This window comes from Equus przewalskii, chromosome 30, assembly GCF_037783145.1.
Source record: "Equus przewalskii isolate Varuska chromosome 30, EquPr2, whole genome shotgun sequence".
Lineage (NCBI taxonomy): Eukaryota > Metazoa > Chordata > Mammalia > Perissodactyla > Equidae > Equus > Equus przewalskii.
In genome coordinates this window covers 955,733-1,099,911 of record NC_091860.1, presented here as the reverse complement: position 1 = coordinate 1,099,911, position 144,179 = coordinate 955,733, and the positions used below count along the sequence as shown (strand labels likewise).

General features: G+C 38.5%; 1 long non-coding RNA gene and 1 pseudogene across 1 annotated transcript in view; one reads left to right on the top strand and one right to left on the bottom strand.

The window, feature by feature from the left end:
* Positions 1 to 50,669: 50,669 nt before the first annotated feature.
* On the bottom strand, positions 50,670 to 125,174 carry LOC103557109 (EEF1A lysine methyltransferase 1 pseudogene; annotated as a pseudogene).
* Positions 125,175 to 141,631: 16,457 nt separating this feature from the next.
* The window catches only part of LOC139080537 (uncharacterized), a 13,537-nt gene continuing 10,989 nt past the window's right edge, over positions 141,632 to 144,179 (top strand). The window contains exon 1 of the long non-coding RNA XR_011535109.1: positions 141,632 to 141,726. This is a non-coding gene — a long non-coding RNA (uncharacterized lncRNA). The remainder of the gene's footprint in view (positions 141,727 to 144,179) is intronic.

The window sequence follows — 144,179 nt, the reverse complement described above, 5'->3', positions numbered from 1 at the left end:
TCAAATTTAAATCATGTCAAAAGATCTTAAGGATTAGTAACATTGATATTCTAGGCAAAATATTGTTATTTTAGGTTATAATATTTAAAATTTTAAGAATAGTTTTCCTTGCAAACTTTATTGGTGTTTAGATTATCTAAGGAATCCATCCATCCATCTAATTTCCCAAGTCACAAACCTGGGAGTCAGGTCCACTCTGTCATTTAACTTGCTCTTTTTTGCTAATTGGACACCAAGTGCTGTTGATGTCACAACTTAATTATTTTTAAATGTCTCCTCTCTGCTCTTTACCTCTGCCATCTGCTTTAGACCCAGCACTCATTACTTACACTTAGAATTCTGCAGTAGCCTTCTGACCACCTCAGTGTGTTCTTCATGGTGATATCAGAGTAGTCTTTCCAGAATACAAATCTAATCTCATCACTCTCTCAGAGTGAGGTTCAAACTCACTAACTCATTGTAGAGATGCTTCATGATGTAGCTTCAGACTGCTTCTTGAGTTTCATGTCCCAGTCTTCTCACAGGCTCTCTTGTGCCGCCAGATCTAAAAACCTGACAGTTCTCTTAATGCAATTAAGGGATTGGTTCACACCTCTCCACAGGTGCAAATCCTGGCTCTGCTGCTTACTTGCCTGTGCCCGTGGGCTCATTCCTTACCTACTCTACCTCTCAGTAGGCTTGTCTATAAGACAACGGCAATCATGGGATATGATCAATAGAGCTGTTTTGATGATTAATGATATAATACATTACACTATTTGGATGTGTGTCTGATGCACAGTAAATGCTTAATAAATGCCTATTATCAGCATAAGGTGTTCCCTTAGCCTCCTTTCTTTGTATGGCTAACTTCTACTTTCTTTCAAGACTTAAGATATCAGCACCTTGGGAAGCCTTCATTCAATGCTAGGTTGGTCTTGTTTCTATAGACCCATTGCCATGATATTGACCTAACTTTTGTTTTTATTATTTCTTTATTGTCAAGCTCAAGCTCTCTCAATGTAGTTCTTATTATATTCACTCCCTAGCATCTGCCCATAGTATATTTAAGGAAAATGTTTATTAAATAAACGAATGCACTCCGGATGACCAAATGAAACGAAGCTGTCTATACTTGTACCTTAATTTAATTGTACTTTTGTGTTCTTAAAGTAGATAAAAATCAGTAAAGACTTACTGGAAGTACACAAAACTTGGTTTGAAAACATGGCTAACATAGGTTATAAGTTCTCGTAGTAACTATTATTAATCTACCCTGTGTGGGGTATTTGGTTTAACAATCCATCAAACAAACAAACTGGATACCAGGAATCCAAACTTGAAGGAAATAAACTAATAGTCAAACAAGTATAAAGTTTTTCCTGTTATATATACACCTTAATATTAGACAATGTGATATGGTAATTTATCTATAATATAAACGACATTATCAATATTTTATAATGTGTATCATAACTATTAGATAAAAACTAAAAGTTTGATTTTATATAGAATGGTTTCATTTGTTATACTTTCTGAAATAAAGTATTTAAAATTGACAAAATTAAATAATCTTGTATCAACAGTCTATTACGTTTAAGTCTCTGTTATGTATGTTTATACGTAATTCAAAACTACTTACTCCATAAATGCTTGTACCTGTACTATCCAAATATATTGAAGTGGCTGTGGTGGTGTGCCATCTTGACCCCCTTCAGAACTAAAACACTCATTCCCTTCACTGGAAGACCCCTCTAGGAATTGCTGTTGGCAGAAGAAAGCTACCTTTCCCAAGGTCATGCCCCGACCCAGGGGTTGACCTGCATTCAGTGATTGTTTCAGTCAGGGGTCTAACATCTCAGCTCTCTCCAATTCAAGTCAATTCTGAAGGACCATGGCAGCTTCAGAGCAACCAGCAGGGTCTATTGAGGCCCTTGTTGTTCCTGCACTGCAGTCCCACCCAATCTCATGTGGCATTCTTCCTTTCCCCTACAGGTGTTAATCCCCAAAACTCTTCCTAATAAACTTCCTCCATGCTGCTCCCTGTCTGGGTGTCGTCTTCCTGGGCAGTCTTTCCTACAGCATGTATTAAATCCTCAAATCGTTATTACGATTGCGTTTCTATAACAACAACATATTTGACTTTTTATAACACACATGCACTTATTTGAGCACACATTCCATCACTCATGAAGTCACTCACTCACTAATTCATCTAATGCATAAATTCCCTAATTCATCTCTTCTTTTGTGATACTACCTTCTGTGACGTTTCTAAAAGTATGTACAAAACCATGTAATACTACTTGGCTAAAATAAGAATTGCTCTATTTTGTTCATTCCAAAATGAACTCTTCTTTTTTTCCACATTGTATTTTCTCTGCAGTGAGGGTGCTTCTCATAGTTGATGACATTTCACCATCCTTCTTGGCCAGACAAATTCGTGTGGTGATTGTCATTGCCTGTAAAAGTACACACTTGATTGCTATTCTTGGTAATAAACTGGACAATTGAACTCCCCACCCCCAGTAATTTAGTTGATGTATCATTTAGAGACTATGGGAAGCAACATGAATTCTAACTGTAGACTACATACCTTTTTTGTCATTTTTTGATAAGATCAAGAAACCATCAGTATCAAAACTTACAGTATGATTTCTAACTTCTAGTGTAATATATGATTTAGGCAGAGGATATTGATGAATACTAAAACTGTTATACAGGAGATTGTTGGGGAAATGTAATATTGAAAAATCTTAGAGTATGTCTCAATAGATAGTTATCAATTTTTAAGGGGAGTATTACCTTTATAATGGGGATTAACCAAGTAATTAAGCTTAACAATACCAATAGTGGAACAAACGGACAGTATTTGCCTCCTGAGGTGATGCACTCAGACATGTATGGCATCACCTATGTGGCATTTTACCAAAAATATTTAACCTGAATACAGTCATGAGGAAACTTTCAGGCAAATCCATAATGTGAGACATTCTGCAAGAAGATAGGCCTGGACTTTCCAACACTGTCAATGTCACACATACACCCCCCTCCCCCCAGAATATGTGGAACTATCCCAGATTAGAAGGGACTCGCAGATATAATAATCCACTTGACTGGACCTTGGATCAGTGGAATAGAAAGCCACAGAAGCCTGTTTGGGGACAATCAAGGAAGGTTAAACATAGATTGTATTGAATGCAACGTAAATTTTCTTAAATAAGATAATGGTATTGTGGTTATGTTGGATAATGTTCTTATCATAGGAGATGCACAGTAAAATATTTAGGAGTGACATGTCATGATGTCTATAATTTATTTTCAAGTGGTCCCTCAAAGTTCAAATGGAGCGGGAAAGATAAAGAAACTGAGCTATGTATGCAGTATATCAGGGTTTATAGGTGTTCATTGTACAATTCTTTTAATTTTTCTATAGGCTTGATAATTTTCAACATAAAAAGCTGGAGAAAAATACTACTGTCTTTGTAGAAGATACACACAGATACATACATGCAAACTTGCAGAATGGGTGTCAGCAGCTTGCAAAAATATCCTGGAGACAATAGCGGAGCACTCCCAAGAAATATTGCATCATCAATGCTCTTCCTGGTATGGAGGCTGATATTGTGTGTAAAATCATAGACATCAATAACTCAATCAGACCAAGAGGTAAAGAATTTTCAAGAACATTTTAACAAATCTATTTTGTTTATATTTTCATTTTTGTGTATGCTTGAGTGTTACATGATAAACATGATGTCTAAGTAATCCTTAAAGAGCTTTTAATAAAATAAAATATAAGGAAGCTAAAAGGAAAATAAAATATAAAGGGATGAGAGAGCATTTTGAATAGTTTAATTGGCAGAGTTCTCTCTTAGTGATACATAAACTAAGAGTGTGCCTTACAGTTAGTTGATAGCATCTTAGATTGGATAAACTCTGATCAAAGAACTCCAATGTACAATTCTTCTCAAATGATATTGGTCTATGAAATACTGGCCTCATGGATGCCATAATGACAGAATATTTTACAGAATGAATTGGTGATGTTAATCTACATAACTACATAGACAGCATCAGTTGCCAAGCTGTGAGTAAATTATGTGGCAGGGGTTATCCATACGCAACGGAAATTGTGATTTTTTATTTTGAATGAGGAAAAAGAATTAGCAAAAGGAAAACATAACAAAACCAAAAAGAGAGAAAATCATCATAATAATAGAACCCATCATTTCTTATATTTAACATTTTAGTGTGAACATTTTAAGACATGCACATTTGTAGACAGAACAGAACAATTAAATCCCACGTACATCATCCAGCTCTGACAATTACTAATATTTATCCAAAGTCCACCGCCTCTTTTGAAATGACTCAAGAAAGTGGCCTACTTATAAACAGGGGTAGGGTCCAAAGACTTCTCAAAGTTCCTTCTGGATCAATGATTTTTAAATTTGTTGCCTTAGTGGATATTGAATGACTATGTATTTGCAAGATATGCATAAATATATATGTCTACATACATATATGCTTATATGGCTATAGAGATGAAGACATATAAATATAACCACATACATACCTATGCATATATGTATGGTTGTATTTATAGTCTGTGGGTCCTATTTTGTTGTGAGAAGCTGAAGAATGGAGATAAATTGGTCTAGGGAATTAAGATATCTAAGCTGGATTTAGAATTATGACCATTCTAAGCTTTCTTCCTTGAATTTCCTGAAATCAAAGGCAATGAAGATAATTCAGAGAAAATCTTACAGTAACTAAGAAAATGGATAAAATAAAGATATATGAAAACGGAAGCTTCTGTCGAGAGAGTTAGAAAATCTGAAATAAGCAGTCATTACCCCTTGCTTGAACATTCAAAACTCTTCTGAGTGAAGGCCTCGTACAGTCGAGGACATTTTGCTCTGAACGGATTGACCTGGTTCCACCTGTCGCCCCCTCCCTCCTAATACTTAATGTACTCTCCTCTGACTCCAATTACAAAGAGTCTATAAATTCATTTCTGGTTATCTGGATTTTTATTCTTGGCCCGTTTATATATATATATATTTACCTTTGCCTTTGTACTATGCTCTATTTCGTTAATATGCATTCTTCCATCTCAAAGGAATTATTGATTTGGATGTAGTTAGACCTTTCCAATATGAGTCAGTTTGAAAATGCTATTTTTATACAGATTAAAGAATTTGGAATTCAACAAGTCAATAGCATATGGAGGATGTCAGGCTGATTTGCTCCCTGAGTAGTCTTTTCAGATACCCTGGGGTGTGGGATAAACTGCGTATAGATTATTCAGGTCTGACTGCACAGCATCTATTTTAATTCCACTTTACATTAATAGCTGTGCAGAACGGCTAAGAGCAGCAAATCAACTGAACTACAAGGGATATATTGAATCATTGATTTTGAACGCAGCAGTGCTAGTGCTTTGCAAGACATAAAATATTGATTAAAACAAACTTAAGCGATTTTCTCTACTTTCTTCATTTAAAGTTCTTTAACATTTTGATTTCACTAGTTGGATGAAGATGTGCAAAAATTGTGAGATATGCTTGAGACTATTTTGAGACTCTTTCAGTGCTCATCAGTAAGAACCTATGAGACTTTTATTAATGTTTCAAGAATGACTTTTTCTAAATGTTCAGTTTTTTATTGATGAGTTGTGCAGAAATAATGTCCCTATTGATACTTATTTGACGCTCAGTCTTGGCAGAGAGTGGGGTCTATTAAGGTTACATCAAAAAATAATTCTTAAAAAACTGTCACATAGAATCATAAATCACAATTTCCTTGACAGTTTCACAATGTAGTGAAAGAGATTGATTGTTAATCTTTACATATTAATGGAGATGTGCATCTATAGAATGCACAGTTTTAAAATTAAATTGAAATCTTCAAAATAAGCACACTACCAAAGTAATTCCAAGTGTTTTAGAGACATTGAACAGAGGTTAAGGCCCCCAAATCATTTCAGAAACGATAGTTTCCTCTTGGTCCGATTAGGCACCCTGAACGTGGTTGTGTTGTTGTGGTTCTCAGGACCCTAACTGCGCATAAACTCTCACTCCAAATCATAACACATGTGCTATTTCTAAGTCTTTCCATGCTAAACAAAAGACGAATTATTAAAATGTGGTGAGATTTCATGCAGAATTGGCAGTCAGCTTAGAGGGCAATAATTTAACACTTGCTCCGTGAAATTAAAACTTACCTCCACTCAGTGTAATTCCACTGACCAGCAGCAGGCAGTTGTATTTTTACTTTATTTTACTTTTATGAGAGCAGAGAGATTTAATGACTCCAGTTTAAACAGAATGGGCTGCCACTGCCTATTGACAGGGCCTCTGGTGCTGGGCAAATTACGGCAGATAATGTTACCGTTCCAATGAGCTTCCTGAGGGGCACCCTGGTCTCTGCTCTGAGCTGAGCTGAATTGAGGGCCCCGGGGGCAGCGGCTTGGGGCTCCTGCAGAATACTCACCTTTGTGCTAAAAAGAAAGGTGCTTTGAGGATCAGATTTGCTGCTCAAATCTCCTGCCTCTGTAATCTATTGCTCTTCCCTTTTGTAAATTCTTGCTTTTGATTGAAGACAAAGTTTTGTCCCTTTTCTTTGTTTGTACAGAGTAATAATAAGAGTAAAGTGTAATTTCCTCTTAAATGAGAAATATGGACAGCTAAATACACATTTTTTGTTAGAGGAAATCAATCATAGCTTGGCTTTATTTAGGATAAGAATGGTCAAACTCCCTCCCCCAAAACAAACACTCAAGCAGATTTATGGCAGTGTATTTTAAAGATTCCTTTTTCCCCAGTGGCTGTTCCTGGAGTGGTGAACACTGTCTTGATTCCCAGCTAAACATGAAGTCCAGATTTTATTACTGTTGAATTGATGTACAATTCAGATTACTGTGTCTGAGCAGAATAATATGGAAAGAATTACGCTCACTGTAAGCATTTGCTTTACAACCACATATTAAAAATAAACTTTAAAATGTATAAATGAAGACCATTATGTATTTACTTTTTAAATGAGTGATACTTTTATAGAAAAATACAGATGAGGGACCTTGTTTCCCTCTATCTGAGCGAGTGACATTTTATTGCTTCTTAGCTATTCAGCTGTTCGAAAGGTTCCCCCAAGGCAGCGTCATGGGTGTGCGACCTGTGCAGTCACACAGGGCCCTGTGCTTTAGAAGGCCTTCACACTGGGTTTAATACTTTGCTGTCCCTCTCTTGAAATTCTTAACAATTTTTGAACAAGGAGCCCTTCATTTTCATTTTGCACTGGGGTCTGCAAATTCTGTAGCGGGTCCCCCGTGTCCCTCACCATGTATGAGCTCACGCTGTAGTTCACAGGCTTAATTTTTCCCTTCTCCTTACTCCAAGTGTGTTGTATGGTTCTTGTCTGGGTTATGGGGTTTAGCCTATTTTTACCTTTCTGCACTGCTTCTTATGTTCCATTTTCACAGTGTTTAGATTACAGCAGACACGAACTTCCTGTGTCTCAGTGCCGGCCATGAATCAGGCTGGGAGCTGGGACCACAGGGCTGTCAGGGAGCTGCCTGGTTCCAGCTTTAAAATAACAAGTACTTGACAGCTTAGTTTACATAACTGCAAAAATTGTGGCTCTATTCTACAATGCAGTTACATGTGACATAATAACTAGGGACTTAATTTATTTAGACTTTTTCCTTGCAATATAATTTCCAGTAAATAAATCTCCCAGGGGTAGGAAGACATGGCATTTCACAATGCTCACATTTTCCTCCCTGAGTTTCGACCTGCTTTCCTTTCTCGGTAGTTAACAACATGAATCCTACACCTCGTAATTCCACTGTTACTCCACTTGCAGCAGCTCATGTGCGGGGCTTATGAGACTGTATGGAGTGTTCGTGACTCTGTTAGAACAAGTGTCATTTCATTTTTCATGTTTTCTTTCTGTTTTATTCCAATAATTTTTTTCTGAGTATCCGAAGCAGCGTTGATGATGATCTGTCAAAGTGTAAGAGAAATTAAAAATTTCTTTAAAGCTTTATAGCAATGTGCAGAAAATTAGGTTTAATTTGTACATGTGTGTTTTTTGGTTATTTTTAAATTAAAGTTTTTGGTTGAAATGTGTAAATGAAACGAGAGGAAGGTGAAAGTAAATAGTGGAAAACATCCCCTTCCCTCTAGAGGAAAGAACAGTCATTGTCTTGATATTACTTAATATTTATATGAGGCAGAGACATCTAAGGCCAAGCACAATGGATGAAGTTGTGCCAAAGATGAACACAATCCTGCCTTGAGGTGCTTTCTGCTTAGGGCTGGGTCAAGAGTGCATTCAGAGGAAGGAAATGAGCTGAAGAATCTAGAATTCCACTATGTGGTGACTGCCAAGCCACCTGTGGGCTTTGAACAATGGCTTTGGCTGGGAAATGTTGGAGAAATTCTTATGCAATATAGAAAAGTATATGGTAAGACTTGAAGGTTAGCAATTATAATGAGTGTGTGTGCCTGTGAACAAGTGGACGAGGATGAAGTTGTTGTTAGTGTTTGACAAGTGCTGATTATTTGGGCAAGAAGTTCTTAAGATACTGAGAGAAGGATCCTGTGGATAACCATTAAGATCTCGAGCAGAAACCTAACCAGGGCTACTTTAGTCAACCAGACTGCAGTCTCTAAGCTGAGTGAGTCATCAGTCAGTGAGGTCATCAGTGAATATTCTAAGGGTCTGAATTTCTCTACAAAAGGGAGATCTGTGGGATTCAGTTTTCTTCTCGAATTGTAACCTTGAGGCTTCTATGTGGAATGAATCGCGTTAGACTGAATAAAACTTTTCCTTTCTTGTCTCCATATTTATAAGTGCTTAAGTTATAGAGTGGATGACAATTTTGGTGGTGGGAAGAGAAACAAAGGCACATAAGGATAGTTTAAGTTTCTGTGCAGCTCTTCCATGTGTACTTTGTTGTCATTGGAGATACTCATAATCAATCAGTACAAGATGCCTTAAGATGCAGAACAATATAGTAAGTAAATGGTAGAAAAGAGCAAGAGAGAACAATTTCTGGATGCATAAGTAATTGTCCGTTAAAGAAAATTAAGATGTAGTATAGGAAGAATGATAAATTCAGCTCTTCAATGCAAGGGTTGGATACTTTGGGAACTCTCAATAGATTCTTAAAAAGTCATTCATCCTAAGAGAGTCCTTTGTCTACTGTTTCCAGTCCATACAGTACCCACTAATCCTATTGATTCTATTCTGGGTATTCTACTTGGCAAGAAGTAACAGACACCTTCTTCTCATTACTTTGCTAAGTCTGCATCTTTTAAAGGTTCTAATTCTTTACTTTATTTTTTTTCTAACACAGTGCATAGTACCAGCATATGTAGTTTCTGAGTACATGGAAAATAGTAAAAAAGGATACGGGTAGAATAGAGAACAGATATAAACTGTTGCATATCTGGTCAAAGGGTTTTCAATGAGGATGCCAAGACTGATCATTCAATGGGGAAAATATAGTCTTTTCAACAAATGGTATGGGGAAAACTGGATATCTACATACAAAAGAATGAGGTTGTACCCTTATCTTACATTATATACAAAAATTAACTCAAAGTGGATCAAAGATCTAAATATAAGAACCAAAAACTATAAAACTCTTAGAAGGAATCATAGGGGAAATCTTGATGACAATAGATTTGGCAATGATTTCTTGGCTATGACACCAAAAGCATGGGCAACAAGAGAAAAAAAGAGAAAAGTTGGACTTCATCAAAACTAAAAATGTTGTGCATCAAAGGGCACTATCAAAGGGCACTATGTCACAAAGACGTCCCACAGAACGGGAGAAAATATTTGCAAATCATATATCTGATATGGTATTAATATCAAGAATATATAAAGAATTCCTACAACTCAACAACTGCAAACAAACAACCCAATTAAAAAATGGGCAAAAGACTTGAATAGACATTTCTCCAAAGAAGGTATGCAAATGGTCAGTAAGTACAGGAAAAGATAATCAACATCACTAGCCATAAGGCAAATGCAAATCAAAACCACAATGAGATACCATTTTTCATTCCTAAGAATGGCTATTATAAAAAAAAGAGTGAGAAATAAAAAGTGTTGGCAAGGATGTGGAGGGATTGGAACACTTGTGCATTGCTGGTAGGAATGTAAAATATAGCCACTGTAGAAAACAGTATGGCACTTCCTCAGAAAGTTAAGCTTAGAATTACTATAAGATTCATTGATCCCACTCCTAGGTCCACACCCAAAATAACTGAAAGCAAAACAGACATTTGTACATCTGTGTTCATAGCAGCATTATTCACAAGAGCAAAAACATGGCAACAGCCCGAACGTCCATCCATAGGTGAATAGATAAACAAAACGTGATATACATATACAATAGAATAATATTCAAATTCATGGAGACAGAAAGGAGACTGGTGGTTGCCAGGGGCTGGAGGGAGGGAGGAATGGAAAGGAAAGTTTTTGTTAAACGAGTTCAGAGTTCCAGCTTGGGATGATAAAAAATTTCTGGAGACAGTTAGTGGAGATGATCACACAACATTGTGAATGTACTTAATGTCAACAGTCTGTATACCTAAAAATGGTTCAAATGTTCTAAAAACTAAAAAGGGGTCATGGGAAATTTTCTTGGAGACACATTTCTGTTTTTCTTGCTTTGGAGGTAATGCTGATCTGTCCACTTTTTATTGTTGTGAGTAGGAAACCGGAGCTGCATATTTGACCATGAGACCATGCTACCTGCTGTAACCATATTGATTTTATTGACTAGCTTACCAATCAATAACCTACATTAAAAATAAAGCGAGTTCAGTTAAATAATTAATTTGTACAGTTAGACATAGCCTGCAGATCTTGACTGCAGTTTTAGGACCAATTAAGTCTAAATATCTCCTAAAACATAACAGTATGTTACTATTGACTGCTTATCAACGTTGGATTGAAACGATAAGATCCCAGGCAGTATGTGAGGTAGACGTGAAGAGAGTGAAGAGAGATGTGTCGAAGAGGTGATTTGACATTTTGTGTGTGCAGGTCCTAGCTCCCCAACTCGACTGTGACTTTGCTGAAGGGGTGTATGGCAACATTTGGGATCCCCCACAGAGTTTAGCACAGAGCTTTGAGTTATTAAATATTCCTCACTCATTCATCTCCCCACCACTTACCAAAGAATTTTCTGCTCAAGGTGTTGGATGAAGGATAGGGAAACAAAAATGAAAAGACAGAAAACAAAACCTACAAACCCCCAAAGCTCCTGCTTTACTGGCAAAGACACACAATGACAGTCCTATTGCTATGGAGAAGAGGTGGGCAGAGGTGCTACAGAAGAGCTCTGCTCAACCCAGAACGTTTTGGATCATAGTTTTCCTCAGGGATGTGGGACCCAAGCAAGTTCCAAAGGACCAGCAAGTCTAGCCAAACAAGTGGAGGTAACGAAATGAGCCACAGACAAGTTATGGTTACCCAGGCCCATGAGAGAAGCCTGCCTCAAATTTCTGCTTCCCGCTAGAGTGACGATTCATCAGAAGTCTGCTTTGAATAACAGTGATGAAACGTAACCACTGAACACAGACTACGTATAAAAGGGTTCTAAAACTTATCTTCAAAAGTCATTAATTGAAATTGTCAACAGGGTATGCCCTTTGCCCTCCCTTCCCTTTTTAATGCCTGCTTTAAATGTGGTTTCTGTGTCCCACAGTGCCACCTGGTTAAACGTGACAATCAGCGTGGAGGAAGAAAGGAAGCAAAGGCAGACAGTTAGGGGTGAACTGACAAGTCAGAAGATTGGCGGGTTGTATGAGATGTGTAATTATACTGTTTTTTCACAGGGCTTTAATGAGCTAGGCTGTATTTCTTCTTTACTAATTCTTTTATCATTAAGTGTTTACCAAATTACCAAGTTGTCTTCTCCAGAGAGGAAATGGCCAGGTCTAACCATAAACAAATCAATGCTTGCCTGGACACGAGTGAACAGCTTCATTTAACAACACACAAATACATTCACATATTGCTCCATAAAGACCTTCAATTATGAATATTGGGTATTGTGGCATAAATCTCTTGGATAAATAACCTAGAGTAATTTAAAGTATGGGTGGGCTCTGATAAAATTTTAGATAGGCCATGATGTACTTATAAATGCAGGATTCCAAGAACACATGTGGAATTCAATGTTATTTTGAAGAAGCTACTTGGTTTGAAAATAAATGAATGGATTAAGGCGATATGCCACATAACTAGAATAAGGATACCAAATATGGACTTTGAGCCCCTGGCATAAAACACAATGAGTCTTTTCTTTTTATCCATTTATTCAATGAATATTAACAGGTACAGTGCTATTGCTGGGGTAGCAAATGTGAATGAGATGCATTCTGGATTCTGGGAGAGACAGTAATGCAAATATGTATATTACAGTATGGTATGAGTAGAATAAACAAAGCACGTAAGAGAGGACAAAGCTAATTTGGTAGGCAACCCAAAGGAGACTTCTCCAAGGATATGGCATTTGGGCTGGACTGTGACATATTTCTAAGAAAGAAGAGAAGGGAAAAATCATTGCAGTCAGGAAGGAGGTGGATCTTAGAGTTGCCCTGAAGAAACTGTAGCAGTTTATGCCTCAATAATGGTGTTGATGCTGCTACTGCTGCTGCTGAACTATGAGAGTTAGTGTTACTGATAATTTCCTATATGGGAGACACACTTCGAAGTATCTTATATGTGTCACCTTTTTTTAATCCTCACAATAGCTCTGTGAATTAGATGCTCATCTCAGTTTTCTATTGTGTTCTACCCCAAAACTTAGTGGCTTAAAACAACCACCATTTGTGTCTCTCTTGATTCTTTGCGGGTTGGCAATTCAAACTAGAAATGATTGGGTGATTCTTCTGGTCTCTCTGGGCTCCCTCTTGAGTCTCTGGTCAGCTGCTGGGTCATTTGGGGGCTGGCTGGTCTAGAATGTCCTCAGCTGTGTTGTTTTCTCGGCTCCGTGTGGTAACTCATTGTCAGCATTCCAGCTTAAGCTTCTTCACGTAGCAGCTGGGCAGATTTCTATGAGAAAGAGTGGACAAATCCAAGATTATTGAACCCTATGTACAAAACAGGCAAGTGGTCATATCTCCTGCTTTTCTACTGCCTAAAGCAAGTCACAAGGCCAGCCTCAATTCAAAGGAAGGGGAATAGACTGCACCTATTTGGGAAGGGTTGATGGGAAGGATTGTAAGCTCACATTACAATGAGGCAGAGATCCAGGAGGAGTATTGTGACCAAGTTTACAAATAACCTTCCATAGCACTATTATTGTTTCCACTTTACAGACGAGGAAATGGAGGCCCAGCCAGAGAGACTATAAAGTAGCTGAGCCGTGAATTAGGCTTTGAGCTACCTAATGCCAGAACCTGGGCTCTGCTATGAAATGAATTGAAATAATACTATGGGCTGGTGGATGGAAAGAGGGATGGGTAAATGGACAGATATGTGATAAACCAAATAGTGTATAATGTTAACTGGAGCATTGAGGTGGTCAGTATCCCAAGTAAAATTGTTTCAACCTTTTCATATCTTAGAAAATTTTCATAGTGAAATCTTGGAGAACAAAAACTTAGACTCTGGGTTTTGATACTAGGATTTGAAACTACACTCTGGATTTGAATCCTGGCTCTGCTACTCCCTAGCTGTGTGATCTTGAGAAACTTCCAGAATGTTCTCAAGCCTCAGTTCCCCCATCTGTAAACTGGAAAGATGTTGACATCTAATCCATAAAATTGTGGATTAAATCGACATAAACATTCAAATAACATGAAGATGTAAAGAGCTTTGCACATTGTGTGGCAGACATCCGGCTAAGAAGCTCGCATGCAAGCGTTTCAATGCATAATGTCTTCAGTGAGTAATAACTATCATGTGAGAACATGAAACATGCCTGGAATGCTTTCAGTTGTAAAAGTTTCTCCCAGAATATCCATAATAAATCTTACCCTATTGATTCCTTCAGAAGAACCAATCCTATTGAACAAATAGTCATTTTTATTTTTACTGAACATGTAGTTCTGTTGATTGATTTCAGAAGGAGAGGATGTCTTACTTGACTTACGCATTATATTTTTAAAGCAACAGTTAGCAAGATACAGAAAAATTTAGAATGTGAAGAATTTAAAAGCAACATATTTTTGAAGAACCACTGTATACTGAGATGTAAGATACTTAATAGAATTTCATTTTAAGCCATTTAATAAGGAGACAAAAGCGAATTCAAATCTAGATACTGAAAAAGGCTTTCACTCAGCCACTAAAAGAAATGAAGTACTGATACGTACTACAACACGGATGAGCCTGGAAAACATTGTGCTAAGAGAAAGAAGATAGGCATAAAAGATCACGTTACCTGATTCTATTTATATAACGTGTCCACAAAGGCAAATCGGTGGACACAGAATATAGGTTAGTGGTTGCCCAGGACGGGCGGTGGGAAGAAGGGATGGGAGGTGGGGGGCATAGCTAAAGGTATGGAGTTTCGTGTTAAGGTATTGAAAATGATCCAAATTTGGCTGTGATGAGGGTTGCACGTATCTGTGCATATGCACATGTATAATAAAAACTATTGAATGGCACAGTGTAAATGGTCATGTGATACGTGACATATCTCAACAAAGTTGTTACCAAAAAAGTCTTGGACCAGAATACATAGCAGTGAACATTATAACACGTAAATGCTCACTCTTTTTTTGGTTCACATGTTTTTCCTCAAAAATTTATTCTTATTAATATAGTATTTCTCTGTGGCACTCACATTTAGTGGTAGTATTTTAAGGGAGATAATCTTTTCCCTATTTCACTAATATATTGTTTGTAGTTCAATCTACTATTCTAATATCAATTTGAATTAACCTATACAATTAATATAAAATTCTAAAGGTTTCTTGTGAAATGTGACACTAATTTGTGCTAATTAAAATGGAAATACAGGAGAAAAAAAACCCATCCAGTTAAAATGGTGATTCAAAATGACTTCCATTTTAAATTAAAATAGGCAAACCCCTCAAACATAATAATTTTAAATATAAAAAATAACTCATAGTATTTTTATGTATAAACCTTTCGATTATGTTGGCTGACAATACGTTTTCATAGTTTAAAATAAACAAACTTAAATTTAGATTCTTTGCTCTTCCATACCATAATAGAAAAGTATTTATTTTAACAAAAATAAACAAGGAAACTCTGAGAAGGGAAAAAACCTAGAGAAAAGATAAAACAAAATATGGTTAACTTATTAAATTATTTCTCAATAAAGAGACTAGAAGTGTAGGAGGAAAGGAGGGAATGGAGATTTCTGCAAAATTCATCAGCATTAAGCAAGTCTACAAATACCGTAGGCTCAGTACCCCAGACGGTCAGCTTGGCCTCCAATCTTTCCCCTGGTAAAGCTTTTCCAAGGTTTGCTGAGTGATGTCAATGCAAAGTTTTCCCAAACTTCCTGGAAATTTTACAAGCAATTCACTGGAGATACAAAAAATATCTGGGGCCTTAGCCAAGAGCATTCCTCTCTGAATACTGGCTCTTGGTTTGCTTCTTATTTTTCTTAATTGGGGTTATGCAATCTTAAAGATTTACAGTTAAGGAGACAAGCAAAATATAAGATTTAAAGAAGAAGTAACAAATATGAAAATGATAATCCTTTTTAACTCTCCTGTGGACATGGTTTTTATATTCTTACGTAGAAACAGCCTGGATTTTTCTACACAAGCGCCCTTTTAATTAGCTCTAGTGTATAATAAATTCCCAGATTAAATCTTATTGAAGCTTATTAAAGGAATGTTTTAATCTAATGGGTTAGTGAGCAAAATGTAATTAATGTCATTTAAGAAAAAGGGCACATTTCCTGAACTGGGAGGAAAAAAGGTAAAAGAAAAAATCATGTCATATTTTTCTCCAAAATTCAGGGTTTTTAAATCATCAGCATTTTGTTCACTGGTTTTCCTTCTCGTGTCCTCTAATTCCATTGTCTGGACATGTCTCACTGTGAGTACTAAGTATGAGACCAACTAGGCGTTTGCTGCCCCTCAGACAAAATCTTATTCTGGGTTATTAGACAGTGTCTGATGATGCCGACTTCTTCTCACGGGCTTAGCAAGCACGGTCTCTGGGAAAGGCTTTTTTTTTGGGGAAAGATAGCTCAGGAAAAATGCGTGTCCTTCTTGACGAGTCGTTCCAGGTTGGGCGCCCCTGAAAGTATATGGAGGTGGCGTCCCTTTAAGCACAGGAAAGGGCAGGTCCCGCTGTTATCCTTGACCCTCTGACAAAATAGTCAGGCGCTGTTTGTAAAAGAGCCAAGTAATTAAAAGTATCCCAGGGTTATGGTGAAATAGGGCAAGTAAAATACGCTCCTGGATACCAGCTCTCTTTCAGGACCAGCTCTTTTGTATTTTCTCTCTATTTTGTTTTCTTCTTTATTTCAATTTTTCATGGCACAGTTTCTCCTCTCCTACATTGTTCTTTTCTGCTGTCACTGGTAAAATGATAAGTACCATTATTACTGCTTATCTAGCTTGAGGTCTATCTGGAACTATTTGCTTCCAACCCCCAAGTCACCCCCAAACTCCTCAGCTGTATTTTTCTTCTTAATTTCAGAACAAATTATTAATATGAAATGTAATGTGGAAGGGTACAGAAATAGAGTGATTCAGTTACTCAGGGAAAGGATGAGACGATTCTCATAATTTCCTATGTATTTTCCTTTATGATGATGTTTCTAACAGAGAGGAAGACCCAGGGCACGCTCCTTGGCTATCTCTAGGTTGACCATAGACCCCAGGTACCCTAGAAGAGTCTGGGTATACACCTGGGTATATACAGGCACATGTCTGTTGTGATGGCTTCATTATTAACAGTATATCTTTTCATTCTCCAAAGCGTTCTGAACTAGATGATAGACTGTGCAGTCATCCTAGCTATCTCTCTTGTTGAACTTCTGAGTAACTGCTCAATAGTAGAGAAATTAGTTCTAATTTTGTTTAGAGAGTTCATAAAGCCATTCTCTGGGTAGTCACCCCGGCTTATATTGTCAACTACTATTTGTAGTGTTAGAATTTGAAATGGAAACAATTTGTTACTGTTCAGATATTCCCCATATTTCTAAATGGTATTAGGAAGGAGAAGAAAACGTGGGCTTTGTCTCAGGTAGGATGGGTCGGAATCTGTTATGCCACTCAATGGCTGTATGACCTTGGGCAAATCATTTAACTTCTCTGAGCCTGTTTCCTTTTCTGTAATATGCACAAAATAATTTCGTCTCTGGCTTATCATGAGGATTAAATAATAGCTGGTTATAGTTATACAATTACACTGATACACATCCACCCCTCCATCCGTACAGATATTTTATGCTTCTATACATTATTTAAGCGCAATGCCTGGCACTACAACACAAAGTGGTTTAAAATAATAAGAACATATTATGTTGCTTAAACAAAGGTCTAAATTTAAATAATGCAAGGTTAATCAATTCATTTTCTAAGTCGAGTTCATCCTGAGGCAGTTCTAGGCATCACATCCACACGCAATGACATCCAGGTGCAGGAAGAAGTGCTGCCTCATGCCTCTATCTTAAGTCTTTGTGGGGAAACCTCACCCAGAAGCCCTTCAGTGTACCTCCTCTCCCTCCTTCTTGGCCTGAATTACACGGCATGCCAATGTACTTACCTATTGCTGGGAAACGGGTGGGATCCTCAAGGTAAGCTGGCCGAGATGGCCCTCCTTGGCTGAATACAAATGGGCGTCTGACTGAATCGGGGATCTGCATGCTGGCAGGAGGGTGTGCATGTGCCCAGGGTGGATAGAGTATGCACATCTCAAGAGCTGAATTGCAGCCAAGGATGCACATTAGACCGTTTCACAAACCTGAGAATGTTACTTTACCATTCAGGCTTCCATTTATCTGTGTGTAAGATGTGGCATTGTCTTCCTAATTAGTGCAAGGTCTCTTCAACTATTAATATTCTGTTTGGTCTATTCAAAAGCCGTAGTCCTAAATTCACGTGGACAGCCTTCCTATTTCATAATCTATTTCAGATTCACCACTGAAATTTTAGTGTCTGATGAAGTGCTAAGGACATTAGAGTAAGAGTTAGAAGACCGGGTTTCAAGCCCTGGATTTACTGCTTAACAATACTGTGACTGCCGTTCACTAAAGAGAACGCTGTTTGTAAGCTATGAAGAGCTATACAAATCCAGAGGGTGACTACAGCGCATTTGACAAACTACTATGACTAAACATCTCCTTTCTTTTTTTAAAATTCAGGGCCCCTTTTGGAGTTTAGCTTGTATAACTAGCTTGGGGATGGTAGCCCACTCAGGACTGTACCTTGAACTTGTTTCCACATCTGCTTTCTGTTCCTTGCAGAGAGAGGATTCTATATAAAAGGAAAAGTGGAACTTTTGCCTAATCCACTATTCTCAACAATTTCACTGTTTACAAATTAATTTCATACACCAAGTTCAATCCTAGAACATGAAAATGTTTTCATGACTCATCTAAAGTTATAAAATTAACAAGTGGTTATGACATAACCTGTTGCCAGGTACCATGCTCTTTCTACCACTCTTGTGTCATTGTCCTTTAGTGCCCAAGTTTAGACATGGCCTTCATGAGGTGACAAAACAGACATCACGTTTCCTTGGAAGACTTCCCATGGTGGTGTTTCTTTTTTCCAGCAAAATCAGAGTGAAGAGGGAGCAAGGAGTGTGATGCTGTGCAGGAGCATGTCTTCCCTGGTGGAGCTCTGTGGAGTGACAAAGTTGCATCTCAAGAACTCCTTTAATTACCATCTTCAGGAGACTCACATGGGGGCATGAGCACTGAGGGATGAGTGCACTGAGGCGAGGTGCTTTAAAAAGTCTCTGAACCTTGGCTTCCACATGAACGAAGTGTGTGTGTGTGTGTGTGTGTGTGTGTGTGTGTGTTGGGTGTAGACAGGGGTGGAGGTGGGATATGAGAAACCAGTAGATCTCTAGCTTTATTCTAAAATGTTAGGTTCTTTGAAGGAGCCGCCCTGAGGAGGTGTTGCAGAGGTGGGGACAACTGTATTTGTGCAGAATCCAGAATGTGGGTGATCAAATGACAGCTGGAGTGAAGGACAGGCGCTTGAGAGCTGGTAAACACGACCAGTGGGCGCCACCACGCAGGGCAAGTGGGCAGCTGCTGAGAGCTGCACACCTGCGGGGAGGCTGCCCGGGGACCACACACCCGCTGGAGGTGCTGCTGGGGGGTCAGTGACAGGAGCCACCTCTGAGACTGTAACTGGGATGTCACAGAGGGCAGCAGATTGAGCTCATGCCAGGGAATGCTGACGACTTAGATGTTTTCAATCGTTTACAATTTGTTGTCTTTCTAGAAAGTGCCAAGATTCTTCTTTATGCTTCATCTTTCTTTCTTCTGATTTTGAATGCCTGAAACAATTTTTAATAAGTGATCATATTTTACCTATCTTTTTCCTATCCTGGTGGGGGAGGGTCTTGAAAAATAAACCTTATTAAAAAATTAAACCACTTCTATTTATTCAAGAAGCTCCCTGAGAAGGTTAACAAGTGGCAGTCAGTTCTCAGCTGTCACATTCTTTGTTATTATCCTAGTGCTTTGGCTATTTTATCCTGTTTTCCGTCTTCTGGTCAGTTTTCTGCTCATTAGCTACTTGAGCTTACGGTGGACAAGAAATGAGATGGAATTTTAAACCCGTCAAATTGAAGTCTGGTTAACAGCCGTGTGGAGGTACAACGGGCAGAGAGAAGGAAATAAATTCTATGATTTGGTAGGAATAGAAATTGCAGTAGAAAAATTAGTCTTAACTTACTTTTCCTTCCCTCATATTAGTGACTGACTGTGACATGGTCTCCACTGTCTCTATGGGTGACCTTTATTTTTGAAAACACAAGTTCAAAGAATTATAGATAACAGAGTTCCAAGATGGCATGCCTATCAACCAAACTTCTTGATTTATAGATAAGGAAGCTATGACCTAAAGACATAAAGACACTTAGTTTTAGCTATTGGAACAGTTGCCATTTATTGAAACCTGGTGAGGATTGAGGTCAGGGTTCAAAACCCTAATTTCCACCATGCTACCTTGATTTGCTGAGGGTCAAAGTGCTTGTGACAAACCAGGACCCAATTGAAGCACATATGTTAAAGGCTGTTTAAAGCAAAATTCTGCTTTTCGTAAGTTTTGTAGGCTTTTTGTAAGTTGTAATTCCTGTTGGGGTAAAAAGGGTGTCGCTAATCTCTGTGTTTCCAGGGCCAACCATAGTTCCTGGTATGAAGTAGATTCTCATTAAATATTTGGTTACTTAAATGAATATTTCGTGTCTTCTTCAGTTAAAGATTTTTAAACTATGTACATATCAAGATTTCATAATTAAGTACACTAGAATTAGAAATATTCATATTTTTAGTATTAAGAAAGTCAAGCTGTTGCATGGATTGTCCTTTTTGATGATGCAGTTCTGTCATTGTGTATGAGGCTGTGTCCTTGGTCCTCCCTGGCGTGTTACCGTCGCGCCAAGACTGCTCTATGTAGCACTGTCCCCCCGCAGAGCAGATTCACAGCATCATTCATGTCATTTTGTTTTACTTTTATACCCAATACTGAAAATACTGAAATAAAAATACTGAAAGGGCGCCCAGCACCCTACCAACAAGCTTTTCTTTGGATAATGTCACCATCATGATTTTAGTATTTAACTGGCATTACAACTCAGTGAAACAGTCATAATTTTTTGACATCATTTCACATGCTACTCTAAGAGCATCATGGTGTGCTAGAAATTGCACAGACTTCGAACTGAAAACATACTGGCTTCAGAGTTTTGCTATACCACGTACAGGCTGTGTGCCCTGGAGGAGCCTCAGTTCCCTCCTCCGTAGAAGTGGAGGCTAGACCCATCCTCACTCCAAGACCAGAACACAGTGTTATTTCGAGGATTAAATAAAATAATCACAGTAAGTCTTAGAAACATACCATGAGGCATGCTGTCTAGCACATAGCAAACACCTAATAAATGTCTGATGAATAAATAACTGGTGCTCAATAAATGCTACTTCTCTTGTCTTCCTCACTTTTCCAAAGTTCTTAAATTGGGTAGCAATTTGGCTGCAGCAGAACCTACCAGATAAAGTACCATTTTTTTTTTCTCTGCCTCTAATCCAGGCAGGTGAGCGATCCCTCCCCTGTCAGCGATGTTAGGAGGGAATACAAACGTGAAACACATTCTCCATTTAGCCTTCACCCCAGCTGGACTGGGTGGAAATGCAGCCTGGCTTCTGGGATTTTGCTCTTTTCTCAGACCCTGGAGGAAAGAGATGAGTTTGACATCTGTTCTGGATGCGGTAACATTCGGCTGAGGAGGCGCATCTCCGTTGGAAGACACTTGGGTCTTCTGGCTCTCGGTCAGAACGGCTTTTCCTCTGGATGCTCAGTTTCACCCTGGAGACTCCTGCTTGAGATGCTGCTTATCACAGATGTGAGAGTGAAAGCAGCTGATGGAAGAAGCAGACTACAGACACTCAGGACCTCATATCCCCAAACAGACTCTAATTGCCTGATGAAGAAGGATGGCTGAGCGTGCTAGACAGAACATCTAACTCCTCAGCACCTGGCAGGGGCTCCCTCACCAGCTGGGCAGCACCAGGCACAGCAGGGCCCGGAAAATGGTTTATGCTTCAAGAAAAAACTAGCAATGGCAGCAACCTCCTGGTAGCTCCCCCAAAAGCCTGTGTGGTTTTTATGGGGCTCTCTTGGGGTTTTAGTCGAACGTAGTCAGAGTGGTTGGACGTCGAGTCCACCTTTCAGAAAGAGTATCCTGTGAATAATGGAGGGAAGAAAAGTGGAAATAAAGCCACCTGAAGCCAAAGAAAAAGCAGGGGTTTTCACTGCATTCCAAATTTGAGACACGAGGCAGAGGACAGAGCTGAGCACTCACTGCCTGGGGCAGGAGAGGGGTAATTGGAAGAGGCAGGCTGGGCTGTTGCTGACATTCCCCTCTGTTGTGTAAATCTCAGCCCTGCGGAAGGGGTCCTGCGAAAGAGAGAGGCAAGGGTGAGAAGTGCTCATGAGAAGCCTGGGCACTGGGCTGTTCGGCCTTCTGTGGAATGGCTCCACTGGTGCTGGCGGCTCCACGGCTGTGGGGGGACGAGGTGTCCTCAGCCAAGACTGCTCCTCACAGCTGCAGTGAGCGCCCCTCCCGGCCTCCCCACCTCTGTTCCATTTCTTGCTGGAGACCATCTGAAAGGGGAGTTTAAATTACTAAATGTCTTTTGGGTAAAGAACTTTTACTTTTCCAGACGGAACTGCCAAAGACCTTAAGGAAATTAAAGAAAGAAAGAAAAAGTGAGCTGCTATGTCTGGTAAATGGCATTTCTCTAATTCTGTGGCTGGACGGTTATTAAGCTGGAGTTGTTGGATATTCTGAAGTGTTACTTATTTACCTTGGCACACAGAGTTAGAACGCTGAGCTGCAGTGTGAATATGGTGACAGGATATGGGTAATGAGAGGAAGCAAATCCATTGTAAGATAGCTGGGTTCTGAAAATCTTAGAGAATTTGTTTCCTCAGAGGAGGGAAACAGGAATATTACTTCACTGCAAAACAGTCATTAAAACATAATTGAGTGCTCCACAGATGACAAAAGCTCACAGTTAACAATGTTTAACTTCATTTTTGGTGAAAGTTAAAATTAAAATCGATACCCTGATGCAAAGCAATACCACCAATTAGAGAACAATACCAGAAAGCTTTTCTGGGAGGATTTAGAATACACTTTGGTTAAAAGGATGAGAAAGGGGGCCGGCCCCATGGTCGAGTGGTTAAGTTCTCGCGCTCTGCTTCAGCGGCCCAGCCCCAGGGTTTCACCGGTTCGGATCCTGGGTGCAGACATGGCACCACTTGTCAGGGCGTGTTGAGGCAGCCTCCCGTATAGCATAATCAGTGGCACTCACAACTAGAATATGCAACTATGTACTGGGGGCATTGGGGAGAAGAAGAAGAGAAAAAAATGTTGGCAACAGATGTTAGCACAGGTGCCAATCTTAAACAGAAAAAGGAAAAAAAAGAAAGGAAGGAAAAAGGAATCCTTACCGTTATTCTTCATGGAGCATCGTCTTGAGCTGATGTATCTGGAAGGGGGCTTGTTAAATAGAAGGTCTTCCTGAGATAGACGCAGGGCATCTGCAATATTTGTGAGCTGCAAACTTCTGGCCTCTTTCCCTCCTTCCTGCAGACTCCGCATCCCCACCAAACTGTATGAAACTAGAGGAACCTGGAAGCAGCAGTATGCGGTCTTATCCACACATACACACCATCATTGCACACCTTTTCAAATGTGTATCAAAGAAAAAAGGTTAAAAATAGTTTTTAAGTAAATATTTATAAAGCACATATTACTTTCAGAGTTAACATCCCTGGATATAGTTGTGGGACTTGAATGGATTGGCAAAGTCAGTATTCTACGACCAGCCATAGAGGATTAGCTAATTTGAGGCTGTCCTTTCCTTGGTCTTCTGTGATCCTACCCCATATTTTCTGACTGCATTGGTCATCCCTCAGTCATTCATTTACTCCCTTAGTGAATGTTGTCAAATGCCTGCAGCGTGCCAGGTTCAGTGCTGGAGGAAAGACAGTCTCCGCCTTCCCGGGGTCTGTAGGAGACTGGGGAGGGAAACATCACACTGCTCAACGTGTAAGAACAGAAGCCGGGGCTAGACCCTATGGAAGAACGTAAGAGGGCCCCTAGCTGGGCAGCAGGAAGGCTCCCCATGGGAAGCAGCCCTTGTGCTGCACCCAGAGGCAGAGCAGAGCAGAGCACAGCTTCAGCAGAGGGAGCAGAGCTTACAGACAGGACACAGCACAGATCTAAATGCTTTACTGCAGGTGCTGGACAGACACTGCATGATCAGACTTAACCATTACAAAGAGTATTACATCTGTTTGGAAATGTGCTTGCTGAACTTTAAATTACCTGGAGGTCTGGTTAAAATGCAGATTTCGATTCAGTAGGTCTGGGGTGGGTCCTAAGACTCTGCATTTCTGATAAACATCCAAATGATGTTGCTAATCTGAGGACCTTTTGAGTACAGAGGGACCAGATAACCCAAGCACCTCCTGCTAAAATACTTAGAAACTCTGCATAAAATATATTTTAAAAAATACTTTTAAATGTGTAGCTGAGCCCCCAAGAAAATAAACAAAATCCTCATGGATCATGAGATAGAGGACAGAGAAAATATGAGCTAGAGAATGAAAAATCAAAGCAGAAGCAAGCACTCTGGCAGGGTTTGCTAGTCTCTGGGACCTAGGAGACCTGCAGGCAGGAGCCAGGCCCTTGGACCTGCCTGGACTGAGTTAGTATCCTCACGTACAACCAGGACCTCTGAGGGGTTCAAACATCTGTCAAAGTGTACATGGGAAAAATTTCCCAGGGATACAAGATATAAAGAAAACAAAGAAAGTAGCTCAGCTTATTCTGTGTAGTGTGTGGGTGGGGGGAGGAGCGGGGAAGCTTTTTCTGAGCATTTATAGCTGTTGCCTTTGCCTCCCATGGTTTTGGGTTCCAATCTGTACACCCCTCACTGTCTTGAAAGCCCAAAGCTAAGAAATAACATAAACATGGTCCCAGGCCAGTGATACCCCTGAAGCTGAAAGCAAGCCTCACTTCCTCAAGTTAGGCCAATGAGAATCCAACAGATAAAATGTAAATGTCACTGAAGATGAACTTACAATGGGAAAGTTATAGAAACTTTGAGTAGGTGATATAACAGGAGCAAGAGCCAGCAAACAGTAAACAGCAGGATTTGAAGCTGTAAAATAAACATGTTTAAAAGGATTAAAGACATCCAAGAAAGAATAGAAATATGAGAAAAGAACTATATACTATGTTGTTAATATAGATATGTTTGAAAAATAACCAAATATAGTATATAGAAGTAAAACATATAATTGTTGAAACTGAAAAAGATAATTGTAGCTACATTAAAAAAATAACTGATTAAACATAACTGAAGAGAGAATTATTGCGATGGAAGACAAAGCTAAGGAGGCTGAGAAATTGGCAACAGGAAGGGCAGACTGAATGTTTATATTTTTTGTGTCTGGGAGAAATATTAGTTGAGAGAGACTGAAGATGCAGAAAACGAGAAAATACCTGATGGAGCAGAGACCCAAAGGAGGCTGGCAGGTCGGGCTCCAGATACAGGTGGAAGGATTAAACTGGGTCAGAAGAGCAGTGGCTTCCAATTATACAAGAATAAAGGAAGCAAAATTAAGTGTGATTTAGATCATTCATAGGCAGAAATTGAGGAAATTCTTAAACAATGGCTTCACTTTTCTCAGTGAAGTAACAATAACTTATTAAGCATGAACAATGTGTCAGGCACTTTTCAAAGTGTTCATTACATATTTTCCCATTTACTCTTCATTCCTAACAGCAGAGACAGATATTGCTATCCTTTCCCTTTTACAAGTGAGGAAACTGAAACCTGGCCAGGTTAACTAAGGTGCTTGAGGTCCCACAACAAGTAAATGGAAAAGAAGATTGACATCTAGTGAGTCAATGGTGTGGAGAGAAGATGCCAGGCCACGTGCTGAGAGGAGAGCTGGGGCAAGGGAGGAAAGAGAGGGTGGTTTTGTCTGCCCAGCTGTGTGTTCTTTCTACAGTACCCACTGATCTGTAGTGGAGTCTCAAATCATGTGGTGGAAATGTGACTCACAATCTCGCAGTCTTCCACCACACTCCCCACTTGCAACCTTTCCTGGAACCACACCATTTCAGCCAAATGGTTGCTTTCATGCTGTACCCAAATTCATTTCAATCTGTACACCTCTCTCCATTTCCTGCTTTGACATTGTCCAAAACATCATCCTGTCTTATCTGGACCCAAACAATAGCCTCCATACTGGGCTCTCTGTTTCCACACATTCCCACTTAAATCCACAAAGAAGTTCGCCTGAGCTTTTAAGAATATAAACTAGATCAAGACATACTCCTGCTTGAAACCCTCCCATAACTTCACATCACATGTAAATTAAAATACACACTCCTTTCTCTGGTCAATCAGCCCGTGCTCCATTTGGTTCCTGCCCAGTCTTCAGCAACAGTTTATCATTTTCCAGGCATACAGGCTTTCCTTCTGTTCCTCGGAACTGCAAGCTTGTTCTTACCTACAGCCTGGATGAGGTGAGCCAACCAGGCTCCAAGGGCGTGCCATTTAAGGAGGCACTCACTCCAGGGGCTGCCCCTGTCCCTGCACAGCCCTGCGAGTCAGTGCTGCTGAAGATGGAGATGCTGAGGCTGCAGAATGAAAGCAAGTGCTGACTCTCAGCCTGTGCAAGTGCAAGCTCAGCCCCTGAGAGTGAGTGCCTCTTCGGGTTGTATATCCTCGGTGCCTCGCCTCCCTCCCCTGGTCCTGGCCCTGCTCCTACCTCAGGGCCTTTGCGTCTGTGTATTCTCTTCTGGGATACAACTCCTTCCTCACTGCCACTTTCCTGCCTGCTTTCTCATGAAAGCTTCCCTAACTGTCACATCTTAGTTCAAATGTTAAATGTCATACCCACCGACAGGCCTTATCTGATGTACTCACATGCTGTATACCATCATCCATGTGTGTTTTTTTTTTCCTTCAAATGCCTATCACCATCTGGAATTGTTTTTTTATTTATTTAGGTGCTTGTTCCTGGCCTTCTGACTAAAAATAGAGAATGGGCTGAACATTGAAGGTTCAGTTTCAGGGAACCAAATTGGAATATTGATTTCATGGAAGTGAGGGTTTCAAACCCTGCACTGGGGGAGGATGTGATATTCCAGAAGATGGTCCGGTTGTGGGAGGAGCACGAAAGCTGGCAGGTGGAAGTCTGTCCCTGGTCTCTGCGTCTGGCTGGGCGGGGCTACTGAAAGGGAGAGATGTGCCTGCTCTGAACACGGGAGGGTGACAGCGGAGTTGGGAACCTTCATTTTATCCTAGAGAATTTCGGGGGGTCGTGGTTTGGAAGTTAGAACTAAATTAAGAGAAAAGATGGCTTCAGCGATAGAAAATGAGGAAAATAAGAGTGTCTGAATATCTTAGGCGTCTCAGAGCAAGGAGGTGAACAGCGCCACCTGCGTCTGAGAGGGGCACCAGGGCCTTAGCGGGCGGGAGTCCAGGCCCCTGCGCCATATGCACTGGACTGGGAATTCTCAGAGCTCTGGGATTGGGCGTGTGTGCGCGTGCATTTGTGTGTGCGTGTGCGTGTGTGTGTGAGTGTGCGTGTGCACGTGTGCTTTTTCTCCTGAAAACTACCTAGAGAAACTGGAACTCTATTAGCACCTTCAGAAAGCCCTAAATATTAAAAGAATTGTGGTGTCCCCAACATACGTACCTCAAAATGATACTAAACTGTAAGAAGTAATCCCCAAATTTTCTCACGATGATTTTTTAAAATTAAACTTTATCTTTCAATAAAGTTGTAAACCCACAGTTGTAAGAAATTACAACTTGTAATACATTTACAACATACAGTTGTAAGAAGTTGGAGAGACCCTGTGTGTTTTTATCCGATTTCCTCCCATGATAATACCTTGAGAAGCTAGAATACTGTATCACAACCAGGAGATCGACATTATACGGCCCATCGATCTGGTTCCGATTTCTCCAGGTCTACTTGAACTCTTGCGTGTGTTTGCTCAGTGCTATGCAACGTCATCACATGTGTAGCTCTGTGTGTCCACCATCATCGTTAAGATACACAGCAGTTCTATCAGCACAAGGATTCCTCGTGGCGCTTAATGCTTCTATTCGACTCTGGGAAGTTTCCTTGCTCTGGAGTTTGTTCTGTTTGAAATTAATATAGCTACTCCCACTGTCTTCTGATTAGTTTTAGTGTGGTTTATCTTTCTGCATCATCTGACTTTTACTCTACATGTGTCTTTATATTCCAAATGGGTTTCTTGTCAACAACTTATAACTGGGTCTTATTTCTTGATCTATTCTGACAATCTCTTTCTTTTAGTTGGTGTATTTAGAACATTGATGTTTGAAGTGATTATTGACATAATTAGATTGATATCTATCATATTTGTTATTGTTTGCTATTTTTTGCCCTTGTTCTTTCTTCATATTTTTCTGTCATTTGTAGTTTTAAATGAGAATTTTGTATTATTTCATTATCTCTCCTTTTTTTTTTTTTCTTGAGGAATATTAAGCCCTGAGCTAACATCTGCTGCCAATCCTCCTCTACTTTGTATGTGGGACGCCTAGCATGGCTTGCCAAGCAGTGCCATGTCCACACCGGGGATCTGAACCAGTGAACCCCAGGCTGCTGAAGCAGAATGTGAGAACTTAACTGCTGCACCACCAGGCCGGCCCCCTCTTTTCTTTTTATTTAATTTTTTATTGCAGTAACATTGAATTGTAACAATATATAACTTTCAGGTGTACATCATAATATATTTCAAATTCTGTGTAGACTGCATCGTGTTCACCGCCCAAAGACTAATAACAATCTATCACCACACATATGCGCCTGATCACCCCTTTTGCCCTCCTCCCTCCCTCTTTCCCCTCTGGTAACCACCAATCCAATCTCTCTTGCTATGTGTTTGTTTGTTGTTGCTTTTATATTTTATGAGTGAGATGATATGGTGTTTGACTTTCTCCCTCTGACTTATTTCACTCAGCATAATACCCTCAAGGTCCATCCACTGTCACAAATGGTCGGATTTCATCATTTCTTATGGCTGAGTAGTATTCCATTGTGTATATACCACATCTTCTTTATCCATTCGTCCCTTGATGGGCACCTAGGTTTCTTTCAAGTCTTGACTATTATGCATAATGCTGCAATGAACATAGGGGTGCATGTATCTTTATGCATTTGTGTTTTCTAGTTCTTTGGATAAATACCCAGCAGTGGAATAGCTGGATCATATGGTAGATCTATTCTTAATTTTCTGAGGACACTCCATACTGCTTTCCATAGTGGCTGCACCAGTTTGCACTGTCACCAGTAGTGTATGAGGGTTCCCTTCTCTCAACATCCTCTCCAATACTTATTATTTCCAGTCCTGTTAGTTATAACCATTTTGAATGTAGTGAGCTGATATCTCATTGTAGTTTTGATTTGCATTTCCCTGTTAGTTAATGATGTTGAATATCTTTTCATGTGCCTGTTGGTCAACTGTGTTGTTTTTTGAAGAAATCTCTTCAGATCTTTTGCCCATTTTTTAATTGGGTTCTTGGGGCTTTTTTGTTGTTGTTGTTGAGACATATGAATTCTTTGTATATTTTGGATATTAATCCCTTATCTGATATAAGGTTTGCAAATATCTTCTCCCAATTGTTAGGTTGCCTTCTCATTTTGTTGATGGTTCCTTTCCAGTGCAGAAGCTTTTTAGTTTGATATAGTCCCACTTGTTTATCTTTTCTATTGTTTCCCTTACCTGGTCAGACATGGTATTTGAAAAAATGCTGCTAAGACGGATATCAGACTGTACTGCCTATGTTTTCTTCTAGAAGTTTCATCGTTTCAGGTCTTACATTCAAGTGTTTAATCTATTTTGAGTTTATTTTTGTGCATGGTGTAAGATAGTGGTCTACTTTCATTCTTTTGCATCTGGCTGTCCAGTTTTCCCAACACCATTTACTGATGAGACTCTCCTTTCTCCATTGTGTGCTCTTGGCTCCCTTGTCAAAAATTAGCTCTCCATTAAATCTGTGGGTTTATTTCTGGGCCCTAAATTCTGTTCCATTGATCTGTGTGTCTGTTTTTGTGCCAGTATCATGGTGTTTTGGTTACTATAGCTTTGTAGTATATTTTCAAATCAGGGAGTGTGGCACCTCCAGCTTTGTTCTTTTTCCTCAGGATTCCTTTGGCCATTCAGGGTCTTTTGTTCTTCCACGTAAATTTTAAGATGCTTTGTTCCATTTCTGTGAAAAATGTTGGAACTTTGATAGGGATTACACTGAATCTATAGGTTGCTTTAGGAAGTATCAACATTTTGACGATGTTGATTCTTCCAATCCAAGAAAATGGAATATCTTTCCATTTCTTTGAGTCTTTTTCAATTTCTGTCAACAATGTTTTGTAGTTTTTGGTGTACAGATGTTTTACCTCTTTGGTTAAGTTTATTACTCGGTATTTTATTTTTTATTTACAATTGTAAATGGGATTGTATTCTTAATTTCTCTTTCTGCTACTTCATTGTTTGTGTATAGAAACACAACTGATTATTGTATGTTGATTTTGTATCCTGTGACTTGACTGTACTCATTTATTATTTCTAAAACTTTTTTAGTGGATTCTTTAGAGTTTTCTGTATATAAAATCATGTCATCTGCAAATAGTGACAGTTTCACTTCTTTCTTTCCAATATGGATCCCTTTTATTTCTTTTTCTTGCCTGATTGCTCTGGCTAGGACTTCCAATACTATGTTAAATAAGAGTGGAGAAAGTGGGCATCCTTGTCTGTTTCCTCTTCTTAGAGGGCTAGCTTTCAGTTTTTCTCCATTGAGAAAATAGTCCAGGAATGACCCCTGTATAGGCTACATGTGTCCTTCTGCTGCAGCAGGATTGCCATTACTGCAGGTACCCAGGGAGCCTAGGCCTTCCCCGCTTGCTGGCTGTTTGTACATCAGGTTTGGGGAGCCCCAGCACCATTTCCTGCAAGGTCTAATAGCACATTCTTGTTGCAGTTTTTCTGTTACATTAGTAGGCACCCAGTGTAGGTGGTTACTAGGTTCAGGGGTTTACAATTGTTGTAGACCTCAGGCCTGCAAGGCTGTTGTCATCTCACTTAGGAGCACTCAATTGTTTCAGGCTTTGGAAGGGGGTGCCAATCCCCTTTGAGGCTGTTTGTGAAGCACAGGTCTTCTGCCACTGATAAGCCCCACCCTCCACAGGTCCATACACACCATCAGCACAGTCCTGGCCTGTGTACACTTCCCGTCCCCCTGGAGTGTACCCATCGTCCCACTGCAGAGGTTTCCACCTCTCCACCAATGCTCCACACAGTTCACCTGGTCCTCACACAAGCCCTGCCTGACAGAGGTGGACACACTCGCCTGCCTGTAGAGTATCAAGGCACCTAGTCCATGCAGGCTGACAAGTAGGCTGAGGGTTTGCTGTTTGTTAGGGCCAGTCCCTAGGGCTGCTGCTTGCCCTTTTTTGAGCTGGGTTAAATCTGTGCTCTAGTGGGTGTGGCCAACCCCTGGCCTAAGAGGCCAGGGGAAGAATTCCAATGGTGGCTGTCAACCTGTGTCAGCACGTCCATACTAGATCACAAAAATGGCTGACACCAACGTCTCAGTCTCTGGAGAGGTCTCATCTCTCACTAAGATGCACCCAGAGCCTACCAGGCAAGTCTTTTTTCACCAAAGGACTGTGCACCTTTCTTTCTGGTGATTTTAGGTTTCTCTCTGAGTCTGGGGAATTTGTGTGGGGGACCTTTAAGAGCTGGCTTTATTCTGCTCATGTCGATAGCTTTTCTGGGGGTATCCCTGGCTGCAGTTAATAGCCAGTAAAGCCAGATAGTAGGACACTCATCTCAGTTGTGGTGAGTCTGAGGAAGCTTATAGCAGTAATGTGCCCCCGCTAAGGTCCCCACTTCTCCAGGGAGGGCTGCGTACCATAGGGTGGCTCCCGCCTGGCCAGCTGTGAAGCTCTGCTGCTGGCAAAGGTAGCTTTTTTCTCTCCAGAAGGAATTTCTGCCTCTTCCACCTCAGTCAGGACTGACCCTTGTTGTGGGGGTTCCTTTTGTCCAGTTTTCAGTTCTCTCTTTGGCATAATTTTTCCAAGAATTGTTGTAACCTGGTTGTGTTCATGGAGGACGTGAGTTCAGAGTCTGCCTATGCCACCATCTTGATGAGGTCCTCATTTTCTCTCCTTTATAAATATATCAGTTATACTTATTTAGTTTTGACGTTTTTTGGTGGTTGCTCTGAAGCTTGGAATATACATTTGGAACTAACCCAAATCCAATTTCAAATAACACTATCACCTCACAGGTAGTGCAAGTGCCTTATAATAACCAGAGATTCCTAGCTCCTCCCTTCTCACTCTTCTATCATTGCTGTCATTCATTTTATTTATACATAAGCATACATAAACATGTATATGTATGCATATATATGTGTGTGTATATATATATATATACACACACACACATGCGAAACACACACACTCATTGGAATGCACGGTTGCTACTATTATTTTGAACAAACTGTTATCTGTTAGGTCAACTAAGTATAAGAAAAATAGAATTTTTTTAAATTACCTTTACTTGTTCGTTCCCTGGTGCTCTTCCTTTCTTTATGTAGTTCTGAGTTTCTGACCTATATAATTTTCCTTTTCTGTAAAGAACTTCTTTTAACATTTCTTGCAAGGCAGGTCTATTGGCAATAAATTCTTTCAATTTTTGTTTGTCTGAGAAAATTTTTATTTCCTCTTCACTTTTGAAGGATAATTTCACAGAGTACAGAATTTGAGGGCTTTTATTTTTTTTGTCTCAATACTTTAAATGTTTCACTTTACTCTTTTGTTCCTTGCATGGTTTTTGAGGGGAAATCAGATATAATGCTTTCCTTTGCCCTTCTATAGGAACAGTGTTTTCCTCCTCTGGCTTCCTTCAAGATTTTTTCTTTCTCTTTGATTTTCTGCAGTTTGAACATGATGTGCCTATGTGTAGGGTTTTTAAAGTGTCTTTTTCTTTTTTAGCATTTATCCTGCTTTGTGTGTCTTGATTCTTGCATATGCGGTTTGTGTCTGACACTAAATTTGGGGAAATTCTCAGTCATTATTCCTGGAAATATTTCTTTTGTTCCATTTTCGTTTTCTTCTTCTTCAGATGTTCCTATTACAGGTATGTTATACATTTCATGGTTGCCCAACAGTTCCTACATATTTTGTGAGTTTTTTACTCTTTTTTTCTTTTCTTTTCAGTTTTGGAGATTTCTATTGACATATATTCAAGCTCAGAAATTCTTTCCTCGATCATGATTAGTCCCATAGTGAGCCAAAGGCATTCTTCTTTTCTTTTACAGTGATTTTAATCTCTAATTTTTCTTTTGGATTCTTTGTTGTTGTTTTTGAGGAAGATTAGCCCTGAGCTAACATCCACTGCCAATCTTTCTCTTTTTGCTGAGGAAGATTGGCCCTGAGCTAACATCTGTGCCCATCTTCGTCTACTTTGTATGTGGGATGACTGCCACAGCATGGCTTGACAAGCAGTGCGTAGGTCTGCACCCAGGATCCGAACTGGCAAACTCCAGGCCACCCAAGTGGAGCATGCAAACTTAACCACTACACCATTGGGCGAGCCCCTCTTTTGGATTCTTTACTAGAATTTCCACCTCTCTGCTTACATTACCCCTCTGTTCTTTCATATTATCTGCTTTTCCCTTAGAAAAAGAGGCCTTAGAATATTAATCATAGTTCTTTTAAATTCACAATCTGATAATTCCAGCATCCCTTCCATATCTGGGTCTCGTTCTGATACTTGTTCTGTGTCTTCAAGCTGTGTTTTTTCCCTTTTAATATGCCTTGTAATTTTTTGTTGAAAGATGAACAGACACACTGGATAAAAGGAACTTGGGTCAAGGGACCTTTCGTCATATATGTGTATGGTGTGGGAGGAGTAGAAGCATTCTATAGCTGTAAGATTTGGCCTCTGTCCTTTACTGAGCCTGTGGTGCTGGGCTGTGAACTTCAAAATTGCTTCTCAGTTTGTTTTTTTTCTCTCCCCCAAGGTGAAACAGCATAACTGGAGGAGACTGGAGTTGGGTATTTCTCTTCCCCAAGGATAATTAAGCTCTGATAAAATTTCAATAGTTTAGGTTTTGGTAAAATAGTTTTTCATGAGGGCAAACCTTGTTAATAGAACAGTACATTCTGAAGTATTTAAAAATGGTTAGTTTTCCCTTCCCCTAGCCAGAAGTCTGAGAGGATTTTTCTCTAATTTTCACTGTGAGAACCTGGTAGAGCTCCTGGAGATAAAACTCACCAAAGTGTGGGGGCACTTTCATAACTTGGGTACCCCTGGAGTTTTCAGCTCTGCAGCTTGTCCACACAGATCCTCTTGCAATTTCTCACCACAGTTCTGGTTTTGCTCCCCAGTACTGGTTTGCACACAGGTTTCTGCCCGTAGCTTTCTGCTCTGGCAGGTTGTGACTCTGTGTGTGCCTGTCTGTCTCTCCAATTTTTCAGGCAGCAGTTTGCCATGTGACCTCACCTCTCTGACAGATCTACAAAGAGTTATTGATTTTTCAGTTTGTTCAACTTCTTACTTTTTGACGGAGTGGGAACTTCTAAGCTCCTCACACACTGGAACAGAAATCAGAAGTCCCTTCATTGTTTTAATTTTCGTTTCCCTAGTGAGTAATGAAGTTAAACATCTTTTCGTGTTGCTATTTTCAATCCGTATATCCTCTTTGGTGAAATGCTCTTTATGTTTTTTACCTATTTTCTGAGTGAATTTTTAAAAAACTTTTGAGTTTGAGAGTTCTCTGTATATTCTTGATAGTTCTCCTTTGTTGGAGTTTGATTTGCAAACATTTTCTCCCAGTCTGTAGTTTTTCTTCAGCATCCTAATGGAGTCTTTCACACAGCAAGTTTTTAATATTTATGAGATTCAATTTATTAATGTTTCCTTTCTGTATCAAGCTTTTTGTGTCAAGTCTAATAACTCTTTGCCTAGCCCTAGATTCCATAGATTTTTCTCCTGTCCTTTTCCTAAAAGTTTTATAGTTTTCTTATTTACATTTAATTCGCTGATCCTTTTTGAGTTCATTTTATATAAGGTGTGAGGTTCAGGCCAATGTTTATTTTTTTTGCCTGTGGACGCCCGATTCTTCAAATTTCATTTGTTTAAAAGGCTACCCTTCCTCCAGTGAAATATTTTGCATTTCTATCAAAAATGAGTTGGACATATTTGTGTGCATCTATTTCTGAGTTCTCTATTCTGTTCCATTGATCTATGGTCTCTTCTTCTAGTAGTGCTGTACGCTTTTGATTACTGGGGCTATTTAATGTCTTGAAATTGACTAGACTGACTTCTCCTTTATTTCTCTTTTTCTAGATAGGTTTAGCTATTCTAGGGCTTGTGCCTTCGAACATAAGTTTTAGAATAACTTTTTATTTACCGACAAAATTACTGGAATTTTAATAGAAATTTCATTAAATTTAATATGTCAATTTGGAAGAATGGACATCTTTAATATATTGAGTCTTCAAATCCATAAATGTGGTGTCTATCTCCATTAATTTGGGGTTTCGTTGACTTATTTTATCAGTATTTTTAATTTTCAGCATATGAATCGTCTATATTTTTGATAAGTGTTTCATGTTCTTTGGAATTATTATAAATAATATTGTGTTTTTCTTTTTGGTTTCCACATGTTCATTGTTCATATGTAGAAGTGCAATTGACTTTTTTTTTTTTTTTTCTTTTTTTTAATTTTTTTTATTTTTTATTTTTTTTAAAGATTTTATTTTTTCCTTTTTTCTCCCCAAAGCCCCCCGGTACATAGTTGTATATTCTTCGATGTGGGTCCTTCTAGTTGTGGCATGTGGGACGCTGCCTCAGCGTGGTTTGATGAGCAGTGTCATGTCCGCGCCCAGGATTCGAACCAACGAAACACTGGGCCGCCTGCAGCGGAGCGCGCGAACTTAACCACTCGGCCACGGGGCCAGCCCCAGTGCAATTGACTTTTGTTTGTTGATTTTGTACCTGCAGACTTGGTGAACTCACATTAGTTCTAGACTCTTTATTTTTGGTAGATGTTTTGGGATTTTCTACATAGACACTCACATCGGCTGCAAATAGGATAAGTTTTATTTCTTCCCCTCAAATCTGTATTCCTCTCATTTCTTTTTCTTGCCTTATTTCAGTGACTTAAATTTACATGGTATTATGTTGAGTAAGAGTGGTCAGAGCAGACACCCTTGCCTTGTTCCTGATCTAGAGGGCAAGAATTTTGTCTTTCACCATTAAGTATGATGTTAACTTCAGGCTTTTGAAGATGCTTTTTATCAAGTTGAGATAGTTCTCTTTACTCCTAACTTGCTTAGAGTTTTGTTATGAATGGGTGGTGCTGGATTTTGTCAAATACATTTTCTGCATCAATTGATATGATCATATGATTTTTCTTTTTTAGTCTAGTTTGATATTATAGATTGCATCAATTGTTTTTTGAATATTAAACCAACCTTTCATACCTGGAATAAATCCCATTTGGTCATGTTGCATAATTTTAAAAAATACATTGTTGCATTGGTTGGCTATAATTTCCTTGAGGATTTTTGTGTCTAAGTTTGTGAGAGATATTGGTCTTTATTTTTATGGTTTTGTACTGCTTTTGTCATGTTTTGGTAATACTGATTTCATAAAGTGACTTGGCACTTGTTTCCTCCTCTTCTGCTTGAGACTGTAAAACTGGTGTTGATTCCTCTGTAAATGCTTGGCAGACTTTCTCAGTGATGCCATCTGGGCCTGAGGATTTCTTTTCCAGGAACTTTCCAATTACAAATTCAATTTCTTTAATGGCTATAGGGCTATTCAGGTCATCAATTTCATTTGATTGAGTTTTGGTAGATTGTAATTTATGAGGAATTAATCAGTCTTTTCTAAGTTACCTAATTTATGAGTGTAAAATGTTTGTAGGATTTTTATATTATTCTTTCATTGACTGGAGGATCTGTAGTGATATCTCCTGTTTTATGCCTGATATTGGTGATTTGTATCTTCTTTCTTTTTATCTTAGTTAGTCTTGCTGGCTATTCATCAATTTTATTGAAATATTTAAAGAAAAAGCTTTGGGTTTCTTTGATTTTCCCTACTATTTGACAATGTACATATGGAAGCCAAAATGAAAAACATTTACAATTGAATTTTAACCTTATTGATTTCTGCTCTTACCATTATTATTTTCTACCTTCTATTTGAGTTTATTTTGCTCTTCTTTATCTTGTTTCTTAAGATAAGAGCTTAGGTTATTGTTGTGTTATCTTTCCTCATTTCTAAGGTAAATATTTAGTGCTATAAATCATTTCTAAGGTAAATATTTAGTGCTATAAATCTCCCTCTCAGTACTGCTTTAGTAGCTTCCCACAAATTTTGATATATTGTGCTTTCATTTTCATTTAGTTCTGTGTATTTTTATATTCCCTTTGAGACTTCTTTTTTTAACCCTCATGTCTTTAAAAAATGTTTAATTTCCAGGTGTTTGAAGAGATTTCTGTTTTCTGTCTTTTATTGATTTCAAGTTTGATTTCATTATGATTGGAGAACACACTCGATATAATTTCAGTTCTTTTGCATTTATTGAGTTTGTTTTATGACCAAGGATGATCCCTTTTGGTGAATATTCCATGAGGACTTGAAAAGAATATGTATTCTGATATTGTTGGGTGGACACTGGTCTATAAATGCCAATTATCTTTTGTTACTTGATGACATTATTCAGTTCTTCCATATCCTTGCTAATTTTCTGTCTGACAGTTCTATCAACTGCTGAGAATGCAGTGTTGAAGTCCCCAATCATGATGATTTTTTTTTAAAAAATATATTTCATATAAATTCCAAATTTTTTCTGTTTGCCATTCTGTTGCCAGTACCTTATGCACATGCTTGGTTGGGCTATTGGATAACCAAGCACTGATCCTGATTATAAAACCACACTTCACACTTCCCATTTAGATAATTGACTAGTGCCTATAGTGGACTTCTGGTTTTTAACACAATTTTAAAACAATGCACTTTGGTTACATAGCAAGATATTTTATTTCTTGATTATTTCTCATTATTTGTAGGCTTTTAACTTTTTTTTTGTGTGTGAGGAAGATTGGCCCTGAGCTAACATCTATTGCCAATCTTCCTCTTTTTGCTTGAGGAAGATTGTTCCTGAGCTAACACCTGTGCCAATCTTCCTTATTTTTTATATAGGGGACACCACCAGAGCATGGCTTGATGAGTGGTGTGTGGATCCGCACCCAGGATCCAAACCTGAAAACCCCGGGCCACTGAAGTGGAGTGCGTGAATATGGTGGCATAACCATATGCCACCAGGCTAGCCTAGGGTCTTTTAATTTTTTGAAGTTTTTAAACTAAGCATATTTGGTTATGTCAGACAACGCCTTGTGGAGTAAGATCAAACTTGAAGGTTTTTAATGGACTCTCCCCGATTTGATCATTTAGAAATGATCAAGCATCTTGTATAATGATTTAAGATTGTATATAAAACCACCTATATAGATAGATAGATAGAGTGGTAGATAGATATTTTCATATACATCTGTCTATCTCTATATATACCTATATCTATAAATCTACATCAGTGTTCACATCCACAGTCAAATCTTGTCTAATTGATATTCACAATACTTTGCCATTTGGTAAAATGTCTAACTTTTCATTCAGACATCACATGACTAAATTTGACAGTTTTCTTTTTAAAAGGAGTAAAATGGTTGTGCTACTTTTCATATTAATATTATAAACTTTTACCTAATTAAGGAAAAATGTTATCAATATTAACTTTAAAGTGAAAGTGGAGTTTGATAGACACACTGCTTTAGGATGATATTCTTCAACATAGTGATTTTGATTTAAGGCTGACATACTCTTGATTAATGGTTTTTCAATTGATTCTAATACATATTGATCACTGGACAATATATCTGCAACATCTGTTATTGTGTTTAATAAATAACTTTTAGTCAATCTTAGTCAATTGCAGAAGCATTCAACATGTAATATTATATTTCTCATCACTAACTATTTTAACTTGTAATTTTTAACTATTTTACTTTTGGCGTGTTGGTTATTTTTCAAGTTATAAAATCCTTTTTTATCGTTTGTGCCTCCTTACGATTACTGACATGATATTCATAAGTTCTCTGACTAGAATAGAGGTTAAGTTTTTGGCCAAGGAAAATCCCAATGCCTACTTGTGACTATGTGTTTATACTCTGTATGTCACCTTTACTTTCTAGACTTAAGTTGAACAGCAGAATTGGTCCTTGTGGGGATCATTACCGTTGCTATTAGTAGAATGTGCTCTTAACCAGCAAGACTGGAGTCATGGACAGTCAGCACCAAGCTCTCAGGACTGCTTTGAAAATTTACTAACTAACCCAGGTCTATTGAATCCATTGATTTTAGTATAGTCTTATGTATCCTTTTATCACGTTGTAGTTTTTATAAGTTAACTTGGAGAGAACTATTTATTGACAATGTATCATGCTTGTTTCTTAGTTATTTTGGTAGCAGAGAGATGTGGCCTCCCTTTATGCAGTGCTTAGTCTGGCTGGGAGAACATACATGAAATATTGAAAACCAACTGATTTACGAATCACATATATGCAAAGATGCTATAAAGAGAAGTAAATGGTAAAACACAAATGAACAACCTGATCAGGGAAGTCCTCCCTGGCCAAATGACAATTAAGCTGATACCTGAAAAGTAAATGGAATTAACCGGGCAAAGTGAAGAGGACAGAGTCTACCATGTGCATTTACCATGGCAAGAGGAAGAAGAGAACATGGCATGTTCAAGGAATTGAATTCAATATGGCTAGAGAGGCAAAAGCAAAGCAAAGATGTGTTTGGAGACAGAAACAAGGCACAGCTTATGGGGCACCTGTGTAACATATTAAAGATTTTGATTTTAATCCCCAGCCAATGCAAAGTGTTTGGAGATTTTAATTTGGGAGTGTCATAATCAGATTTGCATCATCAACAATAAAATCACTATGGCTCCAGGTGAGGATTGTGAAGGAAGAATGCAAGCACAGAAATATATTAGAGATTATAAAGGCGTCTGTGTCAGAGGCAATGGTGCCCTGTAGTGTACCAGAGTGGAGGCAGTGAGGATGATGAGAAGAAAGAATATTCAAGAAGGTTGTCATTAGTGCCATCGAGTTGATTCCTGCTCCTAGTAGACTCCTAGTGACCCTGTGTCCAGCAGACCAGACCCCTCCTGCCATCCTCTCACCTTCTGTCCTGTATCACAAAATGCTCCACTGCTATTCACAGGGTTTTCACAGCCAGTGTTTTTGGAAGTGGGTGACCAGGTCCTTCTCCCTAGTCTGTCTCAGTCTGGAAGCTCTGCTGACACCTGTCCACCATGGGTGACCCTGCTGGTATTTGAAATACTGGTGTCAGAGCTTTCAGCATCACAGCAACATGCAGCCACCACACTATGACAACCAACTGACTGGTGGTGTGGTTTCCTGACCAGGAAACAAACCTGCACCTTGGTGCTGAATCTTAACCATTAGACCACCAGGGCAGCTATTCAAAAAGGTACCATAACCAATATTAAGTATTAGGCAGAAGGAGGAGATAAAGATGGGTCTTGGGTTTCTAGTGTGAATAATTGAGTAGATCGTGGTGCCATTTACTAAGACTGAAAACACTCAAGAAGGAACAGTGTGGGGTGATTTGAGAGGGTAGGAGTTCAGCTGTGAAAAGTCATGACACAAATTAGAACAATTTGAAAATTTGAAAAATAATGATCACATATAAAAAGGAAAAATGTAAAAGTGCTTTGTGTTTATTTCATCAAATATATGCCAAAAAAAGTTTACTAAATTTCAAAAACAAATAAAATTTGGGTTCCCAGGGTATTGAAAGAATGTGTGAACTTTGACAACAGGAACTGACCTAATTAATAGTCATCTATCCTCAGGAGTTTCAAAATCAAAGCAGTTACATTCAAAACTGTTGTTCTTATCCTGTAGTACTCATTATTTTCTTATATTCTTTCCCCGCTGACTGTCTCTAGACTCCTCCCATTTCCCTTATTTTTGCTAATCTCTTCTTTTTCCTCTCCTTTTCTGTAGTCTTCATCCCCAACTTCATTTTATTTTAGAAAGCATATATCTTTTCAGCGCAAATGATTCTTAAAATCATAAATTATTTTTTGTATCTGATCACTTGACAATGAATGACCCAAATCTACATGTGCAAGTGGCTGACCCCCTCCCTCCTTAATCTACTGATTCTTTGACCGGATTAATTTGTTGATTTTATGCTACACTTTTTTAACCTCTGTTTCTTTCATTTGCTTTTGTAAATTAACATTATGACAAAGAAAAAATGTATCCAGAGGAAAGTACCTCCTGTTCATAAAAACATTTATGTCAATGATTACCCAGATATCGTAAAATGGCCAGGCAATGGGGCAGTCTTCGTACCTGTGTGGGATGAGTGGCCCGGGGCAGAAGTCAGTGGGCTGATCAGGAAACTTTTTCCCAGGGTCCATCTCTTCTGTGTGGTGCAAACCTGATGGCCTTCCCCTCCTCCACTACCAACAGAAAAAGTTGGGATTGGGGCCGGCCCTGTGGCTTGGTGATTAATTCTGGCATGCTCTGCTTCAGTGGCCTGGTTCATGGGTTTGGATCCTGGGCGGAGACATACACCACTTGTGAAGGCATATTGTGCCAGTGACCCACAGTGACCCACAGATGTTAGCTCAGGGGCAATCTTCCTCAAGCAAAAAAAAAAAAAAGAGGAAGATTAGTGTTAGCTCAGAGTGAATCTTCATCACAAAAAATATGTCAGAATAATGTGTTGCTTTTCAGGGCTGGTACAAAGTGAAGAGTTGCATGTATAAGGTATGATCTGAAGGAGCTGAGTCTCCCTCTGCTTCTAATAGTTCTGGAGATGCCCGAAATCTCCTCATTAAAGAATCCTTTGATGACACTTATCTTTCCAGAAGCTCTTTTTTTTGTGCTGGCCAGTATGCGTGCCACAAGGACAGTGGTGGCAGTCAGACTGCCTCAGTTCAACTCCTGGCCTCACCTGCTACCAGCTGAACAAAGTCGGGCAAGGACAGAGCCTCCCTAAGTATCAGCATTAGTGTTGTCATCTATAAGTGGGGATAAAAGTTATATCCAAATTAGTAGAATTATTGTGAGAGTTAAATGAATTAAATTAAAAACAATTAAAAGAACTCAGCATCGACTACATAGCAATTATTCAATAATCTTCAGCTATCATTTATGGAAACTTTTTATATTGTCTAACTATATCATATTTAAAATCTCTAATCCTGACAACGTTCTCTTAAGATAGGGTTGTTCTTTTCCCAGATGAGAAACTGAGTCAAAGTGGTATTCAGTAACTTATCCATGGTCAAACAGATGGTACAAAGCCAGTTTAAGGGTTGAATCCAGTTAAGCTTCATTCCGTAGTTAACACTTTCCTTTACCCTCTCAAATGTCTCTGGAGACATGGAACATTAAGCTGTAACCCTTCATTGTGAATAATCACATTAGATGATGTTAAAAATAGATATACATGGGGGCCAGCCCAGTGGCGTGGCGGTTAAGGTTGCACATTCCCCTTCGGTGGCCCAGGGTTCACTGGTTCAGATCCTGGGTGCGGACATGGCACCGCTTGTCAAGTCATGCTGTGGCAGGCATCCCACATATAAAGTAGAGGAAGATGGGCACGGTTGTTAGCTCAGGGCCAGTCTCCCTCAGTAAATAGAGGAGGATTGGTGGCGGATGTTAGCTCAGGGCTAATCTCCTCAAAAAAAAAAAAAAAAAAAACAGGTGCACATGATAAATTTTGTCTTCATCAAATGTCCTATTACTTTGTAATAATTACCAATAATTAAATCTACTTAGAAACCTATGGCAAGTTGCTCCTTCCCATTTTCACCTAGTTTTTTCTATTTTTAAATCAAGCTTTTTGAATGCCTCACATGTGTCTTCTTTTTGTTTTCCTTTGTTGTAGACAACAGACTCATGACAGGTTCAATGTTGCATTCAATATTGTTGAAATTTATTTACGTGCCCAGTGAAAGTCTGCTCAATTTACTTTCTTTGATATAATAATATACCAGCAGGATTTTATCCAGTGAATCTACTCATCTACCTGATTTAAACTCTAGTCTGTTTCTACCCATAACCACATAAGTAAACATTCAAGGACAAATGCAATGAGAAGCCTCAGTATTTCCTCTAGCTGAAACTGAAAATCATGTTAAATATTTAAGTACCTCTGAGAAATTGTATATCTATCAATTGCTTTCATTTCTTTTCAGCAATTCAGGGGACCTAGAGGAACTTGGCTAAAGATTAATTAAATTGATGTACACTTTACAACTGCTGGTGCTTTCTCAAAATGTACATTGGAGAGGAAGATTTGTATGGATGCTGTGAAGAGAATTAAAGCTCATCAAGGTGTCTTCCTAAGGTCACTGCAGAGTGATATGACAAGAGTGACCAAGAGTGTGTCTCTGCAAGTCAAGAGAGTGAACACCAGAAACTTCTCTAGGGCTTGCTCACTATCAGTATCCACAAGACAGATGGGAGCACTGCACCCCAGACCCCAGCTCCCAGGGTTCTCCAGCTATCCAGTCCCGTATTGATGGTATAACCTTTGGCAAATCACTCAGTCTCCAAGTGTGCTCCCTTTTCCATCTATACAGTTTGTGTGGGCGGTGTGTGTGTGTGGACAGGGGCTGCATCTGTGGTTCATGGAAATAAACATCAAGGACAGTTTTAAGCTGTAGCTTATGTAACTCTATGGCATATGTCACAAATCAATTATTTCCATGAAATTGCTTCTATAAATGATTTTAAACTCTAGAAACCCTTATTTGGGAGAGTCTTATCTGCCGTTCTTGTAAAGCAAGGTCCAAAAAAACAAAGATGGCGATTACCTTTGGAAAGCCTTGAGCACCTCTTGGTGCAGAGGTGTGCCTACAATAATTTGTTCTGCCAAAATTTAACAGCTGAGTTCTGGTTGCAGAGAAGAGCAGAGTGAAAACCAACTGCTATTTTCCCCCATCAGAGTGAGTTTCACTTGAGTTTTACAGAAGAAAGTATAAGACAGGCAATTATTTTTACTTTTAAAAAGCAAAGTATATTAGAAACATTTTGCTTATTGATGTTTCTTAGGGAATCAAAATATCTTGGTAAGATTACAGCTTCTGGTAGAAAGCCATTTATCATCTTCATATAAAAAACCCCCGAAAGTGTTGGATCTTTGAAAGCTAGCAAATCAAAATTCACCAGTTCTGATTCGAACATTCATATTTAACCTCTAAATGCCATCTTCAATATTTTCCAGTCCTTTAGTCTTTGTTGTCTTTTTTGTTTCTAATGTGCTGGAATTTTATGTATATGTACATGAGGGGGTTGAAGGCTATTGGCTAACTGGCCTACAGGTCAAACCCAGCCCACCTTACAGTTTCTAAGCCGTATAAGCTAAGAATGTTTTTTACATTTTTTAATGGTCAAAAAACATCAAAAGCATGATATTTCATGAAAGAGGAAAATTATTTGAAATTCAGATTTCAGCATCCACAAATAAAATTTTATTGGAATACAGCTCAATCATTTCCAGCAGACTTGAATAGCTGCAACAGAGACTCAAAGCTTGAAATACTGACTAGTTGGCTCTTTACAGAAAAAGTTTGCTGGCCCCTGATTGTTTTTTTCCTTTCATGCTGTTTTCTCTCCTACAAATGGTTAAAAAACAAAGAAGTTAACATTAATTTGCAAAATAATTTGCTTTCTTTACTGTGCACAAAAACTAGCATGCAGAGTATGGTGTGCTGGTGTGTGGGCAGCAGAGCTGGGGTAGGGAAGACAGTAACGCTGGCTAATGATTGACATACTAAGGAGAGATGGTCTCTGAGCCTACGGAAAACCTCATGTGATGCTATTGTGAAAAACATTCTAGCCTTCTCCCTTAAACATATACAGCTGGTGCTATTTTGTTACCTGATTTAAAATACAGCGTGTAATTGAAAGAACTAATACGATATATTTTTGAAAATATTCCATAATTCATATTTCCTATTCATTCAAACTGAGCATTCCTCCTAACAATTAGTGTGAATTAATTAGTCTTTGTTATATGGGTTTTACATAGTTTTCTGTCTTCTCTAAATATAGGCTGGTCATTTTTATTCATTAGTGTTCTGAAGAAAGAAAGAAAGCAGCTGTATCAAAAATTACCATGAGGTTACAGTTTATGTAATCCTTAACTAACTATATGGATTATTCAGAATGTGCTAGAGAAAAAACATTGAGAATGTAGACGATAAGCTCTCAGTACTTGAGAATTAAAACCTCTGTTAAGGACAGAGAAAAATTTTATTAAAGACACAGAAGTGAAACAATCAAACAAAAACATAATAAGGATGCCAGGTGTCTGAGTTGACTAGAGCAGCAAAAATTCTAAGTCTTTAGACTTTTTTTCTCATTTATTGTCATATGGTCACAGTAGAAAATATTTTACAACTTGGCTGACTCAGATAAAGATTTAAGTTAGTGTTGGCTTTAGAAATATGATTCGATATCCCACAGAAAGGTAATTTAATCATGGTGGGGTGGAGGTAGGAATATGATGGTTCACATCCAATCATTTGCTGATCAAAAGATGCAGACGCGCTTACTCTCCCCATTAATGTCAAGGTGACACTTGTTTCCGTGGATGAGATTCCGCGTTTCAACAAACAGATTTGGTTGTAATCTGTTAGGAGTATCAGTGGTTTTGAATAGTTCTCAACTGAAAAGCAGCCTTCTCAGTTCTTACGCTTCTCAGGGAACTACTATAATAAATACTCCCTCTGAGGCTTTCACGATGCAGAGTAGCAATGAGGCTCTTTCAGATAGACAACTTTAAGCATTAGGACAACACAATCTGTTTTCTGATATTTTAAAAGTTACTCATGCTTTCAGTTCATTTAAGCTAGAAAACCTAGAGATATAAATATTTTATCTCTAATCCGCCAACATAAGCAACGCCACTAAAATAATAACTTTGGACTTGGATTTCCTGAGGCTTTTAATGACTTGCGCTCACGGTTTCCTCTGTCGAGCTCACTCCTTGGGAACTATTTTACTTTGCGGAGTATGATCATCGCCCTGTTTGTTCGGCAGCAGAGATCTGACTTTCTGTGGACTGTGTCTGCTGCTTATTTGTAACACAGAAGTATATTGTCAGCCCTTGGGCCCAAGTGATTAGGCTAGTGCCAGAGCTTGTGTGTCTGCGTGTGCTGGGAATAAGATATGAAAAATCAGGACTATGCGTGCTTTGGGTCAGGTTTTCTGTTTTGTCCACTAATGAATCAGATTTGTATTTTCTAATGTTTTAAATGGAGAAATCTTGTTTTTCCAGAGTTTAGAGTGGTAGTCTTTTCACCCAATCTGAAATAAATGCCCTTTCACTCTTGAGGGAACATCTCTTGGGTTAGGCTGAGTCCACAAGTCTGATTGGGCAAAAGATGCTGTTGATTGCAAATGATCAGCCATGTGGGGTAATTTTCATCTTCTGGTTATTTGCTGTATAGTGGAATGGAGAACTCACTTGACAAAATATTGTAATAAATTCTGTTGAGTAAGTAGCCGTCTAGATTGAAGGCATGTATTCAACATAACACAATGTTATAGTCTTGAAGGAGTTCCCCCTCAGCAAAACTTGTAAGGTTACTTGGCATTCGTGTCTGAATTATCATTTCATACTCTTGATGCTTTTTCCTTTCTTTTCCACTTTTTTGTAAGCTAATCTTAGATTCCCCCTTATTGTGCTAATAAGATATTAGTTACTTTGGTCTCTTAAAAAAGGTCCTTTCGCCACTGGTTACTTGGTGTTATGACCGATGGATACTCAAACTCATCTTTAAATTCTGCCAGTTTTACCTTCAAAGTGTCTTTGCGTCTGTCCACTCCACTACTTCTCTCCATTTACCTTGACCAGACTGCTGTCGCTGTGGTGCTTGTCTGGACTCAGGTAGAGCCTCTGGAGACTGAAGATCTCTGCACTGAGGTCCCTTTCCAGTTTGTTCTCCACACTGCTCCAAAGTAATATTGAAAGAAGCAAATCTGATCATATTACCTACCCTCCCAGAACTCCTTAATACCTTCCATTTGCCATTAGAATTAAAGAAAAAAACACTCATTAGAGGATTGTGTCAAGATGGTGGTGTAGGCAGACTCTGAACTCACCTCCCCATGGACACAACAAATTTACAACTACTCTGGGAAGGACTACCCCTGAGAGAAAACAAAAGCTGGATTAAAAGAACCCCCATAAAAAGGGGCAGTGCTGACTGAGGGGGAAGAAGCAGAAATTCATTTCTGGAGAGAAAAAAGCCACCTTCAAGCTGTGGCACCTCAAGGCCAACTGGGAGCAACCCTAACAGAAGAGGCCTTCCCTGGAGGAGTGAGGGATTTGAGGGGGAGCATTACCACAATAAGCAGCTTTTGGAATCAGCACAACCAAGACGAGTGTCATAATATCTGGCTTTGCTGGCTATTAACAACAATGAGGAATATCCTCAGAAAAGCTATCAGACATAAGAGAAAAAAAAATCTGCTCTTAAAGGGCCCACACACAAATTCACCCATTTTGGAAAACCACCTAAAATCACCAGAAAGAAAGGTGCACAGCCCTTTGGTGAAAAGAGACTCTCTTGATAGGCTCTGGGTGAATCTCAGTGCGAGGTGAGACCCGCACCACCGTCTAGGACCACCTCCCCAGGGACTGAGACACTGGCGGCAGCCATTATTGTGACCTAGCACAGCTGTGCTGACACAGATGCTGGCAGATACTATTGGCATTCTTCCCCTGGCCCGTTAACCCAGGAGTCGGCCCCACAGATTAGAGCACTGACTTAATCCAGCTCAGCCAGCACAGACAGCTCACCCTAGCGACTGTCCCCACCCAACAGCAAGCCCTCAGGCAACTTGTAGGCTAGCATAAGCCAGGTGCCTGGAACCACTGCAACCAGGCCAATTGGTCCACGTCTGCGGGGCAGGGCGTGCACAAGGAGAGCACCTGCAATGGTAGAGTGTGTGGATAGAGTTCATTGGGATGACAGAGTCCACTTCAGTGGGTTGGGGTGTGCACATGGGGTAGGACTGTGTTGACAGGGTGTGTGGCCCTGTGGGTGGTGGGGCAGGTCAGCTGCAGCAGACTTGTGCTTCTTAAGCAGCCACATAGGGGGGTGGCCCCACCTTCCAAAGCCTGAAACAATTGGGTGCTCCCATGCCAGGAGCCAGCCCCACTCAGTTGTAATCCTGAGAGAGCTGACAACAGTCTTGCAGGCCACAGGCCCATGGCAATTGTAAGCCCCTGAGCCTAGCAACCAGTCATGTGAGTGACCTACTCACTTAACAGAAAAACTGCAATAAGAATATGCTATTAGACCTGGCAGCCAACCATGCTGAGGCTCCTCATGCCCAATCAAGTGACTGAAGGGTTCATAGCAGCTGCATGCAGCTGAGCGTTACATTCAGTTGGCCAGGGGAGCAGCCTAATCTCCCCAGGCACCTGCAGCAAGAGGAACGCTGCCACAACAGAAGGATATATGTAGCCCACATAGGGGACACTCCTGGAACATTTGGAGCTGTTGATGAGAGGCAAATACACTGCTGGGCCTCTTAAGGCATCTCCTACATAAGGCCACCTCTCCAAGATTGGGAGACACAGCTGACCTGCCTAATACATAGATATAAGCACAGAGAAAGAGGCAAAGTGAGGAGACAAAGGAATATGTTCCAAAACCAAAATCAGTAGAAGGAAGGAAATAATAAAAATCAGAGCAGAAATAAATGAAATAGAGACTAAAAAAAAAAAATAGAAAAAGTAAATGAAACTAAGGGCTGATTCTTTGATTAGATAAACAAAATTGACAAACCTTTAGCTAGACTTACAAAGAAAAAAGAGAGGAGGCTCAAATAAATAAAATCATAAATGAAGAGGAAAAATTACAATGGACACCTCAGAAATACAAAAGATTATAAGAGAATGCTACAAAAAGCTATATACCAGCAAACTGGACAGTCTAGAAGAAATAGATAAATTCTTAGAATCATACAACCTTCCAAAACAATATCAAGAAGAAATAAAGAATTTGAATAGACCAATCACCAGTAAGGGGATTGAAACAGTAATAAAAAGAACCTCCCCAAAAATAAATGTCCTGGATCAGACAGCTTCCTTGATGAATTTTACCAAACATTCAAAGAAGATTTAATACCTATCCTTCTCAAACTCTTCCAAAAAATTGAAGAGGTGGAGAAGCTTTCTAACTCATTCTATGAAGCCAACATTACCCTGATACCAAAACCAGCCAAAAACAACACACACACAAAAATTACAGGCCAATATCACTGATGAACATCAATGCAAAAGTCAATAAAATACTAGTAAAGTGAATACAATACATTAAAAAGATCATACACCATGATCAAGTGGGATTCATTCCAGGGAGGCAGGGATGGTTCAATAACTGCAAATCAATCAACATGATACACAACATTAATAAAATGAAGAATAAAAATTACATGTTCATCTCAATAGATGCAGAGAAAGCACTTGATAAGACACAGCATCCATTAATGATAAAAACTCTAAATAAAATGGGTATAGAAGGAAAATACCTCAACATAATAAAGGCTATATATGACAAACTCACAGCTAATATCATTCTCAATGGAGAAACTTTCTCTAAGAAGAGAAAGCAGACAAGGACGCCCACTTTCACCACTCTTATTTAACATAGTATTGGAAGTCTGAGCCAGAGAAATCAGGCAAGAAATAAAAGGGATCCATATTGGAAAAGAAGAAGTGAAACTGTCACTATTGTTTTCTTTTGAGGAAGATTAGCCCTGAGCTGACATCTGCTGCCAGTCCTCCTCTTTTTGTTATATGTTGCTGAATATGATTTGCTAATGTTTTGTGGAAGATTTTTGTGTCTGTGTTCATGTGGAATACTTGTGTGAAGTTTTCTTTTGATGTCTCTGGTGGATTTTGGTATTAGGATAATGCTGGAATTGTAAAATAAATTGGAAATTTTCATTTTCTTGTCTAATTTCTGAAAATGATTGTGTAAAGTTGATATTATTTGTTCAAGTATTTTGTATAATTCATCAAGGACACCACCTAGCCCTGAGGGTTTCTTTTAATATTTTGGGGTTTTTTTGTTAGCATTGTTTTTGGTTTTTAACTATAATTCCAATTTATATACTAGAACTATTCAGATCATCTGTTTCTTCTTAAGTGAATTTTAGTGGTTTATATCTTTGAAGGAACTCATCCATTTCACGTAGGTTATCTAAATGTCTAATTTCTGAACATGGAGTTGTTTTAGCATCCTCTTATTGTCTCTCTCCAGCATCTTTAGTGACATTACCTCTTTCATTTTTGATATTCGTAATTTATACCTTCTTTCTTTTTTTCTTGAATAGTATGGCTTGAAGTTTATCATTTTTATTGATATTTTCAAACAATCAGATTTGAGTTTCAGTTTACTTATTTTTCTTTTTTTCTATTTCATTAATTTATGCTAATTTATATATTTTTTGTTTTTACTTTTACTGGTTTTTAACTTCTTCTTCTTTTTCTAGTTTCTCAAAAGGAAGCTTGTATTATTGATTTGGAACTTTTCTTCTTTTCTAACATAATAATTTATTGCTACAATTCTTCCTCTATGCTCTTCTTTAGCTGCAGCCCACAAACCCTTTTTTATTTTTAGATATTGTATTCTTTATTTTGAAATTTAGGCCAGGGAGAACCCCAGTTTTGGAAGAGAGGGTTATAACTTCTCAATCTACTAAGAAAATAAAAAAAGAGAAACATCACACAGGTCTTTTATTGTCTTATACTACTATCTGTATTTAGAGTTCACAGTCTAGCCCAGGACAATAATTCACATAGCAGACAAACTCACTTGCCAAATTTTTGGTGTGTCTTGGAATAAACTTGCATATCTTCACTTCAAGACATTTTGCTGCATACTCTCCATGAAAGCGCTATGGGATGGCACAAGCAGAACCTTGCCCCATTTAGAAACTTGATGGTCTCTGACATTTTTCTGAGACATTCCTCAGAAAGATGAGGAGGATCTGCCATTGCAATGTCAAAACTATTTGCAATTTTTTGAGGGTAAATTCAAAAGATTATTGTAATTGTAGAAAATAAGCTCATTCCACATATGACAAATCTTTTGACAAATTCAAAGCTGGGTCCAGAAAAGTCTTCTTTCTGCACCTCGGTTTCTGGTAAACACTGGGGGCGTTTACACACACTAGTCTGCCTCCTTCTCTAGTAGCTTCAATTGTTTCATTTGCAAACTATAAAGTGGTTTCCTGACTATACCAAAGCTGGCTCAATTGAGTTCCGGAGGCTAGAAGTCTGAAATCAAGGAGGTGACAGGATTGGCTTCTTCTGGAGGCAGTGAGGGAGAAACCAGCCCATGTGTTTCTCTTAGCTTCTGCTGGCTCCTGGCAATCCTTGGTCTTCCTTGGCTTGTAGGCACATCGCTCCAATCTCCGCCTCCATCTTCATATAACCTTCTTCTCCCTTGTGTCTCCTCTGTGTTTATGCCACAAATTTTGATATGTTGCACATTCATTTGGTTGATAATATTTTCTAATTTTCATATATTGAGGATATTTATCTGATACCTTTTTGTAATTAGTTTCTAGTTTATTTCTGTTATGGAAGTTGAGGTATTTTCAAGTTTATAATTTCAATACTCATCCTAATTTTTTATTTTGCATTTTTTTACTTGTCTCTTTTATCTGTGCTTATTTTTTTCCCTTGAGTTTCTTTGGATTTATCATTTTTTTAATTCTATTTTTCAACTATTGTTTGGAAGATATAATTTCTTTTAAATTCTTTTGATCATTGCCATTGAAACAGTAATATGCACACTTCATTGTGTCTAAAATTAATTGGAATATTTACTCTATCCTTAAGCAATACAAGGGCCTGGAGACACTTTAATTCTGGTCACCATTCCCTTTCTAGTTTTATACATTAATGTTATCCAAACAAATTCTTTAAAGATTTTTTTAAACCCAAGAAATTAAATATTATTTTAATTGACTTATATAGGCAATATTTGTTTAGTCTTACCCACATTTTTTTTCAGGACGTGTTCTTCCTTCTATTTGTCTTGCCTTTAATATTTTGGACATTTTAATGGAGAATACACTGCTTTCTTAAATTCTGCATAAGTTTCAGCCATTATCCATTTAAATATTGCTTATTCTTCATTCATCATGACAAAGTTATATTTTCCTTTACTGTTCCTTCATGCTTTCTATCCGTTTTTGTTTTTTGTGTTACATTTGATAGAATTTTTCCAGCTTTAAAAACTTCTTGTTTATAAACCTCTCTTCAGTTGTGTCTAATCAGCTAATTAAGTCTTTTCTTGTGTTTTGAATTTCACTATGTGTGTATATATATGTAATGCATGCATATGTGATGTATGTATCTATATATACACATATATATTATATATTTATAATTTCTGGACATTCTATTGTTTTGATGTTTCTAGTAATTCTGATACTTTGATAGTCTTTTGTTTGTGAATCTTCAGTTTGAGCAGGACTCAGTAAGAATACCTCATCTCCATTCCACCTGACATTGGCTGGGTCAACTAAAACAGAGCTATGGTATCTAGTCTTTTTTCCTTCTGTAGATTTTTCTCCATGTAGATGTCTCCACAGGGCAGCTTGGCTTTCTCAGAGAATTGTCTGAGTTCCAATAAAGAGTGTGTCAAGATATAAAAAGTTAAGTTCTCAGTTTCTTAAGGCCTGGGCCCAGAAACTGGCACAGCATCACCTCCACTGGTATTGCATTGGTCAAGCAATCAGAGCCCAATCTCTAGGAGAAGACTTTGCCCTCACCTCTCAATGAGAGGAGAGTCAAAGAAGTTTAGGGATATGTTTCAAATCTTCACACATGCACGGATGTGATACTATTCATTCTAGACTTTGAAAATCAGAGAAATATGGAGCAAAGGATGTTTTTCTAGAAGCTTAAAATGGATAATTAGAATTGTTAAAAACAGCACTAGCTGTTTGACATCATAGCTCTGGATGTTCTCTTTGGGCTAGGTACACGAAGAAGATTGATGTACATAATTCTATGTAGCTTCGTCTTTGCCAGAGTGTCCCTCCCCTCCATTTGTCTGTTCTTAAAACATAAGGAGTGTTTATACACTTGTATTAAAAATATTTTGCTTTCATTTTATCAAGCACATTTCAGTATCCCTAAGAGCTCAGTGAGTGTTTGCTGATTAGCTGGAGAAACATCAGCACATACAATACAATACGACCTTTAATGAAGGAGATCCATTGCTGAATGAGTGGAAAATGGCAATAAATACAATTTGATAGTAAAGCTCATTTTTTGTCATGAAATACTTATAAAACTTTCTGTATACTTGCCACTAGACCTATTGATATATAAGGTAGTATTAAAAGTTTTGGAGGTACAATTTCTCCCAGGCAGCCATTTTAATGTCTTTGAAATGAATGGTTTTATGTCCAGATGAAATTTTCTGATTTCATCCTAGTCTGCCTTCTTTTACCATAGAACCTCTCAAGTTGAGTGTGCAAGTGCTAAATTTCATCTTGGGCTTCATGTTTCCACTAGATTTAAACATGGCTTTGGAGTTGTCCTGCTGACAGGGCTTCAGAGACACAATTATACAAAGGTCGTCAGCTGGTTACATGATCAGGGAAAGCAAAACAGGCCTTGGGTGCAATTTAAAGCTGAGCATCCTGGAAAGTGACTCATAAATAGTTTCCAACAGGGCTCCAGTCAAATGATGACAAAAATCTTTTAAGTCACAAATATGTGCAAATGAATCCAAATGTGGCTTTGAATTATGCTTTTCCTTATTTGATTTATTTTGAAAGTCAGCATAGTGTCATCATTGTTTCTCTCAGAAGTAGCAAATACATCTAAACTCAGACATATGGAATTAGTGTGCTTCTGGTGGATGAATTAATCCCCCCAAAGCTTGAAAACCTAAAAGCCAAACTTTTGGCACATTTTCAACTAGACTCCGAGGCATCAGACTAAGTGGATCTTAATTTAAATTCATGGATATAAATCTAATAGAGAAGGCTATTTATGCATATTATAAATTATTAGTGAACAGTGCCTGAAATTCAGTCTGAATTGTCCATTGAAAACCCACATTCAGGTATTCAGAATGAAGTACTCTGACTTGTTATGCATTCACTGCATAAGTGTTCTTTTTCCATGGGGAAAGAAACACACATTTTCCATATGCTAATCTAACCAGGTAGAAAATTATTTTGCAGCCACACTGACAGATGAAGACTGTTTCTCCATGCACAATGACAGCACTCTTCAAGTATTGTTCTGTTTTTTATTTAGCCTCTTTCCCTCTAGTCCTCTCACATAATTTTTTGCTAATCTAATATCTTAAACTGATCATGTTCAAGACAAAACTAGTCTCTCCCATCTCTCAACTGCTTACTTAAGTTAGAGCACTCAGAGACCGGCTTGGACTCCTCTGCCTTCCTCTCCTCTCACCTATGCAGCTCATATCCTTTTGACTTTGCCTTCTAAGGGTTTTAAAGTCACTTATTCAGTATCAATTTCTTCTGCCACTGACCTAGTTCAGCCTGTTCTCACCTTCTGCTTGGAACCAATGCTTTAGGCTCCTTGCAAGTCTCCCGGCTCCATATTCTCCTTAATTTTTCAATAAATCCTTGCCAGTGTGGTTAGGTTTTTATCCTTTAAAAATACAAGTCTAATCATGTCACACATTCGTTTATAAAGGCATTGGAATTTCCTGTTGCATACTACAGAATAAAATCCAAGCTGCAAAGGCTAGCTCCAATATTTCCAGTCCTACTTACTGCCACCTTCATCTATACACCATCTCAAGCAGATTATTTGCAGTTTGCTGTGCATTTGTGATTTGGCTCCTGTTCTTTCTTCTGCTTGGCATTAGATCTCAATTTTTCCCTGTTTGACACTGTCCTATTCATCTTTCAAGTTCAAACTCCAGTATCACCTCTTCTCAAAGTCGTTTTTGAGGCAAAACAAAGCCATTCCACTTTTATCTTTTTTTCTTACTTTCTTTTCTTTTTTTGAGGAAGATGAGTCCTGAGCTAACTGCTGCCAATCCTCTTCATTCTTTTTTCTTTGCTGAGGAAGACTGGCCCTGAGCTAATAACCGTGCCCATCTTCCTCTACTTTATATGTGGGACGCCTACCACAGCGTGGCTTGCCAAGGGGTGCCATGCCCGCACCCGGGATCTGAACCGGCGAACCCCTGGCCACTGAAGTGGAATGTGTGCACTTAACCGCTGTGCCACCGGGGGACCCCCTATCTTTCTTTTCTTTTAACACTCTGGTATTATATTTTCACATACGATGAATAGTATTGTCTAGCACTGTTGAGCACTTCCTATTTAATACCGTGGTGTCTCAGTCAGCTTGGGCTGCAGTAACAAAATGCCAGAGACCTCGTGACTTGAAACTAAAATAATCCATTCTCACAGTTCTGGAGACTGAGAAGTTCAAGATGAATTGCCAGCAAGGTAGGTTTCATTCTGAGACCCCTTCTCTTGGCTTGTAGGTGGCCATGCCTGGCTGTGTGCTCACATGACCTCTTCTTTCTCTCCTTGGAGAGAAAGCAAGTTCTCCTGTCTCTTCTTATGAGGGCACTAATCCCATCATGAGGACTGTACCCTCATGGTCTAATTACCCTAATTATCGCCCAAATGCTCCACCTCCAAATACTGTCACCCTGGGGATTAGGGCATCAACATATGAATTTAGGGGTGGACAAACATCCATTCCATAGCACACAGCAACTTTATTCTACAGCTAAGGAGACTGAGGCTCAAGGAGTTCATGTATGGTCACACAGGTGGTAACTGGCAAGTCTGCTCCAGAACCTGCAGTCTAACCATTTGGATAAATTGGCTCTGTAACTTCTTCGGTATGCCTTGCCTTCTTCTACTCATCTTTATATCCTAATGCCTAGCACACGCAAGATAATTGCCCTAAGCTAGATTCCTGGGTGAAAGAATCTAAGATAGAGACTTGCATGCAGGACATTTATTGGGGAGTGCTTTTGTGACCCCTTTTGTGTAAGGGAAGAAGGAGGCAGAATTGGACAAAGCAAGGAATTGAGCTGTGATGCATTTGTAGCCAAAGCCTCAGCTTATCCTAAAGAGAGCTCTGGAGCTAAGATGGCTTTTAGGATTCATCTCACCTTGAGGCAAGTGAGTTGGACTTTTCCATCCTTCCTTTGACCAGTTACTGGATGTGGGCTGTCACGAGAGACAGAGTGTAAACTTGTGGAAAGTATCTTCCTTCAAGAGTGGGCTATAAATAGCCACCACTTTCAGAACCTGAGGGAATGAATACCTCAGTCCTGAAAGGGGCTCCTGGGGCTCACAGCAGCACCCATAATAGTTACTCTTGCCATTGGTGTCTTCTCTTTTTACACTCTCAGAAGGATTGATCAGGCTTCTCTTCTCTACTTTATTTCCCACTATTCGTTGGGAAATTATACATTCAATATTTTTAGTGGATACTCTTACATTTTTAATATACATACTTGACCTATTTGTGTTTGAAGTTAATCATTATCTCTTCCAACTCCCAATTGGCACAAGGACCTGAGAATACTTTGATTACCTCCTATCATTTTATGTAATATTGTTCAGCACTTTACTTCCACTGTGTTTCTCTACACTATAATTGATCATTATGATTACTATTGTATTGGGCAGATTTTCTAACATGTCTTCCATTCATCAGTTCTTGTATCTCCTTTTTCTGGGTTCAATGTTCATTTTCTTGATATCTCTTTTAGTTCTTCTTTCAGCAAGGATCCACTAAATGTAAATTCTCTGCACTTGTCTGAACTTCTTTGGTTTGCCCTATCCTTGAAGCATCATTCAGCAGATTGTAGAATTCTAGAATGGTAGTTATTTACTTTCAGCACTTGAGCATGTCATTCCCTTTCTCCTGGCATCCACTATTGCCTTTGAGAAGTCTTCAGTTGAGATCAGTTCCTCAAGAGGATCTCAGCGAGAGCCATCAGCCCCAACGTTCCAAGTAGCTGGGGGCAGTGAAAGTCTCAATTCTGGAAGAGGATCATGGCGGCACACCATACCATCCCCTAGGGTATGTAATCTATTCTAGCGAAGAAAGTAGGGCAGGAAGAAGAGATGGAGGAAAACTCCAGCTAATTTTTTCATGTCACAGTTAGAACTTGGGTGATTCTGCAAAGGCTCTTCTGCCAGGAGTCTTTAGATCAGTGGCCAAATATACTAATTTTTAATCTTCTTTCATTTTCTGGGAAGTGCAATATCATTTTCTCCCTCATCTCTAGTATCTCAACTAGCCCTCGAAGCAGCATAGGGATTAGTTATTTACACTCTGATTTAGCACAGGGTAAATTTTAATTTCCTATAAACTCAAAAGGGAAGGCTTGTGATAAGACTTGTAACCCCACTAAACTGAAAGAGGTTTAGACTTTAAGGAGAAGAACAGACAAGTTCCTCATTAGTGAAGCCTGGATAACCTCAGCAAACTCAGTGCACTTAATTATTCCCTTCACTCCAGGAAATTTCCTTAGAAGAGACTCTAATACTGGTATCTCATTATTTCTGTGAAGCAGAATGGGAGGAAATACTTTCTCAAATAGACAATGTAGTGGATGGCCACAATAGAGTAACATGACCAAGATTTGTCATATTCTCTCTTATTCTGGTTTGGTGCTATCTATATATTCTATGATCACTAACCATGAATATTTATTGAATATTACAGTACATAGAGTCTATCTTGTAACTTATACCTTTCGCTTCCATAAAGGATTTGAGACCATTTATATAAACACAGGAAGATTTTTTTTTATTTCAATGAAAGAAGATGAGAGTCAATTAATGTGATAGTTAATACTCACAAATGCTTACCCCACAGCTTGACACAGTTAATAAAGGCGAATCCCCTCACTACTCTAGGGTTCTGACAACTCATGATAAGAGAAAATCTAACAGGTACAAAATTACTCTTTAGATAATGATGTGTAGCTGTTTTCCTAGTATAGAGGGTTGTAAGAAAATCTTCCATGGATCTCCTTTTCCCAAATAATATTAAATGGTTTGATATCGTACATTATTTAAGGTGTTATGCTAGAGATAGAAATTATATAGTATTTTTGCCCATAAAATAGGAACTTAAACTCTGGTTTGGCAGATAGGTAAAAGAATAAGAAAAGGAAATACAGTGACTTTCACACCAAAATGGCAAATGGATAACAACAAATACTTTCCTTTTTCTTGACTTTCCCTTACAAACCTCATGAAAGTGTTAAAATGCAAAATTACAAAAGCACTGCAAGCTTTGAGTAAATATTGTAGGGTATCTGTGGCTAGACTGAGAAAATTACGACAGCTAAGCAATTCTTCCAGTTCTATAACTTGACCTAGAACTGAAAGTGAAAATGCAAAGTGTCTTTTCTATCCATTATCACCATACATATTCCACTTTATCCATGCAGTGCCTACATCAAGAATATCTGATGGCTACTCATGTTTTCTCTTTCACCTTTCTCAAAACTCTCCATCCCTCTCTGCCTACACTCACCTGTCTTTCGATTATGTATTGCTCTAACTTCACTTTGTTGGTCTTTGCAAAGATGCCCTTGTTACTTGTTTTACCAGATCTTTCCCATAGCTCAGAATGACTATTGCAAACGTCTCAGGTCAGCCTTCAGATCAAGTTGAAACTCAACCTGGCAACCAAAACTCTGTACATTCTATCCTTGCTTTTCTAATCTCATCACCTAGGATTGTTCTTTTGCAACTTGTGCTTTGACATAAATTTTTATGAAAACTTTCATGTCTCTCGGTCATTGCACATGCTGTTTCCTCTACCTGGATGTCCTTCTCTGTTGTTCACACAGCTATCTCCTACTTGTTCTTCAAAGTGCATTGGAGCATCCCTCCCAAGAGGCCTTCATGATGGCCCCATCTCAATTAGGCCTTTCTGCACTGAATTGCAGTAGTTCTCCACACATCCCTCCAACAGCTGCTACTTTCACAGTTCCCAGGTGTGTCCACTAGACCATCCCTTTCCTGTGTTTTGATACTGTTCTCTACTCTATAAGAGTTTACCAATCCATGAAGGGAAGAAAGAGAGTGAATTCAGATTAGTATTTTGGCTCTAATGAATGGTTGGTGGGAAAGAGAATCAAATTGGCCAAAACAACATTTAGGTTGGTTCTAGAATTGATTATTCCAAGTATTCCATGATTACCTTTATTATGAGTACTTGAAGGTAAAAGTATTCTCTAGTGGATAACCTTTTATGCAACTCCTGCATGTTCTCTTCTTAGATATGATATTAACTTGTTGTATCAACTTAGGCAAGTCAGAAAAATTCCCTGCTTATTCATCATTAAGTGAAAGGGTCATGTCAGAGATTTCTTCTGCAGATCTTCTTCCTCAGGTTCTGATAAGTATGCAAGTAAATTTCTGTGACATTACTATAACGTAATTCTGTAATGTATTGTGTAACATTAAAATTCTGTAACATTTCAATTAACATTCTGTACATTATCAGGCTGTGCCCTTTTCTGAAAGGATTTCAACATACTGCTTTTTAAATTTTCCTCTCACCCTGAGCATGCCTTAAACATAGGTTTAGTTTGATAAAGCCTCATGTATTTACTAGACCGTTCCATCTACCTTCCAGGAAAGAGTTACACAGGCTCCTGAGGAATCCATGCTCTACCACAATGCCTTCCTTGTTGCCATGAGGTGTGACTGGCGGCAGACACACAGCAGCATGGATGGTCTACAGTGTCTGAGTCTCTTCTTAGCACTTTGGAATAACTCAAGGCTAAGTAATATTTGGTTTTCAATGGTTGCCATAGAAATACACTGAGATAAGGTAATTTATATCATGATTTCTGACAGGTGACCCAAACCAGACTAAATAATTAAAAATCCATTTTTATCAGTGAAAATATAGAGTAGAAAGGTAATAACTCCAGTACAGCAAGAGTTAGTGCAGATGGGCTGGATCATACTTTCTCCAGCACGCTTCTGACTTCTCTTCTGGCCTATGTCATGCTGGCCTCCCAAGAAGAGACGAGTTCTCTTTCCTTCTTTTGCTTTGTTTTGTGTTTTTTTCATCCTTTTCTTCTTTTTCTTTTCTTTACTTCTGTTCTCTTTCATGTGGGCTTGGTGAAGACGTTCTTATTTTGGATTAGCCAGACTGTTAGAATGTGAGATGAAATGTTATTTTCCCATTAGTCAGGCTGAGTCAGCATCATATAACTTTGTGTTTTTACCTAAAAATATAACTTCAGTAAGGCTATTTCAAAAATTTCCTGTGTCTAAATATATAGTCCAGTTTATACTAGAAGGTTCTTTAAAAGAAAAATCTTTCAAATACAGACTTATTTTATTTTGTCATCTCAAAGCAATCTAGAAAATGAAATAATAAATGGTGTGTGGGTAGTGAAAAATCTAGATTTGTAAATTACATAGGTTAGCACTACAGATTGGATGGTGATTCATCACAGTTCAAGCATTTTCTAATTTGGCATAAATATTTTCTAAAAACACTCTGGAGCAGTGACTAGCCACGTGGATGAGGTGAAGGCAGTGGGCATTTGTGAAGCATCTGCTGTAAGTTCCAATCTAAGGCTCACGATACCCGTACAGCGCATGACAGAGGCAAGAAAGGAAAACGAGGACTGTCTTTCTCTGACCTTCTAATATTTTTCACTAAGTGTTATCATAGTTAGCAATTTTGTGTGTATTCTTAGGGAAAATAATATTTTTTGTATAAAACTTTATAAGTAATGCCCATTTCATATTTTCAAATGAAATCACACTATTTGCCCCACACTGCGCCTTGATTTTTCAACTATTAAATAACAAATCTTAGAGATTTTCAATGTCAGCATACACAGCCCTATCTCATTCTTTTTAATACAATATAGTGTTTTATTTTATGGAACTAATGTATTTAATTCAATAATTTCCATACTGATGTACATGTAGGTTGTTCCATATTTTTCCTACTCTAAATTATCCTGCAATAAACATTCTTGTTCATATATCTTGAAATACTTTTCTAAGTATATACATAGAACCAAATGCTAAAAGTGCAACGATGGGTCAAAGGATATATGCACTCAAAATTGTGATGGACACCATCCATTTGCTTGTCAGAATCAATGTGGCAATCCTATACTTCCTGACCCCATTCCTCATGTACTAACTCTATATCCTTACTCTCATTCTATACCCAATTTATAGATGCAACTCCAGAACCTTTTTGAAGGTCAGGGATCTAATGGTAACCTGGTTAATGGTAAGAACCCAGCTCAGCATGACTGAAAACACGTCAAAAAGACACCGCAAAGTCATTTAAATTCTTAGGATTTGAAAAAAATGAAAAGGGAATAATTAGGCAATAGTATCAAAGTGCTGAATGGACAAACTAACAAAATAATGTTAGTTTGTAAATTCAATGTTAGGTTAAAAAAATTTCTTGAGTAGATTAAAAACTCTAAAGCAAGATAAATACGGAGAAAATTTCTTTCTGGGAGAATGAAGAAGACATTGAATCGAGAAATCATGAAGAAGAATAGGCCAAAAAATGTATTCTTTTACTTGTATTTGATTTTAACCAAGTACTTATTGGGTTGCTCTTACTGTGAATGAGGCATTGTGCTAAGGGACGCAGAAATTACAAGAAACTAGAAGAGGATTGTGATTTTTTATGGGTTTACAGTTAAACATTCAGGAGTCGAAAAGCAGTTTAAGAAAACACTGGAAAAGACCCCACTAATCAGTATGATTGTCAAATAAACAGCACCATAAAGGAATGCCTAGGAATTCAGATGTGAGAGATGACCTACAGAGAAGGCTTTACCAAAAAGATAAGATTTGAATGGGGCTTGGGGAGTCTCTTGACTCTGCAGAAGCCGGGCAGGCAGGGAGGGCACTCCTGGGATAGAGCGGATCCAGCCACTCACCCTGAGGTTTCACAGCGGCCTTGTTCAACAGGTTAGATCCTGCGGAACTGAGTTGCTTAGAGACACTCATATTTCTGTTTTTACATTTTTTTATTCTGCCTGGGGCCAAATGCAGAGGGGAGTTTGTTTAGTTTCTTTTCTTTTCTTTTTTTTCATACAAACATAATTTTGTGGAATAGCTTGGTAGATGAAAACTGGCAGAATTTAATAAAAATTCGAACTGTTGTTATCACAATATATTACATTGTTATGCTATGTTATATTGTGTATTTTATGTTCCATGACTTCTTTTTTGTCAGAGTGCTTGTGACTTTTATCAGCAGTGTTAAGAAAACAATGCCACATGTACTTGGCTGACCAGTGTATAAGGTCAGCCTGAAATAAAGATGGAAATCAAAGAGTATTAAAGTTACCCTTCGTCGGACTCCCATCTTTTCTCATTAGCGTCTCTCTTTGGGGTGGGAGCATAGTCTGCTAACTACAGCCCACAGTCCAAGTCCGATCTTTAAATGGTTGGAAGAAAATTAAAAGAATAATATTTTGTGACATACAAAACTTTATGAAATCCAAATTTGTGTCCATACATAAAGATTTTGAAACTTACTTGCTACACAACAGCAGAGCTGTGTAGTTGCAACAGAAACTGTGTGACCCACAAAATATAAAATATTTACTATCTGGCCCCTTACAGAAAACATTTGTTGCCCCCCAGCTTAGAGGATGGATTTTGGAAGCTCACAGTTGTACAAGACAGGGGAACGAGGACCACATTAGCATCCATGCTAAAATTTCCTGAGTCTGTGCAGAAGAAGAGATGCCCGTGTTTACATCACTGGCTTTCTCCCCACCTCCCTTCAGCCTGCTGCTTTCACCACAGCTCCTCTTGTAGGCTGAAAGTCAAAGGTATTGGAACCAATTTCCAGTCAGCTCAAAATTTCCACTCTCTCATTCTGTTTCAGGACTGGCCCTGATAAAATCCTCACATGATTAAAATCTTCCAACTTTCCAGATTTCTTCTGGGACCTTCCTTAACTGTTGGTCCTTCCTCTTCTCCAAGTTTCTTAGCCCTGAATATGCTGAGAAAGGTTAAAGCATGAAAACCCTAGACCGGAGGTTCCCAAAGCCTGGTCTGTGGACCTCTGGGAGTCTCTGGGAACCTTTCAAGGGATTCAAAATTTTGCATGGCAATGCTAAGATGCTATCTGTTTTCCACTGTGCACCTTTGCTGTGACGATACAGGAGCAACAGTGCCTGAATCAGCACAGTGGCCCTAATTGTACTAGCAGTCTATTCTTCACCACCATGCACTCTCAGTAGGAAAAAAAACATCTGCTTTCTCCTAAGAATTTCCTGGGAGTAGCAGTAAAACTATTAATTTTGTTAAGTCTTAACTCTGGAATCCATGTGTTTTGAATGTTCTGTGTGATGAAATGGGCTGTGCATATAAGCACTTCTAATATCAAAGGACAGCAGTGTCTCCAGGAGAGCACTGTGTCATTAGTGGAGTTGTAGAATTGTGGCCCCTTTGTCCACAGAACACCTTTCTACTCACAAGAACACCGGAGAGATAAAATATGTTTATTCAGACGTGGATATTTGGTAGCCATTTTCTCAAAAACGAGCAAAATGAGGCTGTCACTTCAAGGAAAACAACTGATAATGTTTGTTGCCTGTGATAAAATTTGAGCTTTTCAAGCGAAAATTAGAATTTTGAAAAACTTGCATCTGCTCCCATGATCTTGACAGCCTTCCAATACTTCAAGACTTTTCTAACAAGATTCATGACGATATTAATGAATGTGATCTTTTAATATTATTCAGTGAAATATGTTAATATTCAGAAGAGATACATAACTCAGTGAGCTGATATATCCCATATGGCCAACACTACAAACCATGCATGAGTAAACTTACTCATTCAAAGTGCAAAACCAATGGATTTTGATGCAGCAGATATGCAAAATTCATTCACGTGCTTTCACATGGCATGTTGCATCTAACCTTTAACACACTATTACTTTTTAAGATTTGCTGTATTACCACAATTATCTGAAAACCGTTAAAATATCTCTTCTCATTTTCTAGGTACATATCTGTGTAAGACCAGGTTTTAATACACTTCAGCCAAACTACATGTCACAGCAGCTTGAACGCAGAAGCGGTTATGAGAATTCAGCTGTTTCTTATTAAGCCAGACATTCAACAGAGTTGCTAAAATGTAAAACAATGGCAAGTTTCACTTATTTTTTTTATAGAAAATGTGGCTATTTTTAGAATGTTATTTATGCTAATACATTTATTATTGGGAGTTTATTCCTGATATTTCTAAATAAATTAATGCATAAATAAAAACATTTTCAATTTTAATTTCCCATATGATAAATACCAATCACTCCAACCCACATCTGAAGAAGCTCTTTGGAGTCCTCAGTCATATTTAGGATTGTAAAGACGTCCTGAGACCACAGAGCTGTGAGCCACTGTCCTTGGGGTCAACGAGGAGAACTGGAGCAAGAGGAAATTATAATCGCCTTACAGCTGAGGTAGACACAACTGGACTTCAGTGGAGAGTGTGGGCTGGGACAGGGTTTAATTCAAGAGATACAGAGCCCATGGGGCCAGCTCCAGGAGAAGCTGGGATGCAAAGAGAAGGGGAAGGGAGGCAGGGGAGGACTTGGGAAATGTCTGGATGGGAACTGCCAGAATCGGGGCAGAGTAGGCTCCAGGTTCTTGTACTGATACGTAGAAAAGGCTGGTGAGTTTTAACTCACACGTTTTTCTGTAGTAGTACCTCTGTGCAGGAGGTCTTGGAAAACAGTATTTTGAGTCTCTCTCCATCTCTCTGGTTTAGGGGAACCAAGGTTGTAGAAAAAGATGAGAACCTTTTTTCTCGCCATCCCCCAGCCACTGTGATGTGGAAAGTATATTTGTCATCAGGGTGACTCTAAAGCAATGTTAACTTCGGGAAGATCTTACTTGCCCTTAAATTTAACCCTACAACCTTGCTCATGTCTAAAATACAAATAGCATTATTTTGTAATTAGAGTAAAAAATTTTAAATCACAGGTATGATCAGGACCCTTTGACGTCCATGCTGTCTTCTTCTTTCTCCCCTTCCCCTTCCCCTCATCTGCTCTAGATACATCGCTTTGCATGTTGTCTCAATCCCTGTGGCGGAATGAGGTAGTCTACAAATAATAATAAAGTCAGCAAGGCAGGAAGTAACACTGCTGTGCAGGCGTTTAATCTAAACTGTAATCAATGATATTCAACTCTTTTCTTTTCCCGTCATGTATTTTGCATTTTCTTCCCTTGATGTTGGAAACGTTATGATTTGATAGTTTTGTTACAACATTAAAAACTAATATGGTGGTAAAATATTTAGGAGTAAAGAAAGAGAGGACCTTTTATATGAAAGTAATGGAGTTTGGTAATCAGAACAACAATGTATTAGTTAAGTGTTTACAAACCAGCCTTTACACTGCAAATTTCTCCTGATAAAACCATTTGAGGATGTATTTAAATTGTCCTGCATGTGGAGGTTGGCAAGGGAAAGACAGTAAAGGTACAAGTCTGTCAGGCCACTCAGAGGAGTAAGGGTGGGAGGCAATAGCCACAAAAAAAGTGGGTGTCTGCTTTCCTCATTTTCTTCAGAGGTTTCTCTCTTCCTCATTGAGAGGATGACCAAGAAGATGATGATGCGACAAGTCCTGTGTGTGAAAGTTATGAGGAAGTAGAAAAGGGCAGGAGCCACTGAGAGTGATTGCATATTCCTTTGAGGAAGAGGATCAGGTCATAAGAAGACCTTTAACAAGATCTTCTGATAAGATGTCATTACATATGTATATGTAACTGCTAATTGTTTAGCCTAACTTCAAGATTTTGTGTGAAAAAAGTATTCTTTTCAGCAAATTTCTTATAAAACAAGGTCCATTTGTAATTATTCTTTCCTATTTGAAGTTGAAGCATTATGAAATGCATCAGAGCTTATGTGCTGAGTAGTACTTTGTTGTATTTGCAGAAACTAGTAATTCACTGTAAGTCCACCATTCAGAAAACTTGCCCATCGTGAAACTAGATGACTTCCTTTTCCTTTATATTAAAAAAAAGTTTGTAGCCCTTGGTAAGTTATATACCTGCCACATACATGTGGTCTGTGTCTATGGGATGCTAACACAAGCATTAGGGGAGTGAAAAATTGCATCCAACCAGTGATTTATTAGTTGTTTTATTGAATTCTATTTCTTTCCTTCACATTTGCATTTACTTTCACTCTTCCTTACTCCGTGAAACAAGTTCAAACACCCAGCTTGTGTTTTTGCGATAGGACTCTTTAGAAAACTGGTGACATATTTTCCACCTTAAAATTTTTAAGTGAGTAATTGGGCTGACTTCAAAGATCAATTGATTTACCTTCTTGAGGGTTTCTAAACTGACAGGATTTCTTCCTAAAATTCAAATAAAATTTATGTGATTTCTGCTGTGCAGCAAAAACTAGGTCTGTCCCATTTGCATTTCCGTGGCTCTCCTGTGCTTATGAACGGGGTCTTGTCCTGTGGGGGTGGGAGGGGAGAAGTTTACACGCCATCACTAGTGAACACCTGGCAAGGGCTTGTGAGCCAGCATCTATCTGGGCAGATCGAAAAGCTGCTTTTAAAAACATACAGTTTACAATCCAATATCCAGGGGCCTGCCCCATGGCTGAGTGGTTAAGTTCCTGTACTCCGCTTCAGCTGCCTGGGGTTCACAGGTTCTGATCCTGGGCACAGACCTAGCACCACTCCTCAAGCCATGCTGTGGTGGCATCTCACATAAAATAGAGGAAGATTGGCACAGATGTTAGCTCAGGGGCAATCTTCCTCATTAAAAAAAATCCAATATCCATTTTTGAATTTTTTATAGATGTAAACATTAGAAAAATGGACAGAATTGAATCTGAAATCTCCTCCATCTATCTTAATTGAACTGTGTTTTATTTCTCATATTCCAATGGCATTGTGCTATTCTAAATGCTTGGTTGCCTTTTATGCTACTAAAGTATTTGAAACCAACTTTTATGAAAAAATACAAATGTCTGGGTTTTATCATTAAAATCCCCTTAAATCATGCCCACTACTGATGTTGAATAATTGACAATTAAGGAATTTTAAAATGTTATAATTGATTTACTATCTTAAAGGAATTTTTAATATTTCCAATCTGAAAAAATTCCTAAATGCTGATGTCTTTTTGAATACAAAATAATTTGACTAATTATAGTTTAAATAAGGCTCATAGTTTGTGTAAGTAACAGTTTGCTGGAATTGTTGACTTCTAAATCGGTTGTTCTGATGTTATCTTGAGGCAAACTAAGATACTTTCAACCTCAGAATCTTTAAATATCTAGAAGATTCTACTATATCCAAATATGAAAATAGTAGAAAATTTAATTGGTTTGGGTTAATGTGACATAGAGTTGCTCATACATTTTGATTTTTTTAAGCGTTTTTTTTCTTTTGACTCAAATACGCCTTCTGGGACAAATGAATGGCTTTCATGAGTAGATTTTTACATAAACTAAGAAGGTCTAATTGAGTGACCCTGACACTGAATTGTAAGTCCTGGAGCTCAGGACTAAGTAGATGCCAGTGGATGTTGGGAGGAGCACTGAAGCCAGAATCGATTTAAAGGCTGATCTAGTTACCACACTGGTCAAGTGTTCCCAGGCACCAAAGATCAAGAAAAATGCAAACCCGAGGACAAGAATAAAGTAACCAAAATAAAGATGTCAAAGAAGTGTAACCCCTGTGACTTATCTGAATGTTCTGTAGTTGGTAAAATCACCTTGATTGATATCTTTCAAGTCTTTGAATTAGTAAGGCTATCTTTTTTTCTTTCTTTCTTTTTATTTTTTTGCTTGAGGAAGATTAGCCCCGAGTAACATCTGTGCCAATCTTCCTCTATTTTGTATGTGAGTTGTTGCCACAGCGTGGCTTGACAAGTGGTGTAGGTCAGCCTGGGTTCCTAACTCACACACCCAGGTCGCTGAATGGTAGCAGGTTGGACTTAACTGCTACGCCGTAGGGCCGGCCCCAAGCCTGTCTTTTTATATTGAAGACATTTAGGTTGTCCTCAAACTTCAATCCTGAAATATTTCCCTCCTGAATATTCAATCCTGAATATTTCAATATAATCAAATATTCAACCAAAATTTACGTTTTTAAAAAAGGGAAATCCGGTTTGCATTGGTAAGTACCAGTTAAAAATGATAGAAAATTCTTAATAAGTTTATAACTATTACGAGAAACTGAGTTCCTAGTTGGATACAGGTATTGACCCTTAATTAACTAATAAATATAGACTTTACTAAAATTAAAGAATTATGTGGAGGCGACTCAATGTCATGTCATATATCTAAGACACCGTTTTTGTGGTTGAATTAATTCTTTCACATTAAAAAATGATTAAGATACCTAGATCCTAACTACATATTGTATTCTTTAAAAAACTTTAAAATTATAATTGATGATGCCTTGAGTAGAGAATAGAAATAAGAGAGCCTATAGCTGTTGGCTCATTTAGACAACTAGTCAAGACTTGTCTTAAAGATTTTTTTCTTTTTTTGAGCTCCTATAGTTTTTTAAATATGCTTTCCATTTCCTGCCTTGTTTGGCTAATATCCCAAACTTTTAAAAAAATGACTTTTTACAGAATAAAATCAATTTGTATTACCTCAAACAGAACCATCCTATCTTTGTAATAATTTATCCATAGCATTTTTAATTAAGAAGCTGTTAGAATACTCAGACTTTAGGAACACAACTAGGAGAATTTATACTTTATTAATTTATTTAAGCTTATTAAAAAGAAAAATTAAGTTTTGCTCAGTATTAAGATCACATTAACATAAAAATGTAATATATATTTTGATCCGCAAATATTATTATAGCCTGAACCTGACTATGCATTTTTCAATTCTTGTTTTTAATTTTTTTATCTAAATCCTTGTTCCATAGGTCAAAATGGAAAGGTTTTGCAAGAATTATAAAACAGCAGCTACAAATCTGTTGTTAAACTCACAATAATGAGAAACAAATGGTAGATCTCCTTAAGTTCTGGAGTTCTGCAATTCAGGGTAAAAAGGTGAAGATGGACATTTGGGTGCTTATTGCTGAGTTTATCACTTTTTGGAGACTAAGACAGGTTGCCAAAAATTAAAACATGTCAATTTATCTCACAATAGAATTTTATTACACATACCAACTGCTCGTTATGTGTTATAAGTGCTGTCTCACTGCGTAGTCAACTACTTATATTTTCAACATTAGTCTTCGCATTTCTGTTTACCTCCTTTCCTTGGTATGTAGTTACTTAACAAGTTGCTTCAATGATATGTAAGACTTGAACGTAGTTGTTCCCACCTAGCACTATCTTGAGATTTTAGGAGGCTGGGCAATTAGGACCTCTTTCCCCCTCCTTAGTTAAAACTTTTGAGAGGGAGAGAGGAGAGGCAGCAAAATTAGGCGGATGGAGTTTAAATTTTCGACTGTTAAAGGCTGAGCTTAGAATATAAGGCTCTACGTATTGCACAACGGGCTTCCCAGCCCTCTGCGCACCCAAACTGCGCTTGCGCGTCGACGACAGGACAGGCTGCGCCAGCGACCCAAGCGCCTTCTCCAGCCGCGCACGAGGAGCACAGGCGCCTGGCAGCTCTGCACCGCCCTGTGCAGAGGAGCGGAGCGGGCGGAGCGTGTGTATCCTGTCCCCCCTCCCGGGCTCCCGTCAGGTCGCCTGCTGTCTTTCCCAGGGAGAGCTAGGGTGGAGCGGGAGGCCAGGCTTGTTCAGGGAGACCCCTTCGTGCAAACACAGGTGCAGGGCAGATATCAGCCTAAGAGGCCACTTCAAGTCTCTTTTTCATGTGGGCTCCATGTTATCAAAGAACCGTTTCTACCAAAGGAACTTCATTTGTTAAATAATAGATATAATTTCCAATTTTAATTAATCAAGGCAAATAAAACTAACTGCCAAATAGAGGGGATAAGCAAGAGAAAACCAATGCTCCCATAAACGAGCTAATATTATTTCCATCAAAAGCAAAGAAATTTGGCATATTATTTAGCTTCCAGTAAAGCGTCCTTTAAAATGTTGAAATGTTTCATCTAAGGTTGTGATGATAATTACCGCTCTCGGGCTCCCCAGGGATCAGGGACACACTATTCCCCCTTCATCCTCAGCGAGTGTAAACAATTCTCTATTCCTTTTACTCAGGCAATTAATGTTAATACAAATTAAATGTTAACACAAAAGAGCAGAGCTTCCCATTTTGCGACTTTCTTAATAAAGCCACATCCCTCGTAATAAATAGTCATCAACCATATCACATGCTGAGTTCTTGTTTCAAGAAGATTCTATAAATAATAATAGCAATACTAATAGATATTCATTGCGAGCCCACATTGTGGAAGACAATAACTGGGCTCTTAATATACACTCGGTAATTTACTTCTCCAACTAAGATTCAGAGAGCTTAAGTAAATTGCCCGTGGATGCACAGCTTATAAGCAACAGATCCAGGACCCTAGTCTGTTTTATTCCAAAACACATGCTGTTTTTACTATGCTGCTATGACGTAAAGAAAGCGCTACTTCTGAATTTGTGTAGCAGTGAACTTTTAGGCTTTTTTATTGCATATATATAACAAAGGAAAGGAGAAATATTTTCTGCTATGAAAGCTTAAGAATTTTAATTTACTGTAAGTAAATTTCTTTCCATCTCTTCTTGCTCACTCTTCCTCCCAATTTTCCTTAATACTATATTTTAGTAATCTATTAGTAATAACTTTTGTAATTTTAAATATTACTTTTAAACTTTTTTTTCATCTATCAAATTTAGATGATGTTTCCTAAAGCCATTATATATTTGCGTCATGATTTCTTAAACAGGTTTTTGTTTTCCCTGGTGTTTCCAATTGCCTTACTTTTTCCTCACTGATAAATGGTCTATGCCTTCACCCTACCACTAAAGTCATTCGAGTTTTTAATTATAGTATTTACTAAAGTAATTCTTCTTGGAGACATTTTACTTGGATTTAGGTTAACTGACCACTGCCAACTTGAAATTACTTTTCTTGCAATCTTGAATTAAATCTACTGTTTCTTGGTTACAGTGTTTTCTTTTTCTTCATTTTGCTGGAGGGTATTATAATTTAGATTTTTTTTCTTTCAGCAACAGTCTGGAAAAATAAACCTTCTAAGTCCTTGCACTTGCAAAAATACTCTTATTTTTCTTTCATACTTGATAGTTTCATGGGACGCAGAATTTTAGGTTCAAAATATTTGCCATCGGGACTTTGAAGGCATTTCTCCATTTTCTTTTAACCTGTAGTGTTGCTGATGAGAAATCTGACAACAGTTCGTTTCCTTGTTGATAACTTGTTCTTTCTCTCTACCGGCTTATATAATCGCACTTCTTCCTCTGTGTCCCAGTGGTTGACGAAGACTCCTGCAATAAGTGTCCTTGTTTAATGTCCTGCTGCTGTCTGGACTCGCCTTTCACCAGAAGTGCCTTCCCGTGCTTGCTGCCGCTCTGCTGCAGACTCTCGCGTGTTCCTTCTGCCCCTGGGCTTTTTAAACTCTGCTTTATCTATCAGTTCTTCAGTCTGAAATTCATCAAAATCTCAAGTTTCCTCATCACTTCCATTCTCATTCTCAACGCTGTAGAAAAAAATTTTCTTTTGTAAACATTACTGTCATTTCAGTAGGACATTGGGAGGAAGGCAGGTAAACTGGTGTGCCTGGTCACCCTTCTTAAATTGGCATGGGTAGGATTTTGATAAAGTGTAAATAAAGTGAGAATGAATATTGCAGGAAATTATCAACTGTATCATCAGTGCCATCCAACAATTCCTCTAAAGTTGCCAGATCACTTAGGCTTCCTATTTGTCATATTCACAATTCTAAACCTTGTTCTATTTCTCAGACTTCTGACTTACACCTCCCCAAGGATTCTAAGCATTCTCCAGAGAGAAAATAAAATTAATTAAAGCAGTTTCTTTAACCTGTCGTTACTAATCTGTACCTTCCCTGTGTGCACACCATGCTTTTCCTCCTTCCATCTATTACATTGGGAAAAGATGTCCTTTCTCCTCTCCCCTGTGCTCTGGATCTCATCTCCTTCATCTCCTGGTGGCCTGGTTCCACCATCATCCTCATGTTCTCCCTTGTCTGCAACTTTTCCTCCTGACTGCCTCCTTAGTGTCAACGCTTAAATAGCCTCATCTCTAATCTCAACCAAGCCAGCCCTTGATTCCACATTATGCAGCAGCAATAACCCCTTTCTCTCCCTTTGCTTTCATGACCACTTTCTAGAGAGGGATGTTCATACTTTTTGTGTCCATTTTCTCATTTCCATTCATATATATATATATATATTAACATATATGTTTATTTAACATACGCAATATAACATATAAGTAGGGTAACCTACTATACATGAAGTGTTTGCTTTTTTCACTTAACGCTATCATTGAGGCAATATGTAAAAAGCACTTTTTGATGGCTGCGATGTACTCCGTTCTACGGTTGTGATGTAATTCATCTAAGCAGTTCCCTATTGTATGCCATTTAGATTGTTTTCCATCTCATATTATTACTAACGTTAATGTAAAGAATATCACTGTCCGTATGTCATTTCGTGTATGTGTGCCTATATAGAGAGTAAACTTCTTAAAAGTGAAGTCAGGTTGAAGGTGCATTTTTAATATCGACGCATATTGGCAAACTGCTCACCATAGAAATTACTCCAGTGTCCTTTCCCACCGGCAGTGTTGAGAGAACCTGTTTCTTTGGGACTTCTGATAGTGACTCTCTTGGCTTTTACTTCTCCTCTTAACTCTCCTTTGTGGGCCCCTCTTCCTCTTTCATTAAATATTGATTTTTCTCAGTGTCTCTCCTGGACCTAATGTTCTTCTCACTGTATGCGCTTTCCCTGTGTGATATCATCATCTCCCATGGCTTTATTTCCAATCTAATTAATATATTGAAGACTCCTAAGTTTTTATCTTCAGCCAGAACACTCTTGTGAATCATATGTTAAATTGTCTCTCAGATGTCTTCACGAGGATGCTTTTCAGGCATTGCAAACTTAATTATTGTGAAACTAAACTCAGTTTTCCTCTGGAGCCGTTTGCTGTCAGTGTTCCCTCGCTTGGTGAAGGTTTCCTCAACAGCTAGTGAGGCTCCAGACCAGAGATGAATCCTTGAATTCTACTTTCCTTTATCAGTCTCTTTCCTTCACTTCCCCTTCAACATACCCCACAAAGTTCTATGTTTAGCTAGTTCTATTTTCCAAACTTTTGGCAAATCACCCTATTTCTCTATACTCCCTCTGCCACTACCCCCATCCAACCCTCCATTAACTCTTGGGATGTGATTTTTATGACCTCCTCACTACTCTCTCATTTTCTTGCCTTATAGTGCATGCTATTCTCTCTGTCTGGACCATACTCTTCTCCACTATCAAATTTCAGTTGAAATGTCATCTCCTTAGAGAGATATTCCTTGGTTTCTATAAAATGGTAGCTCTCCCTGAACTTTCCCCATCGTGATGATTTAGCATTTAGCGTAACACTTGCTTAATGCCTGTATTCTATTTTAGAGTATGTTTAATAATACCAAGGACTATTTTTGTCTTGCTCACCAATATGTTCCTAATGCTTACTTAGCACAGTGTCTTGCACACAGTAGACAATCAAGAAATGCTTCTTCAAATATATGAATGAACAAATGAGTAGTTTCCTTTGTTGGTTGACACAAGATGGTGAGGCAAAAAGTAAGACAAGAGCATTAAGCTGTTTTCTCAGAGATGTGGATGGAGTCATACTAATCTATTCACTTTCGTCTCCCTGTGATTCACTGCATATATTTCCAGGATGACTGGCTGGTGGTGTAGACGTACAGTCTGTGGCCTTGGAAGACAATGGAACAGCACACTCACTGTGGGTAGCACCCGGGACCTGATTCTCATTAGCACAGCTGTGTAAGGAGACCAGTAGGAGTACACAGCTGTAAATGCTTTGTTAGCTTTATTGAGGTGTAACAAATTCATCTGGAAATTTTTAACTAGTACAATTTATGTAAAATTTGATGAACTCTATGCAGAAAATCATTCCTACGTGAGTGGTTAATAAATGATTTTTGATGATTGCTATTGCTAGAGTAGATTGGCCAATTTAAATAAACTGTAAATAAAGGTTCACAAGACCTTGATGTCACCAATTCCTTTAGTAAGTTAATATTTTTTCTTCTCTCCTGTGTGGCGCCTGCCAAGAGTGGGAGTGAAAAATCTGGATTACTTGGCATTTATTGGGTAAACAGCATTTCATTTTTACACAAACGTTGACGTTAATTAAGTCTTTCAACATCTGGGATGTAGGTAAGCGTTCTGCTAATTTTGCAGAGGAGGAAATGAAATCACAGTGGCCTGGCCGATTGCCAAGGTCACTGAAAAAGTCAGTCTCAGGACTGGGAGTACAACACAGGCATTTTGGGCCGTGAATCTTCTGTGCAACGAAACTACACTCACAAGGGAAAAGCGTACTGGGGATATGTTCCTGTTTTTATGTTTCCTATCAAACCTGAAGGCCCAGCAACCTCATGAGAATTCTTGTTTCCAGTCTCAACTTGATGAGCAAGTTCACCATAATGAGCATCACTCAGGCATCTCCAATGTCACACATTCACGTGAGCCAGAGTTTTGAAAACTACTTTTACTTTCCCATTCCTTTTTTCTCTCTTTTCTTTTCCTTTTCTTCCTTAAAAATTTATTTTATCTCACGGAACCCTACTCTTTAAAGAAAATTATTGTGATTACAAAGCTAACGATATCCAAGTCAATGTCACACTTTCTTATTTCTAAAAGCATTTTGTAGTATATGCTGTTTTGGTCATATTGCATAAATCAAAAATATAAGAACACACTTACCCATCTTTGAAAGAAAAATTGCACCATAATTGCTTAAAAATTTGTAATTACCCTGGTAATATAAAATAAGTCAAATGTAAAATCGATCCACCCCCTTTTTTTCAGTAGTTCTTTCTGATTCATTCAGGTTTGCTGTGGACAGAGGGAGACTCACGGATGGTCTATGGCAGGGCCCGGGACAGCCCAGCCTCTGCTGAGGGTGGCCCGCCAGCCCCTGCCGTGTCGGCCCCGGATGCTGAGTGACCCTGGCAGGTCTTTTCACCTCTTTGTGCTTCACTGTCCTTGTCTGTAAAATGGAGACACCAAAAGTAGTCACCCCACGGGTTATCGTGAGGATTCAATGAGTTAGTCTCTGTAAAGCATTTGGAAAAGCATTTACGTTTAATAAGTGTAACACATTTAGCAAGATGTCCAGCACACCACTATGCTATTAGGTATCAGTTATTAATGTTGTTTGAGATGTAATTGGTACATTTTTTTTCTAAAATTAGTCTGAGATAAATGTTCCCTGCTACAGAACACATGAAGCACTGAGTAGGAAAGAAATGTTGTTAGAACAAGAGAGAGAGAGACGCAGCTTGGCAGAAGGCCAGGTTTCCATTTGTATCTTATTCTGTAACATTTCCATAAACTTCCCTGGAGTACAATGAAAATCTGTGTAAAGTGATCCTCCTGGCTTTGAAGGAACCTGTGGCACCAGGGAATTCTCACAGCGAGACTGGAGCGGCTGGCGCAGAACGTCAGCCCCTTTCCCTCCCAGCACGGATGCAGGAAGAGGCGGGCCCAGTGTGTGCAGCGTGTGCAGCAGTTTTCAGTTGCTCTCAGACAGTAGCCCATTTTGATAAACATTTGCTGGGGAAGGGCAAGCACGGCTGCGCTTTACATTTTATTGGCTCCATGAAAGCCTGATCTTCGGGGAGGAGCAGCTTTATTCTGTCACTTCGGAGACAGGGACAGCTGACGAAAAGTGCTCCTTGATAAGGAAGAAAATGTTTGTAGAGTGCACACATTAAAACTACAGCTAGATGAGCCCAAGCAGAAGTTAAGGAAGAGAGGAAGAATTTCTTATTTAGTAATCACGTGTAGGCTTGAGAGTTAAAAATACGGTTCCAAATTTGGGGTTGCTATGAAATTTTAGCTCGCGTTTCAAGCAAGGATATGGAAGACAAACCGGAAATCTGAGAGTGTTCAGTGTGCTGGTGTATGTTACAAGTGTGGAGAATCAGGTAAAAATTGAGAAAAATTCTGTAGTGTATACTAAAGTTGATAATATTGTATGACTTTAGAGAAAAATCTAAACTTAGAGATATCCTTCTGTTTTTAATCTCAGGGACAGATGAGCTAGTGTCCCCTTGAGTTTTCACATTCCCATATAAAGTTGTAACAAATATGGATTTTAGTGAGGTAGAACACAGTGTTTGGTGTAAGAAATAAAAGGCGTTATGTGTCAACAGAATGAAATCGGTCGTTGTGACACACGGCTGGCTCTTGCTTACCAGCAGTGGTTTTGCAGCACCGTTGAAAAAACTGGAAATAACTGTGCCTTACTCAGCACTCATTTTAAGGTTGTAAAGTTTCCAACAAAATTTTCTCCAGGCATGGAAATTTAAATGATGAATTAGGAATGTATTGAATCATCCCATGCTATCGCCTCTGGGGTTTTGTTTGCCAAACTTCATCTTCCAGATGGAAAACTCTACTCGTGAAACTTCTGGTAAGTGGGTCTGTGCTTTCAAAGGGCAGTTCGGGAGATACAACAGGTTTTCAATATGCCAATAGGAAAAACAAGAAACCTTTAACAACGGTATGCAACTTTCAGGAAGAAAACCCAATTTCCGTGTTTTAAGCATCATTCAAATTTTTAGTCATTTTGCAACTAAAGTTGAACAAATGCAACTGAATACAGGGATAGAAAGTCAATCTTTTTTTTTTTTTTTTGAGGAAGATTAGCCCTGAGCTAACTGCTGCCAATCCTCCTCTTTTTGCTGAGGAAGACTGGCCCTGAGCTAACATCTATGCCCATCTTCCTCTACTTTATACGTGGGACGCCTACCACAGTAAGGCATTTGCCAAGCAGTGCCATGTCCGCACCTGGGATCTGAACCGGCGAACCCCAGACCACCGAGAAGCGGAACGTGTGAACTTAACCGCTGTGCCACTGGGCCGGCCCCTAAAAAGTCAATCTTATCTCTTCATGTTTCCAGGACAAGAAGACCTTTTCTGGGTATCGCTTTATTGGTTATTAGATGTTGATTCTGTGCAGCCTAAAAACTAAAACGCCTTTCAGACTTTTTCACAAATTTAGCCCAGCCTTCTTGTCAACAGTTACCTCAAATCAGTTAAAAATCCATAGAAAATCCAAGCTTTAGTTGAAAAATCTGCCCCTGTTTAGAGTTTGCACTGTTCATTTTCAGACACTGCATTGAAACTGGGTCTCTTTTGAGCCATCAGTAATGATAGGTGGTCCCTGGTCAGCACTGTCACTATCACCTCTTGGAAATGCAGGATCCTGGGCCCCACCGCTGTTTTCCTGACTGAGAATCTGTTTGGACAAGATCCCTGTTGAAGACTGAGAAGTGCTACTCTAGGCAACTCACACCTAAAAGAGGGTCTGGCTCAGAACAGGTGCTTAAGAAATGTGTTGATCGACGAACTGACTACGTGAATTAATGGTTTCCCGGGAAACTGGCCATTAAGAAAGCATGAGGCAAAATAAATAAATAAATAAAAATAACAACAACATACTTCAAGGAAAATTCTAGTCAGTGCATAAAACTTGGTATTTTATCCTGAGGTGACTTAAGTGGATGCAATGCTAATTCCCAAGGCAAAGACAATTATTGGCAGTGTTCTCTTTGTGTGTAAGGCAGGAGCTCTTTCCTACAGTCTGCTACTCAAAGCCATCTTCCAATGCCTCTGCGAGGAGGGAGAGGGGTAAGGACCCCTAAATGGACTTTAGGAGCTATCTCTAAGTAGAATGTTTATCTTTATAGTTGTATAACTCATAAACTTTGGGCATGTTAGCGTGTTTTTTTCTGCCAGGGGTGGTGGTAAATTCTGAAAATAGGTTATTTGACAATGATCGGAGCAGTAAATGAATATTAAGATAGTGTGTTGGCCTGTGATTTGAAAATGACCCTCCCAAATCCTCAGCAGGGCATATGCTTTGAGCAGCGTTTCCTGTGGGGAGACCCTGCGCACTCCAGGACAGGCCTCCTCTCCCAGCCACTCTCTTTGGACATAGGGCCAAACTGAGGGTACAGTCAGGGCACGGAGCAGCACACTGCTAACTGGCTCCTCAGGGAGTCAGAGCCATGGCCCAGGGCTCCACTCCAGGACTCCAGCTAGCCTCACTCTCTGGCTGCAGGGTGGGCCAAAAAAGGATTTACTGAAGAGAGGCCAGTGTGTAAAATGGAGGATGTAAAACAGTATACACTGCATACACACAACAGTACACAACTCTGTGCTGTGAGCACCATTATTCTTTAAGGTTAGCCTGTGTCTGAAGACAATAGCATCAGTCAGTGATTCTCAAGGAGACATGTAAATTCACCAAGCAGTATCATATGACATGATAAAATGCTTGTGGTTAAGAAAATGTATTGATTCTGTAACAACTCAGATAAAGTCTGTTTTTGAATGGTGAAATTTTTCTCAAAATATTTCTTTATCATAGTAATCTTATACTAATTCCCTTGTTTAAAAATATAGGCTGTTGTGAGAATCAGACAAAATAATTATATTATTGTGCTATGTCTTTTCTTAAACTACTTAGTCAAAAACTATCAAAATATTTACAGAGAAAAGGTAAAGATTTCTCTTTTGGCTGTTAAAGAAGATAAAACAAAACAAAACACATACATAACATGTAGCTTAGACATCATCAGTGTGTGGCTGCTAAGTGAAATGAATTTAACTTTGAGTTTGATTCCCAAAATAACATGCTTGGGCATAGCTTTTCCCTAATTAGTGTCCATGTGCAACCCTGTGTCACACCCTCATTAGTTGTGAACCTTTTTAACCTGTACCCCTCTGCACACCAGCCCCGGATCAAGCTCCTGGAGGAGGAAGGGGCTTAGCAGTGATCACTGCGTTCATTCAGGAGTCATCACGTGCCACACATTCACTCAGCTCCTTTTATGCATCATTTCAGGTAATGCTCACAACATCTCTACATTTTTATAAAAGAGGAAAGTAAGGATTAGTGAGGAAGGTAATGTGTGCAAAGCTCCCAGCTGTCAAGTGGTGGAGCTGGACATGACACTTACACCCAGGATCTGACTTCAAAGTCTGTGTCCCGTCCTCTTTATGTCACTGCTGGTCCACATTGTCTTCGCAAAGAGATGGAACCAAAGACATCCCTCTCTGTTCCAGGGGTTAGGTAGTTTTAGTTTCACTTGTAGCCATTCTTGCAATGACAAGAAAAGAATATGCTGCTCTGTTAATATTTTGCTGGATCCAAAGCCAATTCCATTGATTTTAGAAGCGAAGAGAATAGTCAATAGCATTTGTCCACATAGCACTTGCTGGGAATCTGCTGTACTCTGGGCCTGGACTAGAAACATTAAAAGCTACAGAGAAGAATCAAACAGCCCATGAACTTTGGTCCATTTGGGAAATACATATGGTAATTGATATGGTGATGAATACTATGATTTTAAAATAGGAAACAATGGGCTGTGGAAACACAGTGGAAGAAGTGACTAACTTTGCCTGGGCCGTCCTGGAATATTTGAGAAGGAAGGTAAAAGTAGAAGCGTGTCTTGAAGGATGAAGAGGAATTTCCAGAGCAGGTAGAAGTGGGATAGGTTGAGAGAATGGCGGGCACAAGATGTGAGGGTATAAACAGATGGTGAACTGGGGGGACTAGAAGCAGCTTAATCCCAGAAGGATTGAGATTTATTCCAACTGTACAGACAATTTGTGGAGAATTTAGCTGAACTGTCTAGGCATAGTTCATTTGGAAAGAAGAAGAGATACATTTTGATTTGGGGATAGGCCCGGTTGGAGAAAAAGAATCAATACTTGGATAGGAGATGGGGGTTCCTGAAAGGAGGTGGGGTTATTGGGCAGAACCCTTGACTTGTTTTGCAGATTACTCAAAGAGATGGTACTAGCTGGAGCCAACTACGGAATTGCAACAGGATCAATCTGACCCTTGTGGATCTTCTCTTTCTTTCTGTTATCCACTGAGGAGTACTCCTGCTTAGGTAAACTTCAGAATTCAGCTTCACACCTGTCCCAATAAATGGTTTCTAAGGAGGGAGGGGAAGAATTTAGAGGATTTGAGAAAGGAGATCTTGCTCAATTGGCTTCTCCCATATGACTTCATAAATATTCAGTTTGTTTATGTAAAAGTGATACTGATTATAGTCGTAATGAAACACCAACATCTGTAGGATGCTGGCAATGTTCAGACTTCTGCTGTGTCATCTTATTTCATTCCTTAGTAACTCCATAACATAGGTACTAGTTGTACCCCCATTTTGTATGAGACTGAGTCCTAGAGAGGTTGAGAAACATGCCCAGATCAAGCAGTCTGTCAGGAGCAGAGCTGAGATTTGAGCTCAAGCCCAGCTGGGCGTCCAGGAAAGTAAACTTTGCTACCTCCATATGGCAGACTCTCCCGTGTATCTCCAGTTACACAGCAGCATGGTAACAATTATTCAATACCACTAAATAAATACTAAGCTTCTCTTAATTTTTTGATAAAACTGAACTCATTTCACGCAGTCATCACTTTCACAGAATTTTGCTCACTTAGCATGGCTGAGCAAATAGAATTTAAATAGGTTGAAAGGAACCTTGGCTACAGTGGACGATTTATGACTTTGTCCAGGTTTCTGCAGTTTACAAACTGGAAGCAGCCCTGTACTCACTCAGAAACTCTTTCAATGTTTGAAAAGAGGTACATATAAAATGCCATTACTTTTATCCCTTTCGAGCTGTCTACTCATGAGTGAAAAGAACCAGGGTGAGCCTTGATCGAACAGTCTGCTTCAGGTGGAGGAGAAGAGACGGTGGAGCGCAAGGTTAACCCTGCGGACATGCAGCTCTCCCACAAAACTCTCGCGCATTTGCTGGCTAAAGTATAGAATAATAGTGCAAGCTTCTTAAATTTCCATCCCTAGATTCCTGGAAACTAATTTGGATAAAATAAGAACACTTTCATGTACCTTTCCAGAAGGTAAAAGTTAGACATTAACTCTTTAAATGACTTTCACATTTATATTTATTTGAAAAGTTATTTTTCCATTTTTAAAATTTTCTTATATAGCCATGATATTTTCCCACAGTTCTTTGATCAAAATTTAGTAGAATTTATGATACAAAATATTTTGAAGCAGAAGGCAAAAACGCTGGATCAGAGTTTTCCGATTTTTGTTTATTTTCACTGGCATATGCTGTTTTGACTAAAAAAAAAAAAATGACAGTAGTAAAAGAAAAGATCTTATATAAGCCTGAACTTTATGAACGCATGAAGAAAATGTCCATGAAAGGCTGCTTTCTCCTTCAACTGCAAGGGCATAGCTCCTAGACCGTGTGAACTTTGAAGGTCGCCTCGTCCAAAAGCCTTAAGGAAAATTTCCCATTCTCTTTCGGTGTGCTGCCACTCGAACAGGAAGTCTAGTGGAGGAGTATTTATTTGCAAAACAGCCTCATAATAATCCTGAACTGATCTGATCTGAGAGAAAACTAGTGCTTCAGGACAGCCAGTATGATATGTCTCAATATTAAAACCAAACTTTAGTGTATCTATTTATATGAGCTAAAAAAATATATGGCAGTTTGAAAATAAACTTTAGGTTTTATCTTGCCACAAGCTCTAAGACAATGGTGTGGGAGAGTAACTCAGTTTTCTCCATTCACCCTGGTTTGTAGGTAAATATCAGTTATCTGAACTGATGGTTATTTAGTCCCGAGAAGGAGGCCCAGTGTAGAGATGTCTCTTGGATGTTTATTTATCTCTGAATCTCTTTTACCCTATACTTTAACTGGATCCCTTTTTGGAAGCCTGCTTTAAACATTACGAACATCAGAATAGCTTGTCATGGGGTAAACATTGCTTTTGTAACGAGAGGCTCAGTGGACTTAATTCCTAACTGTGCTTCCTTACTGAAAGAGGGGGCGTGCTCTGCTGCAAAGAATGCACCTAATATCTGTTTTGAAGGGTAAAATAGAACTGTTTATATTCTAACAAAAGGACGTTCAACAGCTCCGTTAATCTACGGTTTCTTCTATATATCCTAAATCCACAAACTCTGCCAATTTTGAACACCATAAGTAAATAGAAGACAAAGACATTCTAAGTCTTAAACCGTCTGAAGCCAAGAAAAAGAACACATGTAAAAAGGAGCCAAATGCAAACATAATTATACATCCACTGTTTTCCATGTTTTGGGTTTGGAACGAAACTGCTGCACAATCCACTCAGGGAATCTTTACGTTTCTAGGTCCATCTTTGTCCCCATCTACTATTTCTATTCTATGACAGCCTACCATTTTCAGCTTAACTTGTAGAGAGAAGTGAGTTTCCTAATAACTTAATTAGGCTATATTTATCATCTACCAACCAGAAACTGACAGTAATGACAAGAATTTCTTCACCTATCTGCACTTTATTCATGTCCTTTAAGAACTTCTGCTACATTTTAAACATCTCAGCAGTGGTGAGATACACAGCTATCTATCCATCAATCTATTAACAATCCACCCATCCAACATCTAGATAATTGAGATAATAATATTTGAAATCAGAAAATGATGAAAAGAGACCACACATTTTATACTCTGAATTTATATAAAGAAAATTTGTTATGCTTAACGTTCATGGACATAGATATTCAATTCATACATATCTCTTATTTAAGGTTCATCTATATTAGCTGGAACACTAATATACCTGCACGTTGCATCCTCCTGAGACAGTGACTAAATTAACATCATACTGTTGCTAGACTCTAAGTCAGTCCAAATTCAAACAGAGAGTTCTGGTTAAACGTGGAGTATTGACAACATGTGTCAACCGCCTCTTCCTACTAAAACCCAAATACAATGACAGGAAAGGAATTTTTCAAAAAATCTATTAACCTATAAAGACAACAGGGAGATTTCAGCAGGATAAACATTTACACTCATTTTGGAAGGACAGAGTCGGAGGAGTGATGTGTGACTTTGCAAAGCAGGAGGAATTATAGAAATTATAATCTGAGAGCCTGCAGATGTGCATGTGCCCACAGAACCTCTGAGAGGGTCATCACTCCAAGGCACAGGCCTCACACGGGGTGGCTGTGAACTGGACGGTGACTGAAATCTAAATACATCGAAATATACCTACTTGGAAATTATGTACCCTAATCTGACAATTCATCACTTAGGATAGTCTCTTGACCATGAGGAAAATGTTTACTTCTGTATTTTTTTTTAAAGATTTTTTATTTTTCCTTTTTCTCCCCAAAGCCCCCTGGTACATAGTTGCACATCTTAGTTGTAGGTCCTTCTAATTGTGGCATGTGGGATGCTGCCTCAGCATGGCCTGATGAGTGGTGCCATGTCTGCGCCCAGGATTCGAACCGACGAAATACTGGGCCGCCTGCAGCAGAGCGCAGAAACTTAACCACTCGGCCACGGGGCCGGCCCCTTACTTCTGTATTTTTGATACAATTATTGTTTCAAAAGATGTGGATCTAGATTAAGTGAAATAATGTAAAGTAATATTTATCATAATTTCATTATACAATGATAATTAGCCATTTAAAAATTAGTAAATCATAGTGATGGTTGCGTAACAGTGTAAATGTGCTAATGTCACTGAAATGTATTCCTAAAAATGGTTAAAACAGTATATTTTCTATGTATATTTTACCACAGTAAAAATAATTTAGTAAAGACAGAAAATTATAAAGAATCAAATAAGAATCAAGTTTATGACATCACGAAGGATTAAGATTTTTGTTTATTTCCTCCCAGACAAAAATATTTTCTATACTTGATAAATATTGCATATTTGGGGTCATATTGTAACCAAACTCAATGGATTCGTCCCTTGGTGAGTGAGGAGCTGAAAAGCACAACCAAGTCAGAAGCAGGTGAAGAAAGATTTATTGCTTGCACAAGCAATGGAAAACACTGGGGACAGCTCCCAAGGCAGTGTCTCCCCGAACAGGGATTTCAAGGGTCCTTTTAATGTTAGATCAGAGGAAGTTCATGAGTATTCAGTTAAGGAAAAGGAGGGAGATTGGGGTGTACTGCATAACAGCTATGTCTTTTAAGGTGCATGCAATGCATGTATACATGCTACTTCTTTCGTTACATGATCTAAAGATGGCTGCTTGGATCCTCCTAGAGGAGGAGAATTTAAGATGTTAATGAAGGCAGGTCACTTCAGGGCATTAGAGCTGGTGTAAGCTGGTGTGGCTATCTTGCAAGAGATTGCTGTTGGATTCTTCTTGTTCTTTTCAGAACCTTGTCTGAATAACATCTGACAGTTTCTGCTAGTTGTTAACTGTGTTCTCAGTAACCCTTTTCCTACCTATCTTCCTAGCTACGTGGTTACAATATTAAATGAAAAAATTAATATTTTGCGAATTTGTCCATAATTCTATTCTGTCCATTCTCTTATCATGCTGTGAATTCTTCAAAATCGTTTTATAGACTATCAGTCAATAATACACCTGTACCATGGTTTATGTCACTGTGCCCTTACTGTTGGACATTTAGCTCTTATTTCCAATTCTTGCCAGCACAGATAGTGCTGAAAATATTCTTTCACTTACTCTTTGTCAACATCTCTACTTACTTCTGAAGTATATTCCTAAAGCATAATCTTAGAATTGGGATTATGGGATCAATATATATGATCTATTTTGGACCTTCATACGTGTTTTGTAAATTGTTTTCCAAAAACTTTGTCACAATTTACACTCTCACAGTATACTGGTGCTTGTCTCACTACATCCTTAATAGCATATAGCATTACCTTTACAAAAGAATTTATTCATGAAGTGATAAATGATATCATAGCGCTTAATTTATACTAGCTTCATCATGAGTGATTTTATATGCTTGTTGGTCATTGGTCATTTTTCTTTTAGAAATTCTGTCCTGATTTTTGGCCACTCTTCTGGAGTATATTGCTTTTCAGGTGAATTTGTTAAAACTATTTATATACTCCAGATATTATATATGATGTATTATGCAAAAACATTTCTCAGTCTTTCCCAAAAAGATTTTTGCTTATTGTACGTATTTGAGTATTGAAATTTGGATTTTTAAAACATTGTCTCCTAAATTTTAAAAAGAGATAAGTCAAGAATGTAAGTGTTTGGAAAGTATTGTATCTTGAAAACTGAATTTGCCATGTTCATGACTTCTGCTTTAGATCAATTTCCATTTTGAAAGTGAAAAGGCAAAATATTAAAAATTTTAGGACACATCCATATATCTAGAGAGAAATTTATAGATTTTTTTATTCCTATATTGGGAAAGAAAAAAATTCAATAGCGTTAAGTTTTTTTCTTAAGTACCTAGAAGGAGAGAAAATTTTACCCAAAGAAGTTGACGTAAGGATATAATATGGGTAAAAACATAAATTACTTAAAATAAAAATCAAAATTACATAAAATTATAGAGGAAAAAATTCCAAAAAATGCCAATCGAGAATGAAAGTGAGGATGTTACTGCAAATCTTTCAGATATTAAAAAGAAAATGGAGAAATTTTATGCGAATAATTGCAAGAATGTAAATGAAATAGACAAATCTGTAAAAATAACTTGTCAAAATTGACATGAACTAGGAAATCTAAACAGTCTCTTATCTATTAAAAAATAGAATTTGTTATATAAAAAAAATCTTCTCATAAAGAGCACAGCAGGCTCAGATTAGTCATTAATCAATTCTATCAAACATTAAGTGAAAAATAATACCAATCATATGCAATATCTTTTAGAAAAAAGTGACAGTAGAATCATTTTCCGTCTTGTTTTATGAGGCTAGTGTAACTGTATCACTTTTCTACTGCTGTGTTATGAAGCATCACAAAAATCAGTGGTGTAAAGAGCAACGATGTATTATTTCTAGGATTCTGGTCCCAGTCGCATGTACTGCTCGCTGTAAAGTGAGCTGGCGTCACTCCTGCCGCAACACTCAGAAGCAGGTGGGCAGGGCTGCGAGGGCCCCGTTAGCCTACCCTGCACGTGTGGGGCGTTAGCAGGGACGACTGGAAGACTGCAGAGATTTCTCTCTCCATGTGCTCTCTCATCACTGAATTACCTGGAGCTGGATTCCAACAGACTGAAAGTGGAAGCTGCCAGCCCAGCAGTCATAAACAGGGAACTGGTATGGTGTTGCCACATTCTAGTGGTTAGAGCAAGTCACAAGGTGAACCCAGACTGACGAGAAGGGGACAGAGACTGAGCTGCTAGATAGTGGTGGTAGCATTCATGTGTAGAAACTATAAGGGTTGGGGCAGAGATACCTGCAGAAAATTTATCATGATGACTTTGATATCAAAACCTGACAAAGACACCACAAGAAAAAAATTAAAAACACAAATATCTCTCAGGAACTATATGCAAATGTCCTTAACAAAATGTTAGCAAAATATGTAAATGTTGAATGCAAAAATATAAAAAAAAAATACCATGACCTAGTGGAGTGTATACAAGGAATGCAAGTTTGGTTTAACATTTGAAAAGCAATCAGTATAATTCATAATATTAATAGATAAAAGGAGAAAATGATTTCAGTAGATGTACAAAATGAATTTGACGAAACAATACCTATTAATGATTTTTAAAAATTAGAGAGCTGGGCACAGAAGGGAGCTGGCTCAGTATTCCACACTAAAGGAAGCATCTACAATTAACATTAGGCTGAATGCTGAAAGTCAACATTTTCCATTTAAGATTGGGAATAAACATTAAATGTTGAAACGAAGGTCCTAGTGGGTGTGATGAAGCAAGGAACGAAACAAAATAATGCAGACTGGAAAGGAAGCAGGAAAGGTCTCTCTACTTCCAAGAGATCTGATTGTTTACATGGAAAATCCTGTGGAATCTACAAAGTAACTACTAGAATTAACAAGTAAATTAAGCCAAGAGGCAGGATAAAGAGTCAATAAACAAAAACCAATTGTATTTCTAAATACTAGAAGGCTCTACTTGGAAAAAAGAATTTAATATTTTCAATATCCTTAGAAAACACAAAATGCTTAATAAATTTAACAAAAGCAGAGCAAGACTTCCACAATAAAAAATATAAACCCTAGCTGAGTGAAAATAAGTAATACCTAAAGAAAGAGACATATGCCACCTTCAGGGATCAGAAGAGTCAATATTGTTAATATGTCATTTCTCCTCAAATTTATTTATAGATTCAGTGCAATAGCAATCAAAATCCTCAAATTCCTTTGTAGAATTGACAAGTTGATTTTAAAATTTATGCAGGAAACAAAAGACTTAGAATAGTCAAAGGAGTCTTGAAAATTAAACAAATTCAGAAGAGAAAACACCCGACTTCAAGACTTGCTGTCAAGCTGCAGTAATCAGGACCGTGGTGCCAGGGCGAGGATAAGCAGATGGTGCCACTGGGGCAGGATGCACAGCCCGTGGGTTTGCTGACGCATGCGGGATGCACTGTTTCTCAGGACAGCCATCAGGGGGATTCTGTAATGAAAGTTCTGTCAACAAATGGTGCTGGGGTCTCTGGAGCCACAGCCTGTAACTGTACTACAAACAGAATTCCTTTGACACGGATTATCCAAAATATAAATGCTCAAATTATAAATCTTCTAGAATAGAAGAATATCTTCAAGGCTTTCATGTAGAAAACTATCATGCGGGACACAGAAGAAAGCAACCAACAGAAGAAGAAAAATTAATAAATTAGACTACATCAAATTATAAGCTTCATCAAAAGACATCATTAAGAAAGAGAAAAGGCAAGCCATTAACTAGAAAAAGAAAATAATCTCCAAACATAATCTGACCCAAAAAACCCCAAAAACTTATATTCAGAATAAAGAACTCCTATAACTCAATAGCAAAAAAAGTAAACAATAAAAAATAGGCAAAGATTAGAACAAGCATTTCACAAAAAGTGCTCAGCATCATTGTAACTAAGAAAATCCAAATTAGAACCACAATAAGATGCTACTACAGGGACGGGCCCAGCGGCATAGCAGTTGGGTTCACACGTTCCACTTTGGTGGCACGGGGTTTTCTGGTTTGGTGCCTGGGTGTAGACCGACTTGTTAAGTCATGATGTAGCAGGCGTCTCACATATAAAGTAAAGGAATATGGGCACTGATGTTAGCTCAGGGCCAGTCTTCCTCAGCAAAAAGAGGAGAACTGGCGGCAGATGCTAGCTCAGGGCTAATCTCCCTCAAAAATAAATAAATACGTAAATAAATAAATAAATAAGCTACTACTACACATCCACTAGAATGGCTGAAATTTTAAAAAAAGACAGTACACGAGAGTAAAGATGCATTGCTGGTGGTTGTGTAAAATGTTACAAATACCAACGAAAATGGTTTTGCAGTTTCTCGTAAAGTTAAATATACACCTACTAAACCAATCTATATGCAAATGAAATAGCATTGTTTACATATTGGTCCATTCTGTTCCCTGTGAAACCACAGAATAAAACAATTTAATTTTTTTCTTCTTTTGCTGAGGAAGATTTGCCCTAAGCTGACATCTGCTGCCAGTCTTCCTCTTTTTCTACGTGAGCTGCCGCCATGGCATGGGCACCGACGGACAAGTGGTGTAAGTCCACACCTGGGACCCGAACCCAGGCCGCCAAGGCAGAGCGTGCTGAACTGAACCACTGGGCCACTTAGGCTCGCCCCACAATTTAATTTTTTAAAACATCAAAATAGTTTTCTAATTTCCAGACTTTTTAGCTTTGACTTGGGTAATAAATGGTTCTGTTTCATTCTTCTTAAACTTGGATCACTTTACAGACGTACCTTACAGTGAGAGTATTACAAGGGGACCTGGACACTTTGATTGTAAATATAGCAAAGAGTAACATGAAATGATTAACACACCTAAAGCAATTCAGAAAAAATGGACTATGTGTTGGGTTATAAATTAGACAAGAGCTCAAATAGTATAATTAATGTCAAACAAATGTAATGTCTCTGAATGAACGTGCCGTGGTAGGGGGGCACTTTGTAAAGTCTGAAGACTGCTCCAGCTCACAGACCGGTGCAGCAAAGACAGACCAAACTGAGAGGTTTGTGTATCTGACCTCCCATGTGAGAAGAAACAAGGAACAGCTATTTTCTAAACTCTAGCTCCTAAATGAAATTATGTGGATGATTGCCTTTAAAATTTTTTATTCAAAAATTTCTCTGCAAAATATATAAGAAGTAAAATGTGAACTTTTGCTACTATACAAAGCTGTTTCTTCTACAGTGATTTCAACCCTTGTAAAGCGAACAGCAGATTTTGGAACTTAACAGCATGCGACTTTGAGGCTTTCCCATATGTTAACATTAAATTACCAAAATGCGGAGTAGAAATTGGGCTAAACTGATATATTCTCTAAATGGTATTGGCAGTAGTCAGGCTACCCATAGGCTGCTTATATTTTAAAATAATTTTAATTCTAGGTTAGAAATGCAGAGAGCAGATGTGCCCTATACTCTACGTTTGACAGACTGGTTTGATTGCGGAGGCCCCGGATCACGTGAAGCTGGGCTTCGGACACGAGTCTGGCCCACGCCAGCTCTGCTGACGCTGCAGACAGAAAGGAGAGAGGGGAATTCAGGGTGTGCTCAGGCCACAGAAAAATGATCTAGCCTGCAGCAGTCAGAAATTGCGGCCTGACCCTGGGTTCTGTGGAGAGTGCAGCCTGCTCTCAGCTCACGGGAGGGAATTCTGTTTTACCAGAAATCCACGTTACTCCGCTTACTCTTTTTCAGTAAAAGCAAAACAAAATAATTAGCAGTTTCTAACAAGGGAGTTGATGTTTGATGTCTTGGTTTTTCAGTTTTGTTGCTCCCTAGTTTTTCTTGTTTTCCCCTGGCTGCCTTTAAAAGGGTTTTAAGTACCGATCCAGGGATCCAGGGACATACTCTACAGCATGTGACACAATTCAGAATGCCTGCAGTAGTACAGAATAGTTGCTTTGCGTACAACATTCCTGGGGGTTCTCTCTATTAACAAAGAATTTGTTGGTGAAGATAAGAGAAGAACACTGATATTTACTTGGCTTCTACGATGACTCTGCTAGGTGATCCTGTAACATTTTAATATTTGTGTATATAACTAAACATACAGCAAACATTTCTGGTTGAGGAAGCCATGTCAGAGAAGCCAAGACAACACAGCAAGTGGCCAAGGACTGAACTCTTGTCATGGTGCCCAACTGTAAGCTCTCAGCCATTGGTTCCATGCAAGTGAGGGGATGAGCAAATGGATGAATTAAGGAATGAATTAATGTGTGGACAAACTATGAAATGCAAGAGGTTAAAAACTAAGGTGTATGGAGCCGGCTCCATGGTGCAGTGGTTAACTTCCCATGCTCCTCTTCAGTGGCCTGGGGTTCACAGGTTCAGATCCCGGGTGCAGACCTACACACACTGCTCATCAAGCCATGCTGTGGTGGCATCCCACACACAAAATAGAGGAAGATTGGCACAGATGTTAGCTCATGGCCAATCTTCCTCACCAAAAAAATAATAAATTAAAAATAAAGAAATAAAACTAAGGAGTATTTCCCAACCATGAGGAGTTTATAATGTATTAGGGCATGTGAAAAATACATGCACACAACTATACAGTGAAACAGGATATGAAGAAGTGTCTTAAGACCAAAGATCCATGACTTCTCAATGAAGCAAGAAATTATGTCAAGCAAAGGTTTTATATGGGAGACGGGTGACTCTGAGATTAATAAATGGGAGGGTTTTAGGAGGCAGCACAAAGTGGGCATTTCTGGAGGGTAGCAACCTTAGCACAGAGATTCCTAAAAAATCGTGTATCATATTTCTCTTATGGAAAAGATTTTAAAATACTCAGAGTATATATATAAATATATATATATATTTGATCATATTGTGCTATATGCAAGATACGTTGAAGAAATGTAATATGGGAGAAGAACTGACAGGGCAGAAATGACATTAATAAAAGATATTAGAAAGGAACAAATATCTGGTTTTCTGTGGAGGAAGTGGTCATTCATTTTTGGTGTTATTGGCAAAAATGGTATGATGGTAGCAGATATTTGTAGAACTTTACTATGTACCACATTGTGCTAAGTATTATCTCACTTAGCCTTTAAAATAGCCTTCTGAGTAAGTGTTAGCTCCATTTTATGAAGAGACAACGGAAGCTGGAGAAGGTACGTAACTGGTCTGGAGTCGTACAGGTAGGAAGTCAAGGTCCAGGCAGGAAAGGGTTTGAGTTGGACTCTGAGAGACGGGTAGAGTTTCAGTGTGTGAAGATGGCTTGTGTTGTTCCGTCCACACTGGGGAGGTGAGGTGAATGAAGTCCTAAAGTTGAAGGAAAAATGTTTAGTTTATGGAAACATAAGGAATATTTGGGGAATAGGGAGAGAACCTAAGGGTAGTTTGGAATAAAGAAAACAAGCAACCATAACAACAGCAAAAGAAAGACAGAAAGAAAGAGCAAAAAAGGAAGCCCTTGTGTCTGGTTAAAGAATTTGGATATGGGCACCAGCCCGGTGGCACAGTGGTTAAGTTCACACGTTCTGCTTCTCGGTGGCCTGGGGTTCACTGGTTCGGATCCCGGGTGCGGACATGGCACCACTTGGCAAGCCATGCTGTGGTAGGCGTCCCACGTATAAAGTAGAGGAAGATGGGCATGGATGTTAACTCAGGGCCAGTCTTCCTCAGCAAAAAGAGGAGGATTGGCAGTAGTTAGGCTAATCTTCCTCAGAAAGAAAAAACAATTGGATCCCTAGGAAGCAGTGACTATAAACTGGATTAGGCATGGGGCCAGTGGCTGTGTCTTATGTATCTTTGTTTCTTCTTATAATATCTAATAAAACGCTTTGAAAATGTTTCCATGAATGGAAGAATTAACACCCAGAGATGAATTTTGGGAAGCTTAATTTATAGGGGCTGTGTGCATGGATAAAAGTAGACAAGTTTTAGAGACTACTGTGTACTCCTTTCACTTTCTTAAAATTTTTCTAGGCCGAATTCACATTTCATGTCAGAAGAACAGTACCTTGTTCAGTAAATGGTTTGTCGTCAGAAGATGGGAGTCCAAACAGGCAAGCTTTTTGTTCATATTATTTACCCCTAAGTTTCAAACATCGTTTCTGTTCTTGTAAGTTCTAGTTGTTCTTAAGCCAGTCCTTTACACTGTGTTATTCACTCATAGGATATTTTTCACGCGAGGCCTAACTGGAGCCCTGTTCTTCTCAGGCTTGTGATATCGACATGCAATCCTGAATGTCTGCTGTCGCCTCTGCTCCTACGTCCCTAAAAGGCTAAGGTGAATCTGAATCACGCCCAATTCTGCATGAGCAAATGCCGTCTGGAAAATTCCAGACTTTTTACATTTTCTGTGTCTCCGGCAAGTCATTTGGCTGAATTGCTCCCGAGTCCTGCCTATATCTGTGTTGCCCTCCTCCTTTCTGGGCTCGACCTGTGGGGCAGTCTTTCAGGGCCCTGACTCTCCCACAGATTCGGTTGTTCTAAAGTGGCTGAGCGGTCTCGTGCCTCAGCCTTAGATCTAGAAAGGACTCTCATTCCCACTTTCTGGTCATTATGGCTTAGAGAAACGCAGAAAAAAACCTTTATAAGGATGATTTAAATTTTTTAAAAAGAAATTGCTCCAATAACATAATATTTTGAATATTCAAAATATTGATCAGTATTACATTTGAGTTTACTGGGAATTTTGACTATATAATTCATTCAACTAATTATATTATTGTTTATTATAATTGCAACTAGAGTTTGTCTGTATCCAAATGTATTTGAAATAAGAAAAATTAAATATAAAGAAAAATTAGGGTAAGTAGGAACAAAAATAGGTTGATATAGTTTGAAGGAAGAAGAAGAAAGATACTAGACGCTAAAGATGGTCATTTATATGGTTCATTACTGAATCTGGCTTTCATTTTCCTGGCTGCTAAGTGAAAGGGAAAACATGTCATATTGCATAGATTCTATTTCCTGACAGGTAGATGCACACACATTTGTCTGCAGAAATAACATTTTTCTTAATTTAAACACAAACAGAAATTTTCTGTCTAGCGTTATAAAAAGATCTTTGAGTTAGATAGTAAATGATATTTTCCACTACAATTTAATAAAATTTTATGAATAATCGTTTTTTTATAGATAGCACAAATGGCCTACATTACCTATTTTTTGCACACTTTCATCTGGATAATAAAAATAACTTGGAGGAAAAATATAGGGGAGTGGTTTCTTCAGGCCTGACCTACCTTTTATTCTTATCTGCCACGGGGTCTGAACAAGAGGAATCAGAATCAAATCTATAAAGCGATGCAAATGGAGGCTGGCTGCCTGTGATGGGGATTGATAACACCTACAGTGTAAGTCCAGTCACAGAATCATGGGGGAGTTGAGCAGAAGAGGAACTTAGGCTGGATAAGTCCAGTCCCTTCATTCGCAAGTGGAAAAACTGAGGCCAGGTGCAGATGGGACCCCAGTTTGTCCAGGGCGTTGGGTGTGCCAGTCTCGCATCTGGACAGCCCCACTCCTGTCTTTCAGAACAAAGGATGGCACGGGCTCTGTTTTGGCAGGTCTCCACTATCCTACCCAACCTTACTACCCCATTCTTTCTCTTCCAGCCATTGAGAAGAGATTACACATAAAATTCAGGAATTGAAATGAAGCTTAATAGAGTCAGTAGAATCCTAAGTGTACAATTTTGTTTAAAGTTAACATGACGTGTATCCTTTATAATCTCAAATCAAACGTTCATGATGAATTTCGGGGAAAAGTCTCAATTTAATGCAATATTCTCTTTTCGTTAAAGGTGATTTATACAGTATATAACTAAAGGTGACTGACTTTTACTTATTCCACAAGTCGAAAAAAAATAATTCATCAAAGCTTATGCCTAATTCAAGTTTAGTGGTTATCGTCATGACACTTATCAGATATTAGGTTGAGTGATATTTTCTTCTACTTAATGTGAAGACATTTACATCAGGGTGCAGGTTCTCCTTGCTTCACCCAGCCTCAGAGTGTCAGTGATCTAGAGATTTCAGAATAGGGTTTAAAGGGGTCTCTGCTTGTAGTTTCCCATTTTCCTTCTTCTCATCCTCACCTTCCACCGACTCCAGTGCAAATTGCCTACAAAGGCTGTTCTCTGTTGAGGAAGGCTGTGAAAAAATCTTCTCATTACCTCACCATGTCGACTAAGCAACTGGAAATTAGCCAGTTCTGACATTAAGCTTCATTACCACTTTTTAGTGCATTCTGTCGGCTTGGAGTCTAGCAATTCTTATTCCACACAAGAAAGCATGTGAGGGTTACTTGTTTAGTTAAAAACGTGACACTGAGCAGCTGTTCCAAGAAAGCCCCCAAAATAGAGAAAGCTCTGTGTGTTTGTCGACATTTCTTTCTTCTTCTTTGCCTTGCTCCTTGGCTTGCCGACGCACAGATGCTGGGGTTGGTTATTTAAGCCACTATCCAGAGGGATTATTAAAATCCTCCTGAGCCAAATTTTCAAGAAACAAATGGGTTTCACAAATGTATATTAATCTGTTTAGCTTCAGATAATGAAAACACACTACTCTGGTATGAATCATATGTGGCATGTGAAGCCGAAGCCGCTCCCCCCGGAATGTGACCGAAGGCGCTGAGGTGTTGGAATGTGGCCTTGCCGTCAGGGCTTCATGGGAGGTATTCGGAACGCAAAAGAACAGATCCAAATTAGGGACAGTTCCATTTTGGAATGACAAGCTAACTTCTGGGCTCTGTGTATCCTTAATGGACAGCAGAGGACACTTTGGGTCATGCCTGAATTTGTGGACCCAATCTTCCCAAGGACAGTATTTTAGGGCTCAGCAGATGGCTGCTGAGTCCCAATGGGCACATGCAGGGCATATGTGCCCTTGGTTCCCCTTTGTTTAGCAGCTTGCTGGGCCTCTGGTGACCACCACACACAACAGGACAGGGTAGGCCCTTGGTTCACGTGCACAGACTTGCAGCCTATTCCAGTGGGTTCTTTGCAGAGTCCGTCAATGCTCTGACTCTGAGAGTGAAGTCAGCCCTGGGACTTTGTCAATGGTTCGTTTACTGAAGGCACAGAATATCCAATGTGTGTAGTGTTTTTGTGTTTGATGAGGAGCATTTTGCCTACTCTTGCAGAGATTTTGCCTTTAAAGACTTTTCTTTTGGATTGCCGCCACGTGGAATATAAAATCTGATGGTGTGGTAAATGGCTACCCACCCTCAGTGCCCATTAACTGAATGCATTTCCAGAAATTACTTTGGATTATCTAGAATTTCTGGGAAGACACAAGGTGGAGGGAAAATCCTTCTGATGGGGGAGTCCTAACAACCGTGGTTAGGCCCTTCCCCCACCGAAAGCTGGCTGGTGACCTTCAGCAATTGACTCAACCTCCAAACGCCTGTTTCTTCTTCTGTAAATAAAGAAAATAAGTACCTGTCCTACAAATTTCACAAGACTATGCCTTTAAAATAAATAGATAGCATGTAAATTACTTTGCAAATTTTAAAGCTATAAGAATTTAAGGAATGAGTTTATACATTAAACACAATGGAATAATCATGAATATTTTAAAAGTACAAAAAATAGAAATATAATATTTTAGAGATTAAACTGACTTATGACAAAATGGATATAAATGGAAACAAATTATATTAGGTCTATGATTTAGACCCATAAAAATATTTTAAAGTACATTTATTTTTGATGACTTGGAAGATGAAATTATGTACTTTTCAGCAAAATACTGTAATTCTTATATATTTTCCACAATTTCACCACATATAATTGCTCACAGATCTTACAAACTGGTTTACACAGGAATTTCTGGTTTATCACATACTTGTTTTTCCTTTGGTTTATGTATAACGTCTGCATTCCATGAACCCTGGGGCAGCAGGATCACCCACTGATAAGATGGATAAAGTTGAGGCTGGGTATAAATCAGAATGATCTTTACCCACGATAACCTCTAACAGAGCATCAACCTTTAGCCCTCTGCACAATGACTAGATCCAGTTCATTCCATTTCCCTGTAAATTCATCCAAACTGATCTGAAGGCCTTCATTTCAGAGACTTTACACTGAGGCCATTTCTCAGTTGCTTGTGCTGGAATTAAACCAAACCTCTTTACGTTGGGGAATGTTCAGTTGGTAAGGTTCAGGGAAGAGAGCGCCAGTGTGCAGACCTCACACCAAGTGATTACACAAGTGAGACACATGCATCAATCCTTCCCACCGCAGTCATCCAAGAAGGCTGTTGGGTTTTGTCACTTTGCTAAGTGCTGACTTCAGATCCCATTTGTAAACTGAAATGCACCAAGTGTATCTTTGCTGAGACTTTTGGAGCTGCTGCTACAGGTTTAAATATTTAGAGTCAAATGTGTCTTTTCAAGCGTAGCCTATGTGACACGTCCCATCGTGTTCGGTATTATTGGTAGTGGTAGGAGAGCTAGCACTGGTCTGGTCGTAAGGACAGCGGAAGCAGGAGGAGGAGGGGGAGGAGCACCATCTTTAGTTCAGCACCCACCAAATGCCAGATACTGTGCGAGGAGCTTCACGTTCATTACCAATAATCCCATGAAAGTTTGGCAAGATTTATTTTATTATCTTTATTTTATTGATAAGAACACTGTCAGCTGATTTGAGCCTGCATTCAAACGACTCCAGATCCCCGGCTCCTTCTAACTCTGGTAACCAACTGCAACACTAGGAGCAGCTCCACAAATACCGAGGAGCCATAAACATATACCTGACTTGCGTGGAGGCAGGCAGATAATTCCAGAAGCTTGCAGGGCCTGTGAAGGATGCTGCTCTCACAGGCCTCTGCGTCCTTCCCCGCCCTTTTTAATAATGCAAGGCCCTTCAGGTTGTGTTTGTGTGCAGCGTTGAAGCAGATATTGTTCCAGTGGCTGGTGCTTTGGTTGAGCCCGACTCTCGGCCCAGAACTGATATAACGTGACAGGCAAAGACCTGCATGATGGACGTGGCTTCTACTTCCTGCAAGGGAGTCAGCAGTCGTGCCTCTGTGGGCCTCTTCTCTGGGTTGTGTGGACCGCCCCTGACTCCTTTCTGCAGCAGTGGAAAGCTAAGCTGCTCCACAAGTGCTCCCTGTGGCAGGAAGCCCCAGGCACTGATGGTCTTGGGGTTAAAAAGATACTAAGGAAAAATGCAAAGGAAGACAGCTCTGCATAAAACATTTGGAGCCTTACTGCTCATCACAACCTCCCAACTCTGCCTATCTGAAGGGCCCCAGATGGAATGGGGAAACCGGTGTGTGCTTTAAGATACCCAAAGTTTCTGAGGCACTGACAGCTCCAACCATCATCAGCGGGTGCACAGCTGTCATACAGCCATAGCCTTCTGTAGACAACGGTCAGAATATATTCGGGACAGAATGGCACAACTAAAGTCAAAGTCAATTTTTATTTGGGAGAGGAAGCCATGTGAATAAAGCAGAAGCATTCCTGATAACAGAAAACAAGAGAGAATCTAGCTCTACTCGCTGCATGAAGAATTGAGGCCATTAGATTTGATTCACACCCTATTTATCTTCCATTCCAGTCTTCATGAAATCACTCTGAGAATGCAACACTGAAGGAAAAATCTGAATTAGCCCTGGAAGTTGGAGAAGAAAATTATTCAAATACCAGCATCTTTGCAGGCTTTCTCCTATGCATCGCCCTGGTGGGACATTAAAGAATGGAGGGCTGACCTGAACATCACCTGTCAGGAGTAGTGGCATAGCTCCTCAGAAAGATGTGAGAAAGACCCTGGACTCACAGTCTTCCCTTTGTAGCAGTACAATTTGAGTGCTGATTTTGATTATTGCCCTCACTTGGAAAGATGTGTTTGAATCCATAGTCTTCATCGGTTGTGGTGACAGTAGAGCTCAGGGATATAGGTCTTTGAAATTGTAAACAAAAAACATGAAAAATAAAAACACAATTCCCCTGTTCAAAGGCAGAAGCAAAGTAATTAAATTCTTACTTGAATATAAGAAGACGTGGTTTCCATTAGAAAAGATGTAAATGATGAGATGATAACAAAACAAATGGAACTAAACTTTGGCTGGATTAGAAACAAGGCAAAGATAAAGAGGGGGCTAGCAGTGATAAAGAAAGAATATTCTGAAATAGATCAGAGGTGAATGCACTTTTAAAAGGTATTATAGGTAGTCCGATTGCAAAGTAAAATGGACTGTGCAGAAAATAAAGTCAACAATAAAGATCCATTACCTTTATTTACAGAAACAGGCAATGGGCCCAATTGGGCCCACAGCCTTACTTAGTGCATCCTTGAGCTATACTGTGCCACAGGGCTGGTGTTTTAAATTTGGTGGTTCCTTGATGCACTTCTTTAACTGTTTACTTCACTATGACTTAATGATAGATAACACGCATCAACTTACTGGGTTCCAGAAAAGGGGCTGAGTGTTTTAGATAAATAATTAAATTTAATGCTTGTAACTACCCTATGAACTGACAATCCAAGGGGTCCAATAAATTGTCCTAAGTGACCAATACTTGGTATCAACGTGAAGATATCATTCCACGTCCATGGGACTCCCAAGTTGAGTGCTTAACCATTGTGTACTTTATCTCCTCTTGCAATGTGGCATCTATGACAAATGTAAAACAAAGATAAATTTGTCTCAGATGGTGGGATACATAAATTCTAGTTAGATTTTCCTGAAACATAAAGTCAGAATTTTCTTTAAAAAAAAGCCAGAAATTACAACAAAGTGGACACATAAAAAACAGGAAACATGAGACAGAACAGACAAGCATACTAAGGGGAGTCTTGAGAGTAAGAGCTTTCCTGGGCCTGTCGAGCAATGAAAACATTGTAAACAGCAAAAAGATGTAGTTGTGTTGATTCACTACTCCTTTATACTTGTGGATTTTGTCTGTGATACTGAACATTATAAAAAGAAACGATTAATTTAAAAAAGGAAATGTTAGACCGATTTGAATAGAAACAGAAAATACTTTTACTTAATGAGGCCATTTTCCCCCCTTCTTTCTTTTAGTAAGAAAGTTAAATTATTGGTTTAATCTTTTTCTTTAGTATTTAAATATGTTGGGTTGGGATAAACCCAGATTTATTTTCCAAGCACCATTAAACCTTCAATGTAAATACATTCAAGGAAAAGTAAAAACATGATATTTATTGAGGTTGTTCTTAAGTTATCAAAGCATTGCTTGCTGGGACTACTTGATATCCAAAAAAGAAAAAAACGTCAGTATTTTTTCTTTCTCTCTCTTTGCCAGGATGATATGCTTTTCTTGGTCTATGTAAGACTTCCATAAGAGGATGAATCCTGGCTGTAATTGATTTAAGTGTGGGTTACACACATCACAGACCCATCCACACGCTCATAGTCCCACGTGGAATCCAGGGTCCTACTGCTCTTTATTCTATCCTCTTGCAGCCCATCTTTTGATTTTTATCTCCTTTTTCATTTTGAACACTGGGAAGATAAAAAATCAAAACAGTTTCTTTTACTACATTTTCTATTTTGGTTTAAAAAATTGATGAAAGATGCAAGATATTAATTGAAGAAAGACGGAAGACAATTGTTAGTTGTTATATAACTGTTAATATTTATAATATATAAAAATATAATTGTTAATTATATTTAATGAGCTCTTAATTATTTGTGCCAACACCTTTCCTCCGTAAACATTCCAGAGAGAGCAGAAAGAGTCATTGAGGTTTTGACGTTACCCTGTGAGACAGGGAATGGTTGGTTCTAAATGAAGATGATAAATGGGTGAAGGGAATACTAGCTGATGCGTAGAAAGATATTGGCTGAGAATTAGCATCCACGCTTGCTGCTTTTGGCAAAAGCAGTCACTGATTGTTTGCTAAAGTAGCTTCAATTTGCACTAGAAATAATTTTTACTTGTATTTTACACATGTGTTAGCCAGCAGCAGGTTAGAAAAAGTGCTGGCTCAAGACCAGTCTCAAAATTTGTGTAATAGTTACTTAATTTAAACTGAATACAAAATAAATTTTAAAATGCCCAGGCAAATGCAGAATGTAGGATGTACCTATGTAACATTTCCCCATTTTTATAGTGCTCTTTCCTCATCACACCAATGTTGGTTATTAATCTTATTTTCGCAAATCCCACTTTCTCAGCTGCCTTTTGTTCACTCTTTCCTTCCCCATTGTCACAGGTATGAAAACACCCCAAACCTATTTCTAGACTGAGCTGTGGAAGAAAGATCTTTGGGTAGATTTTCTGTGCCTTTCTCCCACCTCTGGACGTTCCATTTTCCATCAGGAGGAAGCATCTCAATGTTTTGCTGCTGTTGTTGTTGCCGCTGCTGCTCTGGTTCCTATATAACTTCTCCATTCATTTATTGTTCATAGTTTTCACAGAAAACATACTCGAAATAAATCTGAGGAAAGCTTATTATGAGGATTTCGTGTTGACAGAGATGGACTCAACCATAATATGCCAGGCATTTGGTACAAAAATCCTTCTATCTGAGCTTAAGTATAACTTACTTAAGATAGCCACTTGTTTTCAGTTTATTCTTTCCAAAGAAGAGATGTGAGAACCGTATCTTTAGCAAACTTATGGATTCTTAGAAGTTTAATAGATACCTTCCAGTTTTCTTTACATTAAACGGTCTTTCCCTAAAGATTGACTTGCTCTTCTGTTCCCGAAAGAGTAACTAGCCCACGTGGTGTTTTCGTCGTTCCTATATCCCTGGGGGATCTCAGAGAGCATTATTTGAGAATCTTACATTTCAGATGGCTGGTGATAAAATACAATTTAAAGTATGAAAATCCATGTCAAAATTTGAGGTCCTTACTGTCAGCAATTAGTTATGTAGACAACTTTTTATGTTTAGATTATGTGGACAGCAGAAGTTATAAGAATTGAAAACAACAATTTCATAAGTAATTTAGAAACCAGCATAGCATATCTGGGAATAAGAATATTACATCCAAACCTATGTGTCTAAACGAGAAACAACAAAATAGATTTCTGTGGAGTCAGCCTCACTACCTTAGTCAGATTTCATAATCTAAAACTCTTTTAGCCAAATGAAACTGAGTCATGCTGATTTCCAATGTGTAGTCACTCTGAAGAATTCTTTGAAAGGAGGGGTCCAAATAATATATTCAGTATCTTCTCTTTGCTTATTTATCACTACCTAATGTGACCTCTCTTGGACTGATGTGTATTATTTTGTTTTTGCTTTGGTCCGTACACAAATATCACCATATTTCCTTTAAGGAGAAAAATTAAAACTGAAAAGATTGCTTTACTCTCTTGCTGAGTGTAGTTTAATGGATATCAGTAAAATAATCACATAACTACATTGATTATAAAACCACTCATAATCTGAGGCAAGGCAGCCGAATCACTGGGTGCTAAAGGTTAGAAACTGCAAAACCCGTAGAAAATGTCATGATTTTCTTTGGTGATAAATTAATAAAATCTTGCAAACTATTAGTGTATTACTTGGTTCTCTGAATACAAATCTATGAGGAAGAAAAAAGTAAAACATCTCTATTGAATTCCAATTATGTCAACTAAATGGCCATTTCTTCTGAGTTAAAAGTTTTTAATGGCTAAAGATCGATCATCCATTCACATTTACTCACCATCTACTTTGTGTCAGATATGGCGGTATCTTATTACACAAAACTGAGTAAGACTGGGTATTTGCTCACAAGATGCTCTTAATCTTTGGGGATATGAGGATTCTTTCTTCTTTTCCAGACCACTTATCCCTTAATAATGACAACCACAGTAATAACAGCAAGATCGATAGCAGTGTAAGAAGCAACAATACTTTATTTTTAGTTCACCTCTCATTCCTATGACAGATAATTTTTGTAATGTGTGTGTGTGTAATCTAAGGAACTGGACTTGAATTTTAATTCTCAAGATACAGGTCCTAGTGATCGATCTTGAACAAAACATAGCAAATTCTGGGGGATCTTGAGCAAGGTACCTGAGCTCCGTATTTCTGCTTTTTACTTAATGAGGATTTCTTTAATAATAATTCCCAAAGATTCTGTCTTGCCACTACGCTCTGTTGCTGTCTTAAGGTCAGTCTCTAACAGATCTTTATTCTGAGAATTCAAAGAAAGAGAAGACCTTTGTGGACTAAGTTGGAAAACCACCCCAAGAACAGCAGATAGGTTGCATCACTTTGCTTCCGTGTAAATTAAAACAGATTGTGTTTTCCCCACACCCCCAACAGAAAAATAATATTACTTAGCAATTCCAGTCACATCTTTCTTTCAAGATATTCCTTGAAAGTCCCAGAATAATTGTAAATGAAATTCATAAAGAGAGAAAATCGCAGTTATTAGGCGGGTGTACATCAGCATGTGGCAGGATTTAGCAGGGCCCCTTTTTCCTATTGAAGAACTGATCAGACGCCTTGACAGCTGGAGTTTACATGATTGTTGTACAATAAAACAGGATGACAGTTACCTTTTGCTGTGTTCCAAATGCCAAGTGCAATTTTGAATACTTCTTATTCTTTATAAAAATATGTTCTCTTCATAAAAAGAGAGGATAGATACATCTCAGAAGTGGGTGTGTTCCCACAGAATCCAACGTGCATAAAAAATTAAAAAGAAATTAAACCTGTGACATATAATTAAAAAAGAAAGAAAAAACCTATTGAAGTTTAATGGCTGGGTTGTAAGAGAAGCCACACACAACACAGTTGGCCCTCCGAGGTCTGAGGTAAATGGATTGCAGGATGTATAGTTGGAGCTCAGCTGTGAACACTGTGATATTTTGAGAAAAAAGGATTGAATGCACATCGCTTTGTTGAAACTCCCTCAGAAAGCCTAACAAATCTGACCATTTCAGATGCCAAAGATGGCATTAGGACATGTAGAATACAAAATAGAAGTAATATCCAAAACATACACTAGAATTAAGTCACAGTTCTTGCATAGATTTTGTTTCACCCTTTTATGTTAAACCTTCTTTTTTGGATGAATGAAAAGAGAAACCCAAATAAATTCCCTCTATTTGTATAGGGCTGTGATGACATGATTTGTAACTTTTGTGAAACTGTGAATAGGATAAATAGATACTTTTAGTTCAAAACCACCTAGAACTCAAAATTGAGTTTGTGTTTTTCCTAGGCTGTTAACTGCTTCAGTGTATATTAGAACCTCTTTACAGATGAGGTATATTGAATGCAAGGATACAGTAATAATTAACCTATTTTTTCCAGTCCCTGTAATAACATGAGCACTCTCACATTCATTCATTTACTAATTCAATATTTTTTGTAGCACCTTCATTTTACTAAAAACTGTTTTAGGATAGTGTAGAAAATAAAATATATAAACATCCTGATTACATCCTATAGGGGGAGATAGAAAGTTTAAAAAAGAGGGAATGGGGAGATAATGAATAAATTATGTTAAGGGGGAAAATAAAGCACAGGGATGACAAGAAATGTTAAGAGTATGAGTTGAAATTTTAGATTTGATGGCTAGTCATTGAGAAAATGAATTTTGAGTGGCAATCTAAAACCATTAGAGCTAGCCACAGGGATATTTGTTGGTAGGGCATTCCAAGCTGTGGGACAGCATGTGCCAAGGGCTTGATGTAGAAATGCGCCTGAAATATTTGAAGACCAACAAGAATACCTGTGTGCTCAAGGGTGGAAAGAATCAGCTGGAGGACAATAATGGATACGGTCAGAAATCTAATGTAAAACAGACTTTATGGGGTTTGTGATATATGGTACAGACTTTGGCTTTTACTTTGAGAAAGATAGAAAGTCTACCTTATCTTTTAAGCATTGCACACTTCTTATATGAAGGGTTAGATATTTAGGCTTTGTGGAACAGACAGTTATAGTACAATTCCAAGCTCTGCAGTTGTAGTGTAAAAACAGCCAGACATAATACAAAAATGAATTGACTGCATTACAATAGAACTTTATTTATAAAAATAAGTAGTAGAGTGGATGACATCAGCAAGACAGAAAAATAGGAAGCTATACACCCTTAGCGAATGCTAATATATGAACAAGAATACCTCTGTGAGAGCTCTAAAGACCAATTGTAGCATCCAGGTCATTATAAAATCAAGAAGGGGGGCCGACCCCATGACCGAGTTGTTAAGTTCGCGTGCTCTGCTTCTGCAGCTCAGGGTTTCCTCAGTTCAGATCCTGGGCGGAGACATGGCATCGCTGGTCAGGCCGTGCTGGGGTGGCGTCCCACATAGTACAACTAGAAGGACCCACAACTAAAATATACAACTATGTACTGGGGGGGATTGGGGGAGAAAAAGAAGAAAAAACAAAGAAGACTGGCAGCAGTTGTTAGCTCAGTTGCCAATCTTTAAGAAAAGAAAAAATTGAAGGGATTCCAGTGAAAGGGGTAGGAAAATATGCAACATTTGTCAGATATGTCTGTGTCCTTTACCCTATGCAGCCTAATACAGAGAAACTCAGAGGAAACACTTCACAGGGGGCTCCTTACTTGGAATGGAAATAAAAGAATGGACCATATATCCAACATATGGCTAGTCTGGGGGCTGCCTGAGGGATTGATTTCTGTCTCACTTGACTCAGAGCACTGAAAGTACCAGTGCAAGAGTTTGGAAATAGAGGCAAGTAAGCAGCACATTAGAACTGCAGCTCCTCAGGCAGAGGCCAGGGAAAGAAAGATGTGAGAAAAGGCTTCAGAGGTCCCAGACCCTCCAGCTGGGCTAACTGGTGAATTTCTTCCCCTGGTCAAAACCAGTATGCAAACAGTTTTTTTAAAATCTCCAAACCCTAGCAAAAGATCACAAGACATAGAAAGAAACAAATTAGCATGGCCTAGTCAAAGGAATAAAACAAAACTTCACAAACTGACTTTAAAGAAACAGATCCATGAACTCTCTGACAAAGAATTTAAAATAAAGATGTTCATAAAGATGTTCAATGAGTTAAAACAGAACACAGATAGGCAACTAAAAATCATCAGGAAACAATAAAATTAAAATATCAACAGAAACTATATAAAAGAACTAAACAGAAATTCTGGAATAAAAAATAAAATAACTGAATTGAAAAATTTGTTGGAGGGGTTCAATAGCAGACTTGAGAGGCGGAAGAATCAGTGAACTTGACTATAGATCATTTGAAATCATTGAGTCAGTGGAGCAAAAAAGAAAAAATAATGAAGAAAGGCAACATGATCTAAGGGACCTATGGGATACCATCAAGCTGATCAATATACACATTATGGGAATTCCAGAAGAAGGGAAAGGGAGAAGGGCATAGAGTTTATCTGAAGAAATAGTGGCCCCCAACTTCCCCAAATCTGAGGAAAGAAATGGCCATATAGATTCAAGAAACTCAAAGAATTCCAACAAGGACAAATCCAAAGAGGATCACATTGAGACACATTATAACTGAACTGTCTAAAGGCAAAGACAAAGAATCTTGAAAGCAGAAGGAGAAAAGTGGCTTATCACATACAAGTGAGTTCTCATAAGACTATCAGTGGATTTCTCAGCAGAAACCTTGCAGGCCAGAAGGGAGTGGAATGATATATTCAAAGTGCTGAAAGAAAAATACAACTGTCAACTAAGAACACTGTATCCAGCAAAACTACCTTAAAAAACGAAAGAGAAGTTGAGACTTTCCAAGATAAACAAAAGCTGAGAGAGTTTATTGCCACTAGACCTGTTCTGCAAGAAACACACAAGGGAATGCTTCAGCTGAAGTGAAATGGTGGCAGACAGCAACACAGACTGTGTGCAAATAAAAGGTGCTCTGGTGAAGTGCATCTCAGCTTGGACTGACCAAATTTCAAGGGTTCAATAGCACAAGTGGCTCTCCTATTGTATGGCGCAACTCTAGAGATCAGAAAGTCTAATTTTTTTCTTTATTTCTCTTTCAATTGTCTAGCATTGAAATATGCTTGTATATGTTTGTAAATAAATTGTTCTGGGAGTCACGAGAGCTCACATGAATCCAGATTAAGCCAGTACCTAAAGAAAAAGAGTGGTAGAGGGGGTTTGGCCTGTGGGCGGTAGTTTGCCAAGACCTTCTGAAAGCTACATTTGTGATTCCGCTTGATGGATGAAATAACCAAGTCCCAGAACACTTAAGAAGAATTTCCCAAATAAGCTAACCAGTAGGCTGCTGGGACTCAAATTCAGGTCAGTATGATTCCAAATTCTTTCAACTATGTTATGTTGCTTTCATAAAGACCTTTTTATTGTTGTAGACCAGTGGTTCTCAAAGTGTGGTCTGTGGAGCAGTTTCAGTGGTTCCATGGGGTCAAAACTATCCTCATAATAGTATAAAATCTTTGTCTTTTTCACTGTGTTGACACTAGCAATAATGATGCAGAAGCAAGGCAGGGAAAGGGGGCTAGGAACCTGCTGGCACTTGAGCACAAATTCAGGGCAGGAGCACCAAACTACTCTACATGATCATTGTGTTTGTCACCACCACACACTCACAGGGATGTAAAGAGCCAGTTTCATTTAAGAATGCCCTTGATTAAACAGTGAAAAAAAAAAATGTTTCTAAATCTCAACCCTTGAGTGCACATCTTTGTAATATTCCATGTGACCAAACAGAAATTACTCATAAAGCACATGGCAGAATGGTGGCTTCTCCAGGAAAAGCACTGGACTGGCTGTCTGAACAGTGAGCTGAACTAGCTATCTTTTTTTTCATGGAACACTATTTACTTGAAAGAATGAGTGACTATTTTTTTTTTGAGCTGGAGTTTTTTTCAGCTTTATTGAGGTATAATTGCCAAATAAAATTGTGAGGTATTTAAAGTGTATAGCATGATGATTTGGTGTGCATATACATTGTGAAAGGAACTCCCCTGTCAAATTCATTAATGCACCCATGACTTCACATTTAATTTGTATATTTGGCTGACATTTTTGGATAAAAAAAAGAAGTGAGCCTGTTACTTCAAGAAAACAGCTGACAGTATTTGTGGCCAATGACAAAATTAGAGCTTCCCAGTGAAAATTAGAATTTTGGGAAATTTGTATCTGCCACTGTGAACTTGACAGCTTCTCAACACTTAAGAGCTATTCTGATGAGATCAGTGTCAATATTAACAACTGTAATTTTTAAATATTAGATAGTGAACTATGTCAACATTTGGAAGATCTGGATAACTAAGCAACCAATGTTTTCCAAATTACCAGTGCATGATGTTTCAAAATCATGTATGAGTTAAAAGATTCCTTTAAAGCGTAAGACAGACCATTGGATTTTAGTGTAAGAGAGGGCGGAAGCTGATTGAAAGGGCTTCAAATCTAGGTTGCAATGAACATTTAAGAAACTACCACTTGTCAAGTTTTGATGCAATATATAAGAAGAATTTCCATAAAAATTTATTAGTAGATCATTAAAATGATCCTCCCTATATGTGTGAAGCTGGATTCTTCATATGCTTTAAACAAAACAACATACTATAACAGATGGAATACGGAAGCAGATATGAAAACTTTGATGTCTTCTGCTAAATCAGGCATTAAGAGATTTGCAAAACTATAAAACAATGTCATTCTTTTCACTAATTCTTTTTGTCTTGAAAAATATAGTCATTTTTCATAACAGGTTATGTTAACATGTAATATATTTACCATTTTTATTCTTAAATGCATTAATATAATTTTAAAATTTCTCAGTTTTAATTTCTAACATTGTAAATATCTCTTAATATAACTCCATAATCTCAAGCTTATTGTGGTTCACAAGAATCCTTAAGGGTAGTAAGGGAACCTGATACCAAACCGTTTGAGCATTACTATTATAGAAAATTAGAGAGAGAGAGAAAGAGAGAGATGAACAGTAAACTCTCAATCGGAGGAAGGAGTGAAGATTGTCCATTAACTGGCCTGTGTTTTCTTTGGTCAAATTTAAGAAGAAAATAGAAATAACAAACCATATTAATGTTAAATGTCCTCTCAGTTTGCCATCAACATAAACTGCTACTTGCCTGACTCCACGTGATCAGTTCTGGTCCAATATAGGATAGTAAATCTTGTCCTTCCCACTTATAAGGATTGTTATATGAATAAAGAAGGACACAGGAAAAAGTGAGAATTTGATACAAAATCTTCTGTTGCATATGAAAATAATGCAAATTTAAGTCAATAGGCGGAGGCATTTCACAAATGTTGATCATGAGGAAGATTTAGTTACTTAACTCAACACATATTTATTTGGCGCCCACTCTTTGCTGCCATTAAACTCTACATACTAACACAAATGCTCGTTATGCTGTTAGTATTTATGAAGATTTTCAACTATGGTTTAAGAAAAATAAGGTGCTATGTTTAGCCCTTGGTTAATTATGCCATTTTATTTTCTAAATCTTTGGGTAAACACTTTTCTGTATCATAGATTGATGAGTCATGGTAGATAAGTCTATTTAAACATATTCTCAAAAATCCTAACCATCTGAAATTGTATATTTAGTGTCATAAAACAAGTTATATGCATTAGTCCCTCTGAAGTCCTGGATTTTTTGACATATCTCTCTTGGAGAGAAATGAATGGAAACTAGTAAATGAAATAAGCAGTGCCGAAATGACCGACACCAACAAAGCTTTGAAATATCTATCTTTCTACCTAATCAATCTTCGGACTCGGACAGAGGGAGTGCTCTTGCTGTAGGTTCATCCACAATGGCTCATGCGCCGCAAGTCCATCGCCCTAATATCCTGGAGCCACTCCCACTCTCCTGCCTAGGAAAGAGTTTGCTTTGAATTGTGACACTGAAGTCTCATATTTAGCCTGAAAGAGCAGATGTTCTTTTGCAGACTCCTGTTCCGTGTCTTTCCTCCTCCAGAGCCTAAAAGTCATGTTTTGGGTTATGCTTCCTTCTGTTTTCAGAAGGACATAGGGTAGCATTCTTCTTCTGTGTTTTCATTTTTAGCATGCACAAAGCGGAGGCTCTGTTGATGTGCATGTGGGAAGGTGGAACTCTTGGAAGTGACATGAGAGTTCAGAAATAGCCTCAATTTTGGAAAGACAGTTTCAACATCTTAAGTTTCAGAGGTTTCCAGAACATTCAAAGGCTTATTTGAATATTTAAATTATCATCTATCATTTCAATGAACTGCCCCAGAAAGCAATAAAACGAGTGAAAATGACAACTTCATTCACTACAAGAAATCTGCCTTTGTCACAGGGTATCCAGAATACGATTCTTGTAAGCTGTCTTTAATTTTATCAGCACTTTGCAAAGCATTGAAATCTGATCTGGCATAAATTTATTATTTAATTTATTTTAATTATAGTGCTTGATTGCAAATGAATCCTCTGCAGACGGGAAAGGACTCTTACGGAGGAATGGTGCAGAATCAATAGAGAAACGCTGATTATAACTTAGGAAGAAAAGCCGTCGGCTTGCCTGATGAGTGTTTTAGTCTCAAACACAGTTTCTTTTCTTTCTGTGCCGAGAGCTCATTAGACAGATGAATTTTCCCCATGATTACAACACCCACAAAAGGGCCAAAGCAGAGAGAAAATCCACCTTTGCTTGGTTTCAAATTATTCTGAAACCCTTTAGGCCCCAGTGGGTGCCCAAGGCACATTCCTCACCCATGTTATTTTTAGTTTAACGCTATTCTTCTGTTACTGGCAGCAAGATTGAAAACTATCATGACTCGGAGCAAACCTGGTTATTTCAGAATACAGGCTTTCACAGCATTTCCCTCTAATGGCCCAGATGAGAAAAGAAAGGTTGTTTATACGTTTAAAAGGCCAAGGTCTCCTGAACCATCAAAGCAGTGGCTTGTGGTTTTAGAGCAATACAACTTCCTGCTGTGTGTAATGGGTGAGCGCCTACAGACTGCGCTGGAGCTGGGCTGCCACTGGGCACTGATGCTAATTGGCGTTCTGTGAGGGACACTCAAGCAGTGTGTGAGCCTTACCACTCCATTCCGTTTGGAGTGAAATATACTGTAAGTAACAAAAGATACACACACCTTCAATGCCTTCTATCTGACTATTTTTCTTTCCAGTGGATGGACTCATAGACCAAATGCCATTTGTCACCTTCCATTTCTATACTGACAACCCATATAATGTTTAAGCAATAATAATGACAATTAAAAAATAGTTCTTTGTAATTCGAATTTCACTCTTTGTAAGGATTTATAGGAGAAAGAATATGTTGGATATGTTTTTATTAATCAAAGTTTTGCTTGCAGAAACTGTAAACAAGAAAATGCGTAAAGACACACACATCTCCTGCCAGTGTCTGATGATCTTTCTGACATTCTGTGCAGGCTGGTGCTTGCTTATAGTGGTCGCCCCAACCCCTACACCTCTGTTCGCCTCTTCTGTGCTTTGCGCAATAGTGGGCGAGGTTAGGTACCTGTGTGTCTTGTTATTGTTTCAGAATTCATGCTCTGCTTATTTCCTTAAAGTGATCATCCATCGACCATAATCTCATGATTATTGGGTGAAATAACAGTATCCTTCTCAATGCAGCAGATGCCCAGCATCCCACAGCATCCAAGAGAGACTTTTGTCTGAAGAAAGGAGGGAAAGTCACAGAACAAAGAAGTCACAGCCTGAATTTGAATCTGAACCAATTCTTAAGCTTGAGGGGGTCTTTCTATCTGAGGCAAGACTAGAACTGAAGAAACTGCAATTGGAAACTACAAGTATAGCTTCACTTATGAGATAATTAACCAAAAAACTATTTCTAGTCATTTATTTCATGTTTGGTGCCAATAATTGATTCTTTTCTAAGTATGACTCTGGGTAAATCACTCATTCTTATGCCAGGGCTTGAACGATTTCTAAGGTACCTTCTCTTTAGAATTATTGCGATGGTTCTATAATTTATGAAGTGTCAAAAATATTCTTATCATGTTGGCATCTATTATTAAAGTTCAGATCTAATAATAATCTTTGGGACAAAGCAACAAGATAATTTAAGAGTCAGTTTCTATTCTCAACAGTTAAGATAAACCCAGGTAGTTCTCTCGCTCATGCCATACACATTTGGCAAATTTAAGAAGCTATTGCTCACCTCATATTTCAAGAATTGAGATACTCATCCCAAAACAAAGTTAACTTAAATTCACAAATATTTTAAATTAGTCATATAGTATTTTTCAGAAAAAGGGAAAAGTATGTCATGAAATTTAGGAATTGTTACTTGGGGGATTAAATCTATAATGTTTACAAATGTTGGTATAATTATTATAAGAGGAATAATTTTTCATCATATTCCATCTAGGCTTTCTTTTTTTTTTGAGGAAGATTAGCCCTCAGCTAACATCCATGCCCATCTTCCTCTGTTTTATATGTGGGACGCCTACCATAGCATGGCCTGACAAGCGGTGCACAGGTCCACACCCGAGATCCAAACCGGCAAACCCCGGGCTGTTGAAGTGGAATGTGTGAGCTTAACCACTGCGCTACCGGGCCAGCCCTCCATCTGGGCTTTGTATTCAAGAATTTTAAAAGCTGACCCACTTAATTCCCTCCACATGTTTCCTGGGCACTGGGAGTGTGTCAGGAGCCTCCAGCACTGAGTACCGCCTTTGTCCTGAATGACATGCACCCTTGTCTATTCTCCATTGTCTACCAATAAACAAATGATTTTAAAGAAATGTAGATTTAATCCTGGAAAATTTTGAGCATATGTTAATAAATTTTAAAATAGAAAAATGGAATTATACAAATATATACGTGTGTGTGTGTGTATGTTGCTTGAGGCTGAGTGATAAACAGAAGTAAAAAGAGGTTAAGTAGCTTCAACAGTGGCACACGGATACAAAGTAGTGGAGTATGGATTCAAACTCCAGCCTGGGTATTAGGTACTGGCCTATAACTTATTTAAGCTCCTGGTGGACCCAATTTTGATTTAGTAATGAAGGAAAAGCAAGTATTGAGACATTGTAACATATTTATTACCTTGAAGCCTCATGTATCTCTGCACAAGTGTATCCATAGGTAAGACTATTAAAAATTATGAGGATGTGACCCAGGTGTTGTGGGGTATTTTTACATTTTCATAACTCACTGGAAGAGATGTGAGTACTTAAATGGTTGACTGTACACTACACATGGACACAAGTAGCCTCACCTTGTTTTTGAGAAAGATTAGCCCTGAGCCAGCATCCACCACTAATCCTCCTCTTTTTGCTGAGGAAGACTGGCTCTGAGGTAACATCCATGCCCATCCTCCTCTATTTTATACGTGGGATGCTGCCACAGCATAGCTTGATGAGCAGTGCATAGGTCCACACCTGAGATTGGAACCAGTGAACCCTGGGTGCCAAAGCGGAGCACGCAAAATTAACCTATACACGACCGAGTGGGCCCCAGTCCCATCATTTTCAATGTCTGCATATCAAACTCTGTGTTATAATAAAGCCCCATCTCCTTGGGACACTTGCCTGGTAAATTTGGGATGCCTGCACTTCCCACATGTGCCAGTTGCTCCAGTGCTACCCAACTCTCCCTGCCTCCGTAGGGAAATATATCTCTCTTATTTTGTTAGTTTTTTAGGACAGTTCTCTGCATTACTGTTCTCACCTCCTTGCATTTGTGCTGACACCAACCACTGCAGTCTGATTTAGCCCCTACTTGTCTGTTGAAAGTGCTCTCAATAAGATCAAAAGAGTGCACGATTGTCTTCTCTAACTCCGTCTCTTTCAGCATTTAACACTCTTGACTTTTCTCCCCATGCTGTCTAATGTGGACTTTGGTGGCACAATTCTCCATTTGTTCAGCATTTACCTTTCTAGACCATCCTTCTCATTCTCCCCAGTGCATTCATATCTCATTGCTGAGGAGAACAAAGGCTGCATAGTCATCGTGTTGTCTCATTCTCCTCTGGGAGCCAGGCAGAGAGGATGGCCTCTCTGAAGCATGCAGGTCACAGTGGCAAAGGGAAAAGTGATCCCAGCAAAGAAAAAACCGGCCACTAAAGCTTCTACCACTTCATTTCTATCACATTTCATTGGCCAAAGCCAGTCACATGAGTGAGCCTGACTCCCATGGGTGGGGAAATACAGTCCTCTTCCTGGGAGAAGGGGGAAAACAGATACGAGGTGATGAACACTGCTACCTCCACGCTCTCTTCTTGTCCACTGGCTTAGTGTCAGCCTTTCCTTTCCTGGGTCTCCTGTTTTCTTATGCGCATGGTCCTTGTGGTAGAGTTTATCCACAGCCAGGGTTTGAAATCCTCCTGGAAGCTGATGAAATTTCTACCTGCGACCTCCATCTCTCTTCTGAATTTCAGTCACTTAGTCCAAGTGCACATCCGTCTAAGTTTTAGTGATCCAAGGGATAAGTGCTGGGGCTGTGCTGAGGAGTGAGAAAGTGGGATGACACTGGGGTAAGGGTGGGCAGGAGGATGAACGGGAAGATCCCAAGGTAATACGAATAAAACATTCACATGTTTGACAGGTTTACCCCTGAACTGGAAGCTTTATTGTAACACTTCTATTTATCTGCAAAATGGTACTAATAATTCCTGCTTCATAGGATGGTTCTGAGAACTGCATTCATATATGTAAAATGCTAAGAATAACGGTTAGCTTATGTAATCATTTTTCACCTTGGAGTTTTAGCACTAAGAGGGAACTTAGGCATTATCTAGTCTAACCCTCTACTTCTACAGATGAGAAAAATGAGGTCAAGAAAAATGCAAAGATTTGCAGAAAGTTGACAGCTAGCTGGTGGGTGGACCAGCTCCAGCACTCAGCCTTCCCAATGCTCCACTCATCCACATTTTTGGGATACCATACAGCCATTTTTTCTATATGGACCATAAAAATTTAAAGGCAGGGTTGCAGACCACTGTCCTAGCGTAGATTTTCTTCTGATTGTACTCCACTGCTGGATTTGGACACGTCTCATTGTAAGTACTCCCCATAGAGGAGTCATGTGCTGGAGAGTTTTTGCTCCACTGAGAGAGCCAAGATCTTGTGGCAGGATTTGGTCTATTGGTTTAATCTGGAAAGTTGCACATAACTTTCTGGTATCCCACAAATTAAAGTAGAGTTACTATAATTTAGTTCCTAAGTGTACTATGTAAAATCAAATTATATTGCATTACTATTGCTGTAGCTATCCTTAAGAAATATTCCTATTTCTTTTAAAACCAGTATCAATATGTGGAAAATCTCAGAACTAGTCAAACACAGCCAAAGTTTCTGTTTGTCATAAACAGAGAAGAATGTCTTGAATGTAATAAGTTGTTTGGGCAAATCTGTTTTTGTCTGCTGTGACCGACTGTCCACTATATCTGTGTCCATTATGGACAGCATATAATTTAAAAACAGTGGTTTGTGAAGAATGAGGCAGATGCCAAAGTTGGGAGGGAAACCTGAGTTATTCTGTTAACCAAATACATCTTAAAATACTTTTAATTTTTCAAGAACCTACTAATCTCCACATATTTGGCTTTGCAATGTTACAAAATCAAAATACTTTATTCAACTAAAATATACACTTCATGGGGGAAGAAAAAAAAGATTTTCCCCCCAAGAATACTTAATTTAGGAATTCTGTGTTGAGAAGATTTCAGAGAAATGTATTGGGACCCAGGACCAAGAATACAGATCTAATAAGTTATTTAATTGAAGACTATAAAAGAAACTATGAGAATGTGGAAGAAAAACACATTGAGTTGTTTGTGTTTACTTTCTTTTCATTTCTGTAGAAATAACGAAAAATGCTATTTGTGCTTTTTTCCCCCTATATTGTGACTTTTCCATTCCAAAAACTTTTTTATTCCTTTTCCTCTTGTACATTCGTAGGGCATAAAAAGTGTTTATTGGAGACAATCACTTATGTTTCTATGAAAACGTAGAAGAGGAAAGCGTCTGGGAATGGGAAAGAGGGAGTGTTTTCAGGGGTGGGTGTTGAGAGCAGGAGGAAGAAGTTGACATCTCCCAAGGCTAGGGCGAGGGTGGATGTCTGCAGACTCCTCAAGGATTGGAGACTGTTTCCTGGCTACACTGCTTTCTGTCCCAGTGCTCAGGGGGATGATGCGGGAAGCATCCAGGAAGGGTGTCTCCAAGACACCTGGACTCGCAGCCTCAGCAGAAGGTCCAGCGGCCAGGTTCGCACAAGAGCAGCAGTGGTGTGGACTTTGCTGGGCGCCACGGGCTTCGACGGGAAACAGTAGAAGTGATCACAGTGACCTGGAGATCCAAAGGTCCTGTTTATATGCCTTACTCTGCATTGCACAACTCAATTTTCAGAAAAGAAAAAGCATTGTGAAGGTAGACAAGGAAACCCAAAAAGACTGTGGCTGTAATTCTTGCTGGCCTAAAATGGGCCTGGAATTAAATTCCCAGAGTAAAAGATGGTCTAAAGAGAAAGGATTTATGGAAGACAGATGTCTACAAAATGGATGCTCCAAAATATACACATAAAGCTAAGATGTTTTACCCTATTTAAATTATGTTACAGTTTTGTTGAGTTCGAGGGATTAATTAGCAATTGATCACCAGAAAATTAAGCAATATTACAATATGTTAAAAGTTAATTCAAATGTTGAAAATATAGGTACATCTAGCTTTATTTTTGTTAATATTTTTATCAAATTTATTAAAGTATAAACTAAACATAATGAAATTCACCATTTTAAATGTAGAGTTTAATGAGTTTTGATGAAACATACAGCTACACCACCACAACAATAAAGGTATGTAATATTTCCATCACCCCCAAAAATCCCCTCCTGCCCTTTGGTAGCCAATACCTCTGCTTAACCTTCGCCCTAGGTAACCACTGATGTGCTCTCCATCACTGCAGTTTCCTCTTTGCTAGAATCTCCAGTGTGTAGTCATTTATGTGGCTTCTATCGCTTAGCATAATGCTTTTGAGATTCATCCATGCTGTTGCATTTATCAGTAGTTCTGTAAAGAACTGTGAAGGGTTTGAAATTTTACACTGCTTGCATGCTAACAAGTGAGCCTGTTACACATCTGACAGAACACACTAGACTGCTGGGTCAGAGATGAAGGCCTTTAATTCTCATGACACAGCAGAGAGCCTGAGCTTCATCATGTGCTCATTTCCTCCCAAGTCCCCAAGTGTACTGGGTCTGCGTCACAGCGGAGGAACTCTGAGCTTGTGAATCTGCCAGCAAATCTGCTTGAAAAATTCCCTAGCTTTATCCCCAGAGGAAGATATTCTGTTCATTATGCTAGTCAGGAAACAGAGTGCCACAATATAGACACTATCTCTGTCCTCCCAGGCTGTTATTCATACAAACATCTTTTAAACGGCAGTCTGGGAAAAAGTTGTCACAAAGAGCGTGGAAACCCCATGGAGAATTGACATCAAACATGTTCATTCCTTTTTATTGCTGCATAATATTCCATTGTATGGATACACCACAATACATTCACCCATTCACAACTTGATGAGCATTTTGGTTGTTTCTGGGTTTGGCTAATACAGTTACTTTAAACATTCGTGCATAATTCATTGTGTGAGCATATTTCCTTCATCTTGGTAAATAGCTAGGTATGGGATTTCTGGGTCATATGGTAAGTCCATGTTTAAGTTTTTGAGAAAGTACCAAAATATTTTGCAAAGTGGTTACCATTTTGCACTTCCAATAGCAAAGTATGAGAGTTTCAACTGCTCCACATCTATGCCAACACTTTAATTTAAATCACTCTGGCACATATGAAGTAGGATGTCATTGTGATTTTAATTTGCATTTCCTTAAGGAATAACAATGTTGAATTTTTTTATGTTCTTATTTGTCATTTTATACCATCTTTGGTTAAGTTTCTGCTCAAATCTTTTTTTAAAAAAGATCTGGATAGATCTGGTCAAGATGACAGTGTAAGCAGACTCTGAACTCATCTCCTCCCATGAACACAACCAGGTTACAACTATTTTTGGAAAAATAACCCTGGATAGAAAACTGAAAACTGGATAAAAAGAACCCCCACAACAAGGGACAGTCCTGACTAAGGTGGAAGTGGCATAAATTCCTTCTGGAGAGAAAAAAAGCCACCATCAGGAGCAGTGGAGTTTCTCAGATGGCCAGGCGGGAGCCACCTTAAGGTACGGAGCCCTCCCGGGAGGAGTGAAGTCCTGAGAGGGGGTCAATACTGCTACAAGCATCCTTCAGACTCAGCCCAACTGAGACGAAGTTCTTACTATCTGCCTTCACTTGCTATTAACTGCAGCAGGGAATACCCCCAGAAAAGCTATTGGATGGAAACCAAAAAGACCCAAGTCTTAAAGGGCCCACACACAAACTCATATGTCTCAGCAACCTAAAATCACCAGAGAGAAGGCTAACAGTCCTTTGGTGAAAAGAGACTAACCTGGTCGGCTCTGGGTGCATCTGTGAGAGGAGAGACACTCCAGAGACTGAGACATTGGTGGCAGCCATTGTTGTGACCTAGTCCAGGCAGATGGACACAGACCTCTACAGATGCCATTAAAATTCTTCCCCTGGCCTGTTACCCCAGGGGTCTGCCACACCCACTAGAACACAGGTTTAATCCAGTTCAGCCAGGGCAGGCAGCCCACCGTAGGGATCAGTCCCACCAAACAGCCAGCACTCAGGCTAATTGTTAACCTGCATTGACCCGGTGCCTTGATCCTCTACAGGCAGGCAAATGTGTCCACCTCTGTAGGGTAGGGACTGTGTGAGGACCAGGTGAACTGTGGGGGCCATTGGTGGAAAGGTAGGGGCCTCTGCAGTGGGGGATTGGGGTACACTCCACAGGGGTTGGAAGTGTGCATGGACCAGGACTGTGTTGATGGTGTGTGTGGCCCTGTGTGTGTGGGGGGGGAGGTGAGGCTTATCAGCGGCAGAAGACCTGTGCTTCACAAACAACCATAAAAAGGATCAGCTCTACTGTCCAAAACATGAAACAATTGAGTGCTCCCATGCCTAGGGCCAGCCCCACTCAGCTGCATTCCTAAGAGAATTGACAACAGCCTTGTAGGCCTGAGGCCTATAGCAACTGTAAGCCCCTGAGCCTAGCAACCAGCTACACTGGGTACCTACACAATTAACAGGAAAACTGCAACAGGAGTGTGCCATTAGACCTTGTATCCAACGGTGCTGAGGCTCCCCAAACCAGATTTACAAACAGCTGGCCAGGGAAGGAAAAACTAGACTCGCTGGGTGTCTGCATTAAGAGCAAGCCTGCCCCAGCAGAAAGACACAAATAGCCCACAAAGCAGTCACTCTTGGATCATTTGGACCAGTGATGAGAGGGAAGCACACTGCTGGGCCTCAAAAGACATCTCTTACATAAGGCCACTTCTCCAATATCAGGAGACATAGCCATCTCACCTAATACATAGATACAAGCAGAGAAAAAAAAGCATAATGTGGAGACAAAGGAATACATTACAAGCAAGGAAACAGGACAAACCACCAGAAAAAGGACTAAGTGAAACAGAAATAAGCTACCTACCTGAAAAAGAGTTCAAACAAAATCTCATGAGGATGCTTACAGATATTGGGAGAAGACTGGATGAACACAGTAAGCTCATCAACAAAGAACTGGAAAATATAAAAAAGAATCAGTCAGAAATGAAGAATACAATACCAGAAATGAAAAATTCACTAAAGGGACTCAATAGCAGAGTAGAGGATGCAGAAGAACACATCAGCAAGCTAGATGAAAGACTACAGGAAATCACCAAAGCTGAACAGAAAAAAGAAATTAGACAGAATAAGAACAGTCTAAGGGAACTCTGGGACAATATCAAACACACTAACATTTGTATTATAGGTGTCCCAGAAAGACAAGAGAGAGACAAAGGGGCAGAAGATTTATTCAAAAAAATAATAGCTGAAAATTTTCCTACCCTAAGGAAGGAAACAGACATGCAACTACAGGAAGCTCAGAGAGCTGCAAACCAGATAAGCCCAAAGAGGCCCGCACCAAGACACATTATAATTAAAATGTCCAAAATTAAAGATAAAGAGAGAATCCTAAAAGCAGCAAGAGAAAGGCCACAAGTGACATACAAAAGGAAGCCTATAATGCTATCAGTGAACTTCTCATCCAAAACCCTACAGGTGAGAAGAGAGTGGCATGACATATTTAAAGTGCTAAACAGAAAAAAATCTACAGCCAAGCATACTCTATCCAACAGGGTTGTCATTCAGCATGGAAGGAGAGATGATGAGCTGCCCAGAGAAGCAAAAATTAAAGGAGCTTATCACCAAGAAACCAGTTCTACAAGAAATGCTGAAGGGACTTAAGTGGGAAAGAGAAGACTACAAATAGGGATAAAAAAATTATCCAACCCCCCCCCCAAAAAAAACAGGCAATAAAATCACTGGTAAAGGCAAAACTATAGTAAAGGTAGCACCTGTGAAGATAATATGAAGGTTAAAAGACAAAAGTACTAAAATTACCTATTTCAATGACAAGAGGGTAATAGGTAGACACACACAAAACAAGAAATTAGATATGATATCAAAAACATAAAATGTGTGAGGAGGGGAGTGTAAAGATGAGCTTTTAGAAAGAGGTCAAGCTAAAGAGTCTGTCAACTCAATATAGACTGTTATATGCATAGAATATTTTATAGGATCCTCATGGTAACAAAAATCAGAAACCAAGAATAAGTAAGCAAATAAGTAAGGCAAAAGAAATCAAACATATTTCTAAAGAAAGCCATCAAAACACAAGCGAAGAGAGCAAGAGAAAAAGAAAGGAACAGAGAAGAACTACTAAAACACCCAGGAAAAAAGTAACAAAATGGCAATAAATACATATTTATCAATAGCTACTTTAAATGTCAATGGACTAAATGCTCCAATAAAAAGGCAGAGGTAGCTGATTGGATAAAAAAAACAAGACCCATATATATGCTGCATACAAGAGACACACTTCAGACCTAAAGACACTCACAAACTGAAAGTGAAAGGATGGAAAAAATGTTCCTGGCAAATGGTAAAGAAAAGAAAGAGGGGGTAGCAATACTTATATCAGACAAAATAGACTTTAAAACAAAAAACTGTAACAAGAGACAAAGACTGGCACTACATAATGACAAAGGGACCAATCCAACAAGAAAATATGATACTTGTAAATATCTATGCACCCAACATAGGAGCACCTAAATATATAAAGTAATTATTAACAGACGTAAAGGAGAAATAGTAACACAATACTAGTAGGGGACTTTTTTAACACTCCACTTACACCAATGGATAGATCATCCAAGCAGAAAATTAATAAGGAAACACTGTCCTTAAATGACACATTTGACCAGATGGACTTAGTGTATACATATAATACATACATATATATATATATATATATATATATAGAACATTCCATCCAAAAACTGCAGAATACACATTCTTTTCAAATGCACATGGAACATTCTCCAAATTGATCACATATTAGGCCACAAAACAAGTCTCAATAAATTTAAGAAGATCAAAATAATACCAAGCATCTTTTCTGACGACAAAGGTATGAAACTAGAAATCAACTCAAGGAATAAAACCAGAAAAGCCACAAAAATGTAGCGATTAAACAAAATGCTACTGAACATGATTGGGTCAATGAAGAAATGACAGGAGAAATTAAAAAATTCCTGGAGACAAATGAGAATGAAAATATGACATGCCAAAATCTATGGGATACAGCAAAAGCACTTCTAAGATGGAAGTTTATAGCAATTCAGGCCTACCTCAACAAAGAAGAAAAATCCCAAATAAACAACGTAAAAGCACATCTAAAGGTACTGGACAAAGAAGAACAAACAAAGCCCAAAATCAGCATAAGGAAGTAAATAATAAAAATCAGAGCAGAAATAAATGAAATAGAGACTAAAAAAGAATTGAAAAAGTAATGAAACCAAAAGTTGATTCTTTGAAAAGATAAAAGCAATTGACAAACCCTTAGCTAGACTCACCAAGAAAAAAAGAGAGAAGGCTCAAATAAATAAAATCAGAAATGAAAGAGGAGAAATTACAATGGACACATCAGAAATACAAAAGATAATAAGAGAATACTATGAAAAGCTATATGCCAACAAATTGGATAATCTAGAAGAAATGGATAAATTCTTAGAAACATACAACCTTCCAAAACTGGATGAAGAAGAAGCAGAGAATTTGAATAGACTGATCACCAGTAAGGAGATTGAAACAGCAATCAAAAATCTCCCAAAAAATAAAATCCAGGACCGGATGGCTTCCCTGGTGAATTCAATCAAACATTCAAGGAAGACATATTACCCATCCTTCTCAAACTCTTCCAAAAAGTTCAAGAGGAGAGGACACTTCCTAACTCATTCTATGAAGCCAAAATTATCCTGATACCAAAACCAGACAAGGACCACACAAAAATAGAAAATTACAGGCCAATATCACTGATGAACATCCATGAAAAAATCCTCAACAAAATACTAGCAAATCGAATACAGCAATACATTAAAAAGACCATACATCATGATCAACAGAGTTTCATTCCAGGGATGCAGGGATGGTTCAACATCTGCAAATCTATCAACGCAATACACCACATTAACAAAATGGATAATAAAAATCACATGATCATCTCAATAGATGCAAAGAAAGCATTTGACAAGATACAGCATCCACTTATGATAAAAGGTCTAAACAAAATGTGTATAAAAGGAAAATATCTTGACATAATAAAGGCCATATATGACAAACACAGCAAAAATCATTCTCAATGGACAAAAACTGAAAGCTATCCCTCTAAGAACAGGAACCAGACAAGGATGCCCACTGTCACCACTCTTATTTAACATAGTATTGGAAGTCCTAGCCAGAGCAATCAGGCAAGAAAAAGAAATAAAAGGGATCCATATTGGAAAAGAAGTGAAACTATCACTCTTTGCAGACGACATGATTTTATATACAGAAAACTCTAAAGAATCTGTTAAAAAACTTTTAGGAATAATAAATGAATACAGTCAAGTCGTGGGATACAAAATCCACATACAAAAATCAGTTGCATTTCTGTACATTAACAACGAAGTAGAAGAAAGGGAAATTAAGAATACAATCCCATTTAAAGTTGCAACAAAAAGAATAAAATACCTAGGAATAAACTTAATCAAAGAGGTGAAAGATTTGTACACCAAAAACTATAAAACATGGTTGAAAGAAATCAAAGAAGACACAAAGAAATGGAAAGATATTCCGTGCTCTTGGATTGGAAGAATTAACATTGTTAAAATGTCCATACTTCCTAAAGCAATCTATAGATTCAATGCAATCCCTATCAAATTTTCAACAACATTTTCACAGAAATAGAACCAAGAATCCTGAAATTTATATGGAACAAAAACAGACCCCGAATAGCCAAAGGATTCCTGAGACAAAAGTACAAAGCTGGAGGTATCAAGCTCCCTGACTTCAAAATATACTACAAAGCCATAGTAACCAAAACAGCATGGTACTGGTACAAAAAAAGACGCACAGAACAATGGAACAGAATTGACAGCCCAGAAATAAACCCACACGTTTATGGACAGCTAACATTCAACAAGGGAACCAAGAGCATACGATGGAGAAAGGAGAGTCTCGTCAATAAATGGTGTTGGGAAAACTGGACAGCCACATGCAAAAGAATGAAAGTAGACCATTCCCTTACACCATGCACAAAAATCAACTCAAAATGGATTAAAGACTTGAATGTAAGACCCGAAACCATGATACTTCTAGACAAAAACACAGACAGTACGCTCTTTGACATCAGTCTTAGCAACATATTTTCCAGTAGCATGTGTGACCAGCAAGGAAAACAAAAGAAAAGATGAACAAATGGGACTACATCAAACTAAAAAGTTTTTGCATAGCAATGGAAATGATCAACAAAACGAGAGGACAACCTAACCATTGGGAGAAGATATTTTCAAACCATATATTAGATAAGTGGTTAATGTCCAAAATATACAAAGAACACATAATGTCTCAACAACACAAAACCAACAACCCAATTAAAAAATGGGCAGAAGATATGAACAGAGATTTCTCCAAAAAAGATGTATGGATGGCCAACAGGCATACGAAAAGATGCTCAATATTATTAGCTATCAGGGAAATGCAAATCAAAACTACAATGAGGTATCACCTCACTCTGGTCAGAATGGCTATAATCAACAAGACAGGAAACAAGTGTAAGAGAGGATGTGGAGAGAAGGGAACCCTCATACACTGCAGGTGGGAATTCAAACTGGTGCAGCCACTATGGAAAGCAGTATGGAGATTCCTCAGAAAATTAAGAATACATCTACCATATGATCCAGCTACCCCACTGCTGGATATTTATCCAAAGAACTTGAAAACAGAAATGCATAAAGATACCTGAACCCCTATGTTCATTGCAGCATCATACACCATAGTCACCTAGGTGCCCATCAAGGGATGAATGGATAGAGAAGATGTGGTATATATACACAATGGAATACTACTCAGCCAGAAGAAATGATGACATCCAGCAATTTGTGACAACATGGATGGACCTTGAGGGTATTACGTCAAATGAAATAAGTCAGAGGGAGAAAGTCAAATACCGTTTGATCTCACTCATAAGTAGAAGGTAAAAACAACAACAAGCAAACACATAGCAACGGAGATTGGATTGGTGGTTACCATAGGAGAAGGGGGGAGTCGGGAGGGCACCTGTGTGTGGTGATGGACTATGATTAGTTTTTGAGTGGTGAACATGGAGTAATCTACACAAAATTCAACATATATTACAATGTACATCTGAAAGCTAAAGAAAAAAATCTGGTTATCATTTTAATATTGAGTTGTAAGTGTTGACAAAGACTCTTCTTAACCAATCTTTAGAGAGATTCCTCTGGCCCTCTTTTTGGTTAGGCCTCTGTCTTCAGCCTACCTATGCCAGCTATGGCAAGAATCCTGCTAAGGCAGTTTAGAAGGAATCCTACATCCTTGATATCTAGGCAAATTCCTCATCCTGCACCCTTGGTATCTATACCCTTGGCCTGTCTTCAGCAAGAATCCTGTAAAGTCAGTTTAGCAAAACTCTCCCACCCTTGATACCTCCTCAAAGGAATTTTCCTTCCACTGACTCTTAGTCTGTTCAACATCTCTAAGTCTCCAGCTGTTTTTGCTTTATTGGAGTTGAGCTTAATTTCTCTCCCCAATTGTAATAGTCCTGACACCTATTGAAATAGTCCTGAATAAAGTCTTTCTTACTGTTTTAACAAGTGTCAGAATTATTTTTTAACAGTGTTTTTTATACATTCCAGGTACAGTTCATAATCAGATGTATATTTTTCAAACATTTCTCTTAGTCTGACTCGCATTTGCATTTACTTAGAATTGCCTCCTGGAGTGCAAAAGATTTTAGTTTTACTGCAGTTCCATTTATGAACATTTTCTTACACAGTTCAAGCTTTTTGTGTCCAAGTTAGAATCTCTGCCCAACTCAAGGTTACAAAAATGTTCTCCTGTTTTCTCTAGCTCCTGGATTTAGGTTTAAATAAATTTTTATTTAATTTTCATATATGATGTAAGGTAATATTTGAGATTCTTTCATTTTTTCCTATGAATATCCAGTTGTTTCAGCATTATTTATTGAAAGACTTTTCTTTCATTTTTGACGTATTTTACTGCCTAGTTCAAAAAATCAATTAACTATATCAGTGCCGTCTATTTGCTTCATTGACCGATTTGCTTATCCTTTCATTAGTACACACTGTCTTGATTATTGCCGCATTCTAGTCAGTCTTGAAAGAAGGTAGCGGAAGTCCTCCAAATTTGTTCTTTCTCAGTTTTTTCTAGCTACTCTAGGTTCAATTAATTTCTATAAAAAACTAAATCAGCTCGTTATAACTCCTAATGGTATTATGATTTGAATTGTGTTGAATCTATGGTTCAGTTTTGGGGAGATTCGGTATCCAATATTGGATGCTTTCCTCCATTAACATGTTTATTTCTCTGTTCGATGAGGCCTTCTTTAATTCCTCTCAGGAATGTTGTGTAGTTTTCAGTGTACAAGTCTTACACAAATATGGTGAAATCTATATCTAAGAATTTCATTTTGATGTTATTGTAAATAGTATTGTTTATTTAAAGTCAATATTTTTTTTCTGGTACTTGGAAATAAATTGATTTTTGTATCCTGTGAATTTGTTACACTCACCTTAATAGTTGGTTTGCAGATTCCTTGAGCTTTCCTTGGTAGACAGTCATGTTGTCTTCAAATAAAGAAGTTTTCCTTCTTCCTTTTTTATCCATACACTTTTGGTTCCTTTTCATTGCTTTATTGCACTATCTGGACCCTCCAGTGCTGTTGTAAGCAGAGAAGATGGGAGTGGACACCCTTATCTTGTTCTCCGTCTTAGGGGTCAAAGCAGTCAGCATTTCACTAAGTAGGATGTTAACTGCATATTTTATGTTGATATCCTTGATCATCTTCAAAAGCTTTCCTTCTATTCACATTTTGCTAGGAATTTTTATGATGAATACATGTTGGAATTTTCTTTTTTTTTTTTTCTTAAAGATTGGCACCTGGGCTAACAACTGTTGCCAATCTTTTTTTTTTTTTCTGCTTTATCTCCCCAAACCCGCACCCCCCGCCCCCGTACACAGCTGAATATCTTAATTGCAGGTCCTTGTAGTTGTGGCGTGTGGGACACCGCCTCAACGTGGCCTGACGAGCAGTGCCATGTCTGCACCCAGGATCTGAACCCCGGGCTGCCACAGAGGAGCGAGCAAACTTAACCACTCGGCCATGGGGCCGGCCCTGGAATTTTCTTAAATGTTTTGTGCACTTAATGAGATACTCATATGCTATTTCTTTTAAGTCTATTATGACAGTGATTACATTGTTTTATCTTTGAATATTAAACCAACCTTGCATTCCTGGTATAACCCCTCTCCCTTAGTCATGCTGAATTATCTATTTTATGTATTGCTGCATTTAATTTTTTAATATTTTGTTACACATTTTTATATTTCTATCATATTTTCCTTTTTCTTATTATGTCTTTTTGTCTGGTTTTCCTAGCAAGGTAATACTGGCCTCAATAAACAAATTGGGAGGTGTCCCCTCCAATTGTATTTTCTGAAAGAATATCTAGAGACCTGGTATACTTTTTCCTTAAATATTTCATAGACCTCACAAGTTATGCTCCCTGGACTTGAAATTTTCTTTGGGGAATATTTTAAACTATGAATTTAATTTCTTTAATAGTTACAAGGATATTTCCCTACAGATTTTTTTTTCTGTCTACATATTCTATCAATTACTGAGGGAGGAGTATTGAAATCTCTATTATTTGTCTATTTCTCTTATAAATTTTATTGGATTTTGAATTTTTCATGTCTGAAATTTTTATTTGAATCATTTTTATATCTTCCAGTTCTTTCCTCCTTATGTTCATATTTTCTTTTACATCCTTAGGCATATTTATATTTCTAATAGCTGTTTTAGTTCTTTGTCTTATAATTCCATTGTTTCTGTCCTTTTGTGTCTGTTACTAAGGGTTAATTTTCCTCCAGTTATGAGTATGTTCCCGCTTCTTTGGATGCCTGGTAAGTTCCTGCTTATTACCAGACATGGTGAATTTATGTGTCAAGCACTGGATTTTGTTTCATTCCACTAGGAAATGTTGGATTTTGTACTGGTATGCAGTTATTTGCAGATTGATTCCATCCTGTTAAGGCTTGCTTTTTCTCTCTGGTATGGCATGTGCACAGCAGTCTCTACTCTTGGGCTAACTTTGCTCACTACAATGGCTACAGCATTCTGAGGATTCTTCCTATTGCAACAAGCATTATGAAATCTCTTTACCTTGGCTGAAGAAACACAAATTATTCCCATCTTTTTATGAGGCCTGACAATTGTTTGGTTGACCTTTTGCTCGACGTTTTTTCTCACCTTATGGAGATTCTCCCACATCTACTAGGGTAACAGTCGGAGACACAAGGTATTCCTCCGAAGATCTTTAGAACTGCATGTCTGTATCTGGGCATGTTCTCATTTTTTGGTATTCTCTCTAACAACTTCTGGTTGCATCAACTTCACTGAACTATCTGTGTCTCCTCAATTCAGCAAGACATCCCAGCTATATTTGGTTCTCCCTCCCTAAAAGGGCCTTGCAGCCCTAAAACTGCCCCCAGGAAGTAAGCTTGTTCCCTGCCCCCTTTCCTCCTGTGCTGCATGATGCCCAATGTCTGACCAGAGTTTTCTCATGTATAGCAGAACTTCCTTATTTAAAAATTCCATCTTGCTAGTTCATCAGCTTGCTAAAAGATATTAGTAACCCCGAAATCCATACTAGCAGTGCTTTTGCAACATTTGCAGCCATGTGCAGGGTGGGGGTCAGTTTGAGTCGCCCAACATACACTTTCTAGGCTGAAGCCCAACAAGGGCACACTCTGCCTTCTTGCTTCAGTTCTAATCCTATAAGCAAGCGTTCTTTTCTCAGTCTGTTTTGCATCATGTTCTTTGCTTTTTTTGTGGTTTTTTTTTGGTTAGTGGTGATTTCGCTGTTTAGAATGGCCCTCACGCATAGCACTGAAATGCTATCTAATGTTCCTAAAAATAGGAAGGCTGTAATGTGTCTTAAGTAGAAAATACATGTGTTGGGTAAGCTTCATTTAGGCATAAGTTATACTGCTGTTGGCCGTGAGTTCAAGGTTAATGAATCAACACCATGTATGAAATAAGACATCTTGAGACAGAAACACACATGAAAAAGGCTCCATACTGATGGGTGATGAAAATGTGACCAGAGTCTCTGGTTTGTGTTCTTCTTCCTTATAGAACATACAGCTATATTCTTTGTGGCCTAAAACTATATACAGAAACACATATGCATTAGGAAAATTTATTTTTAAAGAAAAATGTGTATTAACAATTTCCAGCCGGACCTCTCCTTCCCTCCCCCACAAAAAAAAAAACATTAACACTAAGTAACCTATTTAATATATGCAATCTCTCTATCTTTTTTCCAAATGTGCACCAGACATGCTATATTTCTTATTTCTTGACATGTCAGTAATTAGACTCTAAGCTGGACACCTCCCCTATCTGTCATCAAGCTCAATAATGATCACAGTTTCCTGCATTAATGACTGTCTCTGTTTAGTTGTGTCTATGTAACTAGATGTTAATCTACCTTGTCTTCTTGAGAACTGGGTCTTGTCTTCACTAAACAGGAGCTTTCCCCTCACATCTGGCAGAGAGCCTCCTCTTCTAATGGATAGTCCCTGTGCACACAAAATTCACTCACACACCTACACCGTGCCACTTCCTAAGGGCCTGGAAGACACATGTGTGTGTGCGATTAAATCAGGGATGGCCGTGTGCATATAAAATACAGGTATGAAAGTGAGCTGTTTTGTGGGAAAAGCACCTACCATACAGTCTGAAATCCTACTATTAAATCGTTCATTCCTTTGAGTCAGTCGTCTGTTATCTAAAAACATCAAGTAACAGTTTATTATGTATAAACTTTGCCACGTAGCAGTATGGTGGATCCAGTATTGTGGCAATCACATATTCTGATTTTCAAGGAGAGTTCTGTGTTCAAACAGTCTCTCTTTTTCACAAATTCTCCTCAAGCTGATTTGTCTCAGTGTCTGTTTCATAAAATAACGTTGTCCTCTGCCCAGTGCAAAGACCTCAAAGAGTCACAATGGTCATTTTCCTTCTAAGGGTGAAATGCAACTAGATATGCTGAGGAAACTGAAATTTGAAAGTGAACATAAATAGCGAAAGTGGATTGCTATGTGAGGAAGGAGGCACTGTAAGGGCTCCCAGAAGACCAAGGATTCAGAAAGGCAGTGGATGCAGGGGTGAGGTGGAGCTACAAGGTGAAATAACAATTTTGAAAGGCATATAGAAAAACCACAATTTCATTTTTACTAGAGCCCAGCCAAGCACATAATGGTCAAAATATACTAACAGGTCCCAATTTTTGCCTCTTTACACATTTGGCAAGGGAAATTAATTCTATAATTTTATGCTTCCAATCAAATAATTTCCAGGCGTTTCTGAAATCTGCTGTTGCAAGCTTGCTTAATATTTTGTTGGCCTTATGCCGTGTGGTGGTAAAGTGTGTCAGTCACCAGGCTTATGTATCCTTTACCAAAAGTATGCAGAGACTTTGTGATGCGTTTGGTCATGTCTGGTCTCCACAGTGGTTTAGGAATGCACTACAGAAAGAAGCAAGGGTATTCTGTACAGCTTTCTTTATACACATGAGCACAAAAGACATAACTTTCTGGCATTTTTTAAATACCCTGAATTTAAACATCGTGGATGAGCAACTCTGGTTCCTGGTTTAGGTGTATCCTGGAATCAAGCCCCTCACTCATCTGTCTTCACGCTTTCTCAGCACCCTCAGGAATTAACTGCGTAATTGGTGGTGGCAGTAACTGCTGCTAGAGTTAGCTAACTTAACTGACAAATATTCTCAGCCTGGTATATAGGCAAAATATTGAGAAGATCATCAGATTTCAACTTAGAAAACAATTGTATTTGGGCCCAATTCTACCGCTGATTGAAGGCACAATGTTGGGGAAGTCCACGGCTTTTCTAAGCAAACTGGTACCACCTTTTGAACTAGTCCACTTCTTTCCATTTCCACTATTCCTACTTCTCTAGCAGATTAACATAGTGGTCTCTTACCCAATTTCCTACCCTCCGTCTCTGTTCCATTGATTCTCCAGGCAGAATTCAGAATGATTTTTCCAGCATCTATTTATGTCAGTTTCCCTTTCCCTCTGAGAAAGACCAGTGAAATCATGATTTGATTCTTGCTTAGGTCTTCTGTCTCATCTCTAGACACTGCCTCCTCCAGTGAAGCTGACCTTTTAGTTCAGGTCTTAACTCTTCCTGAAATCTAGCACTATATTTTTATTTTTATTTATTTATTTATTTATACCAAAATATAATACCTGGCCAAAGAGGAAGATTGTCGCTAACTAACGTCTGTGCCAATCCTCCTTTATTTTTTGTATATGGGATGCAGCCACAGGATGTCTTGATGAGCGGCGTGTAAGTCTGCACCCAGGATCTGAACCTGCGAAGCAGAGTGTGCGAACTTAACCACTACACCCCTGGGCCACCCCTAGAACTATATTTTTAAGTGCCTACTGGAGTTTTTCTCCTGGCATTCTCACAGGCATCTTTTTGTTTTTTAATTGTGTAAGAACACTTAATATGTAATCTACCCTCTTAAATAAAGTTTTAAATCCCATAGGCATCTTAAACTTACGTAGTCCAAAGCTGAGGTCTTTACTTTTCCCACCAGGTATACTCTATTTCTATCTGCAGTGTCCATTCATCCAATGAGTCTCTAAAGCTGGAAACTTCAAATTTAGTTTTGCAAAACTCTTCTTCACTCAATCATCAATTTCTCTCAATTCTATGCAAAAATGTCTTGATTCAATTTTCCCTTCACATTATTTTTAATTTTCTATTTTTGTATCCTACTGCCTGTGCATCTTGTAAGCTCTTTGAAGGTGGGATCTGTTAGGCACTCGGATCTACGTCTGCTCTAGTAGACGTAGATCAACTCAATCAACAGTTGTTGAATGGCTCCCAACGCATATAAAGGGACGCACTCTGTTGTAAGTGGTTTATCAGTTACAAACTTCTCTCTTTTATGGCATATGAACAAGGCAAGGCAAGCCCTTCTTTGACCAACTTTGTTTCTACCATGGAGTAGGCTGTCCAGTGATGTTTTAAATGCTAAAGGAATTTGGAGTCTCCTTATCTCAGATTATTAGGTTTATCCTTTATTAAAACATGTAAGAATCTTTTTCTTATTTATAAAACAAAAAGCTCTGAGATTTCATCATCAATAAAAGCCAAAAATCAAATTTTAAAACTAATACTATAAACACCTGCAATATTGTTGATTAAAAAATCTTTACAAAATAACATTCATATTATGATATTTTGTCAAATTTAAGGCATATTGATGTATTTATGTATAGAGATATTTAGATGACTGGTCTTGAAGTATTTGCAGTAATTATCTCTTTGCTGTATAATTTTATCCTGCAGCTTTTGGGGGGATGCATTTCTCTAGTTTAAAAATGTCTTATAATGAGTACGTATTGTTTTTCCTCAACCGATAATGCTTTCAAAATATATATTGTATCCTTTCAATTAGTAATGTATTTGACAAACTCCAGAAAGAGCTCTTCCTTTGCCCATTACTCTTCATAATGTGAAAGAGGTGCAGTTGATGATTGTCCAATATTTTAAGCAGTGTTCTTTCATCAAAAGTGTGAATGGATTGTAGTTTAACAGTTAGCAGAGTAAAGGATGAAATTGGAAATTGAGAGTTATATGTGAGTGGCAGGGAGATGGGTGTGTCTGTGCTTGTGTTCTGATGGGTGCATTTGTAATACATAAAAGAGTGAGAATGAAGGAAAGTAAAAGTGTTGACAAGTGTTTTCCCTTTTCTGAAATTCCAATGATGCTGACACCCTTGTCTGAGCAAATAGCAGTTGTATTAAAAACAGAAAAGAGAAGAATAGACCAAATTTGTTTGGCTAAAATAAATCAGCTTGTTTAATAGACTGGAGATCTATCAATATCATGGAATTTATTTTTCTTTTTCTCTCTACACTTTTATAAAAATTGGTTTAATGAAAGAAACATAAAATATATATTATACATATATAAATCTGAAAATATACACACACATACAATCACAGCGTTAAAACGAAGGTTTTTGAACACAGACTACCACTTCTAGTCAGAATAAAAATTGCACTTTAAAAATTATGTCCCGTAGTCAATATAAATGTGTATGGAGGAAGTTATAAACAACTTTAAAATTTTCTGACATTAACAGAAGATGGAACTAGAGGCCTACCAGAAATAATACCACCAAATTAATAACCAAAGATTAATCATCCAGTTAGGAACTGTGCCCAGGCTGTGAGAGATGAAGGAGCTCCCAGAGTAATACTTTCTATCTTCTGCTCTTCCCTGGAAATTCCTTTCTCTATGGAGATTACTTAATTTCTTACTGTTTTTAGACTTCATTTTGAACTATTTTGGATAAGAGTGTGCTTTTTTAAAAAAATCATCTGAGCTCTTTCATGAAAAAAAAATCTTGCCTAGTTTCCTTTATAACTCTTAAAATCCCTCACTCATAGCACAATTGTTTTCCTGAATTTGGTGGGAGATCAGGAAATTGAAAAGGATTTTCCAAGACCTCCTATCGTATTTTCTTTGTGAGAACCCCAAGCAAGAACTACTTATGCTTACTAACAAGAATAGTTACCAATTCCCCTTACAAATCGAACAAAAATTATCTTATTGACTTTGAACTCTGTAACAGATAGCATTTCCCTTTTTCTTTGGTACTCTCAAGCTTGCAGCCAAATATTTAGCCCTCCTTGGGACTGGTAAATGTTTCAGAACTGGATCTCTGGGGAAAATGAAAAGTTCTGATCCACAGTGTTTGCCAATTTCTGAGGTATAAATTCTTACACTAAAGCCGATATCAAGCTATCAACATGACGTCACAACATGCGGAACTGGGAAGAGATGTGCACAGTTGGATTTGCAAGCTGGTGTGAAGCAGCTCCAGGTACTGCTGCCCCCATCCATTGTGTTCGTGCCTTAACCATACCTTTTCTATGCATTTCTCCTGGCCCCACTTTTTCTACCCTTGTTTTTTTTTGTTTGCTTTTTGCTCTCCACATTTTTATCCCATGTTACTCTGTATGGTTTATATATCTTTAAGCCACTTGAAATTCTTTCTGGAACAAGATAAAATAGATGAACCTCAAATAACATGAACTAGTTAGCAGGAAGATTCATTTAATAATCAAATTTTGTGACACCTGTGCAAATCTAACTTTCATCTTTTGTTTCATTAGCAACAACCCTTGGAAGATATTAGTTCCCATAAAGGATTCTCTAGTCCTTCTCTTCAGCTCTTCCTTCAGAAAAGAATAGTGCAATATGAAGTAGCTATATCACTCTACAGTTCCTAAGCCCACTGTGTACATTAGCTTACTTACCTTCCCCCAAAAGTCTTATGAGTCAGAAAGGGAAGGTAATATTATCCTCACTGTATGGATGAAAGCGCTTCCCAAGTCTAAAGACATTGCCTCCTATCATAGAACCTGGAAGCAGCAGGAGCTCCAACCCTGCTTTTATGCCATCAAGACTCCAAAGAACGAACCACAATTCCTACTGTCCTCTCCCAGGAGATCAGGGCGCACTAGATACTGTTTGGGGTGTGGTAATGTTTCATGGGAAGTGAAAACATTTACTGCTGCTAAGTTTTGAGCATTGCTAGGATTTTGCATCCTGAAGATAATAATGATGTACTTAGCTTTTTAATTCTAATCTATCCTCTTGCTTTAAATTACAAAATAATTAATTTGAAGAGAGTCATAGAGCTAAGGGTCTTATTGCAGGGTGATTTTTCAAGGAATCGACTCCCAAAATAGTTGATAATTGGCTAGTGGGAAAGTGCATCTGATTAGCATCTTCTAAGGGGCTGATAAATTCTGCATAGCTCATTTAAGCTGTGAGATCTATAAATGAAATGTGGTAAATGAATGGCTGGAGAGCATTCAAGTATAATATCCTGAGTTAGTCACATCTTAACAGAAACCACATCTTAGTGCTGATGATAGGGGCTATGAGGAATTTTGTGCAGCACCCGTCCATCCACGTTCTTCCAGGCCACCAAAGCTTAATGGCCCGAGAACTACTCTGACGTGAGCTGCAAACTGCATTTTCAAGTGTGTTTACAGCTCCAGTATTGATTGCTCGATTCTGTCCAACCACGCTTTGCAATAAACAGCCGTGCTCGAGCCTGCACTGCTGGGCAGCAGTGATGCATTATTTAACAGTAGCTAATCAATATGAAACAAGCCTCCCCTTTGTTACAGCAGGACGATTGATAGACTGCTTCTCCGTTTTAATCTTTTATTATTTTGCATTGATTTCTGAAACTCAATTCTGTATCTTACTTTCCTTCCATCAGTAACTGTGAGCTGAGCCCTACCTGACTGGAAATCTAACATCCTTTTTGAATCACAAATTACCCAACTTAATTAAGAAACAATTAGTTGAGGGTTAAAAAAATCATTCAACTTCGCTCTAGTCAAATTGAATGAGTGTGACACATTCAATGCAGAATTTTGGGAGGATACATATAGAAAAATCTGAAAAGACAAGATTTTTGCAGCTGGATATGTTTTAGGGAGTAAAATCTCAACTTTTCTGCTTTAGCCTGGGTGAACATGGGAGGATATTCACGCTTGTAACTACCATTAACACTAATAGGGATTTGTCCTCTAAATCCCGCTATGTCAATGGAAGAATAGGGCCCTTAGTTGTTTTTTTTCCTTCTTTATTCCCTTTTTTCTTTTTGAATCTTAGCTGAGTTGTCTGGAATAAAACATCGTTGGCAGTTACGTTGGGCACTGCTACACCCGAGTGCTAACCCGAAGCAGCCAAACGTAAAATAAGACCTTATCATCCACCCACGTCAACAGTGTGAGAGAGGAGTCGGGTGGAAGCAGGCACATGGATGCACATGGCTGCGCACAGCTACGTGAATTGAGCTGAAAATAAGTGGAGAGATGCGGCTGGTCCATTCACCTACTACAGTGTGTTTAGTTATCCTTTTTGGCCTATTATAAAGCAGTAACAATAAAATAAAGTTGGGTTTCTAGATACTTCAGAAAAGTCGAAGACTTATGTTCTAAAGATATTTCTTTTTGGTTAGTTATGTTCATCAATATGTATTTGTTGTTTAACACCTGTTTTCTGATCACAAAAGAAATTCAAATTCTTCGCGAAAAATTTAGAAGCTACATGAGCAGAAAGCAAATACTAATAGCTCCTACTCATACTTATCAGATAACAACTGCTAAGTTGTCAAAGTTTTGGTGTGCACAGCCTGCAATTCATTCTGTCTCTCTCTTTTTTTTTCTCCCCATATGAAATTAACCCATGTTACTTGGAGCAAAAATTATACAGAATATTACATCCAATCCCTACATAATTTTGCACAAGGTGATAGAGGCCAGGTTATAAATTATTTTACTAGTGTTTTATTTTTGTTACCATTATTTAAAAAGACACTTCAGCATGGCATACTACACTAATATTGAATTATACATTTGTTATAAGTGTTCATTATAATTTAACAGTTAATTTGTTAAAGGACGGAGGACTGTCAATAGTTATTCACCAGTATAGGATCCGGAATTCCAAAGCCCAATGATTAAATTCAAGGAATAAAAACAAAGCAGAAATGGAAGTGTGAGCTCTGGATAATTGGGAGCAGGATGCCAGGAGATTGGAAGCAAGAGGGCTTATGGAACCAGGACAGTTTAAGCTCACAAATCAAAATAAACTCTGAAAAGAGAAGTCAGAATCCCTCAGAAAGGGAAAAGAGTCTAAGGTGTAGATTTCCAGTTGTATCCGTGGTATCCCCGTCCTAATTTTCACTCAACAGTAGTCCACATGTATTGAGCACTAACAATATGCCTAGTATCAGAGTTGGCTGCTGGAAAACTGAGAGCCAAATTTATGTGCAGCCCATAGAAAGTACATGGCATTTTAGGATTTTCCTTTTAAATCTCATGTTGACTCAGTTTTATGTGTTCACCATTGTTTTTTCTTTTTGGTGTTTAAAAAATCCACCATGTCCTGTCTATTTTTATGGCCTTATCATTGTAAGCTGTTTTAATTCATGTCTAGAATGAAGCTAAGTGAAGAAACCACAAGACATAGCTGTCCTAGACACTGAGGAGAATAAGGTATTGAAGAAGGGATGGTTTTGGTTCTCGAAGGAATGAAAGTGTCCTGGGAGAAAGACTCTAGTAAGTGTTACGGGATGGCAGTGAAGTGATGGAGTCATGACCTCAGATGTGCCCTGTAGACCTAACCTGCCAAGGTCGCCCCAAGATACCCAACAGGAATCATTGCTAACCAGTCATTTTGGGGGCAGAATTTGGTCATTTGATTTTCATTTCTGGAAGGGGCTTAACATATTTAGTTACTTACTTAAAGAATTTCAACAACATTTGCATTTTTTAACTGAGAGACTTACCACAAAAATTGGAAATGTAAACAATTATAAATGCAATACTTCTATTTAGAGAATCATCAAACTAACCGTCAGAGTTTAATGCCAGGTTTAAATTATCTGAATAGGATTCTTTAACTTAGAACTTTAAAAAGAGTAATAAATTAGTTGAGATGAGCCAAAACTCTTATAGGTGAAACTAATCATAGACTTGTGTAATTAATTATTACATGTATGAGATAAACGCGGTTTTGCTTAGGCTCTTCTCCCTAGGCAATGGGAAGCTTCTTAACTGCTTGTGTCTAGAAGTAAATTTCAACACAGCTCAATCCTCTTCTGAGATGTCCTTTCCTTGAGATCGATGTTTTGCCCTGCTGGTTGGCGTAGTGATTTCTTGATTAAAATTGTTTTCCTTGTTTGGTTTTGTTTTTTAAAAAAGTTCTGTGAGGTATAAACTTATACAAGGTAAAGTGCACAAATCTTAAGTGTACACCTCAATATATTTTTACCCCTGAGTAACACCTGTCAACACCCTTGTAATTATCATCTAGATCAATATACAAAACATTCCTGGCCTCCCCGAAGGCGCACTTCACACTCTCCCATCAGTACTCCTTAACAGTAACTACTATCCTGGCTCCTAGCCCTAAATAGTTTTCCCTGTTGTTAACGTTTCTATCACTGTAATCATGTGATCAGCACTTTTATTTGTCTGACTTCTTTCACTCGATATAATTTTTGTGAAATCCATCCACGTTGTGTGTAACTTGTTTATTCTTCTGTTGTTTATGCTGTTTGTTCCTGTGTAGTAATTTATATATGCGTATGCTGCAGATTTTTCATCCATTCTGCTATTGATGGACATTTGAGTTGAATCAAGTTTTCAGCTGTTATGAATGGAGTTGCCATGAAGAATGGCCAATATTTTATATTTTCAGGTTTTATTTTAATCTTATTCATTCTGTTGGATGTGTAATGGCATCTCACTTTTGTATTAATTTGTATTTTTCTGATGACTAATGATGTTGAGAATCTATCCTTATGGTTATTGGTCACATGGATGTCCCCTTCTGTGGAGTGCCTGCTTAACTCATTTGCTCATTTTCCATTGAGTTGTCTGTCTCAATGATTTGTATAAGTTCAGTATTCAACTGTTACAGAGCTAGAAGCTGATGTTTTGCCATAAATTTTCTCTACTCCTGGCGCTATTGCTGGTTCTGCTACCATTGAGTTATTTCTTATGGTCTTTGTTCCCCTTTGCTCTTTAATATCTTTCCCTCCTGCTGTGCTCTGCCACTACTCTCTGGGCTGTATGACATTTTTTTTTGAGGAAGATTAGCGTTGAGCTAACATCTGCTGCCAATCCTCCTCTTTTTGCTGAGGAAGAGTGGCCCTGAGCTAACGTCTGTGCCCATCTTCCTCTTTTTTATATGTGGGATGCCTGCCACAGCATGGCTTGATAAGTGATGCATGGGTCCACACCCGGGATCTGAACTGGCAAACCCTGGGCTGCTGAAGTGGAGCACACGACCTTAACTCCTCCACCAACAACCTGGCCCTGCTATGTGCCTTTTACAGCCACTCGCTAAACAACAACATTTCTAGCCATCCAAAGAACTCCAATATGAGACCTTAGAGCCTGGAGCCAGTGATCTTCTTGTCAAATTCCAAGTGTAAGGTTTCCCTCTTTGGGTTCCCTAGTAGCACCAGTGATTTTAGTGCTGATTACTTATTTTTGAAATCGCTGATCCCCTTGGTTACACTGGTCTACATTACCAACAAACAACTGTCTGATGAACCAACATATCCCTTACATTTTTCCAGAATTCCAGGCCCCAATGTCCTGAGCCTCTACTCTCTATTGACTGAGCAGTATAATTTTGACAGTGAAAAATAGCTTCTAACAAGAGTCTCACAGAAACGTTAGCCACAGATAAACAATGTAGCTTTTTTCTTATTAAGATTATGATAGTTTACAACCTTGTGAAATTTCAGTTATACATTATTTTTAGTCATGTTGTAGGTGCACCCCTTCACCCTTTGTGCCCTCCCCCCACACCCCCTTTCCCCTGGTAGCCACCAATCAGTTCTCTTTGTCTAAATGTTATCTTCCACCTATGAGTGGAGTCATACAGAGTTCGTCTCTCTCTATCTGGCTTATTTCACTTAACATAATACCCTCAAGGTCCATCCATGTTGTTGTGAATGTGACGATTTTATCCTTTTTTATGGCTGAGTAGTATACCATTGTATATACATACCATATCTTCTTTATCCAATCATCAGTTGATGGGCACTTAGGTTGCTTCCACATCTTGGCTACTGTAAATAATGCTGCAATGAACATAGGGGTGCATGGGACTTTTGGAATTGCCAATTTCAACTTCTTTGGATAGATACCCAGTACTGGGATGGTTGGGTCATAAGGTATTTCTATTTTTAATTTTTTGAGAAATCTCCATACTGTTTTCCATAGTGGCTGCACCAGTTTGCATTCCCACCAACAGTGTATGAGTGTTCCTTTTTCTCCACAACCTCTCCAACATTTGTCACTTTTTGTTTTGGATATTTTTGCCATTCTAACAGGTGTAAGGTGATATCTTAGTGTAGTTTTGCTTTCCATTTCCCTGATAATTAGTGATGATGAGCATCTTTTCATGTGTCTATTGGCCATCAGTATATCTTCTTTGCAGAAATGTCTGTTCATGTCCCCTGCCCATTTTTTGATTGGGTTGTTTGATTTTTTGTTGTTGAGCTGTGTGTGTTCTTTATATATTATGGAGATTAACCCTTTGTCAGATAAATAACTTGTAAATATGTTTTCCCAATTAGTGGATTGTTTTTTTGTTTCAGTCCTGTTTTCCCTTGGCTTGAAGAAGTTATTTAGTCTGATGAAGTTCCATTTGTTTATTCTTTCTATTGTTTCCCTCATCTAAGGAGTTATGGTGCCTGGAAAGAATCTTTTGAAACTGATGTCAAAGAGTGTACTACCTATATTCTGTTCTAGAAGACTTATTGTTTCAGGCCTAATCTTTAGGTTTTTGATCCATTTTGAGTTTATTTTTGTGAATGGTGAAAAAGAATGGTCAGTTTTCATTCTTTTACATGTGGCTGTCCAGTTTTCCCAGTACCATTTGCTGAAGAGACTTTCTTTTCTCCATTGTAGGCCCTCAGCTCCTTTGTCGAAGATTAGCTGTCCATAGACGTGTGGTTTTACTTCTGGGCTTTCAATTCTGTCCCATTGATCTGTGTCCCTGCTTTTGTACCAGTACCATGCTGTTTTGGTTACTGTAGCTTTGTAGTATGCTTTCAAGTCAGGGATTGTGATGCCTCCAGCTTTGTTCTTCTTTCTCAGGATTGCTTTAGCAATTCGGGGTCTTTTGTTGCCCCACATGAATTTTAGGATTCTTTGTTCAATTTCTGTAAAGAATTTCATTGGGATTCTGATTGGGATAGCGTTGAATCTGTAGATTACTTTAGGCAGAATGGACATTTTAACTATGTTTATTCTTCTAATCCATGTACATGGAATGTCTTTCCATCTCTTTATGTCATCATCCATTTCTTTCAGGAAAGCCTTGTAGTTTTCATTGTATAGGTCTTTCACTTCCTTGGTTAAATTTATCCCAAGGTCTTTTATTCTTTTGTTGTGATTGTGAATAGGATTGAGTTCTTGAGTTCTTTTTCTGCTAGTTCGTTGTTAGAGTATAGAAATGCTACTGATTTATGTATGTTGATTCTATACACTGCAACTTTGCTGTAGCTGTTGATTATTTCTAATAGTTTTCCTATGGATTCTTTGGGGTTTTCTATATATAAGATCATGTCATCTGTAAACAGTGAGAGTTTTACTTCCTAATTGCCTATTTGAATTCCTTTTATTTCTTTTTCCTCTCGAATTGCTCTGGCCAACACCTCCAGTACTATGTTGAATAAGAGTGGTGAGAGTGAGCACCCTTGTCTTGTTCCTGTTCTCAGAGGGATGGCTTTCAGTTTTTGTCCATTGTGTATGGTGTTGGCTGTGGGAGTGCCATACATGGCCTTTATTATGTTGAGGTACTTTCCTTCTATACCCGTGTTATTGAGGGTTTTTATGATAAGTGGATGTTGAATCTTGTCGAATGCTTTCTCTGCATCTATTGAGATGATCATGTGGTTTTTGTTTCTCATTTTGTTAATGTAGTGTATCACGTTGATTGACTTGTGGATGTTGAACCATCCCCTGTGTCCCTGGTATAAATCCCACTTGATCATGGTGTATAATCTTTTCGATGTATTGCTGTATTCAATTTGACAAAATTTTGTTGAGGATTTTTGCATCTATGTTCATCAGTGATATTGGCCTGTAGTTTTCTTTCTTCGTGTTGTCCTTGTCAGGTTTTGGAATCAGGGTGATGTTGGCTTCACAGAATGTGTTAGGGAGTGCTCCATCCTCCTCAATTTTCTGGAATAGTTTGAGAAGGATATGTATGAAATCTTCTTTGAATGTTTGGTAGAATTCTCCAGAGAAGCTGTCTGGTCCTGGACTTCTATTTTTGGGGATGTTTTTGATTACTGTTTCGATAACAATATAGCTTTCTATTAACTTCTGCCTCATCTCTCTTACTTCAGGCTCCCTCTTTGCTATAGGTCACTCACAGATTTTTTTGGAACATATAATGAAGGCTTCTTCCAATAGTAGAGATTGATGACAGGATTTTTAAACTCCTTTAAAATTCCTGCTTTCCTTCGAGTAGGAAATAAACTTACAAAAGGTATAATGCAAATGGGAAGCGATGGTTTCCAACGAGGATAAATCCCATTTGTGACACTAAACGTAGAACAAAACAATTCCTCTTCATCAGAGAAGGCTGTATACTTGGATGAGTAGAAGAGTAGACCGCACAAGGGAAAATGACACAAACATGCACACGTCCACTCATCTATGGAGGGCCTGCCATGCATTAGCTGTTGTGACAGGGCCCATGGAGGACCAAGGATGCATCAAATGTCAATCCTCTGACAAGTTGTTGATTATCTTAGCTGCCATACATGCTTGCCTATCATATGCAAATAATAATCATTATCTTGAATCTACAAAACATACTTTTGCTAATGAAGAAGCTGAGGCCTTAGTGAGATTAAATTGCCCAAAGTGAGAAATTGGCAGGGCGGGATTTGACTGAGCTGTGACCAGCCACAGGCATATGCTCTTTCTACCCCTCATGAAATGGCTTACTCTGTCATGCCCCAGACTTTTGTTCTCACATGTCTCATAACATCTAAAGCATTTACTATGATTGACTTTGAACGTGTTTGTCACCTCAGTCAGACTGTGAGCACACATTAGGGATATGTCTTATGCTTCCCTGTTTCACAGAATCCAGATCCTCAAGAAAGTTTGTGGGCTGAAAAAAAATGATTAGAATATAAACCCCAAAGGATGTGCTTTAGATTCTAATAAATTTCTGCCTTTCCCATACAAAGGTGGAAAAGTTTATTCTGATTGGGTAGAATAATACAAGATAGCTAAAGTGCTTCCAGCACTATTTATATATTAGGCACTCCACCAAGGCTTATCTGCATGAAATCCTAACGATAAAAGGTGTAATTACTATTATTCTTCTTATTTTAAAGATGTAGATGTGAAAGAGAACCAGGTACGTCCAACTCCAGAAAAAGAGCCTGACTTTAACCACTATGCCTCACGGCTGCACTGAGGAGGGTTTGAGGTAAGATTTGAACTGGAATACAGTCCTGCAGGGTAATTAGAATCTGCACAAACTAAGATGGGGAAAGGGGATTCTGGGGCAGCCAAGGCAAAGTAGGGAAGCAGGTGTACCAGAAACATGATTTAACTCATCTGGGAAGGACAGAGTTTGGAGTGGGTATGGAGCTCCGTGGGATGCCTCCTGAGAGAGGCAGGAGAACCCAGGGCTGATGCGCATGCTCTGGAGTCAGACCGCCCGGCTGTGACTCTCAGCTCTCCCACTACCTAATTACCTCACTCTTTGTAAGTGATCGAGCCTGTCTGTGTTCTGTTTGTCAACCTCAGGGTTTTTATGAGGCTTGATATGCATGCATTGAGAAGGACAGTATCTGGAATATGGTTAGCACTAGTTAAGTCTGGCCATTTTATTATCATTATCATTAGTATTACTTTAAAAATAGCACTCATTTAAATTTATAGGTTTTGATGTATTTGTCAAAGAACTGTCTCATTTTTATATTTGTTCTTCTTTTGCCCTGAGTCTCTACGGCATAGATTAAATGCATTCTGGATTTTAAAAACGCTTTTAGGATCATCTATTTTAATGTTCTTACTTCGGTATGCAAAAATCAGGTTCAAATAGGTGAGTGATTTGGGGGCAGCTAGACAATGACATGTGTCTGTGCTCATGCTCAGCGTGTGGTGATGGGGAAGAGAGGAAGTGATAAATGTGCACCATATCCACTACAGACAGCAAGCCAAACTCTAGCAGTCACAGATGCTCAACTTTCTTGAAGAGATCTGATTTGAAATATGTATTCAGTTGTAAGCCTGGCTGTCATGTTCTACGTCTGAATTTTAAGGCTATTGCCAGCATCTTTAAAATTAATGTTAAAAGTTGCTATTTCCACCTCCCCCCGCCCCTGTCATCGACACTATACAAAATAGCTGTTTGAATGACTATCCTTTTATAGTTGATCTGACTGAAATAACTTGACCCAATCAGTTACGTTTTTGAATGTTTGTTTATATAGAGCTAGGAATTAATTTTCATGGATTTTGTTTACATAGTTCCCTTCACCAGAAGGAAATCTTCCTAGCACTCTTGGACTTAGCTGCTAAAAGTGTCTGGTCGACACATTTGTTTAATTAGTTATCACCTGGTTGTTTCTAACACGCCCTGTTCCCAAGTTTCCATCCTGAAATGACATCCTTTCTTTCTGTATGTATGTATATTTATATGGATAAGCTGTGTGGAGTTTTACATGTATGTGTGTAAAAACATAGATACACCCTATGCAGTCTGTTTCCAATTTTTCTTCTTCCCAGGTCATAAAAATTATACCATATTTATCAACGCCCATTAGATTTTCTGAAGCATCAGTATTTTCCTTCTTTTACATATCATAACATAACTCACAGGGAGGCATATTAGAGAATCTATTCTTTTAAAGATCTGGGGTCTGTGTCATGCATGTTGACTCTTATTTTCCTCATAAACGCTAAAGAGTAATTTTTAAAAACTTCCAGTCTGATTAAACTGTTCTTTGCTTAGCCTAAAAACCGCTTCTCAAGTAATGAGATCAGAAAAGAGAAAACACAAATGAAATAGAAAATATGAAACCACTCTGACGAAAAATTCCCACCTAAAGGGGCCTGTATTATTTTGTAATTCATTACAGGAGGGTTATCATGAGAAATGCTCTTTTTGATGCCACTTTATATCCTTATCACATCTTTTCCTAATTCTAGCAAAGGTGTATTCAGTGTCTCTACTTTACAGCCTGGGAGAATGAAGAGGCAAGAGGGCTTATATGAATTATAAGATACGATAGAAATATATCAAATATTTTATAGGTCAGAAGCGAAGTACTTGTTTAAGAGAGTTTCTGCATAATACTCTGGCTCACATACACTAGTGTCTTGTCTTCTATTTTTTTAGGTTTTATATTGTTTCAAATTTTAATACTTTCTATTAAAATAAGATTATGCAATTATATAGATAGAACTTTTTTTATTATCCTCACACTTGATTTCCCTTTTCCTCCAAACTCAGAAGACGGTATAAAATATTTATAAAAATTCATGGATTACCAATAAAAGCCATTATTCAATTACCAAGCCAGCTGATTTCTTAAATAGACTCTTAGCTAATGTATTCCACTAAGAAGTCTAACCACATAGACACAGCTAAATTTTCTCTAAAATTTTCACTAAAATGCTCAGCCAGGAAGTAAGAGGTGTTCGTATACAGACATATTATGAAGAAAAAGGATTTATTGTTTAGTTATCTCAAACTGCTTCTTAGATATATGGCCCTCTAGTGTAAAAAAAGCCAAGCCAAAAACAAAAAACATATGGCCAAGTTTTCTTTAGCCTCTTTTCATAGGCTCACTTTCTTTGGGGACAACATGGCTAAGGCTTCAGTGCGGTGATGAGGCCACCACCATCCTCCATCCTGGCTGGTCAGCAGTC